The sequence below is a fragment of the Tursiops truncatus genome, chromosome X (genome assembly GCF_011762595.2).
Source record: "Tursiops truncatus isolate mTurTru1 chromosome X, mTurTru1.mat.Y, whole genome shotgun sequence".
NCBI classification, from domain to species: domain Eukaryota; kingdom Metazoa; phylum Chordata; class Mammalia; order Artiodactyla; family Delphinidae; genus Tursiops; species Tursiops truncatus.
In genome coordinates this window covers 126,675,336-126,793,066 of record NC_047055.1, presented here as the reverse complement: position 1 = coordinate 126,793,066, position 117,731 = coordinate 126,675,336, and the positions used below count along the sequence as shown (strand labels likewise).

Here is a 117,731-nt window from a genome sequence, read left to right as displayed (position 1 = left end):
GTCGATTACGTCTTGTGGTTTTTCCATTAAGATGTGACAGCTCATCGCGCCAACTCTATTCAATTCACGACGGTCCTGAACACGAAGGCAGCGTGGTTCCCCATGAAGAATTCGATTTTGCTCAAGATACAGAAGATGCACACAGAGTCTGGTCTAGATTTTAGTCCACTTTTTCTGGACCCTGAGATTCATGATGCCACAAAAAAAGGAGAAAAATCCCACAACTAAACCTAACACAAAAGCCAGAAAGCTCTTGAAAGAGAAAGGAGAAGGGGTATTGTATGTTTTGTCAATACAGAGAGTGGTTCTTCTTGATAGGAGGCTTGTCTGGGGCTGTCAGGGAAAGGGCCCCAACAGGGCAGAGGAGGAATCCAGCGGCCGCTCTGCCGTTCTCATGGCTTGGGCGGGACACGTAATGGATCAAATCGCCTCTCTACATGGTTGAACCCACACTGTTGGTGACAAACAGGCTCCCCCTACGTTTCAACCGTCTGAACGTTCATCTCTGCCATGAAAGCAAGTTTTAAAAACGGAAGTTCAAGGTGCTGCATCTGGACCCCACGTGTCCAGAAGAATGACTGTTCTTAGGGATGAGTTATGTCTTCAATGGCTTCAGCTGGTGGAATGTTTGTCCCAATATTCAGGTACCTTTGGGATTCACAGTCCACTGGGGAATAAGGTACTAGAAGTTGGCAGGTGATACCTGGGTACAAGCTATATAAACCACGCATGACGGGAAAAGGAGAGAGCTTCCTAGGAACCCAAGAAGGGTCTATGGAGGAAGACCCATTTGTACCCGGTGTTGAAAAATAGATTTTATTCGCACACAAGACACGGAGAATCAGTACTCTGAGGAAACTCATGGGAACAAAGCAAGGAATGAAGCATGTGCACAGAAAGGCAAAAACATCGAATTCAGGTGTCATGGAGGGCTGGTTACTGGAATAATAAGTCAATAATGACGAATGGATAAAGATGTGGTGTATATATACAATGGAATAGTACTCAACCATAAACAAAGAATGAAATAATGACATTTACAGCAACATGCATGGATGTGGAGGGCATTATGCTAAGTGAAATAAGTCAGACAGAATCTAAAAAATAAAACAAACTAGTGAATATAACAAAAGAGAAGCAGACTCACAGAGAGAGAACAAATTAGTGGTTACCAGTGGGGAGAGGGAAGGGGGGAGGGGCAAGATAGGGGAAGGGGATTAAGAGATACAAACTACTACGTATAAAATACGTAAGCCACAAGGATACATCGTACAGCACAGGAGATATAGCCAATGTTTTCTAATAACTACAAGTGAAGTATAACCTTTAAAAATTGTGAATCACTACATTGTACACCAACTATACTTCCACTGAAAAATAATAAAAAATTTAAAAATAATTTTAAAAGAAAAAATAAGTCAATAATAATGATACTACTAATACTACGTGTAGGAAGGGACCCATTTTCGAAGGCTTTGTCACTGAAACCAAGAGGTACATACTCGATTCTGTTGAAACCAGAAGCGACTGACACATCTGGACGGAAACCTTGTCTTGATCATGTGAACTTCTGAGAGATGAAACTCTTTCCACTGTTTCTCACACTGAATATGTGGGAACATATGTATATGTATAGCTGATTCACTTTGTTATAAAGCAGAAACTAACACACCACTGTAAAGCAATTATACTCCAATAAAGATGTTTAAAAAAAAAAGTATTTTAATTTTAATTCCACTCCAGATGTTAACGTACTGCAGGTGGGTTTTTTTGGTCTTGTGTTTTGACCGTTAACGGGATCGTCCCTGATGCATGAGATGTCACGTGAAGGAGGAAGGAGGTTACAGCACATCCAAGTCCCCAGAGGAAGTTTTAGGTCCACATCACCATTATGATGCCTGATGTTCGAAGCATGGGAGCATTCATGCCTACATGCCTGCACAGAATTAAGGGAGAGATTCCTCAGCTGGAGATTCTTTCTGATCCTATAAAGTGATGCAAATATATTCGATGTTACGATTTTAGGGCAAAGCCAATCTCCAATGAGGGATTCACAGCTCACGCCCACGCTGATTTTAGTGAAAGCTGCTAGAGAACCTTGCAAGATTCTTGGCCACACGTTGGCTGAATGGTCCTCCAGCCCTGTGGCTCGAGAAGTTGATGGACCCATAGCAGAAAATGCAGGCTGCCCTTCCTGTGTTGGGCGTGGCGTGCTCTGTGGGCTAAGGAAAGGGCCGTGTGTGTTCCCTGTGGCTGAGCTGGACTTCTGGTTTCCACCGGCCTCGGGGGATGAGACTCAGAGGGTCATATCTCAAGCATTCCAGCTGAGGGGTTTAATACATCATATATTAACCTTGTGCTATCAAGAGAGAGATGATGTGGAAGGAAAACAATAATATTCCAAGGAAATCTGATGCCCACATACAACCCTGTTCGAGTCCGTTCTCCTTTTTGAAACCCATACCCTACACATCTGTTGGTGCAGATTGTGTGACAGTCAGTCCCAAACGCACACACTCTAGAGATGAGGCAAAGCGCAATTTATATCAGCTTCTTAAATACATTTTTTTTTCCCTGCGGTACGCGGGCCTCTCACTGTTGTGGCCTCTCCCGTTGAGGAGCACAGGCTCCGGACGCGCAGGCTCAGCGGCCATGGCTCACGGGCCCAGCCGCTCCGCGGCATGTGGGATCCTCCCGGGCCGGGGCGCGAACCCGTGTCCCCTGCATCGGCAGGCGGACTCTCAACCACTGCGCCACCAGGGAAGCCCCTTAAATACATTTTTAATATGTCAAAGTCTTCAGCAAATGTTACCTTCTCGAAAGCAGTGAGAAATGCGCTGTGAATATCTCCAGCATGACCGATAAGGGGGTTATCGGACCGATAAGGGGGCAATCTGCCCCTTGAAATCTTTTAGGGGATGCTGTCTAGCCACGCGTGTTTCTCTCTGCAGAAGGGGATCCACATTTTCCAGAGACGAGGATCAACTCGGGTTTTCTGTGCAATGTGGAGCCTCCTTGAGCATCAGATGAAGACGCCTGTGGGATTCACGCCCGGATGTTGCAGCTGATGGGGAAACAGATGGTGGGACTCAAGCCGTCCTTTGGAAAATATCGGTACAATCGCTGCAAACACCACAAAGCGAAGGCGGAGAGATGTCTGCAATCTGTGTCAGATACTGGGTCTTTCTAGCTCCATATGGCCTTTGCCTTTTCCCAAGAATAGTTTATAATGAAGTCAGCACGATGCCTTTTTTCTGGACCAACCACACCTAACATTTGCAAACTGATGACCACCGCCCAGTGGTCTGCAAAGGACAGCTGTTTGCGGTTAAAGGCATCAACGGCATTTCCCCGGGTGTCATCATTTTCCTCGGGCTCCCTCCCTGCAGCTCATTTTCTCAAGTTTAGGGACCCAGTCTTTATGTTTCAGGTCCCAGCCCACACACATCGCCCCGTTGGACACGAAAAATTACATTAACATGGGATCAATTTTGAGAAAAGAATACTCTTTCAAAAAAAAAAAAAGACTTTTGATTTTACTCTTTCTTTAGCAAATGTCTTACTTGAGGTAATCCACCCTCCCCTGCCCCCCTTGCTTTTGTTCACATCAGCAACTTTTCGCCCAGAAGGATCTCATCAAGAACGTGCTGCATTTTCTCGAGTGCAAGGATGAAGTGGAATATCTGGCTGGGTTTTTGTTTGCCTGCTGTTAACAAGAAAATTAGTCTTTTCTAAGCCAAATTTAGAGACAAATAATTATTTTTTTCTCTTTTTAAGAAATTTTTTATTGCAGTACAGTTGATCTACAATTCTGTTAATTTCTGCGGTACAGCAAAGTGAATCAGTTATACATATATATCCACTTTTTTTAAAGATTCTTTTCCCATATAGGCCATTACAGAGTATTGAGTAGAGTTCCCTGTGCTGTACAGTAGGTCCTTATTAGTTATCTATTCTATATATAGTAGTGTGTATGTGTCAGTCCCAATCTCCCCGTTTATCCCTCCCCCGCCCTTACCCACAGTAACCATAAGTTTGTTTTCTACGTCTGTGACTCTATTTCTGTTTTGTAGATAAGTTCAAGAGACGAACAATGATTCAGCCTTGCCTTATCTTGGGCACAGTGTGGAATCGACTTAAAAATAGCAGAATGCTATTATGCTAACACATAAATATGGAATCTAAAAAAAAAAAAAGGTTCTCAAGAACCTAGGGGCAGGACAGGAATAAAGATGCAGACGTAGAGAATGGACTTGAGGACACGGGGAGGGGGAAGGGTAAGCTGGGACGAAGTGAGAGAGTGGCATGGACATATATACACTCCCAAATGTAAAATAGATAGCTAGTGGGAAGCAGCCGCATGGCACAGGGAGATCAGCTCGGTGCTTTGTGACCACCTAGAGGGGTGGGATAGGAAGGGTGGGAGGGAGGGAGATGCAAGAGGGAGGGGATATGGGAACATATGTATACGTATAGCCGATTCACTTTGTTATACAGCAGAAACTAACACACCATTGTAGAGCAATTATACTCCAATAAAGATGTCTAAAAAAAAATGCTTTTAAGACCTCATCCTGTAGCTGAAACTCCAACTATGGTAAGGTGTATCTGTCTGTAGCATGCGTCTACCGTGTTTTACGAGCTTCACGGGGTGATGACCACCTAGGACAGCCTGGAATGCCCTACACCACAGGAAATACCCGCGAGGCGTCACCTTACACACTTCTGTAAGAATTCCTCTGGGATTTACACCTACAACGGATAGGGCTGGGTCATGAGATGTCCACGTACTCAGTGAGCATCTAACGTCTGGCCAGACGCTCTTCACAAGGGCAGCTACAGAAACTCAGTATCCTGCTGGCCCCCAGTGGTGGTCGTCTCACACAGGCGAGCGTTTCATACTATTCTGTACTGTGGAATCACCCCCCACACACACACACACACACGATGAAACATACAATATATGCACGGTTGCTAACATTGTAATTAAACCTTTCATTCGTTTTTTCAATCATTTGGAAACTATAGCATCTCTTCCACCCATATATGAACTTACGCTGCGCCATCTCTCTTACACAACGTGTTTCCAAAAAGGGTAGAGACGTAATATTATTATTACCTTCCTCCCGCAACAGAGGTTTTCTGTGGCATATATGTTGGGTACCGATGGTCACGATGGCATCGTCTCAGACCAGAAAAGGAACGAAAAGGAAAAGGTGGGGTTCACTAAACTAGGGCAGGGGCAACCTCCCCACCTGCTCCTCTGTGGGACTCATGGCTTCTGTCCATCTTTCTCTGTCTTTCCTCCTTGGCTTCCTAAAAACGTGCATCTTTTCTGGGCTCACGGCTCCCCCTGCAAATAAAGTACCGTAATATAAATCCTCGAAAACCCGGTGTCCTCTGGTCCTGAAATAGCAAGAATCTAAGGTAACCAAAAGGAGGACTGATCCCATTGCCATGGTTCAAGCTTCCTTTCCATCAATTAAAACCACGTGTGTGTGTTCCAGCCATGAGCTCCAGATGTCCCTGCGGTAGGGGATCTCTCTAAGAGCCACGCAATCCGCTATAGTCCCCGACGTGGTATTTCAGTGCATCCGTGTCTACACAAAACCGCCACAGGGGATGGTCAGCTGGGAGGACTTTGTATGAACACGGAGCCGTGCCCTGGACGCAAGGTTCCAATGTCCCGAACCCATAAAGGCAAGTTCTCTCAGTGGTGACCCAAATGCCCCCTTAGCCCATTCACCTGACACTTCGTCTGTCCATCCGATGAATTTTGGAAGTCTGTGAACCACCATCATCCCGCCAACTGGACCCTGAATACGTCACACCAATATTCATCTCCTTTCCATCTTTTTTTAAGAGCAGGAAAGCACGCGACAGTGGGAAGACGCGTACTATGGCTTGCCTTCTCTCTTTTCTAGAATCTCGAGGAAAATCTGGCTGTCCCCGAAGTCCCGTGGATACACACATTTTAATCCGTTGTAACGATTTTGTCTGCAAAGCACACTTCACCCGGGTGTCCTACGTGAATCAGGAGCCAGTGCCTAGTGCGTATCCACTGTGTTGGTAGCCACTGCGCTAGCTTCTGGTTTCAAGGAAAAACGTTAAAGCACTTGGATTACATGTGGACTTTTGCTTTCTAGGTCATTGTTTCATGAAAATAAAATGTCACAGAAGACAGAAAGCCGCTGTATGCATTCTTTCAAAATGTTTTCCTCTGCCCAGAGAAACAAGCTCCACCTGTATAAATATTAGGCGGCCAGGAAGTAACTGTTTACTTATTATTATAAAGCCTTAAAGGCAGCAGAAAGAAGAATGTCGTGTTTATTTTTCCACACGAAATAACAGTTAAAGCCACTGCAATGGCAAGGGGAGATGGGAGAATCTAAGTTGATAGGAATAGTTATAAAACTGTTACAATCGCCCAGATGTATCATCTGGGAGTTATTTTGCATAATGCTGATTTCACTTAGGGTGTCTCATGGGTAGACGGTCAGCTCAGACACAAACCGAAGCCCAATATATTTTTTCTCTCCAAGGTTCACAGCGTTGCCAACCGGGATGAATGCCAACCCGAAGAAGAGGATGACGTTCTTAGCAAAGAACCACGACGGCATCCTGGGCGGACTGACGGACGGTGTCATTCTTCAAGCTGTTTTAGACGATCGTTTCTTTTTCTGCCAAGCCTCTCCCTTTCGTGAAGCCTCTCCCTTGTTCTCTTATTTGTTAAGGTTTGTTTTCTTTAAGTCGACCCTATTTAGACTTCTTTCTGAGTGAAAGCATCTGGGGATCACTAGATGATTATCCCTCTGTCACAAACAATTTGCAACAGTGCCCTTTATGGACGGCTGCTGCTTTAGCAAACCAAATTACAGGACGCCCGCAAGTATAAGGATGTCCCAAATATTGCGTTGGACACACTTAACAGTTACCACTCATCTATTTACCAGCTACATTTGAAGCTGGGGCAAATAATGAATAGTTTTTTTAAGTACGTACGTTAATTGGGGACATGCTCATGCTTTAAAAAATCATTCAGCATTTACCCCAACTTCAAATGTAACTGGGCTTCCTGTATTTTATTGGGCTACCCTGCCTTTACAAGCCCTTTCTGGGGGCGGTGGGATGTGCATAGCAGATGGTACTATAATAATATCATTTTGGTCTTGAGGAAATAGTTAATCCTGGTCCTTCCAAAGCTACTTTTGCAAGTCAGCCAGGATGCTGCATTAACTATCTTTTACTTTCTAGCAGCGATAATTTGCTCGGGGCGTGGATGGGGGGGGGGGGTCACCCGCAGCTTTCAACGTTCACGCCAATCACCTGTAACTAAACCAATGACCATCTGAGCGTGGAGTACAACCTGCAGCCGTTTAAACTCCCTGAGACAGGAGACGATGGGCAATAATAAATCTTTCGAGGCCGTCCACGGGCTGTCCCGATGCGTACGGAAATCCTGCCCTGCATTCCTGATACCTTCCTTCCCAAGATGTCCACGGCTCCGCCCCCCGCCCCCCAATCCACCAGCAACCTCTTCGCAAGCTTGTCTACGCGGGTCCCAGACAACAGCAGGCTCAGAATATCGAGTTGTTCTACCGCGGAAAGAGAAACGGGTGCTGGACTCAGACCCAAGGTTAACAGCCGACCGGGTCCCATCCTCACGCTTTGGGGGCGTCACCTTCATTCTCTGCGACTGGATAAAGGTTTGTGCCCTTTCCAGAGCGGGCGCTGGTTACCGGGGATGCTGCAAACAGGCGAAAAGAACCTCGCTGGGAGTGTGGGCACTGCTGAGGCTGTGGACTGCAGCCAGCTTGGCGACCTAAGCTAGACATAAACGCCAGTCGGATAACAGTCCCTACCCGAGAGGTTCCTGGTTGGGGCAGGGGGCTGTGACGCAAGAATAAGGAATTTAGAAAATGCCTTGCCCGCCCCCCCCCGCCCCCCCCCCGAGCTCGGAGGCCGTGGCTACCCACTCACAGCGGAGGAGTATTTGAGGCATAAAAGTGGCCCGAAGCCAGCCTGACATGGGACAAGAGAAAACAGAGCTACTTCGTGGGTTCTGACTTCTCTCCTTCGGTCCGGACACGTTAAATTACTTTGTTTCCGTCTGTGGCAGATCGATGAAATGGAAGCGATACATCTGATAAGGTTCTCACCCCAGAATGGTGAAAATTGGTTCTGGCATTCGAAGGGCGAGCTTTCCAGAACTGGATCCGATGAGGACGCGGCACGTTTTCGAATAAAACAGGAGAAATGAGGCTTCGGTTCCTGCTTTACATTCTCGGATAACAGCACGGGCAAGGCGGTGGGTACGTGCGTGCCCTGCGCGACATTAGTGACCACACAATCTCTAATGGAAGAAATATGACTCTTGTCTTTTCTGGATCCCCAAAGGCACCGGAAATACCAACATTCCGCCGCCATTATAAATAATTATAGGATGTACTGGTGATGCTGAAATTCCTTATTTACAAGTCGTCCTAGCAGCCTGGGAGTGTCCGTTCCTGGTCATGGCTAATACTTTAAAAATTAACTACAGAGACCTCTTCGGACCAGCCCTGTCTGTGAACTACACATACAGTACAGTGTTTTGTTGTTTTAATAATTATGGTTCTGGTCTCTGTGATTGATGTTTGGTCTTTATTCTCTGGTATCCATTGTTTTTCAATGAATAGGGCAGAAGAGAATTTCAGTTAGGAAGGTCTTTTACCTAATGAGAGATGAGAAATGCAATCGTGGAAGGGTTTGCCTATTCCTTTCGCTGGTAAATACTCTTTTGAATTTGTGTTCATTGTCTATTAACCGTTAAATTGCTCAGCTGGGTTCGGCTTAAAAGTTAAGGCTTTACTATCTACTTCCCTAACGAGAGACACTGTGGCCCAATTAAATACTGAGAGTCTTACATTTCAGCCCATTTCTCCAGAAAGAGTAGCTCACAGTGTGATCTCATGTTTTTTGGTTTTTGACACCTGAACAGTGTGTTCCCCTCATTTGCAGGAAGGATGGAATTTAGGATCCGCTCCAGCCCAAACCCATGTCAATTCTTAACTCAAATCTCTGTTGGCTGGCCCAACCACTGTGAAAAGAACACATCTTTTAAACACATGAGTGCATACTTAGGATGGAATCAAAATGTGTTTTACAAATACACATTGCCTTCAAGTCCCAGAAGTTTCTGAAATAAATTAAAACATGAGTTTGTCAGATGCCACAGACACCACATTATAACCCCAAAATAGATCCTACAACGATCTGGCACGAGGCATTTATGAAATAATGAACAGACCTCAGATCTGATAGCCCTATAAAAAAAGATATCGTAAAAACCGATAATAATCATAATAATAAGCATTCTCCCTTTTCATGAGCCAAAATCAGGATGGAATCACCCCTGATCATCTGTAATGAGCTGGTTATAGAGCAAAATGTTACAAACTTTATACTGTTGCTCGGAATCTGTAATTATTTGGACTGAGATGTTTAATAACAGTCATTTTCCAATGATTCTGATTTAAGAGGAGTCCTATGCCTATGTTTAAGGATTGTAATTTATCCTTTTCCTCAACAATTCCCCTGCGCCTGCATGATTATAATGCTTAACACGTGTGCCTCTCGCCAGTGACGAAGACAGGGCCGTAAAAAAAAGTAGGTATTCCATCTAAACTCTGCTGACATCAAACAAACAAACCATCAACGTGAACGCACAGGGTATTTTTAGAACGCACAGGGGTTCACAGCACCAGGCGGGGGCCACACAGCTAAAGAGCAGGTGTGATATCTTCCTGTAAAAAGTCTGCAAGATCCCTCCACCCAAGCTGGAGACCGCCTGGCATGATGGTGATAAGGGAGGGGCAAAAGGCAGGGGAGGTGTTTCAAGGCGAAGAGAGGCTTCATCGAAAGGTGCTCCCAAGAAAGCTACCTACCCAGATGGCCGCGCACGGGCAGAGCTGCACGTTGGAATCCGACACGCCAAGACAAAGGGAGCCACCGGATAAAAACAGATGTGAAACCTCGGGCACTTCGAACGCTACGGTCGTTTCAATTCTGCCAGTCATATTTAATTCGGGGCTTGGTTTCAAAACTCAAACCATGGAGGAATAAAAGGGAATAAATCCAAAGTTGTTCTTTACAATCTCCCTCCATGTCCCTCAGCTGTTATCTGTTTGATGTGTATCTTTCTAGACCTTTTCTATGGATCTGGGTCCATAAACATAGGAACATGCTGAAAAACGTGTACTTTCCCGAGATGCATCATTTTCACCCCCCAAACGAAACACAACGGATTCGCCTGAGCGAATTCTGAATTCACTTTTCCACGTACCAATATATCTTAGAAATCTTCCCTTGACCCAAAACACAGGCCTTCCACAGCTTTTTTTTTTTTTTTTAAACTCCTGAAGCTCATTCTGTACATTGGCTGTACTCTGGTTTATCTTCAAATCTCGCCCTAATTTTATGATTCTGTCTCAGGCCACTTTTTTCTTGCTTTGGTTGTTAGTTTATTCCTTAGTACTTTAATACAAAAGACTCGAAGAACCCAAACTATCTGGTAATTCCAGCACACAGAAATGTGTGTTGCCATTCTCTAACATAAGTTATGTACGCCCATGGCAAGAAAACTCAAACCACATGGAATTCCCACTTTATCGTATGTTTTGCATATATAAATTATTAGGAAAAGATAACCGATGGAAGGGGCAGATGGTATAAGTTATCTCACCCATTTCAAAGCAACATGAAGAAAATAACATATAACAGATGGTCAACTTGGTTCATTTAAAACTGCACAGCACTGACTTGGAGGGCACTGTGCTTGGGGAGATAAGTCAGACAAAGGGAAATTCTGTATGGCACCCCTTACACGTGGAATCTAAAAAAATACAAGAAACTAGTGAATATAACAAAAAAGAAACAGACTCGCAGATATAGAGAACAAACTAGCGGTTCCCAGCAGGGAGAGGGAAGTGGGGAGGGGCAAGATAGAAGGAGGGGATTAAGAGGTACAAACTAGTAGGTATAAAGTAAATCAGCCACAAGGATGTATGGTACAGCACAGGGAATACAGCCAAGATTCTGTAATAACTGCAAATGGGTGTAACCATTAAAAATGGTATAAAAAATAAAAATTGAAAAAAGAAAACCAAAGAGTTCACCCAACAAAAAACATTTTTAGGGCTTCCCTGGTGGCGCAGTGGTTGAGAGTCCGCCTGCCGATGCAGGGGACACGGGTTCGTGCCCCGGTCCGGGAAGATCCCACATGCCGCGCAGCGGCTGGGCCCGTAAGCCATGGCCGCTGAGCCTGCGCATCTGGAGCCTGTGCTCCGCAACAGGAGGGGCCACAATGGTGAGAGGCCCGCGTACCGCCAAAAACAAAACAAAACAAAACAAAAACACAGACAAAAATTTTTAGATGCATATCAAGCTGAAATAGATTTTACCTATGTAGCTAGCAAAAAAACCCTTAGAAGTAACTTTAAAGTACACGGCAGTAAAGATCTGAAGAAAAGTATTTTTTTAAAATGATTGAATGAGTAGAAACAGGAAGAATATTTTCTGAAGGCCAATTTGCCAAGCTGTTTCAGAATTTAACATGTAGGTAAGCAGGAAGTTTGGAGGAGGAGAGATGAAGAGTGAGGCGTTTTTCTATTTCCCATTCGTGTGTTCATGGTTCAAATTAAAATCCTAGAGGTAGAAAGAGAAAGAAAGGGTGGGAAAGCCACATTTCTGCCCCAGCCCTGGGGCTCCTGCACCGGGGGGGAAGGTGCAGACTGGCTCTGCCGGCCAGCAGGTAGGACATCTCCTCCATGGGGGGAGCAGGCAGACCCTACGTGGGGCCTCAGGAGCTCCCCGACCCACCAGGAGGACAAGCAGAGGAAGACAAGTGTGGATGGAGGTTCCTCTTCCCTCCAGAGACTCGAAGCCAATCCAGGACGCCTCCTTCTTGGAGCACTTGTGCCGGAGACAGTAAGAGCTGGCTTCTTCCAGCTCTGGGAAGTCCACCTTCCCCCCCAGTTGCCACCACCCGGACAGTAAGAGCTGGCTTCTTCCAGCTCTGAGAAGGGGACTTAAATTCTGAAGAACTCTGTGAGCCAGCTCTTCCACCGTCAGAAGCTTGAAATCAGTCACGGCGGGATTAAGTACTGACACCATGGACGTCGGGAGAAGCCACGCGTCAGGGCCTTATTTCCCCCGGGAGAACCGGTTTACAAAGCACACCACCACCTAAGACCTTCTAAGCCTCTGCGGCGCTGACACGGAGCAAGACCCTACGTGGCCTTCTCAGGACAGACACTCCCCCACCCAATGTCCTCCACCTGCCTCTTTTCTGTAGAAAAACTTTAGCCAGAGAATAACTTTAACCAGAGAAGTGAGAAAATGCAGAAGCAAAGGAAAGCAGTCAAACAAAACCAAATAATAACAGTTGAGCCATTACACAAAGTCAAGGACGCTTAGTCCCTCCTCAGGGACTCTCGATCGTATTCTGAGCCACGTCCTGTGAGCTGCTCTGCAGATACTGAAGACCCCGCCAGGTGGAAGAAGTGAACTGCACGGTGACCGGGCTGTAGCCATGTCATAAGCTGCCACCATTCTGAGAACTGGCCTCAAGGAAATGGGAACCAACTGACCTCGGAAGTGAAGACCAACCGTACTGAAAACAATCAAGAGGATACAGATCAGACCATCCCATGACAAATTTCAAGACGACGATAACAGCTGACTGTGCTGTTTCTGCATGTAGCCCCGTCCCTCCGCCTTGACACTCCCTTTTTTTTTTTTTTGCGGTACGCAGGCCTCTCACTGCTGTGGCCTCTCCCGTTGCGGAGCACAGGCTCCGGACGCGCAGGCTCAGCGGCCACGGCTCACGGGCCCAGCCGCTCCGCGGCATGTGGGATCTTCCCGGACCGGGGCACGAACCCGCATCCCCTGCGTCGGCAGGTGGACTCTCAACCACTGCGCCACCAGGGAAGCCTGAAACTCCCCTTTGAAAGCTCCCGTCCACTGATCAGCAGGGGAGAGGTGCCTTTTAGACACGAGTCCACCTTCTCCCCCCAGTTGCCACCATCCGGGATAAAGCACACTTTCCTTTCTACCAATGCCTGCCTCTCGAGTATTGGCTTGAGAGTGGCGAGCAGCGAGACCCGAGTTCGGTAACACGACGACAGCTGAGTTCTGTGTTCTTGGTCTCAAGGGATTAGAGCAGCAGGCTATATATGGGATTCATTACGCCTGGCAAAGCCACTAAACGGTTTTCTAAGTGTGATCAGGATACCGATGATGGTGGGGATTGACGGGAAAACAGATGTGGAGTGAAAATCCAGAAAGGTATATTCTGAGCTACTACATGGTGCTTAAAGCAAACGAAAAGACCCAGGAGCCTAGGTGCAAATATAGGAGACAACTGCCTTCCACCGGCAGCTTTCGGTTAAACAGAAAGCAGAATAAATTTGAGAATAGGAATATTCTCAGTGCAGAAGCAGAATAGGCTGCAACCCCCTAATGTTCAGAACAACTGGCCAGAAGAACAATCACAGGCTTCAAAACCCGTTAGGGCTTCCCTCGTGGCGCAGCGGTTGAGAGTCCGCCTGCCGAGGCAGGGGACGCGGGTTCGTGCCCCGGTCCGGGAAGATCCCACATGCCGCGGAGCGGCTAGGCCCGTGAGCCATGGCCACTGAGCCTGCGCGTCCGGAGCCTGTGCTCCGCAGCGGGAGAGGCCACAGCAGTGAGAGGCCCGCGTACCGCAAAAAAAAACCCAACAAAACCAAAAAACCCTGTTAATTTACTTTCAGATGTTAGAGAAACATTGCAGATCTACATCTGCTAATGTATACGCAAACACTACACACCGATGGTAAAACAAAGTATACAGTGGGCGCTAATAAAATGAATACAAGTTTCATGTGGCCTTACCAGCCTAAAATAATAAGAAAACCCCTTTCAATGGGATTATTTGCTGAGGTCAGAGGTTGAAGAAACGGTGAAGGGTGATTTAGAATGATTTGCTAAAAATTAAGCAAAGGACAGGCAATTCAGAAAAAAAGAAATGTGGAAGTCCAAGACATGTGGCTATGTGCAAAACCTCACTCATAAATGTGGACTGAAAATACTGAGATATGACTTCTTTAACCCAATCCAGGTACCAAACACTATAAAAGCTGGCCTGTCCACTTGCTGCGGACAAGGCTGTGAGAAACTTCTCTTCTCTGTTGATGGGTGTAAATTGATAAAAGTGTTTCTGGGTTGCAACGGGCAGTATCTGATCATAATTGAGCACATCCTTTGGATCCAGCATTTTGTTTCTAGATCCTTTTCTAGAAACGACTGCTACACACACACACACACCAGATACACACACACCAGATACACACACACGGACCCCAGATATACACACACATACACACACCAGATACACATCCCACACCAGCGGTGCCCAACCTTTTTGGCACCAGGGACCGGTTTCGTGGAAGACAATTTCTCCATGGACCAGGGGTCGGGGGTGGGGGGCGATGGTTTCAGGATGATTCCAGTACATCACGTTCATTGTGCACTTCACTATTATTATTACGTTGTAATATATAATGAAATAATGATACAACTCACCATAATGCAGAATCAGTGGGAGCACTGAGCTCGTTTTCCTGCAACTAGATGGTCCCATCTGGGGGGTGATGGGAGACAGTGACACCCGACATGAGGGCTTGTGTCCAGTCTACTCCGTAAGACGCAGCTTAACTGTCACTTGCCACTCACTGATAGGGTTTTGCTATGAGTCTGCAAGCAATTGATTTATGATGGTCTCTGCGCCATCAAACCTCTCTGCTAATGATAATGTGTATTTCCAGCCGCTCCCCAGCGCTAGCATCACCGTCTCAGCTCCACCTCAGATCACCAGGCATTAGGTTCTCACAAGGAGCGCGCCACCTAGATGCCTCGCATGCGCGGTTCACAGTGGGGTTCGCGCTCCCGTGAGAATCTAATGCCGCCGCTGATCTGACGGGAGGGGGAGCTCAGGCGGTAATGCGAGCGAAGGGGAGCGGCTGTAAATACAGGTGGAGCTTCCCTCACTCGCCCGCCGCTCACCTCCTGCTGTGCGGCCCGTTTCCTAACAAGACACGGACCAGTACCGGTCCATGGCCCAGGGGATGGGGACCCCTGCCCCACAACACACACACACACAAAGATGCAACCACATGGGTATATACATGCACACTATTTTATATAAAGCACGGTTTGCGTTGTACAAAATGCAAAAAAATTCTCTTTTCAGCAATTCAATACATAAATTACAAAAGGGCACCTTGCCTACAGTAGGAGACCATCTCCTCATTGCAAAGGAAAGTGCAGTAAGTTTCTCTACACTTAGTGGCAGAGAAACTACACATAACAGAGTTTTACATGAGGATGTCCTTGCATGTCCTGAGAACTGCTCCAGGCACCAGACATACAACAGTGAACAAAACCAGAGACCAACTTCCCTGCCTCCATGGAGTTTGCATTATAACGGGGAGAGACAGACAGTAAAGATAAGTAAGAAAAGTGGGCATAACCCATTAGAAAGTGCTCAGTGCTATGGAGAAAAATAAATGAAGGAAGGGGTTGGTGAGTAGGGGCAGGAGAAATGAGTTGAAATTTTAAATACGATGCAGGAGGGACCCCTTTATGAGAAGAGAGCTGAGCCAAGTCTTTAAAGAAACGGTGCAGATGATGACACAGATAGACAGACAGATACAGACAGATAGGTGGATGGACAGTCTTATGCTAAGGTCCCGGGTCTCTGAACTTCAGTGCTACTGACATTTGGGGCTGGAGGACTCTGATGTGCGGCGTCCTGTACCCCATCGAGTGTGGAGAGCACACCTCTCCCCTGAGAGATCAGCACACCTTTCTTTATTACATTTATACTCTTAATGAAATGTTGCACGATCTAAATACTGCAATTCCAAAACTGTTTTAAATAATTGCTTTACATATGCAACATTACCCATTTGAGGGGTTAAACAGACGCCTCGAAAGGTGGTGAAAATCTCTTTAAAGTGGGCTATCAAATTTATCTTGCCTGGGTAGAAACAGTACATCTATTGGGAGCTTAGAAAGAGGATTATCTGTCACGACTGAAAGAATATTTTTACAAGGGCAGAAAATGAAGCCGATTTTCAGTGAAAACCAGTAGAAAATGTCAAAGGTAAGAACCAAAGGAGAACAAGGAAATAAAGTGAAAACTGGGGGATGGACACATAGGAAAATGGTTACACGTGTCGGGGTCTTCCATACCTGACGAGGACACGCTGAATCCTGGAGCCACAAAAACTCAACCTCTGCTTTGAGAGAGCTGAGAGTAAGGCACGTGGAATTCCACCAGCATCTCTTCCCCTTTTTGAAAAGAGAACCCTCCCAGCCATCCAGAAGCCCAGACGTCTATGCAGATCTGAGACTGGCTGGGACCCGGGACCCTTGGCTGCAGTGCCGCAGTGCTTGAACCTGGACACACCTCTCTTCCAGCAACAAAATATAAACACACTGTATGGGACTAAAAATAACTGCGTGCATGCGCAGTTGCGGCAAATTCTGGACAAAAGACACAAAGAGACCAAAAAACGCAACTGCCACTTTTGAAGAGTTTGGAGCAAAAGCAGGGCACTGCGCATGCCCCCTGCACTCACACCACCAAAGCAGGGCACTGCGCATGCCCCCTGCACTCACACCACCAAAGGGGTGGGGGCAGACCCCCTAAGCCTCCCCTCCGGCCCGACCCCTGGACCCACCCCTACCCTCACCCCGTAGAAGGAACCAGCTGCCCCCCCCCTCGGGGAGCGGGGCAAGGGTACCTGTTATTTGTTCTCGCTCCCCGCCTGCTGCAGCAGGGACCCCAGTAAAGCTTTGCCTGAATTTCTTGTCTGGCCTCTGATCAATTTCTATCGATTAAGGAGGCCAGGAACCCCGGTCGGTAACAGATCTTCAATGAGAGCTGGAGACGTCTGGGGGAGGGGCCGGTGGCTGCCCCATCGCCAGCTGCCGAGAGCTGACAAAGACCTTCCACCACCGTTAGGAAGGAAAATCCGTCCAACCAGCATCCCAGAGCAGACTATAAAAAAGTGATGGCCACAGGCCATGTCCATGGCAATTTCGACCCAACAGTTGTAAAACAAACAAACTAACTAACTTAAAAAATAAAAGAACACACTGGACCAACGTTCTGTCAAAGTACAAGTGTGCAGAGACTGGGAATAAGGGCTGGAGAAAAGAAAATACGAGTCCAGAAAGACAGAGCACTGGTAAGCATGCTGTAAACCGCACAGATGAAGAGAGAGCACTGGTTAAGCATGCTGTAAACCGCACAGATGAAGAGACAGCACTGGTTAAGCATGCTGTAAACCGCACAGATGAAGACAGAGCACCGGTAAGCACGCTGTAAACCGCACAGATGAAGACAGAGCACCGGTAAGCACGCTGTAAACCGCACAGATGAGGACAGAGCACCGGTAAGCACGCTGTAAACCGCACAGATGAAGACAGAGCACCGGTAAGCACGCTGTAAACCGCACAGATGAAGACAGAGCACCGGTAAGCATGCTATAAACCGCACCGATGAGGACAGAGCACCGGTAAGCACGCTGTAAACCGCACAGATGAGGACAGGGCACCGGTAAGCACGCTGTAAACTGCACAGATGAGGACAGAGCACCGGTAAGCATGCTGTAAACTGCACAGATGAGGACAGGGCACCGGTAAGCATGCTGTAAACCGCACAGATGAAGAGACAGCACCGGTAAGCACGCTGTAAATCGCACAGATGAGGACAGAGCACCGGTAAGCACGCTGTAAACCGCACAGATGAGGACAGAGCACCGGTAAGCACGCTGTAAACCGCACAGATGAGGACAGAGCACCGGTAAGCATGCTGTAAACTGCACAGATGAGGACAGAGCACCGGTAAGCATGCTGTAAACCGCACAGATGAAGAGACAGCACCGGTAAGCACGCTGTAAATCGCACAGATGAGGACAGAGCACCGGTAAGCACGCTGTAAACCGCACAGATGAGGACAGAGCACCGGTAAGCACGCTGTAAACTGCACAGATGAGGACAGAGCACCGGTAAGCATGCTGTAAACCGCACAGATGAAGAGAGAGCACCGGTAAGCACGCTGTAAACCTCACAGATGAGGACACAGCACCGGTAAGCACGCTGTAAACCGCACAGATGAGGACAGAGCACCGGTAAGCATGCTATAAACCGCACCGATGAGGACAGAGCACCAGTAAGCATGCTATAAACCGCACCGATGAGGACAGAGCACCGGTAAGCATGCTATAAACCGCACCGATGAGGACAGAGCACCGGTAAGCATGCTGTAAACCGCACAGATGAGGACAGAGCACCGGTAAGCACGCTGTAAACCGCACAGATGAAGACAGAGCACCGGTAAGCATGCTGTAAACCGCACAGATGAAGAGAGAGCACTGGTTAAGCATGCTGTAAACCGCACAGATGAAGAGACAGCACTGGTTAAGCATGCTGTAAACCGCACAGATGAAGACAGAGCACCGGTAAGCACGCTGTAAACCGCACAGATGAAGACAGAGCACCGGTAAGCACGCTGTAAACCGCACAGATGAGGACAGAGCACCGGTAAGCATGCTGTAAACCGCACAGATGAGGACAGAGCACCGGTAAGCACGCTGTAAACCGCACAGATGAAGACAGAGCACCGGTAAGCATGCTATAAACCGCACCGATGAGGACAGAGCACCGGTAAGCACGCTGTAAACCGCACAGATGAGGACAGGGCACCGGTAAGCATGCTGTAAACCGCACAGATGAGGACAGAGCACCGGTAAGCATGCTGTAAACTGCACAGATGAGGACAGAGCACCGGTAAGCATGCTGTAAACCGCACAGATGAAGAGACAGCACCGGTAAGCATGCTGTAAACTGCACAGATGAGGACAGAGCACCGGTAAGCATGCTGTAAACCGCACAGATGAGGACACAGCACCGGTAAGCACGCTGTAAACCGCACAGATGAGGACAGAGCACCGGTAAGCATGCTATAAACCGCACCGATGAGGACAGAGCACCGGTAAGCACGCTGTAAACCGCACAGATGAGGACAGGGCACCGGTAAGCACGCTGTAAACCGCACAGATGAGGACAGAGCACCGGTAAGCATGCTGTAAACTGCACAGATGAGGACAGAGCACCGGTAAGCATGCTGTAAACCGCACAGATGAAGAGACAGCACCGGTAAGCACGCTGTAAATCGCACAGATGAGGACAGAGCACCGGTAAGCACGCTGTAAACCGCACAGATGAGGACAGAGCACCGGTAAGCACGCTGTAAACCGCACAGATGAGGACAGAGCACCGGTAAGCATGCTGTAAACCGCACAGATGAAGAGACAGCACCGGTAAGCACGCTGTAAATCGCACAGATGAGGACAGAGCACCGGTAAGCACGCTGTAAACCGCACAGATGAGGACAGAGCACCGGTAAGCATGCTGTAAACCGCACAGATGAGGACAGAGCACCGGTAAGCACGCTGTAAACTGCACAGATGAGGACAGAGCACCGGTAAGCACGCTGTAAACCGCACAGATGAAGAGACAGCACCGGTAAGCACGCTGTAAACCGCACAGATGAGGACACAGCACCGGTAAGCACGCTGTAAACCGCACAGATGAGGACACAGCACCGGTAAGCATGCTGTAAACCGCACCGATGAGCCAGAAGGCTGGTGTGCGCCGTGGTGAACGACGGAAATGAAGGGGTAGAAAAGAGGATCACCTTTTAAGTTCACAGACGTGATGGGAAAGAGAGCCGTAGCTTTCTTCTAACCCCTCCCTAGTATTCGGTCCCCTGTGAAATCAGCAACACAGAGCTTGGAGTTCATGTGAGGAAAAAAAAAGCGGGATTCAGAGCAGTCACCTATGGGCTTCCCACAAAAGACCCAAGCCTGAAATATGGTTTCATTTCTGGATGGTTCTGCTAAATATGCCAAATAGGTTTCCCACCATGACCACAGTAAAGGCTTGAAAAGCACGAATTAGGGGATCTCTGCTAAAGCCCCAATTCTTTAAGATGACATTCTGAAAGTGGCATAAATTCCCCCGAATAGGTCATGGGGGCTCCCTCCCTTAGGAAGGAAAAGACAACAGATTCCCAAGAAAAAGCCAAGGATCTAAACATCTGGCCAGGGACTTCCTGGTGGTGCAGTGGTTAAGCATCCGCCCGCCAATGCAGGGGACACGGGTGCGAGCCCTGGTTGGGGAAGATCCCACATGCCGCGGAGCCACTAAGCCCGTGCACCACGACTACTGAGCCTGTGCTCTAGAGCCCGCGAGCCACAACTACTGAGCCCACGAGCCACAACTACTGAAGCCCGTGCTCCGCAACAAGAGAAGCCACCGCAATGAGAAGCCCGTGCGCAGCAACGAAGACCCAACGTAGCCAAAAATAAATAATAAATTTGTTTTTTAATAAAAGGATATCAGTTTAAGAAAATAAACAAGCATCTGGCCACCGGGAAATGGAGAGTTCTCGGGTATTAGAATGTACTCTGCACAAGGCCAATCCTCCCCCTTTGCCTTTTAGGCCTTGGGTCGTGCTTCTCCACCTTGACAAAAATAAGCACAGTGGATAAGAACTGCCCAAATTCAGACCTCCGTGGGCCAAATTAACCTTTGCTCTTTCCCACTTACTGGAAGGACGTCCCTTTAAAAACTCTGCCTTTTGTGGATTTTTTATTTTTCGCTTTCTCTAAGGCACTGGTTTTAAACAGCCTGCACACAAATTCTGATTCATGAGAAAGAAGCACTGTTCAGCCAGTGGCTTTCCGAGACATCGCCCTCCCCGGGGGACTATAAAAGCTGACTGTGCAGCGGGCTCCGAGCCAGACCTTTCTAACCAGATACCAAAGCCAGTCTATTCTCCAGGATGTTCTTGAGAACTGGAAACACTTCGGGTGAAATTCGAGACCCAGCCCCGAAGGCGGCTGCCCGGGGCCAAGGGCAGTGGGGACAGGGGAGCGGTGGGAGGCACTCACTCACTGTTCAACGGGGATAGAGTTCGGTTACGTGAGAGCAATACATCCTAGGGAGCTGCTGTACTTGACGGTGCCTACGTAACAGGGGAAACCAGCTACCTGCTCCTTTGACCTCTGTGCTCTGTCGCCTGTGCTCAGTGATGCTGGCTCTGCACCTTCTGTAAAAGAATGTTGCCTGTGGCCTGAAATATACGTAACGGCACATGCTCCGGGCTCTGACCTTTACCAGTAGAACACTTTTCGGTTCATACAGAGATAAAAGGTTGCAGAACAGAGAATAACATGTGTCTTGTTGGAGGCTTACGTGAACGTGGTGACCTGACCTACATGGACAGATGGAAGAGCAAAGGATTCCAGCATCCAGAAGGTGCCACAACCCCAGCCCGCCCTCCCCATGCCTTTAAAAATGCTTTGCTGAAACCCTTCAGGGAGTATGGGATTTTCTGAGCACGGTCTCCTGGCAAGCCCTGCAATAAACCTTTCTCTGCCGCAAACTCCCACGTTCCGGTTTGTTTCGCCTCACTGTACGTCGGGCACACGAACTTGCGTCCAGTAACATCTATACTTGACGATACTGTACTTTGCACTTAAAATTTTATTGAGGGTAGATCTCCTGTGATGCACTTTTTAACCACCATTTAAAAATAAACGTTTATCTGTGCTCGTAGCTTCACAGGTCTACAGAAGAGTCTCTCGCCTGCATTTCTGGAAGGTAATTTGCCTGTTAATAACTCTTACTTTCAAAAGGGTTCAAGTAGATCATGGTTTCCTGCCTTAAGACAAAGCAAGGCATCCAATTGTCAATGCTCTTATCAATCCACTGACTGGAGGTCTTCAGCATTTGACAGTTTGCCCGGCATCCAATGTTTTCCTCCAAATATAGAGAATCTGGTTCTTTCTTTCTTCAGTGACGGTCCTAATATTTTTATTACTGAAATGTCATGTGGTGCACTGGAATGAGCAGGAGTCAGGTGGAGTTTGAATCTCAGCTCCATGATTTATTAACTAGGAGACTCTGGGTGAATCACTTAGTTTTTCTTGGCCTCAATTTTGTTACCTTTAAAGGAGGGGGTGGATATCTCCTATTTTTAAATGTTAAATGGTAGCCACGCCCAGGAGTGGGATTGCTGGATCATCTGGTAATTCTACTTTTAATTTCTGAGGAACCTCACCTCCATGTGGCTTTCCATAGTGGCTGCACCAGTTTATATCCCACCCACAGTGTAGGAGGGTTCTCTCTTCTCCACACTCTCTCCGGCATTTGTTGTTTGTTATCTTTTTGATAATAGCCATTCTGACAGGTGTGAGGTCGTACCTCACTGTGGTTCTGATTTGCATTTTGAAGAGGTATCTGCACCCCCAGATTCACAGCATCATTATTCACGACAGTCGAGACACGGAAAACACCTCACTGTCTGTCAACAGAGGAATGAATAAAGGAGATGTGGCGTACAGATACATACGACGGAATATTACTTGGCCATCAAAGAGGAAATCCTGCCATTCTTGACAACATAGATGGGCCAAGAGGGTATTATGCTTAGTGAAATAAGCCAGACAGAGAAAGACAAATAGGGTATGGTATCACTTATCTGCAGAATCTTAGAAAGTCACATTCATAGAAACAGAGTTAAAAGGTGGTTACTGGGGCTGCGGGGTGGAGGGGTAATAGGAGAGATGTTGATCAGGGTATAAAGTTGCAACTAGTAGGTAAATACGTCCTGGAGATTTAATGCAGAGCACGGTGATTACAGACAATAATATTGTATAATAAACGTCACCCTGACTAAGAGACTAGTGCTTAATTATCCCCACCACATACACACACACAAAAATGATAATTAGGTAACCTGACAGAGATGACAGCTATCGCTACAAGGGCAATCATACTGCAATATATAAATGTATCAACCAACACGTGGAACACCTACCAGAATGTTATATGCCAACTATATTACAATAATAATTTAAAAAACAAACCCTGTAAAGCAGGTATCTTACTGTCCTGTATGGAGGGGAGCTCCAAAAACAGAAGAAAAATTTTTTTTCTGCAGGCAATACCTGAGGCAGCCTCGGACTGAGACCACACCTGTTCTTCCTTAACTTCTTGAGACAAGGTTGTTGGATTCTTTAACAAGAATGCAAAATGAGACTGGCTTCCAGACTTCCATGAACAGAGTATGGTTACGGAAAAAAAAGGAGAAAGAAAAGAAAAGAAGCCAATGAGGGCAACCAAAACGGCAGAGGAGACAGAAGAACTTAGCTGCTTCGCAACACAGACTCCGTGGACCATCTCCAGCAATCCCTCAAAAACCCTTTCTCATTTTCTCCCGAAATATGCATGGATGTGCATGTGCATGTACACACACACGTACACCACACACACACGTCCACGCACGTACGCACACACACACACTCTCTCTCTCTCTCCCAAACCAGAATGTCACCCCCTAAGCACCTACTCTATAGAAATTCTAGACCGTCACTCCCAGAAGGTTTGCAGCCAGACCCTGAGTTGCCGCGCCTGTCTGTGGAGACGTTCCCAAAGGAGTTCCATGAGCAGAGGTGGACAAGGGTGGTCACCAAGTAATAAACAGGCTCGTTCGGGACCCTCGTTTTGGTGTGATGCTTGTTACCGGGCTGTAGCAGTGACGTGAATGCTACAAATCACACACGGGTTGACTTACAGTGAGGAAGGGCGCATGTTTCAGCGAACTGCAGAGGTAGCGTGGAGAGCCGGGCGCCAAGCTACGTGACGGGTGAGAATGAAATTTTAAAATAGTTCAGTTTTTGATGACAATGATGGAGGCACATTTTGAACAAACGGCAAAGGCGACTGGCAGAGACACCCTCGGGTACTAGATGAGAGGCTGGCAAAGCATGGCCAAATCCAGCCCCCCAGCCTCTCTTTATAAATAAAACTTTATTGGAACGCAGCCACGCCCCTTCATTTACATACAGTCTAGGCCTGCTTCTGCACACAGCTTGTCCTGCAGCGCCCAAAATATTAACCATCTGGGCCTCTGCAGAAGAAAATACAATAATACTGTATCATATGTTTGAAACTTGTTTTAAGGGAGAATTTGAAAGTTCTCAGCACAAGAAAAACATTTTATAGCTATGTAAGGGGACGGATGTTAAATAGATATACTGGGGTGTTTTTCTGCTACGTATACATATATAGCATCGTTATGCTGTAAACCTGAAACAAACATAATTTTTTGGTCAATTATATCTCAGTAAAATATAAAAAATTAAAAAGAAAAAGGAAGACTTCCGACACCTAGGCTCGATGAAAGCAGAAAAGCTACAGCTTTCCCTGTGAGCAAAGAACCAGACCGGAGACAGACTTTATCTTAAAAGATACAAAGTTTTATTAAACAAACCTGGAATCAATAGTATTATTCCATAAATTAGACAGCAGTAAAATTTTCCTAGGGTATATATACAAATCACAGTGATTTTCATTGTGCAAGGAATTGACAGGGTTTTTTAATCCACATGAGAAGCTGGGATGACCCGGCGGGGCTCCCAGTGTGACTCACTGGGGACGTGCCACGCTGGCCCAGGAACTTCATCCCGCAAGAAAGAAGGAAGCTCTGACGGCCCTGCAGAGCTGGAAAAGCATCTCAGGGAACCAGGAAAGACGGCCTGCGAGCAGAAAGGCTTCACATCCCAGTTGCAAAAACAAACATGTAATGACTTGTACTTAAATAACAAAAGTCCACCATGGAAGATCAACAGAACATCTTAAGACACAATAATTTAGAGGAAACCGATACAGAGTATTTCCTTTTGATTATGAAGCACTGCTCCTTGGATGCAACCCCACAGGGTCTGCAAAAACAAGCTTGATATGAAAACATTATGCTTGGTGAAAGCATCCCCCCCCATTCCACCTCCAACAAGACAGACAGACAGACACACACACACAACTACTCAAACATATTAAGACAACTGTGCATGTGTTTTTCTCTTTGTTTTTGGTAACTCAACAACATCCAGGGAAGTGGAACTAATTAGTCAGAAACAGGGCTAGAGGGTACATACAGTACGTAGGATGTGCCCAACAGGTGTAAAATACACGCCAGGGAGACGGACCCCTGGAGAAAGAATAACGCAGGCATGTGTCCCTTCAAATCTTAATTGGGAGCCATCAAGGGCTCCTGTGATGGTGTAAATTTCGCGATGCAAAATCAAAGGGCTGGGAAAAAAAAAATCCAATCTTTCCTGCACCTGCAGCTAACGTGAGAATTTTGATGTTCTGATGGGACCTGCTGCAGCCTGCAGCGTTCACCTGGGTGGGCGGCCCTCGGTGCCTACGGGGCGGTGCGTCGGGGTCTCGCGGGAACAGGATGGAGCTGTATTTCACAGTTCAAGTGGTTCCGAACTGAGAGGCAACTTAGGTTGTACGTAGACAGGGCAAATGTGTGTCACATCACCCAACTGCTCAGCGCTACTGGTGACGCTGTGGCTGGCAGCAGGGGAGTCCCGACATACAGACGGACAGAAGGAAACAAAACACTGCACGAGACCTTTATAAACAGCTGATGGTGCAGCTGCCCCAGGAGCACAACAGGAGGTGGTGTTTTAAAGCATCGTGACGGTGTGACATGGACACCTGTTACCTGGTGACTGGAGTTTCTTTTGCGTATTTTGACATGTGGAGAGCATAAGTCACGATTTTTCCATTGCTGGCAAACGATACATTTCTGCTGAGGGGGATTCCAACTTCTGTGACCATGAACATTATGCCGTATGGTCAGCTGTGATTTCATCTCCTTCTCAGCTTTACAGATGCCTATCAGAGCAGGCTGGCGACAGTCCCCTTAGGAAAACAAGACCCGCCTCAATCCACCTCTTGCAATACATGTGTTTCCTAAAGACTTTTTAAATAGCATTGTCATTTACCAACTTGTCAAAATTGCAGACCACAAAAATCAATCTGTCCTTTTCCGGCTCTGAATGTTGTGCTGATGGATGTGAATTTTCTCCAAAACTTTGCACCCTGATTATTTTTGATCCGATATGTGAACGCGGCAGAAGGCCTCCAGGGAGGGAACAATTTTTCGGTTATACACGGGGAGCATGCCATGTGCTTAAGAGTCACTTTGATCACACCCATCTTTGCATTACGTCAAACCATGTAATTTATGCCCTGGTCACCGGCAGGTAACGCTTTGTGTAATTAAATGGGCCCGAGGGTCTGGAAGGTGAGACAAACACCATGTGGTACTCTTGGAATTCCTCTTCACTTTCAATGTTTTGCGTGGCTGACGGTCAATGACAACGTTTTTAAAGAACCAAGTCATCAATGCATTTGAACTTTTGTCTTCCCTGCATATTTGTTCAAAATTAAGGCAGTGTGTGTTCATGCATTCTTGGACTCTTTTCATCTCATAAATTAAATCCTGGACAGGAAGCGCGAACCCAAAAAAACACGCATAGGGATCGTGTGTGTGTACAATTTTGCATTGTGTTCAAGAAAGGTGTTTCACTTATTTTGTATTTTTTTAAGCATAAACCTCCAAATAATAATTTTTTTTTTTTTTTGCGGCACGCGGGCCTCTCACTGTTGCGGCCTCTCCCGTTGCGGAGCACAGGCTCCGGACGCGCAGGCTCAGCGGCCATGGCTCACGGGCCCAGCCGCTCCGCGGCATGTGGGATCTTCCCAGACCGGGGCACGAACCCGCGTCCCCTGCATCGGCAGGCGGACTCTCAACCACTGCGCCACCAGGGAAGCCCTAATTGTTTATCTTTATAGTCAGAAGACACAGGACATGTTTTTCCTCGTGTGTCTACACCTCCGTGCAGGTTTGCTTTGCTCATTTAACCTGACGTTCAACGATGAAACAGTGCAGAAATTACATGGTAAAATTTTAGCCCCTGTTGGCCCATGGCTTCATCCAAAGAGCACGGCGCCCGAAAAGTACAGACTGAAAACACAGTTCTGTGGGAACATTTATCCAAGCGCACCCTCGGAAAATAAATTTTTATTGAGCTACTCATTGTAACGGGTTTCTTTTACTAAATTTTGGACTCACTCTCACCTATGGAGTTGGTTTTTGAAGACGAGGTCATTTATGAGAAGGGGGTGATTTAGTGTCTTCAACTTAAAGCTCTTATAGGTGTAAGCTGCCTTCATGTCACCTTCAAACACACACAGCCCTCGTCTTTGGATTCGTGAGTGGAAACTGGCCAAATGTGAGAGGTGACTGCATCTCCTTGGACATTTTTTGCTGCGGTAAAAAAAATGTATGATTTTTTTGCAAATGGCAGCTCTCCACACCCCCAGATGTGCCTGCAGAAGAGATAGAGGTAGGAAGGGGCTATAGGAAGAAAAGCCTTCCTGGCCCAGCCCAGGAAAAACAGTGTTGATGGCAAAGAACCTGCCCGGTAACCCAAGAACACATGAGCTGCAGAGGCCGGGGAGGGGGCTGAGAGCTCAGGGGGCGCCCAACGCTTGACACCAACACACCTGTCGGGCATACTCTGCCCCATGCCGGCTGCCCAAGGAGCTGGACCTTTCTCGGCAGGAAAAGGGAGGATGCAGGAGAGGCGATCTCGGAGATCTATCGGGTGCATCCCTGCCACCACTGAAGGCTCTGGAACCTACTTCTTAAACGCACAGACCTCCACGGAGAAGGCCGTGGTTGGGCCCTACGACCGGATACGTAACAGGTTTGAGCGATGCTGTGTTTTCAGGTGACTCACAGCCAACAGAGTATGGGCGGCGCCTTCAGATTTTCACAGCAAAGTTTGGAATCAGAAAGCAGAAGCAGAGAGGAGAGGAGGAAATGCACGAGGGACCAGACAGACACCAAGGACCTCTGCCCAGGCACTGCTTCTGGGAAGACCCATATTTACACAGCAACATACTCATGGCGACCCACTCAGCACGTGGCTTTCAAGATCAGTGCTAAGGGGAAGGCACAGCAGAGCACTCCTCAGGGGACCCTCACCATCACGTCCAAAGAGAAACGAATCTCACCCAACAGTTATGCTGCACAAGCCAACCAGGTCTATGACACCAGATGGACTGAACATTGACAAGAAGAAGCAAAACTAAGCAGAAACGAGGGAGGTTCAAACACTTCCATCGTACCCGTTTTGTTTCTTACTTTTCCTAAAACCAAAGGGAAAAGAAAACATTTGCATAACTTCATTGAGCCAATACAGAAAGCTACGAGTTTGCTTTGGGAGATGCCGTTTGGTCCACGGATTTAACCTGGAATATTAATAGATAGCCATCCCCCTACAGAGTATGAGATTTTTTAATGCAATAGAGAAAATTCCTTGAATAACAGTCATGGCCAATGGCTCGCCTTGCACTACAGTCCAAAGCCACATCTCCTTCCCTGTCGTCCTGGATTCATGACCCAAGGCTACCAGACACAAAGCATTGAAGATATTGGATACAGACCGTCGTAGGATACTTTCTTCACATATAACCATAAAAGGCATATAAGATGGTAAAAAATGCGCATATCATACTTTTAAAATTTGTCCCCAAGAGAACAGATGCTTGAAAAAAAACTGGAAACATAAAACACCATAGGCTCTGGAAAGTAGGAACATTTACTTCACTGCACAATTTCCCTGATCCAGGCACACCGTCCTTTTTATACACACACAGACACACGCACAGGCACACACACGCGATTTGTGGTTGTATCTGAACAAGTTCAGCTGAAACTTATAAAGTCTATGAGAAAAAAACCCCAGGATATCCCAGTAGGAACACAAGCCTAAAAAGAAGATAAAATCTACAACGAAACAATTTTTCAAAACGTCCTACTGTGCAGTCGATTTCCAGTTGCTTAAATAATTCTAGGTCCACAAATGTCAATGGCTCTGCAATCTCTTTATACATATCCGGGTGTATATAAATGTGGAAAAGTCCTTATCCCATTAAGAAGATGCTTCTTCAGGTCTGCCTGGGGGCAGCCATCTGTCCCAGGCAGGCTCAAATCACCCTGTTTCTGGCATGAAATCAGACAAAGGATTTTGTTAGTTTTTAAACACCTGGGTAGAGTTTGTCATCCTAAGAACAACAACAACAATAATAGCACGAAAGAAACCCAACTTTCCTTTGGAATTCTTACTGCAAAGACCCACAAGCCTGAATTCTAAGGAGAGAAGATGCCTAATAAGAGACATGGAACAATATTTGAAAGGTGGGTTTTTAATGTTCTATGGTGTTGACATGCACAGAACTAGCCTCTCCTCACCCACGATGAGAAGGGAGATTCATCACTCAAGCAAAAACAGATCCTAGGGCTTCCCTGGTGGCACAGCGGTTGAGAGTCCGCCTGCCGATGCAGGAGACACGGGTTCGTGCCCCGGTCCGGGAGGATCCCACATGCCGCGGAGCGGCTGGGCCCGTGAGCCATGGCCACTGAGCCTGCGCGTCCGGAGCCAGTGCTCCGCAGCGGGAGAGGGCACAACAGTGAGAGGCCCGCGTACCGCAAACAAAACAAAACAAAACAAAAACAGATCCTAGTTTCAATGTGCTTTGCTGTGGGATTATACAACCAGAAAAAAACATTTTATGATGAAGAGAACTACAAGGCACAGAGAGCCGAGAGGTCCCCTGCCAGCTGTCTTAACATCCATCTCCACCTGCCGAGAAGCAGGAGTCCACACACAGAGGCACGAGTAAGTCCCACAGCTGCAGAACAGAGCTCCGGAATCCTGTAACGAAGCTGAACTCGGGTCTCACCTGTGGGATGAGATTTCGCTTCATGAAAGAATATCTTTTCGCATAGCATCATCACACCTAATCGCTCAGCGGAAAATACCAGCCGGTAAAATGACTGAGAGAGATTCAAATATGAAAGTGTCTGGCTTTTAGAAGAGCAAAGTGCAAGCTGGTTGCATGAACAGGAAGCAATGAGATCATGAAATGGTCTCCTGACTTCCAAAGGGTCACCAAGAATGTCATCAAATACGGCCCCTGCCATTGGCCAGAGTACATTAAAAGTAACTCGACTATAAATCTGGGGAAAAAAATGATACAAATGAACTTCTTTACAAAACGGAAACAGACTCACAGACACAGAAAACAAACTTATGGTTACCGAAGGGGAAAAACGGGGAGGGAATATATTAGGAGTTCGGGATGAACAGATTCACATTACTAGGTATAAAATAGACAAACAACAAGGACCTACTGTACAGCACAGGGAACTATACTCAGTATATTGCAAAAACCTACAATGGAAAACAATCTGAAAAAAAATATATGCATATATACAATGGAATCACTTTGCTACACCTGAAACTAACACAATATTGCAAATCAACTATACTTCAATAAAAAATAAAAATGAAGAAAATAAAAACCAACCCCTAGATACCAGAGAGAAAAATAAAAGGCAATTAAACTAACTCAATAACTAACTAAATAAACCAGACCTTCAAAGTCAGAGAGTCATAGACCTTCAAAGGTTCGTGGAAATAAGGGACTCAAAGTCATTTCTTTTCAATCTCAAATTGACTTTAGCAAATTTCCTACAAGGTGTTCTCAGATGATTCCTTTCTAACAAAAAGAGACCCAAGAGCCCTTCTGAAAATCCTTGGGAAGTACTGTGGTCTGGACCTCGGGGATTCCAGGAAGCAGCCACGAGAGCTATGCTTCTCCAATGTGTGGGCGCACCGGTCTCCTGGGAGCCGTATGTGTTGGTACAGACCCTGCCCCGGCAGGTCGGCCCGGGGAGTGAGATGCTGGTGGTGAGGCTGCTGCTCTGGCCGTGCGGCCCACACACACCGGCTGTTTCTTCTGCTGCCCTGGAAGGGACTAGGGCTGGTTCTGCTCCATCGCTCATGCCCGAGGCGGGGAGAGAAGCCCCATTCGGTCTATGCAAGACCTCCTGCACATGAGGTTCTGTCAACCTCGTTGATTTTTTTTTTTTTTTTTTTTTGTGGTACGCGGGCCTCTCACTGCTGTGGCCTCTCCCGTTGCGGGGCACAGCCTCCGGATGCGCAGGCTCAGTGGCCATGGCTCACGGGCCCAGCCGCTCCACGGCATGTGGGATCTTCCCGGACCGGGGCACGAACCCGTGTCCCCTGCATCGGCAGGCGGACTCTCAACCGCTGTGCCACCAGGGAAGCCCCCTCGCTGATTTTTAACTACTAAAAATAAAGATACACCTTGTCGTTTACCCATTTTAAATACAGCAGTGTGGACGTATCAATCCCGAACTCCCAATGTATCCCTCCCCCCTCCCCCCCGACCCTCCCCCCCTCGTAATCATAAGTTCGTTCTCTGAGTCTATGAGTCTGTTTCTGTTTTGTAAATAAGTTCAACCAACGAGGACCTTCTGTAGAGCACAGGGAACTGGGCACAGTGTTATGTAACAACCTAAATGGGAAAAGAATTTGAAAAAGACTAGATACATGTATATGTTAAAAAAAAAGAAAGAAAGAAAGAAGGAAACAGAATTCAACTGATAAAATTAAGGCATGAAATGAGATTCCTTGATATTAAAAAAAAAAAGATATACCTTCCAGGTGGGGAGCCCATGCTCAGAAATTCTTGAAGACTTCCAGATCTTTCTGTGACACCGGAGGGGCCATGTTCCAGTCGTTCTCGGGATAAGCTTCGAAGTTGGAGGTGTCGCCCTCGCTGCACACTTTGGGCACGATGGGAGGCTGGGGGATCAACAAGACCCAACACCGCGTTACAGAGGAACAGCGCGCGCCAGGATGTTATTACGCTCAGCGCACGTTATTGCACTTTGCACAGACTGTGTCTTTTACAAATGGAAGCTTTGCAGCAACCCTACCCTGAGCAAGTCTATTGGGATTCTTTTTCCAACCACACTGGCTCACTTCGGGTCTGTGTCACATTTTGACAATTCTCACAGTTCAAACTTTTCCCCTATGATTATATTTGCTATGTTGATCTGTGACCAGGGATCTTTGATGTTACTACTGAAATTGTGTTTGTTTTGTTTTCTTTTGTACTTTGGAATCAAGGTACGGACACTTTTTTTAGACATAGTGTGACTGTATGCTTAATAGATTACAGGATAGTATATATTGTACATAACTTAATTTTTCTTCTTTTTTTTTTTTTAATTTTTGGCCACGCCTTGGTTTGCGGGAATCTTAGCTCCCGGACCAGGGGTCGAACCCTCACCCTTGGTAGTGAAAGCACAGTCCTAACCACTGGACCACCAGGGAATTTCCTATACATAACTTTTATATGTGCTGCGAAACCAAAACATTAGTGTGACTCGCTTTATTGTGGTACTCTGGAACCAAGCTTACAGTATCTCCGAGGTCTACCCATACATCCCTCTATGTCTACAGCTTTCTGTGAAAATGTAAAAAGAACTGGAAAACAACAGAGCTGCTTTTCTTTGTTTATGAACAGGAAAAGCTTGGAATTAAAGATATTGCAAGTGAGGTGTCAACTATCAGATTGATGAATGCTTACACAGTTTGAAGAATTTAGGGAAGAAGGAAGGTACCCAGCACTTGCTTCTTAAATTCTAGAATTGAGGACCACCTGGACTGCTTGTTAAATTGAGATTCCCAGGCCGGGGACTTTCTGATGTAGCTGGTCCTGTAGCCATACTTTGGAAAATTCCAGAAAGATGGAAAGAGCTCCAGACTTGGGTTTTATTATCTCAAGAGGCCATACCACAATCCTGCATTGATAAAAATGAAGGCATTGGGATTGAGAAGAGGGTCAGCAAACTTTTCCCATAAAGGGCCAGTTAGTAAAACATTTTGTTTTTCAGGCCATACAACTTCTGTTGCGACTACTCAGTGCTGCCATTGCAGTGGGAAAGCAGCCATCGACAATCTTTAAACAAATGGATGTGGCTATGTGCCAATAAAACTTTATTTATAAAAACAAGCAAGGGGCCAGATTTGGCCCACAGGTTGTACTTTGCTGATTCCTGCATACATCCAACTCCAACATTCTGTCACACACACAGACACCAACTAGTTTTCTCTAATCCTATGAAACTGTTATGCTTTGTCCAGAGCCTTTAACACACGTGGTGAGCACCACCCCTCTCTCCCTTCCTCTGCAGGATGGATCCTAACCTGGATGTTTCACAAGACACTTGAGGCTCATGATGCTAGAATCCTCAAGTCAAGTCCAGGGTGAGGACCTAGATTTGTCCCTGTCCCAAAGCTCCGTGCTTCCTAACAGACCACAGCAAAGCAGATGCAGCTGGAGAATCCTGACAGAGCATGCGTTCATACGTGGATCCCAGGGGGAACATTTTAACCACTACGTGGACACAGAAATGAGTCAAGTAAATTAAAAATTATTCATGTAAAAAAAAAAAAAAAAAAAGAAAAGGAAACCCTCTTGTCACTTGTATATTTCGGTGAGTGTATCAAAGTGCAAAGAGCATGGAGTGGTCAGCATCTCAGAAACATCAAGGAACTTCAGGTGAAGGTGCCACGTTCCTCATCTGACTCAGAAGTTCCATGCCAGAAAGTCCAATTAGTGAGGTTCACGCTGTATACGCACAGCAGACAACTCCCATCCCCCAATGGGCCAACCCACACGTGAATAGATCATAGGTTGGCTCCATAAAAGAGGCTGAGGATTTACAAAGATTTTAAAAGTCACAGAGTAAGTTTAATGGTGACTTTTCCTTCATTCTTTCCCACTGCATTCAATAAATGAGCTATTTCTATAAACCAGGCACCACGTGGACAGAAGGTGCATGATTCTGGCTTTCAGAAACCTTCCAGCCCAGTCAATGGCTCCAGGGGAGTATCTCTATCTGGGTGGCATATTTGGAATCACTTGACGAGCTTTTAAAAAGCTATAAAAATAAAGTTACACAGAGATACCTCTTTTTAACCATCAGTTAGGCAAAACTGCAAAAGTTGTATAACTCACCACTCTTGAGCTGGGGGAAAAGAGGCATTTTTCAGAACAAGTCCCCTGGGAGCACAAAAGGATGCCATTTCTACAGGGAAGTATGCTGCAAAAGTACCTAGATTTCAAACGCATTCACCCTCTGACCCAAGGATCTCACTTCTGGAAAGTCATCTTCAACACAAAAGAAATGTACGCCATTATTCCTCTTAGGAGACTGGAATCGGCATTAAGTGTCTGTCAGTTGAGGTCTGGTTAAGTAAACGATGGTAGAGACATGTAAAGGAGTTCCGTGCGGTTTAAAAAGAATGAGAAAGCTATTCAGGCATACGGGAAGATCTCGAGGTTGTATCGTTAAATGAAAAAAGCAAAATTAGAATAGTGAATGTGTAACTGTAGGTTTTGTGTTTTTAAAAAAGGGAGAAGGATTTCCCTGGTGGTCCAGTGGCTAAGCATCCACCTTCCAATGCAGGGGACATGGGCTCGAGCCCTGGTCAGGGAACTAAGATCCCACGTGCCACGGGGCAACTAAGCCCGTGTGCTCTAGAGCCTGCGTGCCACAACTAGAAAGCCCGCGTGCCACAACTACTGAGCCCAAGTGCTCTGGAGCCCTCGCACCACAACTAGAGAGCCTGCGTGCCACAACTAAAGACCCGACACAGCCAAATAAATAAATAAAAACAAATACTTTTTTTAAAAAAGGGAGAAAATAAGAATATGTGTATCCACCCGGGTTTACATTAACCTAAGGAAACTTTTAAAGGATACACAGAAGAATCTAATAAAAGTGGTTACCTATAGCCAGCTGGGAGGGGACAGCCTGGCCATGTATACCTATTAATATTGATTTGGTTTTTGAACAATGAGAATATATTACTTAGGCAATTTTGTAAGTCAATGTAATAGAATAAAATACATAAAAGTTAAAACCTTGAACAAAATGAATATCGGTTCCACCCCTAGAGTCTGGGCTGGGGGCGAGGCATTAGCATTTTTTAAGTCTCTCCACTGGCGTCCAAGGGCAACGTTGAAAACACTGCTGTTGAGGATACCCGTCAATCACATATTAAGTTCAAAGAAAGATGGGCCTCAGAATACTTTCCATCTAAGCTGCCACCATCACTGTGCCACATCCGTCCATAAGTATGAGACATGCGTCCTACCTGTGTTATTCCCCCTTAGAAAGGGAACAGATGAGATTCATCAGAGTCTCAGAGCCAGGGACGGATGGAGCCAGTTCTCCAAAACCCCAACTGCAAAAGTGGGGTCTGAAGCCCCCATTAGGTGACTCTTTAGCTGAGCTCCCCCCTGAATAGGGAACTTGGCTTGTTAATGACTTGGGATGGTTGCTTGTACCGAATCAATTCATTATGTGTCCATCCTAAGTGAATGAGAGCTCAGGAGAGCTCCAGGCTGCCCAGGGACGACCTGCCCATTTAAACACGTTGTACCTTCAGTTTCCTTTCTGGGACAGTCTCCCAGTCCATGGTCCGGAACCACCGATGCCGTTTCACATCCTCTGCTCCATTCTGCAAAAGAAACATGCATCATCCGTGAACAGAAGGTTGACAGGATAGGAAAGAAAATATTCCAAAAGAACCTCTACGTGATGTCCTACGGAGAAAAACGAGAGTTTGCTATGTGTGCAATCACTGTGCCCAGACTGTGAGCTATTAGGGAAAACTACAGATGAAGGCATTTGAGTTTCATCTGCTTTCCTTTGTCGTAGAAAGAAGTCGGTCACGAGGTTCACGTGTATGCCGCTCTGGACCAAAGACCAAAGTATAATTATGATTCAGCCTCTTGACATAAAATTAGACTGACGCGCGGTCAGGTCTGAGTTTGACACCTGTTTTCATCTTGACAATTTCCTCAGGTGAAATTACGCTCATTTTAGAAATGTATAAACTGAGATTCATTAAATGATGTCATTTGCTCTGTACTGCCCAGCGAGTAAGTCTGTAACTCAAACTGAGCATGTCAAACTTCAGAGACTTTAACAACTACCCAACGTTGCCTCTCAATTAACAATGTGTACAGCACAGGGAATGCTACCCTATACTCCGTCATAACCTATATGGGAATAGAATCTAAAAAAGAGTGGATACATGCATATGCGCTCACTTTGCCGTACAACTGAAACTAACACAACACTGTAAATCAACTCTACCCCAAAAATAATTTAAAAAAAACAAAACACAAAAACCAATGTGTACTAAGGTCTGTCTAGTTCATCCTCAGCTGTGGTGTCAATAGCTGGACGGGAGGCACCACCAGTACCAGGGCCTCTGAAAATCCCTTCCAAGTTCTCAGCCTTCAGCTGCACCCTTCTCCTTTTTTACGACACTTGTAGCAACTTTTTAATCAATTAAATGCGTGAAGTTATAAGACAGAAACATGTGAAGTCTGTGACACAGGAGCCAGTGCATCTGAAGTTAACTTTTTAAAACGTGTATCAGTTCATATTTTTTAAAGTTTTAAATGATTTATCCTCAAAAAAGAAAGTTCTCTGTAACCATATCTCCAAAAGGTAGGAGATGGGGTGTCAATGTTTTCTACTTTTTTCCAGTCCTATTATTTTGAAAACTCTTTTTCTTTTCCTATGTCTTACCATCCATATGTAAGTCAAATAATGACATCTGATGAGTGTTACCTTGAGGGATGCTGAGAGAAGGTAAATGGGACTGAAGGTTTACTCCCTAAAAGTTCAAACTCAGTATGGATACTAAGGTTTTATGGTATCTAGATAGATGACAGAGAGATAGATGTAGATGACGGTAGAGGACAGAGGATGAGCTATTTAGATAGATACATTTATAGATGATAGATGAAAGTTAGGTAGATAGGTGTTCAATAGATAACAGACAGATGATAGATGACGGAAGATAACAGATGATAGGTGATAGGTACATAGGCAGATAGATGATAGATAAATTGACAGATAATGGAGAGATAGATGGATGAGATATCTAGATAGATGACTGATAGATGACGGATATATAGGTAGATAGATGATGGAATATGACAGACATATAGATACACATAGATGATAGACAGATAGATACAACAAATAGACAAAGAAGTGAAGGAGAAAGTAAGTGCTAGAAACTTTCCAAGTGTGGAGGACAGAGCAGTGTCCACAGAGGATGAAGGAGTTAAACACAATGGTCTGTTTGGGAAATAAAAAGAGAAACACTGCAAGTGAGGGAGCGCCAGGAGGAGAAACACAGCCCGTTACTGGATGAACAACCATGCTGTTTCACAGATCTGTTCCTTTCACCAGTGATATCCAACCACTTAGCGTTTACTCCCCTCCCTTAAGGACCTCAACACATGAGCCAATCTCCATGAGTAGCCTTAACTAGCCAAGCAATTTAACTCGTTATGTATTGAACTGTGCTCCCCACGAAAGGACATGTTGAGGCCCTAGTCCTCAGCACCTGCGAATGTAACTTTATTTGGAAACAAGGTTTCTGTAGATGTAAACAAGTCAAGATGAAGCCATTGGAGTGGACCCTAAATGCAATGACAGTGTCCTTACAAGACACAGAAGAGGAGAGACACGGACACAGAGGAGAAGCCCCGGGAAGACAGAGGCAGAGACAGGAGGGAGGCGGCCACAAGCCCAGGGACGCCTGGAGCCCCCAGAAGCTGGAAGGGGCAGGAAGGACCCTCCCCTGGAGCCTCTGGAGGGAGCACGGCTCTGGGACACCTGGACCTCAGACGTCTGGTCTCCAGGATGGGGGAGGATGGATTCCTGTGGTTTTAAGCTCACGGTTTGTGGTCCGTTGTTACAGCCGCCCCAGGAAATGTACACACCCACATAAACAGGGCCCCACGAGACCTGCGGGGTTCAAGTCTCACACACAGGTCTGCTTCGTCCCTCAAGACTGCAACTGACAGGGTCAGTGCACTGGTCCACGTCTAAGTTTATCCACAGACATCCAGAGCTAGAAACAGCTAAGAAAATGTCCCTGGTTTGTCTCAAATTCAGCAGTGCCAAAACAGAACCAAGACAGGCATATACAATATCACAGTTGATACAAGTCAGTTCCTTCCACGTGTCTCCCTCCGGATGAAAAGTTTGACAAAAGCACACATGGTGTACAGCTTCTAAAATGACGATGAACTCACACGCCAACCTGCCCATGCATGTTTATAGCAGCACTATTCCTAACAGCCCAAAAGCGGAAACAGCCCAAGTGTCCGTGGACAGACGGATGGATACACAGCACGGGGTCCATCCACACAGTAGAACAGGACTCAGCCAGGACAAGGAGAGAAGCTCTGACCCAGGCTACCACGTGGATGGACCCTGAACACACGATGCTCAGTGACAGAAGCAGACACAAAAGGTCATGTTTTGTATGATTCCATTTTCATGAGAGCTCAGAATAAGACAATCTATGGAGACAGAAAGTAGCCCAGTGGTTGCCTACCACCAGGAGGGATAGAAGGATAGAGAGGTGACAGATACAGGATACAGGATATGGGTTTCTTTTGGAAAGGATGAGCAGGTTCTTTAAAACTGTGGTGATGGTCGCACAATTTTGCCAATACATTACAAGCCATCGGACCGTCCACTTTAAAGCGGGGAAACTGGATGGTATGTGAATTATACCTCAACAACGTTGTTGAAAAATACAAAAGTAAATAAAGTCGTGATTCGTAACCTACAGATCACTGCTGAGTCACTGGCTCCTTTGGAGAGACAAGGAGATGGGGCGTAGACCCAGTCTGGTTCTGCAGGCCCCAGAAACCCAGATTTGGAATCTGACCAATGACTGAATACGAATGTTCTGCCTTTGCTGAGGGGTGTGAAGTCAAATGACAGGCACTTGTAACGAATACCACTTCACATGTACGGACGGAAACACTCACCTTCATGTTTCCCAATCTCCTGGTTCTGTCGACAACAAGCAATTTCTTAATGAGGTCTCTGTTCGGGAGACGGAGACAAAAACACAGACATGTTGATACGGACCCACGCAAACACAGCAGGTCAACAGCAGTAAAATCCACACCGCACAACGTGGACAACGGGCGCAGCGGTTCACACTGGCTGGACGCTTTCTCACGCTTCTTTCTAACCATTATCTGTTCCTAAATAATTTCTGTGGCGCAGAGCTGCGAGAAGGACCTAGCTAAGGGGAAGAGGTTGATTAGATCATCGTAGAGAAGAACAGCCCCGGAGCGAGAGAAAATGTGCCTGCCCTGGGGATGGGGAGGCTTCATTTCAGACATACGGGTCAGGCCATCCCCGCCAACTACACGACACACGCTTTTACCAAAATCGATGGTCTCGCTTTGCCCTGTGGGTCTGTTTATCTGTGAGATTCTTGTCTGGCCATCCTTGCCTTCCCGTAAGCACGTAAACTTACTGGATCCCTTTCGTGTGTGCCGGTTCACTGAGATCCTCCCTCTACATAGCAGACGGGGGACTTCCCTGGTGGTCCAGTGGTAAAGAATCCACCTTCCAGTGCAGGGGACACGGGTTTGATCCCTGGTCAGGGAACTAAGATCCCACATGCCGCGGAGCAACTAAGCCTGCGTGCCGCAACTACTGAGCTCACACGCCTCAACTAGAGAGCCTACGCCCTTTGGAACCCGCGCGCTACAACGACAGAGCCCACGCGCCCTGGAGCCTGCACGCCACAACTAGAGAAGAGGAAATCCGCACGCCACAACTAGAGAGAAGCCTGCACGCTGCAACGAAGAGCCCGTGCACTTCAACAAAAGATCCCGCGTGACGCAACTAAGACCCGACACAGCCAAAAATAAATTAAATAATAAATAAATAATCTCGTTTAAAAATAAATAAATAAATTGCAGGCAGTATCAGAATACAGCAGGACGGTCAACTATGATGGGAAACTGGAGATGGTTTTCAAGACTTCCAGAAGATGGGCTAGCTCTCAGAGTAACAGTTAAGGAAATAAAAAGTACAATGTGTGTGTTTAAGTATCTAATACGCTGACTATGTTGTGTATACATTAATATCCAGGGACTTCAAGCATATAAGGATGTTTTCCAGGACAATCAAACACCCCCGACTCAGCTTTAAGCATCTCAGCTTTCCTGAATCCAACCATGCCCCGGGGTAAGCAGCACAAACCCAGGCTCCAGCTACGCCCTGGGCGCTGTGGGACCAGCTAAGGAGGCTCAGCTGCGTCAGGTGATAAATGAGGGACCAGGGACCCAGGGCTCCTCACATCTGCACTGTGAAATCCCCCAGGTTCCTACTGATCAAACTCTGTTAAGGTATAACTGTAACACAGTTTCCCAACACTGTGTACCTTAAGTAGCACGGGAGGCCTTCTAGACGTTCTCCCAAATCCATCTCAAAGAGAAAACCCAAGAACACTGGCTCACCTAAGGCTAGGATGTAGCCTTAAGGCTAGGATTTTGATGTGTCCATCGAAAACAGAGGAACTTTACTCTTGTGCAAGGCAGAGGGATATAAGAGCACTGAGAAATGAAGGTACCTTTCCCATACTTAGTGAGTCTCCCCTTCATTATTTTGACATACCAAAGAAACAAACTGAAAAAAACAAGGTCACCAAACACCACACTCCCAAAACATCCCCAACTCCATGTGTTTTTCTTCTTTCCCCTATTATTTACAGCACCCTCAGCCCTATGAGTGCATATCCTTAAAGCTGCCAGTCCCAGGATTACAAGAAAATCAAAGATTTATTTAATATATAAAATCGGATCTTTGCGAAACAGCTCGATCCTGAAGGCAAAAGGTGCAAAGGAAAGGGGGCCACCCGATACGGCAAAGCCACACAGGAACTCTGCAGGCATCCAAGACGCGGCAGGTGGGCACCTCCATCCTGGAATGCCTGTGAGTCCACTGGCAGGCCCTTCATTCACCGAGGCTGAAACTCTGAATCCTACTGACTCCCCGGGTGCCAGCTGGCTTCTCCTCGACACTTTCAGACACAGAGAAACACTTGTAAATAAATATGAGTTCTACCAGGTCGGCACAAAGCCCCCAAGCTTCTACTTCCTTTTCCATTAAACATATTCCTGCAAGGAAACCTGAAGCTTCATCCAAAGAGACATGTGCCCAGGCCAACACGCTGACACGGTCCAACGCTGAGGTTGCAGGAACCCACAAAGGACCTGAACAACTTCAGTCAAAATTCTACCCTCAGGGCCACCTGGTGACAGTCACTTGGGTAGGAAATCACTCCCTCGGGCTCTGCTTCTCAGCCAGCTCATGAAGATCTAGGCAAAAACGTGAAGAAGTAAAGCTTTACTCAACTATGGTCTGCCATCACCAAGGGCAGCAAAGGGTCCCAGGTTCCTGCCCTTGCTGAGCCCTCACTGGGGACGTGAGAGGAAACGCCTGGAGCTGCGCACGTGAGCCCTCGCCCTCGCCCTCACCCTCACCCTCACCAAGGATTCCAGAACAGCCTCTGCTGCTTCTCTCTTGAAAGTAAACTAGGAGAAAAAGACGGGGAGTTGGCAGGAGACCGGACGGAGATTACGCTTAGGTCTGTTCTCTTTCTATAACATCTTCTTGTTCACGAAACGTTGGAAACGTACTCTATATACAAACGTGAGTGTAAAAAAGAATGAAACTGTGCCGTTTGCAGTAACGTGGATGGACCTGGAGGGGATCATACTAAGTGACGTCAGTCAGAAGAGAAAGACAAATATCATATGATGTCACTTGTATGTGGCATCTAAAAAATGATACAGGGACTTCCCTTCCAGTGGTCAGGGCTCCGCACTTCCAATGCAGGGGGCATGGGTTCAATCCCTGGTCGGGGAACTAAGATCCTACATGCTGCGCTCATGGCCAGAAAAAAAAAAAAAAGATACAAGTGAACTTATCTGTGAAACAGAAACAGACTCACAGACACAGAAAACAGACTTATTGGGAAAGGGGGTGGGGGGAGATAAATTAGGAGTTTGGGATTAGCAGATACACACTACTGTATATAAAATAAACAACAAGGACCTACTATATAGCATAGGGAATTATATTCAATATCTTGTAATAACCTATAATGGGAAAGAATCTGAAAAAGAATTTATATGTATATATAATATACATATATATATAATATATATATACATATATATGTACATATATGTGTATATGTACAACCTAATCACTGCTGTACACCTGAAACTAACACAATACTGTGAAGCAACTACGCTTCAATAAAACAAAATGGATAAAAAAATGGGGGTAAAATAGAAATAAAATTTACTATTTTAACCATTACAAATACATACATTAACATAAGCAAATAAATGACCTAAGATTTATGGATCTTCTCTTCTCCTGGGGAAACACCTCCTGGAAGAATTTAAGTCCTTCCTTGAAAGAGGAAGGGGATCCAGTCTGATGATCTGTGTTGCCTGAGACCGTCACAAGTTTACCAAAGAAAGCAGCAGGCTATGAGGACAAAGGAGGTAGTTCATCTTTATCTTGCTTGGAGCACGTGCAGCAGTGACGTCACACCCATCGCGGGCGGGTCCCGCCAACATGCAGCGGGTGTTTACAAGCCGCAGGTGTACCAGGAGAATTCCAGGGAGTCTACAGGGGCCGTCAAGTAGCAGTGCCCGTGGGTGTGAGGCGGCGCTAATCTGACCATATCATCGGTCAATCGTTGATACATTTATCACTCAACTTTATTTTTTTCTCTTTATTTTGTCTTCTCTTAATACCCTCCCCCGATCCTTCCTCATCCCTCCCCACCCCTCCCCTATAACTCAATTTGTGTTTTGCCATCCATTCGAAACATTGTTTCGAATGGATGGCAAATCTCAATGATCAAAAATAATTGGCAAATCTCAATGATCAAAAACAATTCTCGTGCTGATTCCAAATCAACTCCTCACATCAACACTGATGGGATCTGGAGCCTGGGAGAGAAATCCTAGACCATATTTCTTCATTTCTTTCTAGAGCAATAGACTTTTGAGTGCTGTATGCATTCCCCTTGTCACCTTACGGTCGGCCCATTCAGGACTCAGAAGTCTCCCTTCCGGATAATTTACGTCTAACTGGAGTCTCCTTTTCTTGCTAAAATCTTTTGAAACCTAGCTGGTGGGTCAAACACGACACAAGCTCCAGCCACACGAACCAAGAAGAACACCATCCTTGGTCCATACTGAGCATTGCTGTTTAAGGTGAAACAAAACTAGATGCAGCCAGTGGCCCCAGGATCACAGCTGATCACTGTCATGGAATAAGTTTTCCCTGAACTTAACAGGTTCCTTTAAAACTATGTAGCAAAAAAAGAGACAAAAGTTTAGTTCTCAACTAAACACAATTAAACCCCATTTGGGAATCAGAAGAGGTTGGAAGCACCTATCAACGTATCTGGGAAATACAGTAAAACAGCTAGAAATTAGGACTCACAACGGTGCCAATGGCTAAAAGCTGACACACAGAGCAAGGTCGTTGGAAAAATCGTTGGAAAACCTAAAGCGTTCTTATCTTTTAAAAAATTTAGCTTTTCCTCCCACTGACACAAAAACGCACACCCAAAGTTTAACACTGAAGCAATGCGACAGTTCTTGAAACAACGAGGGCGTAACTCAAAATTCTAGCAGGAGAAAGGACTTTAAGAATGAAAATAATTTAAGCAGGAGAGAAAAGAGAAACTCTGCTAAAGCCATCAACGCTTGTGCCAACCGCAACACTAGCTGGGAGGAAGGACACCCTTCTTGTCAAATAACAAAACGGCTCTCGTATTAAATATGGTAACAAACGCCTTTATTCGCTAATTGTAAGTGTCATTTCTGTTAAACGGTATAAAATAGGGCTGAGAATCGTTAAAAGGTGAAGTCTCATCCCAGCAGAGTCATGAAAACCTCTTCCCTTTTGGTGGAAAAAAGGACCGGTCAAGACGGCTTCAGCCCAGCACAGAGAATAACACAGGATGGTACCCCGCTCGGCAGATGCCGTAACTGGGGTTTCTTAGATGCTTTAAAAACAAACACACCCGACGAGGAGGGAACGGTTTACTTACTTGACACTGAAGTCCAAATGCCTGGGGAAATCGATCTTGCCTGCAAGAATTTTTTGGTAAATGCCAAATGCATTGTCATCAAAAAACGGAGGAAACCTGTTAGAAACATAAACATCTATTTTTAGTGCCGAGCAAGTGTGGAAAACATCCCTGCGGGGTAAGGAGGACTCTTTCCGCCTGACCCGGGCAGAACAGAATTTATTTCACGGCCGCTCTTTCCTCGCATCCTGGAGTCCATGGATGGCTCGAGACCAGCTTCGAAGACATGGTTGCGAGAGGCCAAGCGTGAAGCACTGCAGCTCGAGGACAGAGGATGGGCCGGCAAAGAAAAGGCAATGACCGTGAGGCCATCTGACCAACTCTGAGGTCACTAGGGTGCCATTAAAAATGTCTCCCCAACTGGACCATGAGTGGACCTCTTTGTATCCCTCCTGCCTACGGGAGTGTGGAGCATACAGTAGGTGCTCAATAAGTGTACGCAGGCCAAATGTAAGAGGAGAGGTTACACTGGATCCTATTTTTTTTGGCTCAAGTACTTCATAACTTTACAGAAGCCAACATGTAAATCTCCACGGTCGATGAATTCACCTCCATCCTACTTTGGGAGGTGAGTGACAGCAGGGCTGGTTTCCAGTTTGCGATTTTAGGCACAAAGATCTACCCTAGGGGTTGGCCAATGATGGCCCAACAGCCTCTTTTGGTCAATAAAGTTGTACTGGCACACGCATGCCATACACGTATGTATCCTCTGCGGCAGTGTTCCCACAATTAAAGACTACAGTCTAGTTAGAGGAACTAACAGACCTATCCTTTCTAACATCTGGAAACAGAAAAACAACACCACGTGACATAAGCCAAACAAGAAATATACTTCCAACTGTGAGGACCACGAAAAACCCAAGAAACTCCAGAAGTAAACCACTAAATGCATACCAGATAGCCACACGCCCCTGGGCACGAGGTATACTTCTGATACTTCCTCAGAGTGTTCAAGGCAAAGACCTTCTACTCGAAAGCAAAACCTCTATTTAGTTTCTTTAGAAGGAGGTCTTCTAATTCAGTGGAATAAGCAATGGAAATATGAAGGGGAGGTTTCAAATGATGGTCTGATTGATGGCAAATCTCAATGATCACCAATAATTCTCGTGCTGATTCCAAATCAACTCCTCATGTTTTTTTAGAGAAACAGTGTCTCAGGGGTGGAATGGTGGCCTCCAGAGTTACACCCGTGTCCTCACCCCGACTACCTACATGGGACCTTATACGGAAACAGAGTTTTTGCAGATGGGATGAAGTGAAGGGTCTGAGATGAGGTCCTCAGGGAGAAAATGTGTCATACATACCTACCCACGTGCGTGGAGAATGTGGCACGCGGTACTCTGGGGGAGCTGGCATTACACGACACTATCATGGGAAAGGCATGTTAGCAGTAGTTTAGCGAGCGGAAAAAACAATAATAAGGGAGAGCACTAACACAGCTTGCCTGAAGGAAAAAGCACGGAGAGGGCGTATCGGAGAACTCGGCGTGTGCAAAGCGGCCAGAGAAAGTGCCCTCAAGTCTCTGCCTTTAATCCAACAGAATCCTTCCAATTCTTAATAAACGGGTGCTTGTCATACAGAACTGGGCGTTATGTGCTCCTTGCGTTGTCCATGGTGAGACGTAGTCAGAGGGACAAGCTGCCCATCCCCGTGAAGGCAGGCTCGAGACTTTCGTCTGAAAAATTCATGCCAGTTTTGCCATTTTCTCCATCATCTATCTGGATTCTTTGTATAGATACCGTCGACCTACCTAAATCTCCCAGTAAAAAAAATGGATCGTCCAGAAACAGGCGCCATTGTTGTGACCTTGCGTTTCTCATCAGACCTCAGAGACCCGTTACAAAATGATGCTCCTGGGACGGCCCCAGTGGTCCAGTGCTTAAGACTCCATGCTTTGGACTTCCCTGGTGGCGCAGTGGTTAAGAATCCACCTGCCAACGTAGGGGACACGGGTTGAGCCCTCGTCTGGGAAGATCCCTCGTGCCGTGGAGCCACGAAGCCCGTGCGCCACAACTACTGAGCCTGCGCTCTAGACCCCGCGAGTCACAAGTACTGAGCCCGCGTGCCTAGAGCCCGTGCTCCCAACAAGAGAAGCCACCGCAATGAGAAGCCCGCGCTAGCCGCAACTAGAGAAAGCCCGCGTGCAGCAACAGAGACCCAATGCAGCCACAAACAAACAAACAGATACACAAATTTATCTTAAAAAAAAAAAAAAAAGACTCCGTGCTTTCATTGCAGGGGGCACGGGGGGTTTGATCCCCGGTCCGGGAAGTTCCGCATGCCACAGGATGTGGTCAGAAAACAAAAACAAAATGATGGTCCCACACTATCATCCCATTTTAACAGGGAAAGGACCTTGGAAGGCAGGTACTTTGGAAATGGCTTCAAGGAAAAGGAGAGTTTCTGGAGAGAGAAGTGAGAGATGGGCTGCTATAGCATCGCCCTCTTTTTTTTTTTTTTTTTTTTTTTAGCATCGCCCTCTTTTGACTTCTCCCTCCAAGGTCCTCGGCCTCATACGTTCCTATAAAACAAATATCTGAGATCCTCAGAAAAAGGGGCAAGAACAAAGTACTGGGCCAGGAAACACCCGGGCAGACTGGAGCGGGAGAGAGAGTCCCGGGGCACCCTATCTTTGGCATGGCAGCTGCGATTCTCAAAGTGGGGTCCCAGGGAACCCTCGGGTTCCTCGAGCCCTTTTCAGGAGATCTGTGACACCCTTTTTCTGACTATAAATCTGAATGTGGCTGCATTTTCGTCACATACCTCAACCTAAACAACGAATCACACCAGACAGAGCGTGAGAGAAGGGAAGAACGCAGTGGCCCGCAATGAAGCCGGACATAAAAGAGACTAGTGAACATGTGAAACGACGTCACTGTTTTCTCTAACTATTTTTAATACTAGGAAGTAGTTATGGTTTTCATTAAAAATTTGATTTACGCTCATCATTAGTTTATCACCTTTTGCTTTTACGTATAAACTTATATACTTATATATATCATCTCAGTTTAATTTCCAAATGTGGTAAACGTTAACAGATAGAACCTGTATCCATGAGAGCTCTTTGGGGTCGATACTAACATTTAGGGGCGTTTTCATAACTTTTAGGAAGGGAGTCACTTTTAGGACAGATGGTTACTGAAAACTTGTAGGGTCCTGCGGCTGCAATGTTTTGAGCACCACTGCACCGCAGCTAACGTTCTACATGGATGCAGCTCCAAATGCAGACTAGTTCCATCTTCCTGAAAAACAGGCGTTCGACTGAAACTCTCCACATGGGTGGATATGAAAGGAACAGATGATGGAAGACATCAGGGCTGAGTTGGGCGCTCCTGGAAAAGTCCATGAATGGGCCACCTGTTTTCAATCCAACCGAAACATTTCTTACTCGATGAAAATAAAATCCCAGTTATGACATGCTCTCATACCTAATCACGTGGCTGGTGGTACCCAACAAATGTACTTCATGAAACATTTCACCCACCAATGAAAGCAATAAGCAAACAGACAAGGCAGAGTCTAGCCTGATCTTGCTAAAGGCGCCAAAACAGAAAATGGAAATCCAACAGGCACGCGGGAGACGGGAACTTGGAAGAAAAGGCCACCTCCGCCATCTATATGAGAACTCCCTCCCACTGGCCACCAAAGGCGTCTGGGTTCAAGGGGGTGAGAAGAGCAGCTTGCACCATCCAGTGATCTCGTGGGCAACGAACACACGGAACCAGATGGTTTCAGACCCACTGAGCGCTCCAGAGAGAACAGAAAGGGGTGCTAGGGCGGAGCGTGGCTGGAAGCAGCGGAGGAGGGCTCTGAGGGCAGGTTACAGGTGAGCCTGAATCTTGAGGACCGGAAGAGAAGGGACCGGCCGGGGGGATGCCCTCAGGCGGCTGGCAGAGAGAGGGACAGCAATGCCGCATCGGGTGCTGGAGGGGCAGCAGGAAGGCCCGCGATCCCAGGAGAGAGGCCAGGCCTCCGTCTAAGGTGGGTAGATCTTCTACAGACCGACTCAGAGCCTCGTATAACGAGGAGCTCCGGCTCTGTCCCCTTGAGGGCTGCTACGGAGAAGGACGTGGCCTGGCGGGTGTCGGTGAGGGACCCCTCCGGTGGCTGCCAGGGGAACGTGCCACGGGCAGTGGCAGCTGGAGGAGACGTGAGGACACTCGGGACGGGTCCAGGCGAGAGCAGAGGCTGGCCAGACTTCAGGGGCAGCCCCGGGTCAGCCAGGCGTGCGGTCTGGGCAAGGACGGGTGTCTCTGGAAATACCACCCAGACAAGCCTGACTAACTGAAATGTGGAAAACAAAAATATGCCGACTGTGAACTAACAGCTCCCTTTTATGAAATGCAAAGTTCAGCTTACGGTGTTCTGGGTTAGGAGAGGGTCTGAATGATTAACCTCCAATTATTCTAATAATAGGACCTAGTAACAGATTCTAATTACATTATTTTCTACTGAATTCCTAATGTTCTCTGAGACTACTAGAACTACCGTATGGCTAACCTTCTACTGGAATAGAATATTTTCTATTTTCTAATATTCTAATATTTTAATATACTACATCCCAATAGTAATGAGAATATTATTTTAATATATTATATCCTAATAGTATCTTAGTTACTATTAAAATAGCATATTAAATTATTAGAATTCTAATAATTATGTTTATATAATAACCCGCATAATAATTCTAGTACATCCTAATATTATATTCTAATTCTACCCTAGCCTACTCTATTTTAATAATTTTCTATTATGGTCTATCCATACTGTGTTCTAACAGTCTATTATATTCCAACCTTGCTTCTCCTAATGATATTCCGCATGACTGTATTCTGCACTATTACAGTCCAACCGAACAATAAAGACAAAACAGAGGACACGTGGACCCCATTCTGCTCAACATGACTGGGCGCCGGGATTCAATTCTCCTCGGACAAGGCTGCCCTCTCGTGGTCAGCAATGTACAGGAGGGAAGGTATGCTGCTGGCTTGAGCATGGAAGCTGATCAAGTACAGGTGCAGAAAGATGTACAGTTTCTATACCTTCTTGGTGGCTTGACCGTACATGCCATTTATTTCAGCGTGCTGCTTTGATGAGGACTTCCTGGGCTAGGGTGCATATGAAGAAACTTGGGTCTATGTGATTTGCTAGAGGTGTTTGACTAAAGAGCAATGGAAAACTGAAAAGATTTGATAGATTGATAGATATTGATCTATGATTGATAGATGTTGATCTATGATTGACAGATATTGATCTATGATTGATAGATATTGATCCATGATTGACAAATATTGATCTATGATTGATAGATATGGATCTATGATTGATAGAAAGGCAGATAGCTAAAAATTAATAGATATACAGCTAGAGATAGATATAAATAGATGATAGGTAGATAAAAATACATAGAGAGTTAGAGATCGATACAGGTAGATGATAGAATAGGTAGATGACAGATGATAGATACATAGAATAGATGACATACAGATGATAGACAGCAAATATACAGTTAGAGATAAATAGGTACAGATAGTAAGACAAATAGGTAGATAGATGATGGATAAAAATGACAAACTAGATGATAGGTAAATATGATGATAAACAGGTGACAAGAGTGGGCAGATAGGTATATTATGTAAATAGATACCAGAGCTGACCACAGATACAATAGAGAAGATATACAAAGACGACAGATAGATACAGATGACAGATACACAGACGATAACCAGATATAAACGACAGAGAGATCATAGGTAGACGATGAAGAGAGGGACGACTGACAGATGAATACGGACAGGTTTGCAGAGATTCCCCCCTGGCTGCTCACACACTCAATGCAGGAGAAGGCCTCTTTCCATCTTTCTTTCCAACTGAAAGCTGTGGACCAGCCCTGCAGGGAATCACACAGGCATGGAACAGGCTCCGGGTTTTATTAAAACCAGAGCAAACTCAGTGTCTGCAAAACTTACCAGCAAAAAGCACAGCCGCCAAAGAAGGCAGGACACAGGGAAGGGGTGGGAGTGTGGACGGAGGGCTGCCCGTCAGACAGAAGAGCCTCGCGTTCACAGGACGGGGGAGAATCCCCAGGTCCACGGTTTCTACGAGGGGGAGGCCTGCTTTCTGTGTCCATCCTGCACGTCTCACGCAGAAGCCACACACTTCACTATTTAATCATGCCGACCCCGAGAAACAGTCCGACTCTCGGCTCTCTGGACGAGGGGCAGCGTGACTCCTAACCTCCCCCGAGGCACATTTGGGATTCCAGGGAAGAACACCCTTTCCCTTCCGGCACACTCTCCGTTCATAACGTCCTCAGTTGCGTGATCCGACACGTACGTTACCCAGCTCCGGGAATCACTCCAGAGCGTCCGTGCGGGAGATGAACAGCATTTTCTTGGGAGACAGGGACACTTACAGACAGGACGGAAGACCTCGACAGCTGTGCCCTGCTGTTCCTTCAAGCCTCCGCTTTCGCTCTTTGGAAATCAAGCCGGACGGTCCGTTCATATCACCGTCACCAGCAGCGGGAAACTGCCGTGCGCCCCGACCCCGAGAAGCTGCCCCCGACCCCCGGTGCCTCATCCTGGGGGCGGGCTGAGCACCCCAGGGCCAGCGAGGGGGGCAGGGACTCGCCGCAGACTTCTCCACGGAAACCCGACTCACCCCGAGAGCATCTCGAATATGAGGATGCCGAGCGCCCACCAGTCCACGGCTCTCCCGTGGCCCTTGCTCTGGATGACTTCGGGGGCCAGGTACTCGGGGGTCCCGCAAAGGGTCCACGTCCTGTGGGCAGAGAAGGGGGTCCACAAAACTCAGCTGTGCTTGGCCAGTGCGTGCGTCTCAGAGGCACTGAAGGTTAGTCACTGAATTGATCGACAAGATGCCTTAAACCCTCGCCCGGTAGATAAAGACAGTAACCTCGTCTTCCCTGACGTTTGTCCTTTATAACAAACACTCTGTAACCAAGAAAGAATCTGAGTGACGGCCCTGTTATCACGGCTGTGTCTTCTTCTTGGTGCTTACCTTTGCTGCTCAGAAGCAAAACCCCCAGTCCCTGTTTCCCCATAAAATGATGGAAAAAAGGATTCAAGGATTGACTCAAGGGAACGACCCTCAGAAACCCAGACGTCTGCTTTATGAATAAATGAGCTGGTTCTGTGCCCCCAGAGGAGACACCAAGCCACAGCTAAGTGCCTTTTCCACCTGCTCTCCAAAAGGCCTGAGGTGTTTTTGTGGGTTCGCGGTCATTTTAGTATCCGTGGTGGCTTTTGGAAATCCTCAGGTTAAGGGGCTCTGGGATGTTTGGGGTTTCAATGGGGCGGACAGCTTGGGAAAGGATTTTCTCCCCAGGAGTTGAGACTTGCAAAATATTTAGCTTTTAGCGCCACCTAGAGGACAGCTGGCTGAAAGCAAGAGATTCCAACCAGCCAAGCCGGACCCAGCGCAGAAAGCGGAGATTTCTGATCGCGTGGGTGGTTGGTTTTTATTCGGGTCGTCCCTTCCCTGTGCTGCCTTAGATCTGTCTTTTTCACAACAGATGGGAGAAGCGGTCTTCTTCTCCTTTTAAGAGAATTCTATTTATACTTTAAAAAGCCTCATGTTTAATTAAAACTTATAATTTGTAACATTTCTCCTGAAATATCTAAATTTTTATGCCCTATGGAAAATAAAGAATGATTTTCCTAATTTTCTCTTTATTTGTATATCTCAGTATGGAGGACTTTGCTAACAAAAATTCACCCGTGAAAAGATAAAAACAATACAAACTTCCAGCTGAAAGATTAGGTCCTGGGGTTGTAACATATGTCGTGGTGACTATATAGTTAATAATACTGTATTGTACATTTGGAAGTTGCTAAGAGAATAGATGTTAAAAGTTCTCATCAAGAGTAAAAAATTGTAGGGCTTCCCTGGTGGCGCAGTGGTTGACAGTCCGCCTGCCGATGCAGGGGACGCGGGTTCGTGCCCCGGTCCGGGAAGATCCCACATGCCGCGGAGCGGCTGGGCCCGTGAGCCATGGCCACTGAGCCTGCGCGTCCGGAGCCTGTGCTCTGCAACGGGAGAGGCCACAGCAGTGAGAGGCCCGCGTACCGCAAAAACAAAACAAAACAAAACAAAACCCTGTGTCCAAAGCATAGGAAAATAACACGCTATGGTCATGTTCACGTTTTATATGACAGATCAGCGATAGTGATTAATATCCAAAAGGGAAACCACGGACTTCCCTGGCGGCCCAGTGGTTCTTTGCCTTCCTATGCAGGGGGCGCAGGTTCCATCCCCGGTCGGGGAGCTAAGATCCCACAGGCCTGGTGGCCAAAAAAACCAAAACATAAACCGGAAGCAATATTGTAACAAATTCAATGAAGACTTCAAAAAGGGTCCACATCAAAAAAATCTTAAAAAAAAAAAAAGGGCAACCAAAGGAGATGCCGGGGAAAACGCTGCTGTGACACATGAGCTATGAGCTCCATCGGCGCCTTCGGCCAAAGTCTGAACGGTGACTTTCTCTTCCCCAAAGTGCAACTGACACAGCTAGGCTGTTAAACCACTAAGAAGATCTGGAAACGGTCTGGTTCCAGCCCACGTTCTTACGTTGGGTAAACGTCCAAGGCAATCAATGTCATCTGCCTGTTTTGTGTTTTTGGTGTGTGTCTGTCATCATGATATACGCTAGATCCCCAGAACGTATTTATCATACAACTGGAAGTTTGTACCTTCACCCATTTCCCCTTCCGCTCATCCCCTGCCCCTGGCAACCACCATGCTACCCTCTGGTTCTATGAGTTCAGCTGTTTTTTTAAAAAATTAAAGTATAGTTGATTCACAATGTTGTGTTTGTTTCAGGTGTACAGCGAAGTGATCCAATTAAACACATATTTTTTTCAGATTCTTTTCCATATGGTTTATCATAGGATATGGGATATACTTCCCTGTGCTCTACAGGAGGTCCTTGTTGGTTATCTATTTTATATACAGTAGTGTGTATCTGCTAATCCCAAACTCCTAATTTATCCCTCCCCCACCCTTTCCCCTTTGGTAATCATAAGTTTGTTTTCTAAGTCTGTGAGTCCGTTTCTGTTTTGTAAATAAGATCATTTGTATTATTTATTTAGATTCCACCTATAAGTGATATCATATGACATCTGTCTTTCTCTGTCTTACTTTGCTTAGTATGATCATCTCTAGGTCCACTCATGTTGCTGCAAATGGCATGATTTCATTCTTTTTCATGGCTGAGTAATATTCCATTGTATACATGTACCCCATCTTCTTTACCCATTCATCTGTCAATGGACACTGAGGTTGCTTCCATGTCTTGGCGACTGTAAATAGTGCTGCTAGTAACACAGGGGCACATGTATCTTCTCCAATTAGCGTTTTCGTCTTTTCTGGACATATGCCCAGGAGTGGGATCTCCAAGTCAGCTTTGTAGATTCCACACGTTAAGCGAGATGCCACAGTATGCGTCCTTCTGTGGCTGACTTATCTCACTTTAATGCCCCCAAGGTCCAACCATGTTGTCCCAAATGGCAAGATTTCCTTCTTTTTAATGGCCGAATAATATTCCATTTTACACACATCTCCTAGCTTCTTTATCTACAAGCCAAGAAACACGTGAGGCTACCAAAAGCTAGGAGAGGGGCACAGAACAGATGGTTTTCTAGAGCCTTTGCAAGGAACACTGCCCTGGCAACACCTTGATTTCCTACGCTGGCCCCCAGAACTGTGAGGCTGTAACATGGTTGGGTTAAGCCCCTTCGTTTGTGGTACTTTGTTATGACGGTCTCAGAAGCCAAACGCCCACCCCATGTGGGCCACATCACATCAGCCCTCACCCAGTTCACCTCTGCTTCTCAAGCACCTGGGGTTTTCACACTCCACACTGGGTATTATAACTTGTGCTACGTGACGGGCTACAAGCTAAGTGATGGCCAGGGAAACAAAACATTTGGAAACACAGCTTTGGAGGTCCAGAAAATTGTCATCATGATGTCCATGTTTATCTCTTTAAAGAGGCTGACCACCCAGTTGCCCCCTCAGGCTTGGAGAGATGACATCATGTCACGTAGACAAGGAGCTACAGCTCAGAAAGGGGATGCGATGGAGTTTCCGTGAGGAAGAACTTCAGGTTCTCCTTGTGACTTTCCATGGGATCGGCGAGAGGAAAGAGTCGAAAGTGCAGAGGCGACCACTTCACCCCATGCAGATGGCTACCATCAAAAAAACAGAGAACAAGTGGTGACAGGATGTGGAGAGAAGGGAGCCCCCCTGCACTGTAGGTGGGAATGTAAAATGGTGCGGCCACTGTGGAGGGGCCTCAAAAAACTAAAAATAGAACCACCGTTACGATCCAGCAATCCCACTCCTGGGCAGATACCCACGGGACATGAAAGCAGGGTCTTGAAGAGAGATCTGCACACGTGTGTTCATTACAGCACTGTTCACGACAGCCAAAAGGGAGAAGCAACCCCAGTGTCCCTCACGGATGAATAAACAAAAAGGAATATATCCAGACTATGGAGTATTATTCGGCCTTGAAAAGGAAGGGGACTCTGACACCTGCTACAACATGGAAGAACCAACCCTGAAGACATTATGCTCAGTGAAAAGGAAAACTACCTAATGATTCCACTTACATGAGGCCCCTAGAGGAGTCATATTCAGAGAGACAGAAAGCAGATGGTGGGTCCAGGGGCTGAGGGTGAGGAAGTAGGGGAGCTGGCACGTTTTAACGGGGACAGAGTTTCAGTTCTGCAAGAAGAAAGGAGTTCTGGAAATGGATGGTTGGGGATGGCTGTACCACGTACTGAATGTAATTCATACGCTGAATTTTACGCTTAAAATTGGTTAAGGTGGTATCTTGGATGCTATCTGTATTTTGCCACAATTAAAATTTTATAAAGTGCAGAGACAGAAGAGGCTAAGAAAGGAGGGTGTCCCCGTGGGCGGGAGATCCAGGAACAGGTGTCTGATACCCAGAGTCAAGGTAAGGTAGCCAGGACGTCGGCAGAAGCTGGACCAAGGGCGGGTTTGGAAAGGATCCGGGACGAGTCCAGACAGAGCTGTGTGGGAGCCACGTCCAGCTGGCACGCTTCTGCCAAGGAGCATGTCTCTGGGGCAGCCACTTAAAAACTCTGGGCTGCAGCCCAGGTCCAGACCACGTGTGCCCGGGTTGCCTAGTGTTGCCGTTGTGTCTGGCACTTGTCTGTAGACAGGGAGAAAGGAACGGCATCTTAGGAGGGAGAAAATACCCTTTGCAAAGAACTCCTCCAACAAGAGATGCAATGATGAAGCACTGATAGAAGAAACCCCTATCTTGCAGGTTTAATGTAAAGAAAGTAACAGTGTCTGCTCACTGATACGTTTGTCCACTCTCTCTGTTTCTCTGCCCATCATCGAGCTCACGCTGACCCTGCTGTGTAAGCAGTGCATCTGGTCCGAGCCCTCCCCAGGTCCACTGGAGTGTTGGGGGTCTTGGGCGGGAGTGTTCAGCTCTCTCCAGGAACCCACCCAAAGGTGCTCTTGGGTCCCTGCTTCCCTTCTCCATGACACCTCTCCATTCCCAATGTCTGATTCTTTTTTCACACGACAGACTCTTTCCCATTTCCCTAGAACCCCCTGTGATATGAAGTACCATTCCACTTTCAAATCCTATGGAAGGAATGGAAGGTCACGTTACGTTGGTGCAGATAGAAATTGTATGGTCTGGTAACCAGCCAGGAATTTGGGTGCAGAAGGTGGCCGTAAGTTCAAGGAAGGAAAGGAGATGGGAGACGTGGGTTCTTCCCACACGGAGTCGAGCGGGAAGGGGCTCACACTACCTGCTGGGCTTTTTCAAGAGGCATCCCGTCAGGGTGCACAGAACCACCTGGCGGTCCAGTTAGGAGTTTCTTGTCCCCAAGACTTAAGCTTACGAGCATCTTTCTTCCCGCCACACCCAGCTGAGTCAACTCAAAGTCAACCCTCGTCGCTCTGGCTCATGAAATTCATTAATTCTGCTGAGAGATCCAGGTACTGGCCCGTGAATGCTGTGTTCCCAGGTGGGGCACATCCACGGGGGCCTGAATCTAGCTGGAAGCCTGGCGCTTAGCTGATGTCCTCACCAGGTGCAGGTGGGTGCAGATAATTGTATCTGTGTTAGGCGTGGTGTCTCCGCTTACATGTGGAAAGGTGAGTCTCTCCCTGGCTTCATCCTGGGGTATGGGGCACAGATGGAAGGCTGTATGACTTTCCAGTTTCTCAGTAAACTCAGGTAGCCTGACCCCCTGATTCAAGGAAAAGCTTTCTCCGAAAAGCCCCCAGGCTTCTTGGATGTAGAGAGGCATAAACTGCTAGAAAGAGCTTCAGACTGCAGTAAACGTCCTTAAAGCCTTAGATTTCTAACAGTACTGCAGTTCCCTAAAAAGTTAAAGAGAATTTCCGTAAGTCCCAGAAACTTCCGTCCTTGGTTAAGGCCCCCGAAGCATTGACAGCAGGGACTCTAACAGACATGTGTACACCCAGGTGCACAGCAGACGATTACTGTGCAAGGTGGAAGCAGTCTTCTCCTTTTAAGAGAATTCTCTTTATACTTAAAAAAGCTTCCTGCAAAAAGCCCCCATGCTTCTTGGAGGTAGAGAGTCACAAATTGCTAGAAAGAGCTTCAGACTGCAGTAAATGTGTTACGACAAGACAGACAGTGGGGGATGTTACTGGGAGAGTGTGCTGGTCCAGGCTGTGAATTATCGATGCCCCTGGTCTTATCGTTTCTGCTCACTGGCTCTTGAAGAGAGGGCCAAGTGACACCCGCCGTTCTCAGTTTTCTCACTGTTATCAGGTCCACCACAACGGGGGGTGGCAGACCGTTATCCAAGTATGCTCTGTGAAACAGACGTCCAACTGCTCATGTGTTCCGACTCCCCCACTGCCTTCCATAGCATCCCCACTGAGTTGAATTGTGTTCCCCCCCAAAAGTCCTAGACTCCGGTACCTGTGAATGTATTTGGAAATAGGGTCTTGCAGATGTAATCAGATTAAGACTGGGGCTAATCCAATGACTCGTGTCCTTAAAAGAAGAGGAAGAGAGAGAGACCTCTCTACTGTATTAGAAGGAGGCCGTCTACAAGCCAGGAAGAGGCCTCACCGGGAACCAACTCAGCCAGCATCCTGACCATGGACTTCCAGAACTGGGAGAAATACATTTCTCATAAGGTCACCAATCCTATGGGATTAGGACCCCACTGTCATGACCTCATTTGACCTTAATTACTTCTTAACAACATGATCTCCAAATACAGCCACACAGTGGGGGTTGGAGCTTCAAGACATGAATTTTGGAGGAACACGAGTTCAGTCCAGAGCAATGGTGGTGATCATGAAGGTGATGGTGATGGTGGTGATGGAGGTGATAATTATGGAGATGACAATGATGGAGATGGTGGTGATGATGATGATAGTGGTGATGATGGTGATGATGATAATGGTGATAATGATAGTGATAATGATGGTGATAATGAGGGTGATGATGACGGTGGTGATGGTGATGAAGGTGATATCTATGGGATGATGATGGTGATGACAGCGGTGGCGATGGTGGTGGTGATGATGATGTGAGGGTGGGCATGATGAAGTCAGAAGCACCTACAGTCTACTCAATGCTTACTACATGAGAGGAACCGTTCTTAGGAAATACTTTCCATCGAGCAGACCCATCCATTGTTACCAATCACCCTGCAGGGTAGGAACAATTCTCATTACACAGACGAGCAAAACCAAGGCACACGGGGTGATGACAACATACAATGTCCTCAATCTCTCCAGCTGGAGAGCGGCAGACACAGGGGTCCAGCAGAGGCAAGGGGTCCCCATATCCACTCTTCATTCCTAACTGCCCCTCTGAGGTGCTTCCGTGAACAGAGGCTCTTGGTAAGGGAAACAAATTTAACCTGGAAGCCATAAGGTACTACCACTTGGCAATTGTGGGGATACACGCAAACTACCTTACCTCTCAGGGCCTCAGATTTCTCAGCTGTAAAATGATGACGGCTGGCCAAACTTATCACCGAGTGAATTTGTGAAACCCTTTATTGGTTGTTTGTTTGAATCAGGGCTTCCAAATAACATGATTAAAAAAACCCCAAAAAACTAGCAGGTGGACTATATACCACACGTTACCAATAGGGGGCAGCACCAATGCCACAAACCAATTTTTAAAACTATATAAAGTCTTCACACTCTTCTACGTAAAACCATCCCATTTTATTCTCAGCCATGAAATAGATGAAATTCTATAGGGGAAAATCAGATTGCATTTAACAGCAGCCTAGAACGAAACTGGGTCATTTGTAGAGACGTGGATGGACCTAGAGACTCATACAGAGTGAAGAAAGTCAGGAAAACAAACATCGTATATTAATGCATATATGTGGAACCTAGAAAAATGGTACAGATGAACTTACCTGCAAAGCAGAAATAGAGACACAGACGTAGAGAACAAATGTATGGATACCAAGGGGGAAGGAGGGGTGGTGGGATGAATTGGGAGATTGGGATGGACATATATACACTATTGATACTATGTATAAAATAGATAACTGGGCTTCCCTGGTGGCACAGTGGTTGAGAGTCCACCTGCCGACGCAGGGGACACGGGTTCGTGCCCCAGTCTGGGAGGATCCCATGTGCCGCGGAGCGGCTGGGCCCGTGAGCCATGGTCGCTGAGCCTGCGCGTCCAGAGCCTGTGCTCCGCAATCGGAGAGGCCACAGCAGTGAGAGGCCTGTGTACCACAAAAAATAAAAATAAAAAAAGAAAGACAAGCCGTAATATGAGTTGGTGACGGTGTGGAGAAAAGGGAAAGCACGTCCACTGTTGGTGGGAATGTAAACTGGTGCAGCCACTATGGAGAACAGGATGGAGGGTCCTCAAAAAACTAAAAATGGAGCTACCATGTGATCCAGCAATCCCACTCCTGGGTATATATCTGGAGAAAACTCTAATTCGAAAAGATACATGCACCCCAATGTTCATTGCAGCACTATTTACAATAGCCAAGACATGGAAGCAACCTAAGTGTCCATCGACAGAGGAATGGATAAAGATGTGGGGTGTATATATATATATATATATACACACACACACACACATATATACACAATGGAATATTACACAGCCATCAAAATGAATGAAATCATGCCATCTGCAGCACCGTGCATGGACCTGGAGACTGTCATACTGAGTGAAGTGAGTCAGAGAGAGAGAGACAAATACCATACGATGTCACTTCTGTGTGGAATCTAAAGAAAAAGGAGGTCACAGCGCAGAGGACGCAGAGCACGCTGCCAGAGGCAGGGGGCGGGAAGATGGGAAAACGGGAAACGCTCACGTACTTGTCCACCAGTTTCTTGGCAAACCCGAAGTCAGTGAGCTTGATGTGACCGTCTCTATCCAGCAGGATGTTCTCCGGCTTGAGGTCCCTGTAGACGATCTCCTTGGAGTGCAGGTACTCAATGGCACAGACGATCTCCGCGGCGTAGAAGAGCCCGGTGGAGCTGGAGAAGCGGCCCTGGTTGCGCAGGTAGCTGAAGAGCTCACCACCCGGCACGAACTCCATCAGCATGTACAGGAAGCGGTCATCGTGCCCCGTCCAGAACCTGCGGGACCAGAGCGGGAGTGAGGGCTGCGCCTCGGAGGGACAGGAAGGGACAGGGACGGACGGATGCTGGGATGGCACTTAGACGGAGGTCGTGTTCCATGAACAGGTCATGTTAAGATATATCTCTCGGTAAGACATGATCATACGAAGTGAAGTAAGACAGAGAAAGACAAATACCATATGATATCACTTCTATGTGGCATCTAAAATGAGACACAAATGAACTTATCTACAAAACAGAAACAGACTCACAGACACAGAGAACAGACTGGTGGTTGCCAAGGGGGAGGGGGTGGGGGAGGGATGGAGTGGGAGTTTGGGGTGAGCAGACGCCAACTATTATATAGAGAATGGATAAACAACAAGGTCCTACTGTAGAGCACAGGGAACTGTATTCACTCTCCTGCGATAAACCATATGGAAAAGAATATGATAAAGAATGCATATATACGTATAAGGGAATAACTTTGCTGTGCAGCAGAAATTAACACGACATTGTATATCAACTATACTTCAATTAAATCTTTAAAAAAAACAATATATCTCTAGGTCCATGTTAGGATACTCATATACATGGACAGATGCAAGACATGTGTGGACAGATGTTAAGATTTGGTAGAGGGCTTCCCTGGTGGCGCAGTGGTTGGGAGTCCGCCTGCCGATGCAGGGGACACGGGTTCGTGCCCCGGTCTGGGAAGATCCCACGTGCCGTGGAGCGGCTGGGCCCGTGAGCCATGGCCGCTGAGCCTGCGCGTCCGGAGCCTGTGCTCCGCAACGGGAGAGGCCACAACAGTGAGAGGCCCGCGTACCGCAAAAAAACAAAACAAAACAAAAAAACGATTTGGTAGAGATCGATGTTAAGATATGTCTATAGGTATTGGAACAGAAAAACCAACACATAAGCAGGTGATTATTTTGTAAGAAAAGATACATCCCTAGGTAGATGTTAAGATACTCATACAGATGGACCGATGCCCACATTTGTGTGTGCGGCGATGCTAAGATTTGGTAGAGAGCGATGTTATTGGTACAGATACATGTTAAGACATGGCATAGACACATGTCACGTTATGTGTATAAATACACGTTAAGATCGATCTCTAGGTGGATGTTAAGATACTCGTATAGGTGAACAGATGTCGAGATATGTGTGTGGACACATGTTAAGGTTTGGCAGAGATCCATGTTATGGGTACAGGTACCCAATCGATGTGCTAAGATGTGGCACAGATGATGTTAACGTTACGTGTACAGACACACGTTTGGACACGTATAGGCAGACGTTAAGATTCGGGTGCACGCAGATGTTAGGATACGGGGAGACACAACGCTAAGGGATGGCTATCCTGTCGACGTGCAAAGGTCTCAGAACGGCCAAGAGTAAATACCAACTTCTGACGATAAACTGGTGAACAGCTTGTTATGGGCTGAACTGTGTCCCCAACCCCCAAATTCATATGTTAAGTCCTCACCCCAGGACCTCAGGAGGTGATTCGATTAGGAAATACGGTCTTTAAAGAGGGGATGAAGGTAAATGAGGTCACTAGGGTGGGCCCTGATCCCATAGGACAGGTGGCCCTATAAGAAGAGGAGATCAGGACACAGACACACACAGAGGGACGACCCTGGGAGGACACAGGGAGGAGACGGCCGTCTCCACGGTCTCAAAGGGCACCCACAAGGCCGACATCCTGACCTCAGACTTGCAACCTCCCCAAACATGCGCCAATAACTCTGCTGCTACAGCCGTGCCATCTGGGCGCTTGTCTCACAGCCCGAGCAGACTCACACGGGGTGGGCACACCTCAGGGATCACACCTGGTTCAGTGGCCCCAGGGTCGTCATCAAGACTGCAAATTTCCAGTCCATTCATGATGGCCTCCCAGACACCTGCTGGGAAAGGCAGCCATTAACAAAAGCCCAAAGCAAGAGATTTCTAAGCAACGACGGGTAGGAGACGTCCCCAGAGAGTCAGAAGAGACGCATCCCCTTTAGAAAGGCGCTGATTGGCTCTGTTCACGGGAGAAAAGGCAGCAGCGAGAAACTGAGGAGAAAAGAGGAATACAGATGCGAGAAGAGACAGAGTCCTGAATGAATTTTAGAGGTCACGGCAAAGAGGAAAAGCAACAGCTACATCCTGGGGAGATAAGCACTGATGGAGAGGAAAGTTTGCCTGTAAAGGAGATGTGGCTACGTATGGCTGATTCACTCTGAGATACAGCAGAAACTCATACACCACTGTAAAGCAACTGTACTCCAATAAAGATGTAAAAAAAAAAAAAGATGTAGACAAAAAGAGAAACGCTCGTTGGAAGTAAGGGCTCTGTTTCTGAGCAGATTTAGGACACAGACGTGTGACTCACGCACAAGCATATAAAGGTCCCCCCGCAGGATCGGGACACACAGACGACGATGTGAAGCAACGCGAGGCTACCGTGCCAGCAGCGGTGCCTGATCCCCGAACCCCCGGGCCGGGCATCTTCTCTGCTCAGGACACTGTGCTCCCCTCCAAGGCTGGTCCCAAAGGGCTGCGTCCCTCTGGGCTTCCATGAAAACAAAGGATGCTCGGAGGAGCCGGCGTCCTTGGGTGAGGATGCGCAGGGCACCATGCACCAGATGGTCCTGGCTGCTGGGAGGGGCTGTACCAATAAAATAAAGAAAAATACAGGCACGCCTCGTTTCAGTGTGCTTTGCACACACCGCATTTGTAACAAATGGAAGGTCTGTCACAACCCTGTTTTGCAAGCAACTCTACGGGCACCATTTTTGGAACAGCATTTGCTCACTTTGTGTGTCTGGGTCCCCTTTTGGTAATTCTCGCGATACTTCAAACCTTTTCGTTATCGTGGCGATCTGTGATTTGGGGTGTTTCTATTGCAAAAAAGCAAGTCACGAAAGGCTCCGAGGTCGGTGAGCAATTTTAACCAATAAAGTGTTTTTCACTGTGGCACCCACATTGCTTTTCTTTAGACATAATGGTACTGCACACTTAACAGACTACAGTCCAGCGTAAACGTAACTTTCAGATGCGCTGGGAAACCAAAAGCTTCGTGTGACTCGCTTTACGGCGATATTTACTTTACTCTGGATATTTACTTTACTCTTTGCTCTGGAACGGAACCCACCGTTATCTCTGAGATCTGCCTGTAATCAACCGTATCGATATATACACAAAGCACTGGAGGAGATAGTTTGCAATGACCCAAAAACTAGCTGGAAGGAAAATCACGAAGCAATAACCGAGTGCGGCAGTGGTCAGGAAGGTGTAAGTTTATGCAATAAACAAAAAGATGGGGGACTTCCCGGGCGGCCCAGTGGTCAGGACTTGGTGCTTTCACTGCCGAGGGCACGGATTCAATTCCTGGTTGGGGAACTAAGATCCCCGTAAGCCTTGCGGTGCGTGCGGTCAAATTTAAAAAAAAAAAAAAAAAAAAAAAAAAAAAGATGGGCTGCAGAGAGGAAAAACGCCCCCCGTTGTGGATGTGAAAAACTTTTCTATGCCCAAGGGAAGCCTTTTAAAAAGAAAAAAGGACAACATACTCTTCTGATGTTCAAATGAATGGCTTTTTCGTTAAGCACTACGGTTTTTATGTCTTTGCACAATATGGGCCACGCGTTACGAAAGGGTTTCTCTACATGCGCGTTTCCACGTGCAGACTCTTTGCACGACGGGTGCGGTTGGGGGGTGACGGCTACCCTCCGATAGGGTTGCCATACATGCCATTCTTTCTCGGTGTTCCCCGTTGATTTCTGTCTCTCAGAGTGAGAGACGGCCCGGGGTCCTGTCTGTAAGAAGCACAGTGGCAGCCCCGTCTAGGCGTTGCTTTTCCCCCAGTTCCATATAGCCGTGCATCTCTGGCCTGTTCCCCTTCTCACATCTGACAGCTCAAAGGCTCGAGATTTGCAGTGTTGAAACTTGAGGGAACACAGGACGCAGGAAGAGTGCTTTGGGGTTGTGGGTTGTGGCTATTGCTACTGGAGTGGAACACAACTTTGCTTCCCCCCGCAAAGTATCTCTTGGCATGCGGATTATTTCGACCTGAAAACAATCAAAGACTCAAAAGAGAAACTTTGACCTTCTCGCTAATAGCCTAAAAGAATTTAGACGGAGGAGCTGTTCCTGGGACCCCTATCCTCACCAGAGATGTCTGCCCGTGATATGGGCCACCCGTGGTGGGGAAACAGCAGGGCCTGGAGATCAGGGTCCACTCCGTGTCCCATTGTCTCTGCAGGCTCAGCAAACACTTGTCTACCAACTTTTTCTTTTCCGTCTCCATGTCGACGGCCTTCCTCCCCTTTGAAGTCCCAAGCCACTACCCCAACAGGCTCTTTTGTCTTTAGCTGAAGATGATAGCATTTAAGATGAGGGTTTGGACCATGTTTGTGAGTGACTCCGTTTTCCTGGGTCTCTCCCGTGTGTCCAGGGGATTCAACTTTCGTGTGACTTTCTCCTGTTCATCTGTCTCACGTCCATTTCATTCTCAGACCAGCCAGAAGAGCCTGGAAGGATAAGGAAAATGTCTTCCTCCCTGACATGGCTTTCTGGAGAAATCGTCTGAGCAGACGCCCATCCTCCTTCCATCATTTAAAATCGAGATGAGTCGTTATCTTTGGGCCGCCCGCCCTCCTTCTCCGGTCCACATACCTACGTGTATGGCAAGGACGTTCCGTGCCGTGACGCTTGCATAGAAGCGCACGGTACCCCAAACGCATGACAGCCTCGCTGTGTCTTGCGGGCGAGCTTAGAACCCAGCAAGGGCTTTGCGGTTCTGACGGGGAGATGTGTTCTAGGGCAGGGGTCCCCAACCCCCAGGCCACGGTACTGGTCCGCGTCCAGTTAGGAACCGGGTCGCACAGCAGGCGATGAGCCGCCGTTCCGCCCCGCCCCCCCACCGCTCTCATTACCACCTGAAGCCCACCATAGACACACACCTTCCGTGGAAAAACTGTCTTCCACAAAACCGGCCCCTGGGGCCAAAAAGCTTGGGGACCGCCGTTGTAGGATCCTGACACCTGACTGGTGAACTTGTACACCGAACCTCTACGTAAACTGGTGACTTGCTGAATTTCTCTGGGGCAGGGCGGATGGCCAATCTAGCTAGCACTCATCTGGGCAGGCCTGGTATTCTGGGATTTCGGGGCCGAACTGAGCCCTTAAGAAGACGTGGAACAGTCAATAATATCTAAGCAAGGGCACGACCATTTTCTACGGCCGTGAATTGGGTTGAAAAGGTAGGAGAAATATATATATAAGGCTATCTCTCTGCTGCTCCAATGCACGCACGCACGCACGCACGCACACGCACGCACGCGCACGCACGCACGCACGCACGCACACGCACCTGGAGGGCATCAGTGAGCTGCTAGGCAACTCACTCTTTGCGTAACTTCTGTAACTGCTCCCACAGACCCACTACCAGGCTAAGAAGCTGCCCTGACGGATTCCCAGCTCCGGCAAACAATGGATCACAAGGTTCCAAGGCAAAGTCATCTCAAGTCTCAGGAGCATCAGATAATGAACAACGTGGGGAGGTGAGGACAGAACCCAGATGGGGTTAGGAGCGAGGAATGAGACGACTTTCAGGGTTGAGCAAGTAGGTGGAGTGCGTCAGTCCCCAAAAATAGCGTGGCTGGACACCAGGTGATTCGGGAAGGAGGCCGGGGTCACAGTCTCTCTTTCCGTCCCCTGGGCTCCAGGGGAACTGCAGTTTCATCCACGGGTAGGTCGACCGACACAGGAAGCAACTGAGGGTGAAGTGTCTGTTATCCGGCTCCCAATTCCTCACACGTCAAGCCCTTCTCGGATACCAGCTGGGTGTCCTAGAATTCAACTCACTTCTGGTACTATGCACCCAGAGGTAGCATCAGACCCCACGGGGTAAGGGCTCAGTCCCACAAGACCCCAACGGCAAGTCCAGGGGGCCACCTGTGCTTCTGACCGACCGGCTGCAGGTGGAAGGTTGCCACGACCTCTCCTTGGGTTTCATCTGCTAGAACGGCTCACAGAAGTCAGGAACGTTTACGCGCTAGATCGCCTGTTTATTATAAGAGGAGCTAACTCAGGAACAGCCAGATGGGACCAATGCAGAGGGTGAGATTTGGGGAGGGGGCAGGCTGCACTCTCCCCAAATCTCTACATGTTCACCGACACGGAAGCTCTCTGAACCCTACCTTCTTGGGGTTTTATAGAGGCTTCATTACGTAGGTCTGATGAACTCACTGGCCACTGGGAAGTGAACTCAACCTCCAGCCCCCCTCCGCTTCCCAAGGTCAGGGTGGGACTGACAGTTCCAACCCTCTAAGGGTTGGTTCCCCTATAACCAGCCCCCAGCCACAGGTGACCCGGGGGCTTTCCAAGACACCTTTATGGCTCTCGACACTTAGGAAATTGCAAGGGTTTTAGGAACTCTGTGCCAGGAACTGAGAAGAAGACCAAATAAATATTTCCTAGGGTAAATCACCGTATCACAATCTCAAATGTCACAAACAAGGGATCGAGTGGGGAGAACTATACCGACCGACCAAGCTGGATGAAGATGTTCATTCCACAAATATCTAATGAAATCAAACAAACCTTCAACCAACCGCCATACCTACGAAAGCCACCGTATATTAAGCGGATAAGTCATTTTTGCCTTTGTAGATCACACGCAGAAGTGATCCGTCATCAGCTTGCTTAAGAAGCAATACTTTTCAAATAAAGGCCCCCATAACGAATAGAACTTACGGCTATAAAACAAACAAAAGTCCTGAGGGCCCTGACGCCACTTTCCTCCTCCAAATCACGAAAATCAGATACATTATCGAAAGGAAGAAAAGAAATTCCTCCGATACATCTTTGCTTCAAAGCTCCACCAGTTAAGAGGTTTCTTGTATGGAAAGAAGTTGTAAAGAGTTGGGTATTATTAACGATCGGAAGTAAACAAATATTCAAACAGTTCCTGACATCACGATTCCAAGAACAGTTACAGTCATTGCTTGGTGCTTGTGGCTGACAGGAGGCAGTCCACGTGACCACAGAGGAATTCAACTCTTGAGTTTAGAGAATCAGAAGCGGGATGAACTGCAGGAGCTAATCTGTTCATCCCGTCATTCTCATCAACTGCAGGACCGAGTCTATAAAAAAAATAGAAGTTCGAGGGCCAAAAGCAAGGTTTATCACGTCGCTACGAGAAAAGCACGCATGTAGTGGATCTAAAAGGCGTGGGACCCACGGTTAGCATCACCAAGCAGCATCTCCAGTAACTCATGATCGCCCGTCTTTATTGACCTCACCACCCACTGATTTTCTCTGTTTAGTGGATACATCTGGACAAGGACCCACTTCGGGGACTTCCCTGGTGGTCCAGTGGTTGAGACTTCGCCTTCCAGTGCAGGGGGTGCGGGTTCGAGCCCTGGTCGGGGAAACTAAGATCCCACACGCCTCACAGCCGAAACACCAAAACACATAAAGCAGAAGCAATATTGTCACAAACTCAGTAACGACTTAAAAAATGGTCCACATCAAAAAAAAAAAAAAAAGAAATCTTAAAAAAAACCAAACAAAGGACCCACTTCAAACCTGGCAATGTCCTATCTTGGACACACTGGAAAGGGCATCTCCCGTTTGGCCTGTCATGAGCCTTGTGGGAAGCAGGGGAACCAGCTCTAAACACCGAACACAGAAGGGGGTGTGTGTCCCAGCAAGATGGGAAGGGTTGCCCAGGTGTATCTGTGGTCGAAGGAGGCTGGGGACAGACATACAGGGAAGTTGGAAACTGAGGCACCCGTCAAACCCTAGAGCTGTGGATGCACCGTAGGGAGTCTGCATTTTGTTGACGGCAGGAAGGAAAGTCATTGACGGGACTGGAAAACAAAGGATGACAGTTGGGTTTTCATGTCAGAAAGAAGCCCCCGTCTCCAATCAAGAGTGGATAAGCCCTGGGGAGGTGACTGAGAAGAAAGAGAGGGGACCCAGATGAACAAAGGTGGACGGACTTTGGAGATGTGACTTACAAGAGGAAAGGGCAGGTCTGGAAAAGATGAAAACTCTAACTCAAAAAGATCCATGCACCCCTGTGTGCACAGCAGCAGTAGTCACTACAGCCAAGACATGGAAGCAACAGAAGTGTCCATCGGCAGAGGACTGGATAAAGAAGACGTGGTACGTGTATACACAGTGCAATACCACTGAGCCATGAAAAAATGCAGCCTGCAGCGGCATGGATGGACCTGGAGATGATCACGCTACGTGAGGTCAGTCAGACAGAGAAAGACAAACGTTATACAGTATCACTCCTATGTGAAACCTAACAAGTAACAGGACTGCATCTACGTACAAAACAGAAACAGACTCACAGACACAGAAGCATGGATGGACCTAGAGATTATCATAATGAGCGAAGTGAGCCAGAAAGAGAAAGACAAATGCCATATGATGTCACTTAGACGCGGAATCTAAAATATGATACAAACGAACTTACTTACACAACAGCAGTAGACTCACTGACACAGAAAACAAACTTACGGTCACCCAAGGGGAAGCGGGGGGAGGGCTTAAAAACTAGGGGTTTGGGGTTAACATATACACACCACTATATATAAAATAACCAACAAGGACCTACTGTACAGCACAGGGAACTGTGCTCAATAGCTTATAATAATCTATAATGGAAAAGAATAGGAAAAAAGTTTTATATAAATATATAAAACTGAATCACTTTGCTGTACACATGAAACGAGCACAATATTGTAAATCAACTATAGTTCAAAGAGTTAAAAAAAAGGAAGAGGAAAGGGCAGAAGCCCTGGTTAGAGTGAACACAGCAGCAAAGAAAAGGAAATCAAAAACAGTGCCCGGGGGGTGGGGGGGTGGGGAGGGGACCCGGGAGCTGGAAGGGCCATTTGGGGGGAGTCCAAAGGAGGAACTGATTGGAGGTGTGGGGCAAAGAGGAAGGTCAAGAATTCTTTTCCAACATGAGGACCCTGAACTGCCTGCAGAGACATCCGGGCAGAAGGGACCAGGCGCCAGGTGGGTGGATGAGTCTAGCTTGGAAGGAGCAGGTGTGAGTGAGAAGCTGAGCTTAGGAGTCCAGAGTGTCTAGTGTGCAGCAAGTGTGACTACAGTGCATGACGTTGGGAGCACGTGCACACGTTCACACACGTCCGTCCCCTATACCACGTCCGCTCCCTGATCCTCCCACCTCTACCTTGCATGGCCCATGGCCCAGCCTCTCTCCAAGGAAAAGCTAAGAGACCTCCCTCCCTTTCTGTACGCCCTCACGCCTGCCCGGCCTCCTGGAAAGCGTCCACCCAAAATGCCCAGGAGGGATCTCTACGAAGCAGAGTTCAAAACAGTGAGAGGCAAAAAAAATAGTATGCTGTGAGCATGCCACACTCCGCATGTGTGTGCGCACGCGCACAGAGCTCTTTAAGCGCGGGGAGAAGGACAGAAGGCGTCAGACCAAACTGTCCACGTGGTGACCTGGTGATGATGGAGGGACAAAGGAGGAAAGAAAAGGGAATGAGGCAAGCTGAGGAAAAAAAAGAAAAAAGAAAGAAAAGCAGAGAGGAGAAGAGAAAATGCTTAAGCACTCTCCACGGGCAGGAAAGAGAAAGAGATGTCGAAAATGCACTCAAGGAGTTGAGGCTGGGACTGAGACGCCTGTACACCTGTGTTCACAGCAGCATTACAACAGCCAAGAGGTGGAGGCAGACCAAGTGTCCCTGGATGCATGATGCATATAAACAAATGTGTTCCAGTCACACAGTGGAATATTACTCAGCCATGAAAAAGGAAGGACATTGTGATACAGGCTACAATGTGGACAGGCCTTGAGAACATGATGCTTGGTGAGAGAAGCCAGACCCAAAAGGACACACAGTGTGGGATTCCACTCAGAGGAGGTCCCTAGGGTTGTCACACTCATCAGAAAGTAGATGGTGGGGCTGGGGGAGGGGGAGGGGGACGCAGTGTTTCATGGGCACCATGAGTTCCAACTTTGCAAGATGAAAAGGTTCTGGAGATGATGGTTGGGATGGCTGCACGATGTGGATGGACTTAATGTCACTGAATTATACACTTAAAAATGGTCAAGATGGCAGACGAATGGATAAAGAAGATGTGGCACATGTATACAATGTAATATTACTCGGCCATAAAAAGAAACGAAGTTAAGTTAGTTGTAGTGAGGTGGATGGACCTAGAGTCCGTCATACAGAGTGAAGTAAGTCAGAAGGAGAAAAACAAATACCGTATGCTCACACATACATATGGAATCTAAAAAAAAAAAAAAAAAAGGTTCTGAAGAACCTAGGGGCAGGACAGGAATAAAGACACAGATGTAGAGAATGGACTTGAGGACACGGGGAGGGGGAAGGGTAAGCTGGGACGAAGTGAGAGAGACGCAAGGACATATATACACTACCAAACGTAAAATAGGTAGCTAGTGGGAAGCAGCCGCACAGCACAGGGAGATCAGCTCGGTGCTTTGTGACCACCTAGAGGGGTGGGATAGGGAGGGTGGGAGGGAGGGAGAGGCAAGAGGGAAGAGGTATGGAGATATATGTATATGTATGGCTGGTTCACTTTGTTATAAAGCAGAAACTAACACACCACTCTAAAGCAATTATACTCCAATAAAGATGTTTAAATAAAAAAAGTCAAGATGGTCAATTTTATGTGAGGTACATTTTACCACGATTAAAAAATTAAAATTGAAAAAAATGCATTGGAGAGAACATATTAATCAATTATTCCATAAACAGCAAAAAAAAAAAAGTGGCTGTCATTGACAATGAGTAGGAACACACTGGCAGAGACGTCAGCTCTGAGCGCAAAGAAGCACTTTCCACCTTTGATTATTGTCTTTTATTTGCAAAGTCCGCAGTGAGCACCTCCCTTGTGGCATTTTAATCAACTTAAAAGTCAGCCTCATCTAGCTGGAGACACCTAACTTGAAAGTTGGTCACAATTTCTCCAGATGCTGCCGTAAAGCTGGACTCTGCCATTCAAAAGGAGAAAACAGAAAGCCACTCACGTCACCCTTTCTTGAGCCCCATCGCCCGGCGCAATCTGAGGTTCTGGAACATCCCTTCCAGTTTCCGAACCGGCTCCATGGTAACCAGTGCCCCCCGCCCGCCCCGCCGAGGGGACCTGAACTTGTTTCCCCGTCCCCAGCCCAGGCTCCCCCCGTTGTGGACCCCAGGGGTCCCAACGCTCGGTGGCTGATGCCTTCCCAAGGACGACCGTTCGCTCTCTCTCTCTTTCCAGATGGCTCCCTGGAAACTGCCCCACCTGGAACGCTGTCTCTCCCATCCAACTTCCCAGGCATGTGCCAGGCCAGTACACCGCTGTGGAAGGCGGGGACGGGGTGACCTCGTGCTCCGTTCTCGCACCCAAGTCCCCAGCTGAACGCACAGGAAGCGCACCCTCCGAGGTGCCCATCTAACCTCCCCAGAAGTGCCCTGGGGGCCCGTTCCCATCTCCTGCCCCCGCTCCTGAGTTACACACCAGCATCAATGCTGGAGCTCCCCGCCACGTCCAGCCTTGCGTCCAAGGCGGACTCAGATCCCTCCCCATGTCCCAGCCTCCTGGCTGACCCGTGGCCCCTGCACCAAGCATTCCCCCCACCTGTCAGCCACCAAATGCCTTCTCCTTCTGCGAGATTCTGCTGCAGCACCCTCAGCGGCTTAGGACCTCCGGCCCCAAAGGGCTGACGATTCCGTCCTTACCAACCACGCTGGCATCTACCAGAGCCTCATCGGGAACGTCACAGTTTCCCTCCATCAGGAGAATTCAAACCTCCCTTTTATAAGCATCCACCTTGCCAGACCCCCCAAAATTCAAAACGGACATTTTGTTACGTTCGGACAAAGCACAGAACAAGGAATTGGGAAGTGGCCGTGTTCCTTCTGTCACGGCCGTCCCTTGCAGGCGGTGAAAGAGGAAGGAGAGCTATTTCTGGACTTTTGCTTCTGAAACTCAAGTGCAGAGGGGTCAAGGGAAGTCAGAACAGGGTGTTCTTTCCTCCTTAACTACCAGAAAAGCCAAGGAACAGTTTTACTAACTACCCGTCCATGTGCCATGGAGATGCACACGAGACTCAAGTCTGTGGGCAGGAAGAAAGACCTTTCCTTTAGGCTATGGGCTCGTCCTCTCCAGACTAAGACCCAAGTTCCTCTACGTGGAGATCCAAGCTGTCATTTCGCCAATAATGAGAAGGATGTGCCCCATGGGTGATGGACCTCTGAGTTCTTTCATACCCAGATCTGTAGCGGAAAGCCAATGAAACATGGCTGGCTAGCTGGGTCTTCTACTGCACAATGAGCGACACGGCACCGGGACTGTTACTGGGTCCACAGGCTCATCACCAAGACGAAATGATGGAACTCCACGTGCAGGGGCTGGGACAGGAAAGTGAGAATGCACCCACACCACCTAGTCTCTGTGTGTGCCCCTATCACAGGTGTTATCAACCAACCTTCCATCCATCATTCAACCCATCCATCCATCCGTCAACCTATCTAATCATTTGTCTACCATCTGTGTATCCATCCATCCATCCACCCACCCATCCATCTACCCAAATATCTACCTATCGATCTATTTATCTCACTATCTATTTCTATATCACCTGCCTATTCATCCTGTCTTCCTTTCTTCCTTCCATCCATCCATCCACGCATTCTTTCTTTCTATCTATCTATCTATCTATCTATCTATCTAGGCAGTGGTCTGTAATCAGGACTATTTCACTCCCTGGGACATTTTCTGTCAACATCTAAAGACATTTTTTGCCATCACACCACGGAGGGAGTGTGCTCCTGGCATCGAGTGGGTAGACACCAGGGATGCTGCTAGACCTCCTCTACTACACAGAAGAGCCGCCACCACAAAGAATTTCCCGTCCCCAATGTCAGTGGCGCCCAGGTGAGAATGCCTGTCCTGGATCCCACCAACTCTAAGATGCCAGCGATTTCTAGACGCACAAAGGGCAGGGAGCAGACACAGGGTCCTGGTCTAGGGGCGGGACACAAGCCTTCCTCCCCGGGACACCTTGACTGTAACACAATCCTTCTACACTGAGTTTGTCAGCTCTTCTGAAATTATCTCTACGCTGGCTGAACCGGCCTTCAGGATGGCTTTATCCCAGAACAGAATGCGTTCTCTGATGTGGACGTAATGAACGTCCTGGCCGACTTTCAACAACGCAACCAGTAGCACTTCAAATACCGCACGCTAATGACACCGTGGGCGAACGTGCCAAACCGTTCACGTGGAAGTTGAAACTTGAGTCTTTGTTCGGCATGATACCCGGGGTCATCGGTATTCCATGTGGCTTCACGGGAACATGAGTAAGGCTCACTCAACACTTCTGGATGGTATGAAAGGCAGATGCTGGGAGAAGCAACTCATTTCCAAGAGAAACTGCACAGCTGGGGGGATTCGGTACCTGCTTCCCTCGTGGTCTCTTCCCACTAAATCTGGTGCCCCATCCAGTGGCCCTGGGCACCCTACTTCCCCCGTTCGCGGGGCTGGTCAGAGACAGCGCTCTCCCCATTACGTGTGGGGCACCTCTAGAGTCTGCTGACCCTGGATCAATTCAATCCCAGTTTTCAAACACCGCCAGGTCCCTCAAATGATAAAGCAGAGAAAACTTCCAAAGGCTACGAGTACTTTATAGTAAGACCCCTGTGCACTGAAAGACCTGCACTTAGCAAGTCACTAAGTAGTAGTGTCCACCCCAAAATCTCTATGCTGAAGTCCTAACCCCCAGGACCTCAGCATGTGGCTGGATTTAGAGATGGGGTCTTTAAAAAGGGGATGAACGTGAAATGAGGTCACTAGGCTGGGTCCTGATCCCGTAGGGCTGGGGTCCTTATAGGAAGACGAGGCCAGGACACAGACATGCAGAGGACAGCCTTGCGGACTAAAGGACCAGGAAAAGTTCCTGCCTGTTGGCCGTAGCACAGTTGGACCTGACATATAAAAAGACTGCGTTGACGTGTGCCGGCACCCAGTGAGCTGTGCGGCAACAGGAATATCAAGGTAGCAAAGAGACTGTCAGATTACAGAGCCACGCAGTGCAGAGAGATCACACTCTTTCAAATTAGAGAAAACCCGATTCAGATAACCTGGGGTCAAATTCCATCCCACTGAAACTAGGGCTTACAGCCTTTGTGATGGAAACAATTCAGGTACTTATCCAAAAGCACGGAACGTCGGAATACACAGTCTGCGTCCCTCTGGATTCGGCAGTCTACCCTACCTGAGGAGGAGACCGCCTGATTAGCTGTCCAGGAGTCAAGGAAGCAGAGTTGTTTGACTAAAGCTCTGTTCTTCACGGTCCTCCTCTTCCCTATTCCCTTTTAACTTCCCAAAGCTCAAGGATTCTATCCTGGGGACTCCTCTGACGTAGTTAGAAAGCACCCCCAGAGCCCATCCCCTAGGCTGGTGCCCACTCCAGGAGACGACGGGGTGTGTGGTACTTTGCTGGGGCTGCCGTAACAGAAGACCACAAACTGGGTGGCTTAAACAACAGAAATGCATCCTGTCATAGTTCTGGAGGCTAGAAGTGCAAGATCAGGGTGTTGGTGGTTCCTTCTAGAATCTCCAGGGAAGGATCCGTCCTAGCTTCTTCCATAGCTTCTGCTGGTTGCCAGCAATCCCTGGGGCTCCTCGGCTTACGGCCGCATCACCCCCGATCTCCACCTCTGTCTTCATGTGGCCATCTCCTCTCTGTGTGTCTCTGTGTGTCTTCTCTGCTTGGTACGAGGGCACCCATCACATCAGATGGAGAACCCACCTTACTCCTATAGGACCTCGACCTCCATCTTGATGACACCTACAAAGACCCAACTTCCAAATAAGGTCACATTCACGGGTACTGGGGGTCAGGACATCAACGTATCTTTTGCAGGGGTAGGGGGGGGACACGACACACAATTCAACCCACAACAAGGTGGAGTTCCCAGAATGGAAGCCATCCCCCAAGGTTCCCTACAGCATCACCCTAATGTTTCCAGGGGGACGTGCCTGGTCCCAGAACATACGCGTTGAGGTGACCTCAGCAACCCCGCCAGCCGCCGGGCGGCATGCCCACCACCCACGCACAGCCCTGGGAAGCACTCCTCCCACTGGCTTCTTCCCTCTTCTCCAAACTTGTGTCTTCTCGACACCCATGTCGCAGACTTTTCATTTTCACCATCAATTCCACCTGCTTCTCTTCCGTGTTCTCCTAATTTCACTGCAGACACATAACCCATCACGCCACTTGGTCTCCAGAGCAAACCGGAACCCAGCGGCCAGGTGCCCCGTCTTCCTGGGAAAACTCAGCCACAAAGCACCCTCGGGGACACACCCTGGGGTCCTGGCTTGAGACTTCCTGTATTTGGTAAAAGCCCAAGACCGTTCTCCCAAATCACGTGAGAATGACTTGGCAACAGATAAAGGAGTCCACAGCTCCTTTACAAAACGTGTACTGAACACCCTAGCCAACTGAAGTCGTCATCCAGAATCACTATTTCAGTTTCTCGAAGAGACACCAGAAGTAGAAGCTTTTCTTCTTTCCAGAAGAAGATCTACACGCATGAGATTTTCTACCCATCTCCCCACCACCTCCCAGCGAAGAGGAGACTCAGACCTGAACAGGGAGGGATGGTGGCTCTGCTGCACCGGCTAAGTTCTTTTTCTGTTTCGATTTTAATGACTCAACAGCATGAGACTCTACTGACCCGTCCACGCTGGCCCAGCACGGCCACTGGGCTTCATAAAAGGAAAGTAAGACAAGAAGTCAGCTGCTTCCCTTCTGTCACCCGTCAAACATGCCGCCTGTCCCTGCTCCGAGTGACACGCTGTTTCGGGCCCTGGGGACGTTGCTCCGGTGGCTGTGAGCCGGCAGGTGTTATCTCCCTGCACTGGGGCACAGGCAAGGTGCTCCAAGCGCAGGGTGCAGGCGCCTGTCTCTGTGTACAGGCAGGTGTATCACAGAAGAAAGGCAGGTGAGGGTGAGGTGGGAGAGGTAGGGGGTGGGGAGAGGCAGATGAAGGGGGCACCATGGGGGGGCGGGTGGCCCTGCGGTGACAACATGGATGGTACCTCCCACCTCCTCCTGCAGGTCACTTTCCTGGGATGGAGGCAAGAGCGTCTGAAAAGAGCCAGAGGCAGAGGCAGAGCCCGGGATGAGCCGTTTCTAGGCCACTGAGCCCCTGGGGTCATTCCCTGAGGATGTGTCAGCAGAGACGCAGGTCATCAGAGGGCCGTGCGGGTGAAGGGATCCCTACGGCTGTAGTTAAAGCAATGAACGCCTTGAAAGAGGCAAGTCTGGGAGGCCAAGAACAGCTGGGCACTCAGGCCAGAGAGGGGGGCCCACACCAGGCTGGGCTGGGAGGGGTCGGGGGCTGCGAAGGGGCGTGAGGAAGGCGGCGGAAGGGGCAGGCCCCTGGGGATGGGGACGGAGAGCCCTCTGTGGACGCCCACACTTGAGGCCCCTGAGTGGGAAACGGCCTTACCCTCCGCCAGCAAAGAGCGTGGCAGAAAGAGGGATCCATTTGGTCCACATCGGGCACCTTCAACTGGAAGGTTCTATGAGGCATCGACATGGGGCCACTGAACGGCCAGCTAGAAACCCAAGGAACGATGTGAGTGAGCAGAGGTGAGCAGGTGACTGAGGTCCCAGGAAGACCGACTGGACCAGCTGTCCAGGGGGCTGGGGGTGGGAGGAGGGGACAGAGCCTCTGGCGGGCCCCAGGTGGCCCTGTGGACACGCGGCTGGTGCAGGGGGGGCAGCGCCAGGCGTGCCACCCTGGCAGGCGCTCGTGGGAACAGCGCCTTTCTCCGCGAGACCGGGAGCTGAGATGTCTCAGCAGAGGGTGACCCGCTGTGACCGCACCCCATCCCACCTCCCGCAGGAGAATCCACCTGGGGGCCGGGAGGGTGGGGACCCGGCGAAGGGGACTCACAGCTTGACCAGGAACGGGTGGCTGACTTCCTTCAGCACGGATTTCTCGTTGTGCACGTGCTGTTCCTGCTTCAGGCGGATGACGTCCGGGATACTCATGACCTTCAGGGCGAAGAAACGTGTGCTCTGCTTCTCGCGGACCAGCTGCACGCGACCGAACGTCCCCGTACCTGCAGTGGGGAGACGCGGTGTCAGCAGCCACGGCCCCCAGGACGGGAGACCAGCACCCCGACCTCAAGACAACCTGGGGGCTCGGACAACTCAGTAATGGGCGATACACCTGGTGCGAGGGCTGGGTGACGGGCACCTGTCTGGAACGGTCAACTGAACCGACACACACACAGGATCACTCGCCCCCGAATTGTTCTTTAATAGGGGCGACTGGCCATGCTTTCTGCAAATGAGTCATCCCAGAGGAAACGCGCACACACACACACACAGGGAAAGGCAGAATGGAAAAGGATGCTAAATACATTCCTTCGACGTGTCTTTTTCTTTAGGTTTTCTAAATCAAGACAAGACATAGAAAATAAACTTACGGTTACCGGAGGGGATAGCAGGGGGTGGGGAGAGATAAATTAGGAGTTTGGGATTAGCAGAGACACACTACTATATATAAAACAGGTGAACAACAAGGACCTACTGTAGAGCACAGGAAACTCTACTCAACACCTTATAATAACCTATGATAGGAAAGAATCTGAAAAAGAACAGATAAGCATATATATAACCGCATCACTCTGCTGTGCACCTGAAGCTAACACACATTGCGAATTAACTATACTTCAATTTTAAAAATTGGATTAAAAAATAAAAAATCAGAAGATGACTCTTTCCACGAAAACTTGTGAGTATCCCTGCCTGGTTCCCCTTTATCCCACAAAGCACTGTATGAGAGGCTAATGAACGCAAAACTCTAGTACACGTGTTGGTGATTGCCACCGTCCTGTTAAAACAAAACAAAACAGAAAAGGCGAAGTGTGACACACCCCTCCTCACAAGCTGCTTCCTTTAAGCCATTAATGCCAGCTAAACGCACTCAGTGTTTCTGTGAACACTTGCCAGGGGTTAGAACCAAGTGATGCAGATACTCACAGAGAGAAAAATTTAAAAAGTGCAAACATGAAAGGAAATCAACAGCATAAATGTAAAAGGAAATCAAACCCTCCTGTGTACCATAGGCTGTGACACTGTCAACCCAATGTCTCCTCCTCTGTGGTCTCCCACCAGCCCTTCTTCATCCTCTGAGCCTCACTGTGGGGTGGGGTCCAGCTGCTACCCCTCCCCCAGGCCGGCAATCACTTAGGGCACCTCTGAGATTAAAGCTCCGAAGGCATTTTATCTACGGCCAGAGAAAAGGTAAAGTTGGGGGCAGAAAAGTGACATCTGCATGTGTGACCCTCTGGAAGCTTACCCAAGACGGCTGTCCTTTCCGCCCCCGTTTATCGAAGAAATAACGCAGAGGAAGGGCTCTCCCAGGGGAAGGAGGTGTGGAAAACGGCCAACGAATTGGGGCCCCCTGGCTGGAAAAATGGCCATCAACATGATGAGAAAGCAGGAAGACAGGAATTCAGGGATGGCTCGAAGACGAAAAAGACCTTCAACGCAACCACGCAGCCACCTTCTCCTCTTTCACAGAGTTGGGAACGCCATTTACGGCACATGGTAACATGGAGAGGAAAACAAAGTTACACCTAAGCAACGCACTTGGGGGGAGGGCCCCTTCTACAAATTGAAATTCTCAAGCTGCAAAATACGTAAGTACCTCTACTGGCTTACGCAGCTGGGGTGAGGGGCATGGCTACGTCACCTTGGCTTTTCACGCAAGCTCCCAATCGTGCCTATTTTATGACTGCACAAGTAGAAAGCGATGGACACACATGAAGGAAAGAAACTGCCGGAAGAAGCCAATGACGAGCCCCAGCACAGGTGTTAAAAGTCCGTCCTCATCAAAAGATGATTCAGAAGTAGAAACAGCATTGTGTCACAGTGAGGCAGCGTTGACAAAGTTCTGCGCAAGCAGGTTCACAGAGAGGCAAGTAGGGGAAGGGCCCCGAGGCGAGTGAATGGACACAGTCGAGGTGTTTTCAGGAGATCGCTTGGCAAAGGGCGCAGGAACGGGAACTGAGGACACTGGCATGGCATCTAGTGCAAGTTGTGCCTTCGACTTGCTCTGTGAACCCACCGCAAACCAATGAACCCGTCTGGACTCATACTGTTTTCATCTCTCTGGTAGAACAGGTAGATGACTAGATCGACGTTATCAACGGTCTCGCCACACGCTAAAATTCTAACGATGAAAAGAAAGACAACACGGCTATGACTCAACAGATTTTTTTTTAATTTTTTTACCTTTCTGCCTGCCACATCTTTTAAGCTTTGCTCTGAGCTGTGTGTGCTGTAAACACTGAGAACTCAAAGCAGAGTGCCTGCAGTGCAGAGATGGGGGAACTCCCTCGGCACCACAGTCAGATTACAGGATGATACAGGGAAACCGTCTTGTTGACGGCGGATGAAACCAGCATGCTGTAATTTTTAAGGTGACCGGCTTTAACGCGCTAAAGACCAAACCAACATTCAACGGTGCTGGTATGAAGTCGTTATTGCAGTAGAAAGAAAAAGGACAAACATCTTTTCTGATCGGTGTTGGCAGGCTCTCCAATATACATCCCCAGCTCTCCATATCTCCCGTTGGGAAGTAGAAAAGTCCCCCTTTTAGCTTTGCTGCAGGTAAGGATGGTTACATGACCCACTCCGCCCAATAAGAGACGAAATGGAATATTATTCAGCCTAAAAATGAAGGAAAGCCTTGTTGATGATCTATTTTATATATACTAGTATGTGTATGTCAATCCCAGGTTCCTGACTGATTCCTCCCCCTCACGTTTCCCCTCTGGTAAACATAAGTTTGTTTTCGAAATCTGTGAGTCTGTTTCTGTTTTGTAAGTAAGTTCATTTATATCATTTTTAATTAGATGCCACAGATGAGTGACAGCATATGATCTTTGTCTAACTTACTTCACTTAGTGTGATAATCAACTATACTCCAATAAAATTAAAAAACGAAGGAAATCCTGCCACTTGGGACATCACGGATGAGCCACGAGAGCATTAGGCTAAGTGAAGTAAGTCCAACAGAGAAAAACGCACACTGTATGATCTCATATATATGAGGAATCTAAAAAAGGGCAAACTCATAGAAACAGAGTCGACGGTGGTCGCCAGAGGTGAGGGGTGAGCGATCGGGGGAATGGATGAAGGGAGTTAAAAGGTAGAAGGTTACAGTTACAAAATAAATAAGTCCTGGGAATGTCAAGTACGGCATGGTGACTACAGTTAGTAACACCGTATTGTTTACTTGAAAGCCGCTAAGAGAGTAGATCTTAAAAGTTCCCATCGCGAGAAAAAAATGTGTAACTATGTGAGGTGATGGATGTTAACTAGATAGACTGTGGTGATCCGTTTGCAATATATACGAATATCCAGTCATTGCGTTGCACACCCAAAACTAATACAGCGTTATATATCAAACACATCTCAAAAAAACGCGGAAAAAACAAACAAACCTATTTCTCGACTACACTCCAGTAAAAATTTAAAAAATAAATAAAGGGGTCACCTTGAACACAAGGTATCACTTTACTGTGAAGTCACAACAGAGAGGAAAAAAAAAAAAGAACTGCAGAGTGAGGTGTGGGAAAGCACAGAAAATGCATTTCGCAGGGTCAGGAGGGACTGACCTGCCGTCTTCCTCAGCCCCAAACCCACAAACGGTCCCGAGAGGAGGGAGGTCACACAGGGACCATGGCAAAGCCTTTGCCCCGCAGACGCCAGGTTAAAAAAAAGCGACCACCTTATTTTGTCTTTGAAAACCCATAATGTAAATGAAGCAGGTGGAAAATCAAAGCTACTAGGATTTAAGTTCGTGTGGGTCATTGTAAGTTTGCTGGAACTGAAAACACTTGGGGGGAAATCCACACAGAATGGGGACCGTAGGAGTAGCGTGGAATGCCAGGGAATTACAAAAGGAGAAAACGGAAACCACTCTGGGTTTTATCTCGGGGTATGGGGATCACAGGGGTAATGACAGAAATGATAGGGAGGCCACTCCCTCTGATTTCACCCTCCATCCCCCTCTGGTCTCCCCCCTTTTCCCGCACCACGTTCTGCAGAAAAAATCCACTAATGGACCAACACACCAGAAAACCGACATCGCCCATGTGGACCCTACGCAACCTCTGTCCTGGGAGGGGACCCACAGTGGGCCTGGTCCTGTTTGCCTCACCTACACACAGTTTTTCTAACCCTCCTCCCACCAGTTGAGGGTTGAATTGTGTCCCACAAGAGACAGATTCAATTCCTAACCCTGGAACCTGGGAACGGGAGCTTATTTGGAAACAGGGTCTTTGCAGAGGTGATGAAGGGAAGGGTCTGAGATGAGGTCCTCCTGGATGAGGGTGGCCCTACATCCAATGACAGGGTCCTTCCAAGAGACAGAAGAGGAGAGACCCAGACACAGAGGAGAAGCCCCGGGAAGACAGAGGCAGAGACGGGAGGGATGTGGCCGCAAGTCCAGGGACGCCTGGAGCCCCCAAAAGCTGGAAGAGGCGGGAAGGACCCTCCCCTGGAGCCTCTGGAGGGAGCGCGGCCCTGGGACACCTTGACTTCAGACATCTGGTGTCCAGGATTCAGAGAGGATGAATGCCTATGGTTTTAAGCTCCCTAGTTTGGTGGTAATTTGTTACGGCAGCTCCAGGGGTACAAATTCAACCAAGCAATGCAACGATTCTTCTAGCATCCTTATTATCTAATCACCTAATCCTATGTGTTCATGTTTTTGCATACAGAACCTAACAGGATTTTTACTTATCTTCCTCCCGTTTGAGAACACGTCTGGAAATGAAAATTTACGTTTTTCAAACACCCCAACAGGGATCTGCTCAAGTCTTTTGATACACTGATGTGGTTTGGGAAATCTGGGGAAATTTAAGGGCCAGCACTGAGGACACCACACTCAACTGTCTTTGTCCAGATAGTTGATGAGGAGATACTCAACGAAAACTCTAGAATTCATAAAATGAAAAGCCGGTCTGTTCTGGAAAAGTGATGAACTTTCCAAAAGCTTATCAAAAGAAGCATGCAGGGTTTCCCTGGTGGCGCAGTGGTTGAGAGTCCGCCTGCCGATGCAGGGGACACGGGTTCGTGCCCCGGTCCGGGAAGATCCCACATGCCGCGGACCGGCTGGGCCCGTGAGTCATGGCCGCTGGGCCTGGGCGTCCGGAGCCTGTGCTCCGCAACGGGAGAGGCCACAGCAGTGAGAGGCCCGCGTACCACAAAAAAAAAAAAAAAAAAAAAAAAAAAAGAAGCACGCAAACCAGGAGTCTGCTTCAAGACAGAATAGGATGATAGCTAATAACAGCAACATTTTCTGGGCAAAGGAAACACTGCTGGGTTTCTGCTCCGGTGGGGTAAGCCCCGTGGCTGTCCTCACCAGGAACACGCCCCCGCCAGAAAAGGGAATTTCTCCTGGAGACTCTGACACAGGCAGTTTCGCCAGAGAGACAGCCAAATTCCACATTCCCTTTCATGAACTGCATTTTCATTTCATGTTTTAATTACTGGAAGTGAGAAGATTCCTCCTCTTACAAAGGATTTTGTAAAAGTGTATACGCATAATGTCTCCTGCGAAAAAGGCACATGCTTAAGCTTACCGTTATGACACAGAAGTCTGGCTTCCCAATGACTGTTTTTTTAATCCTTGAGACTGCAGCAATCAAATGATATATGCAACACCCCTCTATCTATTTCTAGATACCTTACAAAATTTAACCTTTAAGAAACACACTGCTTTTTTATGACTTCACATCGTGGAGACCATCGGCAGTGACTTTATGTTACACGCGTCCGTCTTGTGCTTTAAGGAAAAAAGACTCCACAAGAAAGGACGTATCCACGCTTTGATGATGAAAGGAGTAGAAACAAACGCTTTGAGGACACGTTTAAGGAGAACATTTATTTCACAAGTAAAGGAAAAGACAACGTGAAATAACAAGATCATTGTAACAACGCGTGGAGCAGAATTAAGATAGAAACTCCACCAAGGTAGAAACTAGCAAAGCCTGGTTAAATGTGCAAAGGGAGTCCTGTACATAAGAACCGTATTTCCTGTGTTCTGTTGAAAATTAGGGAACTGAACCAGTTTTTAACCTGACGAGAAATCACCTTTTCTTTTCTTCCTGTTTCAGAGATTCAGAAATAGTACTGGTTCCCTAAAAATGACTGAGTTCATGCTTTGAAGGGTCTGCTCTAAACAGGATGAGCTCTGGGGGGAGGGATAAATGGGGAGACTGGGATTGACACATACACACTACTATATATATAATAGATAAATACTAAAGTCCTACTGTAGAGCACAGGGAACTCTACTCAGTACTCTGTAATGGCCTATATGGGAAAAGAATCTGAAAAAGATATATGTATATGTATAACAGATTCACTCTGCTGTACACCTGAAACTAACACAACACTGTAAATCAACTGTACTCCCATAAAAATTTCAAACAATAGGGGCTTCCCTGGTGGCGCAGTGGTTGAGAGTCCGCCTGCCGATGCAGGGGACACGGGTTCGTGCCGCGGTCCGGGAAGATCCCACGTGCTGCAGAGCGGCTGGGCCCGTGAGCCATGGACGCTGAGCCTGCACGTCCAGAGCCTGTGCTCTGCAACGGGAGAGGCCACAGCAGTGAGAGGTCCTCATACCCCAAAAAAAAAAAAAAAAAAAAAAAAAATTCAAACAATAAATCAATAAATAGGATGATGTCGTCCACACAGCAAGGGAGGGGCACTTATTTGAATATGCAAACAATTCTTAAACACACACACACATTTTCCATTCTGGGTCCACGCTGGGGATGAAACAGTTCTGAACAGGAGGTACCACGGCTGTGGGGATGGATTCGGGGGTCTGAGATGTCAAGGCCTGTCTTTCACATCTGTGGGCCTAATCCAGCAATGAAAGACATCAGCTTCATCCTTCTAATTCATTCTTTACCCAAAGATCCCAGGGTGGCCTCCCGGGTGTTACCTTCTTACAAGGGACCCAGAATCAAAGCTCAGATTTCGTGCAGAAAGTCCTTCAGTTGCCTCCACTCTTACCCAAAGAAGGCCCACTCGGGAGATTCTGTAAAGCCAGGTCTTGGTTTTAACTTCGTCCTGTGTTTACGGAGGATGTTATCACTGGGGGTCCCGGAGGAGGACTCAGGGGGACTCCCCTCTGTGGACTATTCTACAACTTCTCCTGCGTCTTCAACTGCTGAATGAATCGTCTTCAACTAGTTCATCATAAAAAGTTCTTGTAAAAAATCGCGTCTGTCGTACACCCTGGGGGATCCTATGCCCCACGAGACCATCTTCAAGAAGCCCTGTGTCCGAAATCCATAGATTCCGGTTCGACCAGAGACACTTCGCTAAAGGCATCGGTAGAGAAGGACCGACTGTACCAGCTCACCTGCCTTCTTTTTCTTAACCTGACTGTATCCCCCCCCACCCCTGTCAAAAAACAGGAAGGAACGGATACACAGATACGTGGACAGATAGAAAGAATGGAGAGATGGACGAAGGAGAGACAGATGACAGATAGATACGGGCTTTGTAAGCCTATTTCCAAGAGAGGAGACAAAACCTCATCACAGTCCACCTGACAATTACCTGTAATCTCCACCTTCATTTAGTAACAGCCGACGCAACCTTAGGACAGTCCAAACCACTCTATCAAACCTTAAAGCACAGAGAGCTGGGAAGAGGATTAAATACACCCGTCACCCAGCTTCTGACGTCAAGAAACCTCACTCCCGAAGACTCCTGGGATCCGGACGCCAACTAATTTCAACTCACTTCCCACAGCCGTCTGATACAGAGAAACCTTTTTTTGTTTAATATTTATTTTACTTATTTTATTTTTGGCTGCGTCGGGTCTTAGTTGCGGCATGCGGCGGGCTCCTTCGCTGCGGCGTGCGGGCCTCTCTCTAGTTGTGGTGCGAGGGCTCAGTAGTTGTGGCGTGCGGGCTTAGTTGCTCCGCGGCATGGGGGATCTTAGTTCCCCAACCAGGATCGAACCCACGTCCCGTGCACTGGAAGGCGGATTCTTAACCACTGGACCACCAGGGAAGTCCAGAGAAAGCTATTTTTTTTAATGGAACTATAGGTAATTTACAATGTTGTGTTAGTTTCAGTTTACAGCAAGTGATTCAGTTCTTTATATATATATATATATATATTCTTTTTCAGATTCTTTTCCATTATACGTTATTACAAGATATTGAGTACAGTTCCCTGTGCTCTACAGTAGGTCCTTGTTGTTTATCTATTTCATATATAGTAGTGTGTACCTGTTAATCCCAAACTCCTAATTTATCTCTCCCTCCCACGACCCACTATCCCCTCTGGTAACCAGAAGTTTGTTAGAGGTAAAGCTTTTTCAGGGGAGCATCTCAGGATCACAAAGAGACCAACTGCAAGAGTTCTCAGTACGTATCCACCCCATCCTGAAACAGTCTGCACCCGCCCCTTGTATATAGAGCATAATCATACCTGTTTATACTGGCAGGAAGGGAGCTGAACCAGAGCTCAGAAAGAGGTGACCCAACCATCTCTAAAGACCTGCCTTACCGGCCATCCCATCCCCTGCACCCTCCACCTCTCTGTAACCCGCGATCTCTCTTGAAGTTACGATGCTCAGTGTGCCTTGCACTGGTGTATCCCAGATACTAACAAAACAGAACCAGGCATGGCCAAGGGGACAGAGAGTGTGGGTGGAGGAGACCCAACCTGCCCTGAAATGCAGGAGAAAAGACAGCCGACAGGCCAGTGCGGGGGGGTGGGTAAAAATGCCACAGGAGCAGCGCTTCCAAGAAAGCACGACATCTCTTCCCTGTGGCGCTGGGAAAGAGGATGCGGCGGAAAAGGCGCTTCAACCCAGGTCCCCTCAGCGGGAGCAGAATCCCCACACCCTGTGTGTCACCTGCTGGGCCAGGGGGTTGAGCTCTGCGTTGGGTTTCGAGGGAACACTCTTCTTCCTCACACTTCTATATGGTCGAGGTAGGTTAAGGTACAGAGGCTAACACAGGATGTATATAATATTAAGGGCTGCAACTGGGAGACTTCTGAGCGACCCAGCGACCCTCAAGGGGCTACAGAGGGGTGTGGACCACGCTTCAGAGCCGAGGCTGCCTGAGGATCACACACCCCCGGCCTCGTCGTGCCGTGGCCTCTGATGCAGCCGTTCTGTAAGATGGGGGCCGGACAGAGGGTGACATACCCCCAATGCGCTAGCATGCCCAGACGTGGGAAGAATTCAGCGGACCCGGAGGTGAGCCTGGGACACGGCAGGCAGCCTCAGCCTCAGCAGCGTCACCTGGCCACCCGGGGGGATCCGGGGGTCCCTTCCAACTCCCTTCCACCACCCGTGCACCCCAAGTGTCATCAGCAGTCACCCCCTTTGCCTGGAACCCCGCCTGCAAGGTGTCAGGAATCACTTGTCTCCTCCACCCAACGGGAGCAAAGGTTTTATCTCCTCAACTGTTTAGACAAGTGAAATTAGTTTGCAGATGTTTAAACCAATTGAAAAAAGGATCTATAATTTCTAAGGAGGCTGAAAGAAGGCAGTATATGAAGAAAACGTCAGTCCACTCTTGATAGTGATATGTGCACCTCTATGTTGAAAAGACTTTTTTTAAAAAAATAAATAAATTTATTTATTTATGGCCGCGTTGGGTCTTCGTTGCTGCGCGCGGACTTTGTCTAGTTGCGGCGAGTGGGGACTGTGCTTAGTTGCGATGCGCGGGCTTCTCACTGAGGGGGCTTCTTTTGTTGCGGAGCACGGGCTCTAGCCACACGGGCTTCAGTAGTTGTGGCCTGCGGGCTCAGTAGTTGTGGCTCACAGGCTCTAGAGCGCAGGCTCAGTAGTTGCGGCGCACGGGCTTAGTTGCTCCGCGGCATGTGGGATCTTCCCGGATCAGGGCTCGAACCCGCGTCCCCCTGCACTGGCAGGTGGACTCCCAACCACTGCACCACCAGGGAAGTCCCTGAAAGGGGCTTCTGCAGAAAGATACAAGATACTAAGCTGGGTACCTGGAGTTGGCTAGGGGATGTGGTGATGGAGGCAGATGGGGGCCAAAAACAGGGATGCATTTCCATGTATAATTTTCATTTTTTAAATCTGTGAGCTGTAGAAATGTTTCAGGTACATGATAGTTAAATCTATGTTCAACTGATCAATTCAATAAACATACATTATATAATTATTGCAAGATAATTACTACACCATAATGAAAGAATGTATCATTGTAAAACCCAGTTCTTTTCTTTGAGGTTTCCCCCCTTTAAGGTAACATCAGAAAAGCTTATAAACTACAATGCATGACATCATGTGTCCCAAGCCTGCAGTTCTCCTTTTCAAAGTTGGCTTTTGGAAATTACGGCTGCAAACTAGTACAAACTTCTGTTTTACAGGCGAAAAAAAAAACCTTTAGAAGGTGTTTATTAAAGAATGTGTGCTAACTCAGATTAAAATTAGAACTGTGGAACTGTACAGTTTGAAAGGGTGAATTTTACGGTTTGTGAATTATCTCTTAATAAGCAAAATTTACCCCCAAAAATGTGTGCTTTGGATAAAGCTCTGAGGATTTTTTCTTTTTAAACTTGGAACCTTCAAAGATCAGCTGATTAAACTGGACACAATTCAGCTGAGCCCTGGGTGGGAGGGGTTAGAGTTGTGAGCTCACTAGTCTAGACAGATTTAAAAAAACAAAAACAATCAGTTCTCTCAAAATGTTGCTGGGTCAAGCCACATTCCCTTTCACAGAGCCCTCCTGCAGAACAGATATTTCAGACACACAATTCTTCTATTTACAGATTAATTACTAAGCTACACTCTCTCTTAAGAAAGATACAAAGTGTATAATCATGCAAGAAAAAAGAAACACAGGAAGTCCCTCACACCAACCCCAATGCTAAGGAATGTAACACAAGGAAACGCCTGGAATCCCTGGCCCTGCACTGGGCTCCCCAGGAGCAGATGTGAGGGACCTGGAACCGCGCTGGGTGACTCTTCACCCAGGAGCACAAAGGCTGGTCTTTGTATTCTGACAATACCATCCGGGCAGGTTAAAAGTCACAGCCTGGTACTGCATCCAGGGTGGGATGTGATGATGTCATAGCACCCCGCAAAGTTACGAACAATGCCCCTCAGCGTAATTGACACTCTGGGTTAGATAATTCGGGGGTTGGGGGGGAGGGCGTGTGCTGGGCACTGTGGGCTGTGGAGCACGATCCCTGGTCTCCACCCGCCACATGTCAGTAGACACCCCCCCCGCATGTGTGACACCCCAAATGCCTCCAGACATTGTCAAGTGTCCCCCCGAGGAGCAGAATCCCCTTGGTTGAAGACCACTGGTATAGACAGATGGATGACAGATGGACGACAGATAGAAGATAGATAATAGGTAGGTGGTAGATGATAAGTAAGAGTGATGACAGATGACAGCTAGATAGAAAAAGGTAATAAATGGATGGATGGATGGATACATGGATAGAAAGATACAGAAGACAGATGATAAATGGATGGGTGATATAGGAATAGATGGATACATACATACATAATAGAGAAATACAGAGATGGTAGATAGATGATAGAGAAATAGAGACAGACAGTAGATGGATAAATAGATAATAGGTAGAGTGGTAGATGACAGATGGATAGATAGATATGGATAGATGAAAGATTTATAGTTTTGATAGATGGTGCATAGATATAATAATGATAGGTGGATGGATAGATGATTGATAGACAGACAGACAGACAGACAGACAGGGTCTCTCATGTCAACGCAGAGTTTCTCTGCCTCAGCACTACTGACACTGGGGCTGGATGAATCTCAGATGCGGGGCGTGCTGGGCCCAGCTTCCCTGGTCTCCATCCCCCCAGGTGTAACCATCAATAATGTCTCCAGACTCTGCCAAGTGTCCACTGGGGGCAGCATTGCCCCCCGTTCAGAAGCACCAACTTGGAGCAAGACAGCCCAGTCGAACTTTCTGTGGTGACAGAAACAGTCTACGTCCGTGCCGTCCAACCCGTGGCCACGAGCTCACAGCGGCTCCAGAGGCTGGGCGACTGGCTTTGATCGTCTTTCACGTGGCCAGCAGCTGTCATACCGGACAGCCTTCAAGGTGCCGCAACTCAGCTCACGCTCAATTCCTGCGTCAAGTGTCAACTTGCCCCTCTGGAAATGTAGAGAATGCTGTACCTCTGACAACAGATGGTTTGTGTGGCCCACGCTGTGAAGACCACCTAGCTCTCTAAGCAAAAACGGGGTCCGGGACTTCCCTGGTGGTGCAGTGCTTAAGACTCCGCACTCCCAGTGCAGGGGGCCCAGGTTCGATATCTGGTCAGGGAACTAGATGCCACGTGCATGCCACAACTAAGAGTTCGCACGCTGCAACCAAGGAGCCCGCGAGCCGCAACTAAGACCCAGTGCAACCAGATAAATAAGTATTAAAAAAAAACTACTGAAATATTGCTGTGTGTTGGACGCTCTGCACGATTCAGAAACAGCCACAATCCACACAACGCTGGTCCCTGATATCTTAGTTTTGTTACCATCGTGCGGGAAAGGCTGACAGTAAACGTTAATGACAACAGCCATCCTGACTCTGATGCGCTCATCTGTGTTTCAGGGGCTTCTAAGGCTACAGGACTTCAGGACACAGGTGTGCTGAGGTACATACGGATGGACCTCACCTTGGGGTGAAGGTCGGGACAGACGTTCGTTTCTGAGGAAGGGAAGTTTCCAGTGGAAATTGGAGGGTGGGGCGGACTGGAAAGTAGAGGCTCACTGAAGTTAAGGACAGGTGGGACTTCCCTGGTGGCGCAGAGGCTAAGAATCTGCCTACCAATGCAGGGGACACAGGTTCGAGCCCTGGTCCGGGAAGATCCCACATGCCGCGGAGCAACTAAGCCCGTGCTCGACAACTACTGAGCCTGTGCTCTAGAGCCTGCGAGCCACAACTACTGAGCCCATGTACCACAACTACTGAGCCCACGTGCCACAACTAGAGCCCACGTGCCACAACTACTGAAGCCCTTGCGCCTAGAGTCCGTGCTCCGCAACAAGAGAAGCCACCGCAATGAGAAGCCTGCGTACCGCAAGGAAGAGTAGCCCCCACTCGCCGCAACCAGAGAAAGCCCGCACGCAGCAACGAAGACCCAATGCAGCCAAAAAACTAAACTAAAATAAAATAATTAAAAATTAAAAAAAAAAGGAAATTAAGGATAGCAAAGGCCACAGAGACAATGGAGATTTGTGAGGATGGAGGAAACAGGGCAAGAGAAGGCAGGGATTCTGAAATCCTTCCACTGCGTTCTTTAGGCAACAGATTACAGGAACTCACGCGGCGGGCAGGGGGAAGTGACTGACTCCTCTGAGTTCGGCGTGCTTTCCGTTTTGTTTCAGAGATTTCCCTGCGGTTGCAGAAGCCAGTAGGAAGGACGAAAGACTAGTGTGGAGCGAAAGAACAGATCCTGCATGAGGCTGGAGGGGATGGGCTGGGAGAGGGAGGGAGGAGATGCCCACAGGGTAGCACTGAGGCATCTGAGAAGGTCGTGATTTAAAACTTGAAAAAAGAGCCTGTACTTTTATGAAGATGTATTTTATATAACTTAACAACGCTAAAATATAGTAAGATCTTTTGAGAATGTTATTGTAGTATATGTTGTTGTTTGCACAGACTTTTATGCATAATTCACTCTAAAAGTATACAGTGTATGCTCTAAGAAAGAAAGAAAAAAAAAAAGACAGGAACCCCTGGCAGGTGTCCAAAGGGCCCACTGAGTTGTTCTGTTTTGGGGAGGGTGGTGACAAGTTCCATGTTGGACCCTGCGGATGTCTGGAGGAGCAGGGATGTACTTACTGGGTTCAATCGAGCCCCCAAAGATTCATGTCCACCCAGAACCTTAGGATGGGACGTTATTTGGAAACAGGGTCTCTGCAGATGTGATGAAGTGAAGAGTCTGAGATGAGGTCCTTCTGGAGGAGGGTGGCCCTACATCTAATGACAGGGTCCTTCTAAGACACAGAAGAGGAGAGACACAAACACAGAGGAGAAGCCCTGTGAAGCTGGAAGGCAGAGACGGGAGGGACGCGGCCACAAGTCCAGGGACGCCTGGAGCCCCCAGAAGCTGGAAGAGGCAGGAAGGACCCTCCCCCCGAGCCTCTGGAGGGACCGCGGCCCTGGGACACCTTGACCTCAGACGTCTGGTCTCCAGGACTGGGGGAGGATGGATTCCTGTTTCTGTAGGTCACCTGGTTTGTAACGATTTGTAACAAGAGCCCCGGGAAATTAATATAAGGGGCCCCCTGGATGTCGGGGAGAGAGAGACAAACCCACCCAACAGGGTCTGCCTTGGAGACCACCCTGCAGCTCGCAAGAGCAAGGTGCAGGTGACGGCTGTGCCTTTGGCCACCAGCTCCAGGATGATAACTACAGTCACAAGCATGGATCAGATCACCCTTTGGACTTTAGAAAATTCTCCTTTGTAATACCCAGCCATCCTGTTGGAAACTCTTCTGTTTCTCTCTTATTGGAACTTCCTATTATTGTTGATGGATACAGTATCTTGTCAAACTTCTCTGAAAATGACTCAAAGTGAGACTTTTAACAAAATTCCCTATGTTCCCTTGTTTTCACCTTCTCTTAGGTTCCCTGAATTATTGGCTTTCTCTGGGATCTCAAGTCTTCTGCTATCTTGATGTCTCAGACTGTGTAAACCTATCCAACAAGGCGAGTTTGGTGGCTGTTTCCTGTTAAGAATGAGGGTCTTCAGAGGACCACTCAAGTTTCCACGTGTGAGTGAGGCTGGGACCCTCGGCATGAGAGCATTAGGAGAACGTTACCCTTAGAGGGCAACCACTGCCTTCCGTCTCTTTACTGAATAAACTGTTCCAACAGCGCTGATGGTTTTCTGGGCACCGTGCTCATCACAGGAGCTGTAGAGTTCTCCAGGGATCCCTGAGCTTCCTTACTCAAGCCTTACTTTTTTTTTTTTTGGCCCCGCCGTGTGGCTTGCGGGGATCCCCGTTCCGCGACCAGGGATCGAACCCGAGCCCTCGGCAGTGAGAGCACCGAGTCCTAACCCCTGGGCCGCCCGGGAAGGCCCACTCAATGCTCACTCTTGTCACAGCTCGTCTGGGGTCTGGCGTGTCCCGCCCTCCCCATGCTGCTTCGTCCACACTGTCCTACACGCTGGCGTGTGCTCTGGGCTGCCCCGAAGTCTGATGCAACTTCTAACCTGTGCGTGACACCTGCAGCTCCTTCGTGACGACTGTCTGTACCTACGTTATTCCTGTGTTCCTGAAAATAAACTGTATTATCAGTTTAATGGAAACTTGAGAGAGGGAGACTATGAGGGGTGTGTGTGTGTGTGTGTGTGTGTGTGCGCGTGTGCGCACGTACCAGCAAGCAGGTGGCATCTGTGTACAGTCAGGTTGCCACACGACATCAGACGTCTCTGCACTACTGATACTATGTATACGATAAACAACTAATGCGAAGCTACTGTGTAGCACAGGGAACTCTACTCAGTGCTCTGGGGTGACCTAAACGGGAAGGAAATCCAAAAAAGAAGGGATAAATGGATACGTAGAGCCGATTCACTTTGCTGTACAGCAGAAACTAACGCAACACTGTAAAGCAACTATACTCCAATAAAAATTAATTAATAAAAAAGTCTCTGATGATATTTACAATGGAGAGAGGCCGGAAATAAATTACACACACACACACACACACACACACACACACAGTGGCAGACCTCAGAGACACAAGTTGGGTTCCAGACGAACTCAATAAAGCAAATATGGCAATAAATCGAGTCACAGGAATTTTTCTGGTTTTCCAGGGCGTATAAAAGTGATCTTTCCCAGTTGACAGACTCCCCTGTAGTCTGTTAGGTGTGCAATAGCATTCTGTCTAAAAAAACAATGTACAGACCTTCGCTTTACAATAGCTTCTTGCTAAAAACTGCACACCATCCTCCGAGCCTTCAGGGACTCGTTGCAGTAACATCCAAGTTCCCTGGTCACAGATACCACGACACGTATCATCACAATGAAAACGTTTGAAATATGGCGAGAACGACCACAATGTGACCCAGAGACACAAAGGGAGCAAGTGCTGTTGGAAAAGTGGCACCAACAGGCTTGCTCCAGGCGGGGCTGCTACACACCGTCAATTTGTAAAAAAACGCGGCATCTGCGAAGTGCGGTAACGCGAACTATGCCTGTGTGTCTATATATTTAAAACTGTACCTTTCGCTACATCTTCTCAAGGAAGATGCAGCTTGTCTTCTGCTGACAAACTCCATCTTCCCATCAGTGAAGGTGTTTTGCCCGTTTGAAAGTGTTTTGTTATGAAATCCTCAAGTAACCACAAGAATATGGTTCATACAGAAACAGAAGAGATGCTATAAGGGGTCTGTGTGGAACGTGCAACCAGAGATGTTTAGGAAATGGCATCTGGTATTCAATCACTTTTGGAAAATACACGTATGCCTCTGGACATTCACTTATACTAGGGAAAGGAGGTCTTTTTGACGTGTCATTTATCCCAGGTATCGTAATGAATCAGGGGACAGCCGAGAATTTTATTAAAGAGCTGTTTCCATTGGTATCCCTAACAGTGTCTGAGAAATCACTTAAAAACGATCCTGAGGTCGTGGCATCCCAGAAGGAAGGAGTTCTGACGTCTGATTTTGTTGACCTATACGACTGCTGAGATTCTTAGGTGTGTAAGCTGTGCTGTCCAATGAGGTAGTTACCAGACACAGGTGACTTATTTAAAGTCCAATGAAGTGAGGTTGAGTCAAATAAGGAAGTTGATGATGACCCAGCAATCCCTCTCCTGGGCATATATCCAGACGACACTGTAATCCGAAAAGACACATGCACCCCTATGTTCATAGCAGCACTGTTCACAACAGCCAAGACATGGAAGCCTAAGTGCCCATCGACAGAGAAATAGATAAAGAAGATGTGGTACATGTATACACTGGAATATTACTCAGCCATGAAAAAGAATGAAATAATGCCACTGGCAGCAACATGCATGGACCTAGAGATTATCATACTAAGTGAAGTAAGTCAGAAAGAGAAAGACAAACATCATATGATACCACTTATATGTGAAATCTAAAATACAACACAGATGAACTTATTTACAAAACAGAAATAGGCTCACAGACATAGAAAACAGACCTGTGGTTGCCAAGGGGGAGGGGAGGTGGGGGAGGGATGGAGTGGGAGCTTGGGATTAGCGGATGCAAACTATTATGTATAGGATGGATAGATAACAAGGTCCTGCTGTGGAGCACAGGGAACTCTATTCAATATCCTGTGACAAACCATCATGGAAAAGAATGTTACACACGTATCACCGAATCACTTTGCTTTGCTGTACACCTGAAACGAACACAATACTGTACACCAACTATACTTCAATAAAATAAATTTTAAAAAAAGAAGCTGGTACCTCAGCTGGTCACCATAGCAACATAGATTCTAGGACATGGTCCTCACGGCACCCAGTTCTCTTGGACCGCGCTGCTCTATAGAATCCAAGAACAGGAGAAGTTTGCCATGAGAGAATCCAGGAGAGGCAGACGACTCAAGAACGAGGCACGCGAACTTGCTGAACTGGTCCTGCGGCGTCTCCTCGGGAGCCTGGCTCATTTGCGTGACAGCGCTGAGGCCGCCATGCTGCTCCCAAACTACTGAGAATCATCCTGATTTCATGACACGGGAGGGTCAGGGTTTAGCCCTAGACTTATTCTTGGTAACAGAAAACTGTACTGAAGTTGCATAATAGTCTTTACAATGTTTAGACCGTTCACGTGATGGTTAATGGAAAGCATGGATCCTGCTGAAATATCCCCCAGCTGAGCAACCGCTGGGTTCCCGGAGCACAAGAAGCTTTCTTCTTCTAAAGCCCCGACCCCGATCCTCGTCTCTTCTCTCTGTTGCTGATCACATCCCTGAGAGGTGACCCTTCCATTCTTCCAACTGACCTCAGGCTCTGAACTCTCGCCAGCGTAACTGACAGCCAGCAACACATCCATCCTTCCAGTGTCTGGCTGGACAAATCTGCTGGGGTCCCTACTGTGCCCCAGGGTACAGAGTGATGCACACACTGTGTGGTAGACACAGACCCAGGGCACCTGCAAGCCCGTCAATGTCCACTTCAGAGCCCCCCACGCTCCAAGCAGCACCTCTCAGACTCTCTGATCTCAGGATTTCTGGATGCGCTAGAAACCTATCGAGATCCCTGAGGAGCGTCTGTTGGTGTGGGGCTTGGGGTGCCTCTCGATAGCAGCCACGGTAACAAGGAAAACAAAAATACAGAAAACGCAAGAGCCCTCAAGGATGCATTTCACTGGCGGTCAAAGAGGCAACCATGATGCCACGTCAGGCGGCCACTGGAAACGCCACCCAACACTCACGCGAGAAGGAGAGAGGAAAAAAAAGCAAATAATGCTTTCGTATTCTTACGAAAGTCATAGTGACCTCAGAGTCCCACAAGGAACTCCCATGGGCCCCAGGACCCCACTTGGAGAACCACTTGCATCTCAGCTATGGACCGACCGTAGCAACCCATCGCGTAACCGACGCGGTCTTTCAAGAGGCATTTCATTCTGCCTCTTAAATAGACTATTTCGCAAGAGCCAGCATTTTCCAAACTGGATAAAGAAATATTCTTACAGTCTTTTTAGTTTAGACTCTGCAAAGCAGACACATTTTGAGTTGAGTCTGTTAGGTATTACAATCCGCCCTTTTCATTCTCATTTAGTGTCTATTTTGTGATCATTTAAGAGCTCACGGCACTAAATACGGGCATTCTGAAAACCTGAACAAACGACACATAATCAAATATAACTGTCTCCCATTCAAAGTCTTTCTGATGATTCCTACTTCAAACCACAACCTTCTCCCCAAGATCAAAGGTGTCATTTGGGAATGTGACAAAGACCTACCTTCCCTCAACCGTCTTCCTCCAGGATTTCCTACCTGCCAAGGATATCCAATTCCCACAGCATAACCCTCATTCCCCAAAGACTAAGGACGGAGACCAGGGGGTCTGGGAGGGAGCGACCTAAGGGTCCCCAGGAGTCATCTTAAAAGTCCCCCGTGGCCCCAGGTTGGGGTAAGCGTCCACCCTTCATCTTTGCACGACACAGGCGAACCACGTCCCGGGAAAGCACATGGAATCCAAACATCTACTAAGAAGACAGAAATGAGTGTCTCCCAATGCCCGTGCCTGAGCCTTGCCCAGCTGGAGCCAGAGAACATGTTCATAACCCCAAGTACACTGCTCTACAAACCCGGGCACGGCCAGTCCATGCAGAGTCAGGACAGCCAGAGACCTGTTTCATGCCAGCCACTCGGGAAGTCAAGTTTAATGCTGGCAACAAATAAAATCGATAGAAAGACAATGTCTCCAGTTCCTCCAGAGCCTTGACAAAAGCTGCTCACTCCGTCTCGATGGCCCCCCTGCAAACCTGTGGTCTTTCAGGAATCCACATGCAAGACTCCTGCTGTCTGTGCTACTGAGCGATTCCTGGGCTGGGCTGGCGTCCTCATTTTAGACTAACCCTGCCTTCTACTTTCCTATCCCTGTGTGATGTCTGTCACGATTCATTACTCTTTTCTAGGCTGCAAAAGAAGCAGCCTGGACCCTGGACCGCAAAGGAAGCAGCCCGGAACCTGGACCGTCAGAGGTTGCACTGTTTCCAGAACAAAAACATTCTGAAGGGACAATTCAGAAACCACCTTCTGGCGCAGACTCGGGACTGTCTACCTAGGAACGACCTGCCCTGCTGACTTGACAGGAAGGCTAGGCAGCGGGCCTGGCAACAGGAGATGGCTTTTCCCATCCAAAGAGGTGGCCGGTCTCAGGTTTCATCAGAGGATTTGGCAACGTCCGGAGAACTGGAGTGTTTTCAACAGCCAGAAGGGTTCTCACCCCCTCAGCCAAAAACCTTCCAGTGTACGTGGGTGTGTGCACACCTGTGTATGCAGTCATGCAGGGAGAAACAGCAGCACGGAAAGTCACTGGACAACTAAAGAAAGAAGTCGGTTTCCCCTTTTACAAAGGTAGAAGACCTCCCGCCGATAGCCCAGGAGGTGAAGAACCCGGTCCACACCCCCACCCCTCCCACGGACGGTTTTGCCAATGGCATCCCCAGTTCTAGACGGGGATTGTAAAGCTGACGTCTAAAGCTGACGGCGCCCTCGTTTTACTTTTGCTTTTAAGGAAGCCGAGCGGCTGTCCTGAAATGCACTGCGCTCAGAAACAGGCTGGAGCAGGTGGCCGCCGACTCGCTGTTCTCCCTGCTTATTTCTGTGGCTGGTTCTCCCCAGGGAAGCAGCTGCGGGTTTTCATTCGTGGAGGGGGAACTGTCAGGAAAGCAGCAGCAGCTGGGAGAGGGAAACAGACCTGCAAGAGGGTCCACCAGCCACAGTGCATAGAACACAAGACTCCCCCAACGACCAAGGTGCCCTGGGAGGGTGGGAAAAGATGACGCAGGCTTAGCGGTTCTCCTGGGTCACGATTCCCTTTCTTCCATGGCCCTCTGGGAGGCTCAGAGGAGTAGCCCAGAATCTCAATCAAAATACAACATGTTACTACCAGGAAAAGTAAATAAAGACCCAAAAAAGAAAGAAAGAAAGAAAGAAAAAGCCTACCCAAAGAAGAGTAACAAAAACCAAAAGCAAGCAGAAATAAAGACCTAACCCGCGTCTCTGTGTTAGGTCTTTACTGACTTTACAAGCAGAAAACAATGAACTTGAAAACAAAAGAGACTTCCCTGGTGGTCCAGTGGCTAAGACTCCACGCTTCCACTGCAGGGGACACGGATCTGATCCCTGGTCAAGGAACCAGATGCCCCGTGCCACGACTAAGACGCAGTGCAGTGAAATAAATAATAATAATAAAAGAAAACAAGAAATCAATAGAGAAAAAATAATGGAGACAACGAGAAGCTGCGGCTTTGACCCAAATCAATACAACGGATACCTCAGAACCTGTTACCAAAAGAACGCGCTAACTCATCTTTCGGAGGATCAACGAAATGAACGTCTTCATGAGTAAAATCACTGCCAACCATGACTATATTCAAGGAGCCAATACTCTGACTCACTGGTGTTTGGTTTTTTTCTGGGTAAATGTTTTTTCCCCCTACGGTGTGAGGATAAATGGAAACTAGCACCCAGGCAGAATTTCCACAAGAGGAAACTCTAGATAGCTGGCCTTCTGGGTGCCCGTTCGATTTAGGGGGGCGGGGGGGGAACCCTCCAAGCGAGAGTTTTCAATCTGTGCTGAATGTTTTTGGAATTGTCCGCAAACACCAGCTGGCTAACTACCCACCTCTCCTCGCTCCCTGCTAGCCGTCCCCCCCAGACTGCACACACCCAGGCACAAGCAGGCGTGGGCACACGAGCCCTGCTTCTGTCTGCCCCTGCAACCTCAGACCCCAGGTGCCCTCGGCGTTACAAAGGCCGTCCTGTGAGCAGCGGAGCCCTGCCCGCCACACCCAGCCCTCAGATCTGCCCGTTCTGGTCCTTTGTTCAGTGAACTGGCTCCCGAGATAATGAGGCAGCAGAGTGACATCATCGACCCAAATCACTGTCAACTGTGTTACAGGAACCCTGGGGAGGCTGCCCTCCAAACGCCTTCCATGAGCCCGCCTCATCAAAACCGTGTCCAAAGGACACGTCCAGAGGATGCGTATAGAGAGCAGCGCACGACGTGGGAGCGCTGGGTGCAACGATTTTCAGGAACTCACGCGTTTGAGCAGGGACTCCGGGAGACGGTTTGTTTTTCCTGTAACTGGAGGGAAAGCCAGCGTGAATTTCCAGTGGTGAGTGGGGTGAACAGATGTGCAAGGGGCGGAAGGTGGATCTTTTTTTCAAGCATGGAATCACCCAGTGGGAGGGGACCTCGGACGCCCAGAGTCTAGTCTTGACAGACCTCCTAGACTAAGCGGGAGGCACTGGGCCAAGCAGGTGCTGGGGAGGCCGCGGCAGCACCTGGCGCGAAATAAAGGCTGGAAGGACGGCCCAGAGGGGTCCGACGGGAGCTCCTACACGGGGACAAGGTGACTCACAGGACGGGTGACAGCCACCCACACGGAGAATGCCCCCTTCACGTTCCTACGCCCCAGGGCAGCAGGACGGTCCGTGCCGGAGGAGGAAAGGACCTGCATCGTAGAACACACGCGCCCACTCCATCCGCGGCCTTGACTGATACGGGGCGTTCCAATGGGACGAGCCTCGGGGACACTCAGGATGCGTGACTGGAGTCCTCCACGGCTAACTCCAAAGGCAATGAAGAGCTATTTGTAACATATGCTCTTATTTGCAGACGCAACCCAGATGCCAAGCGGACGTTTACTGGAGTGCCGTAGGGGTGTAGCGAGAGATGCAGCATCCTGGGCACCCAACCCAGCGCAGTATCGCAGATCCGTCCTCCCCGTGAAACGCAGGCGGGGCACGACGCTGCTGGAATTAGGAGCTGCTTAGACGCCTTCATAGTGTTGCTTTTATTATTCTTCCAAGGGTAACCTCGGGGAGGCGGGGGGAGAGCCTGCCAAGTTCCTCAAAAAAAAAGATAAATAAACGTCCCCGTGTTGTCCAGTCAATGAGCATGCTCAAGACTCCTTGAGAAGAAACCGCCCGCTGCCGCCGTTACCTCCCGCCCCCGCGTGGACACCAGCTTGGTTTCTGGGATTCCGCGTGGCTAACCACACCTGCCTCCGCACGGGTCACAGCCGTGTGTCCAAAGGTCCATCCCGGGGCCAGAAGCTCCTCGAAGGTATGAGGCTTTGTCATCTCATCTGGGAGCAGCCCCGTCACTGGCCTTTCTCTTGCAACACGAGAACTGGTGCTGCTTGGCCGGGGACGTGGCAGTCAGCGGTGACACCATTCCAGCCCCTCAAAAGAGGGCAAAGATGTGACAGCCTCAGGTAACTCATGAACCCCTTCCCCAGCGCGCACGGGCACGCGCACACACACACCCCATTTCCAGCCCCGTCTGTCCGTCAGTGGATCTCCCGTTTCTCCTCCCGGGTAGTAACGGAAGAGCTTTTTACTGCTAACTGCGGTCCCTCCGTTTGTGGAAGTCAAGGCCGTCAGACCAGGGCTGAGGCCAGGCTGGGCGCAGCCATCCACCCGCCACGTCCTCCAAAGCGGTGCTGCGTCTCAGGAGAGGCGCACACAGAAGAGTAGAAGCATCAGTGCACGATACACAGAATAAGATGTCCTTGTCGTCATCCCCAGAACCCGGGGACGCGTTCATTTACGTGGCCGAGGGGAACTGAGTTTCAAGGAGCTAACCACAGAGGTGAATCAGCAGAGCCTTAATAGCGAGATGCCCCTGGGTTAGCTGGGTGAATCCAGTGGGGTCCTTAGAAGGAGCCGAGAGAAGCAGGAGAGAAACGGCACGAGAAGGGTTGACCCGGCAATGCCGTCTTCAATGACGAAGGAAGATTATCATAAACAAAGGAATGCGGGCGGCTTCTAGGAGCTGCAAAAGGCCAGGAAAGAATTCTCCCCTGGAGTCTCCCAAAGGCACACAGCCTTGCCCACGCCTTGGTTTTTTTTTTTTTTTCACACCTTGGTTTTTAACCCAGCCATGCTGGGAATTCCCTGGCGGTCCAGTGGTTAGGGCTGGGAGCTTTCACTGCCGAGAGCACTGGAGAACTGAGATCCTGCGAGCTGCACAGCACGGCCAAAAAACAAAGAAAGAAAGGAAAAAAAACAACCAGTAATACCATTTCCAGACTCCTAACCCTTGGAACTGCAGGTTAATCAATGCATGTTGTTTTAAGCCACTGAGTTCGAGGTCATTTGTTCCAGTAGCCCACAGGTGGGAAAGGCCACGCGAGAGATCCCAACAGGAGACCACGGGAAGTGGAGCTTGCACTGGGCTCCCTGTGCGGGCCCTGCCCGCCCCCCTCCCCTCCCCGGCTCCCTGACTCCGGGGTCAGAAGAAGGAGGTGCTCTGAGCATCGGAGGGGTGGACGCACGACAGGTGTGCTGAGAGGAGTCAGCGCCAAAGCCACGCAAAGACGCTACCGTATGTCCTGGAACACGAGATGAGCCTGTGTTTGGAAAAGGTGACGCTGGTGATGATGAGGGTGATGATACTATGGTGCCTACCCTGGATGCAATGAGCCAAGTCCACCTGGGGTGAGGCTCAACTAGTGCATCATGGGAACGCCAAGGAGGCTGAGGTACCATACGATGCATTGAAAGGTTCATGGTGTCGTGGGCTGAACTGCGTCCCTCCACCCAAAGGATTTCATCTTGAAGTCCTGACCCCCAGCACCTCAGGATGCGGCTGTATTTGGAGATGGGGTCTTTAGGTAAAATGAGGTCATTAGGGTGGGCCCTGATCCCAGAGCACTGGTTCCTTATAAGAAGAGGAGATCAGGACACAGACGCGCAGAGAGAGGCGACCCCATGAGGACACAGGGAGGAGACGGCCGTCTACACGCCCAGGAGAGAGGCCTCGGGAGGAACCCAGCCCTGCCCACGCCTGGATCTCAGATTCCGGCCTCCAGGGCTGTGTGAAAATAAATGTCTATTGTTTAAGCCGCCCAGGCTGTGGTACATTGTTTCTCTAAGCAAATGCATGCAACAGGAGAAACAAAATGGGGTCCATCCAGCACAATGAAACATGACTCAGCCTAGAAAGGAATGAGGCACTCACACAGGCTACCAGGATAAAATTCAAGAATGTGAAGCTCGGTGAGAAGCCGGACACGAAAGGCCAGACAGTGTAGGATTCCACTGACGCGAAACGTCCAGCACACGCAAAGCCACAGAGACGTGGGTTAGCGTTCGCCAGGGGCCGGGGAGTGACTGCCTGACGGGCAGAGCGTGTCCTTCGGGGGATGACGAAAATGTTTTAGAACCAGACAGAGGCGGTGGTTGCACAGCACTGTGCCACTGAATTGTTCACGTTACAACAACCTTCCGTGCGTTTCCATTAAACGAAAGTTCCCCGAGGGTCAGAAGTGATGCAGGTGATGCTGGTGGAGGGTGGCAGGATGTGGCAGCAGGTGGCGGAAGGGGACGGAGACGATGTAGATAACGACAAAGACACCTCCCAGGCAGATCAAACTAACCATGTCCCGAACGGTACCCCTGGGCTTTTCCCCCCAACACTGCTCCATCCCTAACCCCCTCAGTGTCTCCAAGGGGTGGTACAGCTTTCCAATCATGTAAACCCCAAACCTTGGATTTACCCCTGATTCTTTTCTGTTAGGTTCTCTAAAGAACCTTCCTGTCTCAGTTCTTTACTGTTCTTCCCAGCAAGAAAGAGCATTTGTAGTTTTCAAAGAAAAGGGGAAACGTTTTAAATGGTGTGAAGGTGGTGACATGTGGGTGTTTGAAAATAAGCAAACAAACTTGGGGGAAAATACCAAGAAAGCCCCAAGAAGTTGCTCCTGAGACTGAAGGAGGCACTGAGAATCCTGAACACGTGTTTCTCAAGAAGAACATCGTGCTCACAAGCTTCAAGTGACCCCGGAAAGGGGAAGCGTGTGTCTGTGTCACGGGGTGCTTCTGCCCTTTTCTTGCAGTGACAGACAAGGCCTCCTTGGTGGTCCCCAACTGTGGAGAGACCCATCCCGGAAGCAGGTCTGAGACCAGCATCATGGCGTCATGTCCTCGTCCCCATGCATGAGCCAGGTCGGGACAAGGAGGGTCGTCCCCAGATCCAGGGAGAGAGGTGTCCTCCTGTAAGGAATCCAGGACGTGGCAAGGTGAGGCTGTTGCTCGGACAGCCACCTGCACCCCAAAGGCAGAAGCTCAGGAGAAAGAAGCCAGGGTGACATGTAAGGAGGAGTCAACCCAGTGTTATGGACTGGATGTCTGTGCCCCCCCAAATTCCCAGGTTCCCAGGTTCTGAGAGGACCTGAATTTCGGGGGAGAAGGGGACTCGATCCGACCCAGGACAGCGGGTTCTGTGTGCACGTGTCTGTGACTCGTTGGCTCACCCCTGCCTCTCTCACTGCCTGCACGTTTCTCCTCCTGGCTAGTCTTCACCTGACCGCCCCCCCCCCCATCCCACACTTTCTATCCTCTGGCGCATTTTCCTTTTCTCCTCCTGAGCAGGGAACTATTGGCTGTGCATCTCCTAAGCTTCTCTTCCCAAAGTCCCCCCCCTCCCCCCACCCCGCCGTCCCCTTGGAGATGCAAAGTAAGAAAGCAGAGTGTGTAAGATGAAGACGACACAAAACAGACAGATCCACGGAGACAGAAAGCAGATGGGGGTTCCCAGCAGCCGGAGGAAATAGGGGGTGACTGCTCACAGATTTGGGGTCGCCCTGCGGGGGCAGCAGACGAAAATGTTCTGGAACCTCACAGAGATGAGGGTCGTGCGACTTTGTGAACGTGTAAAGCGCCACGGCACGGTTCCCTTTGAAATGGTTCCTTTTGTGTTATGTGAATTTCACTACAATTTTTTAAAAATGAGAAGGAACAGGGGCTTCCCCGGCGGTCCAGCGGTTAAGACTCCGCGCTTCCACTGCAGGCGGCCAGGGTTCGATCCCTGGTCAGGGAACTGACATCCCACATGCCACCGGCAGTGGCCAAAAAACAAGTAAAAGTTTTTTTTAAATGAGGAGGAACAGCCTGCAGGACTTCTGTAAGACGAAATATTCTTTTCTAGTATTTTCCGTAATTTTATAAAAAGAAACATTCTTTTCTCGTATTTTACCCAACTTTCGAAGTTCCTCTGATGCTCTTAAGTTGAAACTACCATTCACGCCCACTCAAGGTAAATCAGATTAAAAGGTGAACACAATTTTCTGGGTATCACTACACCGTAAGCAACATTCCCTCCTAAAGGCTTCTGTCAACATCGCCCCGGGAGAAGCCATTCACATGCAGTGGGAAATCTCCCCACTGCGGATTCCACCCGCCTCCAGGGCGTGCTGCTCCCGGTGATGCTTTGGGAGTCCCTGGTGGGAGAGAAAAAAATTAGGGCCGGTTCTGGGGAACCAAGGGTGCATGAGACAATCTTATCAGCAGGGAGGAAAATGAAAGTAAGAGACAACAGTGCAGGTTTAATTACTCACTACGGAAGGTCTCCTCGGTCTAAAGAAAATACAACTTTCTGACAGTGTGACGTGATAGTAAAAAAATACAAGTGTCAGGCGTGAGCGCGTTTCTGTGGTCAGGGAATGAGCTTTGTGCCTCGATCTCGGGGCTGGTGGCTGCCCAGACGGATGTACAGGATAAAACTGCACAAAACCAAACGCATGCCCGCTCCTCACAAGCTCAAAGGAGTTCCCATGAAAGGTGGGAGCACTGATGAAGGTCTGTGGTCTCTTAGCAGGATGGACCCCACGACGGCGTGCGTCCTGGTTTTGATATTGTGTGACACCTACAGAAGACATCACGGGGGAAAACTTCATGAAGGGTGCATGGGACTAGGTGCAGGTTTTGGAATCCCCCGTGCACCTATCATTATTTCAAAACATTTTATCTTTAATAGCACCATTGTTCGTGCTCATAGCGAGAAATCAAGCTTGGTTACCTGGACCAGGAATGTGGACCGGGGGGCTGCACACCATTCCTTCTGTAACTGGGCCTGTTTTTCAATCTATGAAATCAGTTTGGCCAAGACAGGACCCAAGGTCTCTTCCACGCTCTTTAAAAAATGCCCATGTTGGGGCTTCTCTGGTGGCGCAGTGGTTGAGAATCTGCCTGCTAATGCAGGGGACACAGGTTCGAGCCCTGGTCTGGGAGGATCCCACATGCCGCGGAGCAACTAGGCCCGTGAGCCACAACTACTGAGCCTGCGCGTCTGGAGCCTGTGCTCCGCAATAAGAGAGGCCGCGATAGTGAGAGGCCCGCGCACCGCGACGAAGAGCAGCCCCCGCTTGCCACAACTAGAGAAAGCCCTCGCACAGAAACGAAGACCCAACACAGCAAAAATAAATGAATAAACTAATAAACTCCTACCCCCAACAACAACAACACCAAAATGCCCATGAGATTTTTCACCAACATAAGCTAAGCTTTCTTCCAAGCTGTCTGAATTTGTGGAGGGCTAATCAACCTAGAACACGGACAACTTCCCACAGACAGTTTATTGAGGAGCACAGAATAAGAGCATCTGAGACCTTACTGGTCACTGACTTTCCTCCTTATTCTATCTCCAAGGTGTCATGCCGCCCCGTGAACTGGGCCGTCGGCTTCCAGCTGGGTCTCGGTATCCTGGTGCCAACCCTCCTGGGGGGTCCTGCCATCTGAACAGCCACTGCCGGTTTTGCTAAATCATGGAGAAGCACATCTGTGCCCACCTGCTGCGTTCCACCTGCGCTGATCGTCACAACCGTCCTTGGGGGATTGTGAGTCAGCAATTCTGTCCCACAGGCGCCTCCCCCGGGGCCCAGCTCACAGGCAAAAGAAAAGGATGAAAAAAACACCTGTTGGTGAGAAAAAGAAGAGCTCACACACCGGAGTGGAGATCAGACCAGGTGAAAATGCACAACTGTGTGAGGCCAGAACTTCAGGGTGGAGGACAAGCCCAGCCGGCCCGGTCCTTCCACCCTGACTCATTCTGGAAGGTTCCAAGGGCGTGGGGATTGTGGTTATGCTAAGAAAGGCTGAGAGGTTTGTCAGGATGTTTTTTTTGTCTTCTGTTTTGTGTGTGGGTTCTTTTCAAGTTGTGGAAGACAGCCTTGCTCAGCTGGAGAAATGCATACAGATGGCCTCAGACGATTCAGAGCCACTGGGGGTGCCTGTTTGCGATGGGCGACAGTTAGGGATGGGTCCGGGGCAGTCAAAAGGGAACTTAAGTTTCCTGGGCCCGAAGCTTAGGATGAAGAGGCACCATGCTGGCCCCAACTGCGTTCTAACTGTGGGTAAAGAGCCCAACATAGCCCCTCACTTTTGTCCATGACACCTCATGGTCTAACGTTACTGGAAACTCTAACACCTCTGATGGGTTTGGGATTTTTTAAAAGCTTATTCTTACTCTCTTAGATTAACCATGCGCAGATAAATCTGGAATATTAAAGAAAGTTCTGGCAAAAGGTGATTTTAAAAAGCCACCAAAACTGCAAAGCCACACACACACACACACCCTGGGTCCCAGGCCCCTGCTGGTCCAACATCCTGAACACGTGTGACCTGGCTCTCCCTTCACACCCTTGGAACCCACAGGAAGTTATCCTTGAAGAGCAAGTATCTTCTTCATTAAGAAAGGGAAAGACAACTGGAGAGCTCATTTCCCCCCCACCCGGCCCTGCTCGGTCCCCAGAGCCAGTGACTTTCTATTTTTAAGGACAAGATGACTCACTGGGCACCCTATGCCCACTAGGCAGCGCCCAAAGGGCCCCCAGGCAGCTGCAGACACCGGGCTACGCCACGTCCGCAGCCCACCCCCCAGCCCACGCCCCGCCTGATGCCCTGGCACCTTTCACAATAGACTTGCTTAAGTGCCCAAAACAGATCCAGTTGCCAGCGCCGTGTGCCAAGGGCCGCCGGGTCCTCCACCAACTTTCCATTGTTGAATTGTGTTTCCACCTACCGGTATGACTGCACTGGTCTAGGTTTCTATCCTCGTCTCCTACCCTGCAAAACACAGCCAGCTTTTAAAGCAGCCCTGCAGAGCGCCCCAGAGGGAGGGAGGGAGGGAGGGAGAGACAGAGAAAAAGAAAGGGAGAGAGAGAGAAGATGGAGAAGATGAGACAGAGAGACACACAGAGAGAGAGAAAAACAGGAAAGGGAGGGAGAGATGGACAGAGAGAGAGAAAGAAGATGAAGGAGGAGATGGACAAGAAGGCTTGGAGGGAGAGGAGGAGAGAAACAGGAGAGAGGGAGGGTGCCTCCTGTCCCCTCCGTCCCAAACGAGGCTTCCTGGGCACCCCTTCCTCACAGCCAACTACATACCGGCAAAAGGCTACTGACGGAAAAGGGAAGGTTTCAAGGCCACTCTGAGTGGTTTTAATGCCATTCTGGCTGTGCCCCTTGGTCATATGAAACCCCAAGCCATGCCCTTGAGGCCAATGCTTCCTCCCTTCCAAGAGAGGGTGGGGAAGGGCCCGAAGAAGTACCTGGGTACCCCTGCTCCAGGGTCATTTACGGTATGTGCCCCCTTCCCCACTGATTCTTTCCTGACAGGTTGGGACAACTCCCTTAGCAACAAAGGGTTGCTAAGAAGCCACAGGCTGGCTTGAGCCCACAGCCTGAAGGCAGCGCCCTCGCGGAGTCGGGATATTCTGACCCACTCAGGGCGGGCTCCATACACCAACACGTTTTGGGATCCAGGCACTCATGGGACTGGAGACTTCACGTTTCCAGCTGCCTAGGAGTGGTCAGGTTCAAAGGAGGACGACAAAAAGGAAATCAGTGCCGGGATAAAAGAAATGCCCAGTTCCGGATACACAGACGGAAAATACGGCAGGATAAGGAAATGCGTAATTCACCCCCAACGCCGCCCCGCGCCCCTAAAACGCCACGGGACACCTGACCTCCCAGTTCCAGATACGCTCTCAAGTCCACGCGGGAGCATCCTGACGCGGGGGAGAGGGGGAGCCTGGCCAAGGTGAGGTCTGCAAGGGTCTCCGCGGCCGCCGCCGCCCTCAATGTGACGTGACCCCAGCAAGTTCTGTGACGTCGGGGGGGCCCAGACACCGGGGAGGTTGCTGGGGGGCGGGAGGGAAGGTCTAAAACAGGAGACTTCGGAGGTGCGGGGCAGAGCGCCCGCAGGTGGGGAGGCTCTCGGGGGCCGGAAGGAAGCCCTCCAAGTCTTGGGGCGTTCGGCGGACCTAGGGCGCACGGGGAGCCCCGCGCGGAGATCCCGAGCAGGCGGGACCAGGCAGGGCCCTCCCCGGGCGGCGGCCGGGCGACCGCACACAAGCCTTTTGTCTGACGCCGGCTTCCCGGGCGGCGCCGAGCGCCCCAGCGGGCCGGGTCCCCGCGCGTCGCACTCACCCACGGTGGCCAGCGTGTCGAAGTCCTGCGGGCGGTAGGCGGGCGGCTCCGGCGAGGGCGCCCCGGGGCCGGGGAAGTGCGCGGGCGCGCCGTCGGGGGTCTCCCCCGAGCTCTCTCGGGCGTCGGCGTCCGCCGCGGCCGCCTTGGCCAGCCCGGGCGCCTCCATGGGGGCGCGCTCAGGTCCGGGACGCCGGGCCGGGCCGGGGGGCGCGGGGGGCCGGGCTTCCCGGGACGCAGCCTCGGAGGGCGGCGCGGCGGCGGCGGCGGCGGCGGCATCAGCGGCGGCCACCCATGCGCGGCCCCCGCCTCCCGGTCGGCGGCCGGGCGCAGCAGGCGGCGCGGCGGGGACAATGGCTGGGCGCGGGGCGGCGCTCAGGGCAGGAGCGGCGGCGGCAGCCGGTGGGAGTAGCCAGCGGCCTCTGAGGGCGGGCGCGGCGTGGCCTGGGCGGGGGACGCGGCCCGGGCGGGCGGGCGCGAGGCGGGGTTCTGGCCGCGGCCGCCCGGCCGCCTGTTCATTCCTCTCGTCCCGCGCCCGCCGCCGCCGCGCGGGCGCTGCGTGCGCGCTGCTGGGGGGCCGGGCGGAAACGGCCTGGGCGGGGCCGCGCGCTCCCTCCGCCCGCCCGGGCGCCGGCCCGGACTCAGCCCGCCCGGCTGGGGGTGTGGCCCGCGCCGCCGCGCCCCGCCCCCTCCGCGCCCCAGCCCTGGGAGCTCAGGGCCCGGGCGCCAGGAGCCTCTCCCGCCATTCTGGGGCGGGCGCTGGCGCGGGCGCGGGCGACCAGGTTGCTTGCGCGGCCTCCGCGCCCCGGGGCGCCCCAGGGATGGGGTCTCGGCCGAGCTCCCCCGGGAGACGCGCAGGCCTGTCCCCGCGCCCCCTGCGCCCCAGCCCGGAAGGCTGGGGGAAGGCGGGATCGGCTGGGGAGCGGGAGGGCGTGGCTTAAAGAAAAGTAAAGTTAAAAAATAAAGCTGGAGTTGGATGCGGATGGGGCGCGCTCCGCCGACCGCGCGATGCCCGCGAGTCCCGGCGGGCGGCCGCCACGTCTGGCGAATAACCATCGGGACCAAGGCCGCTCCCAGCGCTGGCTTGTTGGACTGCAGTCATGTAAGATACGCACCATGGGGGAGGCGCGGAGCCGCGCTCCCGGAGCGTTTCTTGACAGCTTCCGATAAATCTTTAATTATTTCAAAAGAACCATTTCTTAAAATACTAAGAGGCAGGTAACAATCAGACAACTACCAAATGCGGCGCATGCAACTTGACGGGCAGCTGGTGTAAACACACCAGGGACGATTTCGGAAAAGAAACGCAGTACGGTCACAGACAACTACACAACGATAGCGTTAGGTTTTTCCTAATGGGAAGTGTGTCCCAGGCCACCTTTGGTTATAGTTATACCCCCAAAATGTCGGGGCTGTATCTGAAATGCAAATGTAACTAGACGGATGCGGCCACTGTTTTTCCGGGGATCTGGTTAAAGTGCTCCTTGGACCACAGCGGGCCGGGCAAGGAACGCCTGGAATCGGTCTTTCAGAGCAGCCCCCAGGGCTATCCGGGCCGCAGGTCCGCGGACCACAGTTTGAGCAGCGAGAGGCACCGAGCCTGCCCTATTGTTTGGCGGGATTCCAGCGATTCCGCCCTTGAAAGGGAGGGTCCTGCCCCTGAGTCCTCTAGTCGGCGTGGGGACGGTCTGTCGCAGAGGCCAGAACTACAGAAAGGAGGCGTTTTACGGGGGACCAGGCCGGGCCTGCCTCGCTTGGCCAACTGGGAGGGGGTGACAGGAAATCAGAACCGGCTCTGGGTGTGGTGCTCTGGCCCCCGGCTGCCAGCCGCGCCCCTGCCCTCCTCTGCACAATGTGGGTGGCTTTTTCCCCGGGCGAGACGCCTGCTCTCTGCTGGTTGCCAGATCTTGAGCTGGAATGCGAAAAATGCGCTCCAGGAGCGGGCCGCGTGCGCCCCAGCGGCTGCTTAGACAAGGACTGGTCCCCCGCGCTCAGGCCACCAGGCCGTGCCCCGCGGAGGGGCGACCGGGACGGTCCACGCCGGGCAAGGGCGCAACTCCACGCGGAGCGCGCGCCCGCTCCCCGCGGACGCGACCTTGTGACTGCGGTCGGGCTGGCTAATTAAGGTCGATGGTCAAGGCTAGTGTTTCACACCCAGTGAAAGGCACGCCTTGCCCTTCTAATGGCAGCCGGGGAGGAAAAAGTAACAGAGACGCTTGCAGAGTTAAACTCTGGGTGGCGGCGTGGATCTGACCCTTCCTCGCCCGCCCGGAGTTTGACCGCATACCTACCTGTTCCTATAAATATCCCGGCGGGTTTCACAACACCTTGATGAACAAAGTCGCTTTCATCTGGAAGGCTCATAAAAATTCTTCAGAAACCACAGCATATTTCTTGAAAGGCAAAAAAGAAAAAAAAAGCCGTGCAAGCGAGGCATTACAGGGGCATTTGTACCGCCTTTGGGATGAGCATTCGGTGGTGATGGGGCAGGGAAATACCGAACTCTGTAACCCAGCGGACTAAACGCTCCCCGTACGCAGAATGAGCTCTAAAGTCAACGCCGGAACAGGTGTAGGCGGGGTTGAATGAGGGAGAGAGAAAAAGGGTGGTCCGTGAGGGCAGCTGGACACTTCTTTTGGAATTGCATGTATTTGGAAATGCGCATGTCTATAAGTAGACAGGTAGATATGTGTGCGTGTGTGTACCGAGTGAAAATAAAAAGCGCACAGTTGCCTTCACGAAGTTTACAGTCTCTCTACATTATTATATCTATATTACATTCCAATGTGTTCTGATATATATTCTAAAGTGTTTACCAGCCTTCACAGACTTAACAATTTATACGTGTATAATAGATATTAAATATCACATATTATATTCTAATCTATTCCGTGATACATATGTTTTACAGTATATATTCTATCTGATTATGTTCCAATATATATATTCCAAAAGAAGTGTTCAGCTGCCCTCACAGACTTTATCTATATTAGATATTATTATATCACATATATTCTATTCTGAATATATATTCTAATATGTTTTATTATATGTTCTAATATATATATTCCAAGAGGTTTTCAGCTGCCCTCACAGACTTTACAGTTTTTAATGTATATAATATGAGATACTATTTATACCCCACATATTCTAATCTATTCTGAGATATATATTCTCATGTTTTATTATATGTCCTAATATATATATTCCAAAAGAAGTTTTCAGCTGCCTTCAGACGCTACAATTTATATATAATATTAGGTATTATTTATGTGACATTACTACATTCTAATATATTCTGGAATATACATTCTAATATATTTTAGTATATATTCTGATTCAGAGAAGCGTCCAGTTACAGGAATACGGTTTCCGATTTGCGTGGTTAGACTTTACTGTCATTCAGATGAAGCCGTGGTTTACGAGGAATAGCCTAGGTCATGTCTCATGCTCAGTGATTTTGTTCCTCTTTCTCAGGTGAGCTGCTGCATAGGCTCGTAGGGGGGTTTTGTGCTTTCATTCGGCACCAGTGAATGTTTTCCTGGCAAGGAGTGATTCAAGTATTTATAAGCGCTCACCTTTAGTAGGTTTGCAACCCTCTGCTGCTTCTTTTTCCCTTGTCCGGATGGCCCTGGGGTGGGTTTGCGTTGGTTTCATGCGCTAGAAATTCACGATAACCTAGTTAGTTGGCTACGTTCTATTACAATCCTGGGCACTTCTGCCTCCACGGATGGACCGCTGCTGTCACGATGAGTCACAGATGATGCTACTTCTTTTATCATTACGATCAGAACACCCACCGTCATCAGAGGCCTGCCCCGGTGGGAGCCCAGCTGAATCCCCACCACTCGCAAAGCGTCCCCACGCGCCCCAAGGCTGTATTTTGGCGCCTGGCTCTCTAGAGATATTTTATGCAAAGCGGACCCCCTTTTCCAACAGCTTCAATTTCACTTGTTGAGTAAGTGTTTGACCCAACATACGTGGATAAGTTGTGACCTAGCAATGGCCTTCCTGCTGATGGAAATGAAGTTTTCACCATGGAGATGTCACACACGCTGCCCTGGTTAGGGAGGCCACGAACTCCAAACGGGCTGAGAGCAAGGAACTCATCCAAGGTAGAATCCTGCATGGTTAAACATGTGCACATTTGGGTAAAATGAAGGAACCCACCATCACTAACACAAAACCCTAAGCCACCCTCTCTACAAACTGAAGGTTAAAAATCTGAAAAAGTACAAGGACATTTGACTGTCACACTGCTCTTATTCATGTATGGAGCTCCAACGTCTATGAATAATGGTTTTGTTTTGTTTCTGTTTTTGCGGTACACGGGCCTCTCACTGTTGTGGCCTCTCCCGTTGCGGAGCACGGGCTCCGGACGCGCAGGCTCAGCGGCCATGGCTCACGGGCCCAGCCGCTCCGCGGCACGTGGGATCCTCCCGGACCGGGGCACGAACCCGTGTCCCCTGCATCGGCAGGCGGACTCTCAACCGCTGCGCCACCAGGGAAGGCCTGAATAATGTTTTTATACGTGTCTATTTACTCGGAGGCTTTTCTTGAGAGATTTCAAAGGAAGCTGTAGAGGAACGTGTTGAGAATAGACACATTGCCTGGGATAGACCAGCCTGTAATTAGAAGAAGGTGCATTTACTCATCACCGAAGAGATGCAGGCAAGTTTTTACTTGTCAGATGCTGAAGAGATTCATGGAACATCTAAGCTGTGATGCTGGAGGAACACAGGTGGGTCATGCTTCCCGAAACGTGAATACATATGGTGGATAGAGGCATCCTTCATCCGAAAGGGAAGTTAACGTTCGGTGCCCCTGTGGCTGCTGTGTAACTGGACTTCTGAACTTGAACTTTAGAAGTCACATTTTACCCAAGGAATCATAGTGATGATTAGAAAGCAAAGATGATTAGGAAGTAAATATGATGACTTCAGAGAGATTTCACCAAGGGCATCGATCATTCTGTTCCATCATACGTTAACGCAGTTTCCTTTCCCTACCTAAAATCTCAAGTTGTGAAAATGAATGAGTGGGGTGGCCCCCATGAGCCACGGTGACCTGCATCCTAGAACCCACAAACCAGACCTTGTCACTTGGGTCAGGCTGTCCTTTTAGCTCATGTGCTAGTGTCTGGAGCTTTCCATGAATTCCAAGTACCACAAAGGAACATGAGAAAAATTATACCAGATCAAGTCGTGTATGTCTCTAGACATTATAAATAATATTCTAGTACCAACTGTTATCTACTTTGGATTAAAACCTTCTTTAGATTTTTAGATTCTCACCTTGTATGCTATTAAAAAGACATTACCACAAAAGAAAACTAAAATCCATTTCAGAAGGACTAGATTTAAAGATAGGGGGAAAGTACAAGACAGGTTCAAGGTTGTATTGTACAACACAGGGCATATAGCTAATATTTTATAATAACTGCAAATGGAAAGTAACCTTTAAAAATTGTACATTTAAAATTTTTTAATTAAATAAATAAAAAATTTTAAATAAAGAAGTGGGAAAACAAACAACACAATGAGACTAGGGACTTCCCTGGTGGTCCAGTGGTTAGGAGTCTGCGCTTCCACTGCAGGGGGCACAGGTTCAATCCCTGGTCAGGGAACTAAGATCCCCCAAGCCGTGTGGCATGGCCAAAAAATATAAAACAACAAGACTAGAACATGATAGTGGAGTGGGGTCAGTTTTCCAAACCCTGGATGGTCATAGGAGGGCCTCCTAAACTTGACAGAGACAGAATCACAGGGGTAAACAGATAAATAGATCTGACAGCCTAAAAATGTAAGAACATTATGGAATTATAAACAAAATAAAAACACATTTACAACAAGAATGCAAAGTGCCTAAGAAAAGTACATGAGCCAAACTGATATATGTTCAATGGGCATTAAAAGACAATTAACCCAAAAAAGGGCATAGCTACAGGTCATTCACACAGGGAGGAAACAAAAAATCTTTAAAGTAACTAATAATCAAAGAAACTGGACTGAGAACGAACGTGACGGCTTTTTTCTTTTTGTTTTTAAATCCACCTGACATGGTACAGGTGAAATGTTCCATGCTAATGAGGGAATTCTTATACACTTTTGGCTGTAATGTTACGAAATGATCGTATGTTTTGGTGCAGTCATTCTATGTCTAGAAATGTACTTTTCAGAATTAAATTTTGGAGAATATCAAAAGCCTCATGATCAGAGTTACCCATGATTATGGGATGAAGTGTGCTCTGCAATCTCACACAAATTCAGATGTTGAAGTCCCCACCCCCAGGACCTCAGAAAATGTGGCTGGATTTGGAGATGGGGTCTTTAAAGAGGGGATGAGGGTACAATGAGGTCACTAGGGTGGGTCCTGATCCCGTAGCACTGGTGTCCTTATAAGAAGAGGAGATCAGGACCCAGACACACACAGAGGGACAACCCTGTGAGGACACAGGGAGGAGACGGCCGTCTACACGCCCAGGAGAGAGGCCTCGGGAGGGACCAGCCCTGCTGACACCTGGATCTCAGATTCCAGCCTCCAGGACTGGAGACCATAAATTTCTGCTGTTTAAGCCGCCCAGTCCGTGATATTCTGTTTTTGTGACATCATCTGACAATGACACCAATGATTCAAGGCAGTTTTTATTATAGAGAAATAAATAGGCATACTTTCAACACCCAGAAATATGGGAAAGTATACTGGTCTGTTTACGTAAGGGGATTTTCAAACTCTTCAGAATGGGAGCATTATGACCACATTTTAAGTATCATAGGCAGCTGTCCAAGTTTTGTAACACACTCTGATCTTCACTATATAACAAGACGATGCCTCCCCCGCCCCAGAAAGGGAGGAAAATGTCCCAAAAGGCTGTGTCTGGATTAGGAGAATCTTTACAAAGATTTTTCTAATGCTGTACGCCAATTTCTTTTTCATAAGGACAGAGACCTCAGAACACACAAGATTTCACAGGAGATACAGAATGAGAGTTATCTTAGGGCTTGCCTAGAAACTGTGGTTCTGTAGTTTATCTTAACTTCCAGGAGGGACGTAAGAAAACATTAATTCTTATCGGAGAAACAGATTGCTGTAGTTGGTCATCAGTATTTATCGGTAGGAAGAGAAAAGTTGAAAACTCGTGAAGGACGTGAGGAGGATGTGACTAGAAGTAGAAACACACCCCCTGATCTTGGAGGAAGGCATTTGTGGCTGGAATTCTTCCTTAATGGAGGATTCAGGCCAGCCTCACAGCATCATCCCCTCCAAGGCGTGGTGGCGGGGCTCTAAAAATCCCGAAAAATAAGACTGGGAATGAGGTGGCAACTAGCTTTTCTCGTGCTAAAGCCAGGATTTTAAAAAAACAGTTTCCTATTGCAGAGGAAAGAAAGAGATTGAGAAATGCATTTCACAGGAGTCCAGAATGCATATGCCGTTTTAACAGGGCAAAGAACGTGGGTCACCCAGTAAACGTTATTCGGAAAACTGCAGGGTGACTTAAACGTAAATAAAGCCGGCCTCTTGGTCTACTCTTGACGCGGAAATCAATTCTTCACGTGTCAAAAGGCACGTGCAACAATAAAGCCCTGGAGCGTTAGATGAGAATATGGATTTTAAAATACGATAGTCGTAATAAATACATTTGTATCATCTGTATAACGTATACGTTTTCCATAGTGTATATGTAAGTTATATTGGGGTGGCCAAAAAGTTTGTTCAGGTTTTTCCCTAAGATCTTTGTTTTTAAATTAATTAATTTATTTTTATTTACTCGGCTGCATGTATCTTTTCGAATTAGGGAAAAGGGGATGGGAGGGATAAATTAGGAGTTTGGGATTAGCAGATATATAAAATAGATAAACAACAAGGACCTACTGTACAACACAGGGCTCTGTACTCAATATCTTGTAATAATCTATAATGGAAAAGAATCTGAAAAAGAATATATATATATACACACACACACACACACACACACACACACACACACACACACATATATAACTGAATCGCTTTGCTGTCCACCTGAAACCAAAACATTGTAAATCAACAAAACTTCAATTTAAAAGTACATAAGTAAAGGGGAAAGAAAGAAGTGCTGTTCAGAACAGTCTTAGAAAATGTGGACAGACTTGAATAGAAACAGGCAATACTGGACATATCCAAAAGGAGCCCTAAAACATCCCATCCCATAACCTTGAAAGAGCAGATTCCACCCATCCCCAGAAAGCAAGGATGCCATCAACACCTCATGCCTGGACTTAACATCAAACACCTGCCCACAGGATAAAAGGCACAACAGGTCGTATCCATCACACATACATGGGGTATATTTGGGGTTACCACCACCAAGAACAACAACACAACCATGTGCTTGTATAATGAACAGTGGAACTTTATAAGAAAACGAGGGTTTGGTATCACTTGTTTTGAATTTTGCTGAATTCGTGGCTGCCCTCTCGGGCAAAAAGAAAGATGATACAAGTGTGACAGATAAGCTTGAGGTTAAATACAAAAAGACCTTCATGGGATAGGAATGTTCTGTGGTGTGAAATCTTTGAGGGACACAGAACTAAGAACAATTTAGAAACAAATTTAATCTGCTGTGTGGACACACACAGAACTGGAGTTCACTGAATATCAGATACAGCACTTCAGCTTTTAAAAGGGGGGCAGTAGGTGTGGGCTTGTCTAGAGACAGTACAAAGAGTTTCAAATTTCCAGAAGAAACTATATTCAATATCCTGGGATAAACCATAATAGAAAAGAATATTAAAAAGAATGTATATATATGTATAACTGAGTCGCTTTGCTGTAGAGCAGAAATTAACACAGCATTGTAAATCAACTATAATTAGTTCAATAAAAAAATAAATTAAAAAAATTTTCCAAAAGATTCACAACAGAGTGTTCAATGGATGAAACTGTATAGTTTGGGGGAAAATTGATCCCTCAATGGGCCCAGCCTTCTGTGGGGCATTTTAATACAGACCGTGAAGTCATTTAGGCTGGAGTCTGTGGGTCTAAATTTTAGGATTCGAAAATGTCAATCAGTCTAATATTTCTACCGTGTGATCATTAAGGAATCTGAAGGTACCTGGATAAATGTGAATTCCTGGTAGGGGATTCCACAATCTTTGGCCAAAATGTTGAGATTCCACCATATTCTTAAAAAGCCGATGGCCAAGAAGCTTAGAGGTTGTCTTTCATGGACCAGGTCCTGGGTTCCATGGTGGCCCCCCCTCTCTCCCCCCCGCAAAAAATGATATGTCCTCTTACAATCCATCAATGGGATGTTATTTGGAAAAAGAGTCTTTGTGGATGTGACTGAGGATCTCGAAATGAGATCAGCCTGGATGAATCAGGTGAGCCTTAAATCCAGTGATGCATGGACACATGTCCCTACATGAAAAGGAAACGCAAGAGGAGAAAGCACTGTTTACAAGGAGGTAGAGGTTGGGGTAATACATCTACAAGCCCAGGACCACCAGAAGCTGGGAGAGGGGATGGGACAGCTTCTCCCTCAGAGCCTCCAGAACTAACCAGCCCTACCCACACCTTCCTCTCACACTTCTGGTCTCCAGAACTCAGGATACATTTCTGTTGCCCTAAGTCGCCCCAGTTTGGGGTAATTTGTTACAGTAACCCCAGAAATCCAACACACCAGCTTGTCTTATTTTAGATCCCCATGAGAATTTGATGAACTGGAGGTCGTACTGTGGAGGGTCTGTTTCTGTAGACACTCCCATTTGTTGCCCCAAGGGCACGGGATAAACCTTTTACAGAAAAACTCTAAAAATATGTATACATCTGTCTACCTTTAGCCAGTTGGCAGGTTGCCTTCCTCTTTGCAAAATGATGAGGTTGTACCGGTGGGGGGGTCTGTCAATGTGTCACATCCCAGACTGATGGTGCAAGAATGTTCCACAGTCCAGCCCACCCAAGATAAACTGTGCACTTGCCACAGATGATGGCTTCAATTGGCGAGGGTGTGGAGAAAAGGGAACCCTCGTGCACTGTTGGTGGGATTGTAAATTGGTGCAGCTACTATGGAGAACAATATGGAGGTTCCTTAAAAAACTGAAAATAGAGCTACCATGTGATTCAGCAATCCCACTCCTGGGCATATACCCAGAAAGGATGAAAACTAATTGGAAAAGGTACATGCACCCC

General features: G+C 48.3%; 1 protein-coding gene and 2 long non-coding RNA genes across 8 annotated transcripts; 2 read left to right on the top strand and 1 right to left on the bottom strand.

The window, feature by feature from the left end:
* Positions 1–7,355: 7,355 nt before the first annotated feature.
* Positions 7,356–8,789, top strand: LOC117310338 (uncharacterized). The gene is made up of 2 exons (XR_004524505.2): positions 7,356–7,706; positions 8,120–8,789. It is a non-coding gene; the product is annotated as an uncharacterized lncRNA (long non-coding RNA).
* Positions 8,790–24,394: 15,605 nt separating this feature from the next.
* On the bottom strand, positions 24,395–109,940 carry LOC101327407 (protein kinase X-linked). Of its 6 annotated transcripts, none has more exons than XM_073798960.1 (9): positions 107,565–108,101; positions 76,511–76,679; positions 59,304–59,567; positions 50,601–50,720; positions 43,899–43,994; positions 38,782–38,839; positions 35,352–35,429; positions 31,550–31,697; positions 24,395–27,283 (listed from the first exon to the last, which is right to left on the bottom strand). In XM_073798960.1, the coding sequence occupies exons 1-8, from the start codon at positions 107,728–107,730 to the stop codon at positions 31,572–31,574; spliced, it is 1,077 nt and encodes a 358-aa protein (XP_073655061.1). In that variant the 5' UTR covers positions 107,731–108,101; the 3' UTR covers positions 24,395–27,283; positions 31,550–31,571. The 6 variants fall into 6 exon arrangements, with proteins under 6 accessions (XP_073655061.1, XP_033705649.1, XP_033705650.1 ...); XM_033849758.2 differs by having other exon boundaries at positions 24,395–25,872; XM_033849759.2 differs by lacking the exons at positions 24,395–27,283; positions 107,565–108,101 and adding exons at positions 28,303–29,026; positions 109,853–109,940.
* LOC117310339 (uncharacterized) lies at positions 97,881–99,250 on the top strand. Its single transcript, XR_004524506.2, has 2 exons — positions 97,881–98,470; positions 98,974–99,250. It is a non-coding gene; the product is annotated as an uncharacterized lncRNA (long non-coding RNA).
* Positions 109,941–117,731: the final 7,791 nt, after the last annotated feature.

Coding starts and splice junctions, on each gene's coding strand:
- LOC101327407 (XM_073798960.1), bottom strand. CDS start 107,730: ATGGAGGCGCCCGGGCTGGCCAAGGCGGCCGCGGCGGACGCCGACGCC. Junction 43,995..50,600: donor ATATTCGAGATGCTCTCGGG/GTGAGTCGGGTT, acceptor TGTTTCTAACAG/GTTTCCTCCGTTTTTTGATG. Junction 31,698..35,351: donor TCCCAGAAAGGAAACTGAAG/GTACAACGTGTT, acceptor TTGATCCCCCAG/CCTCCCATCGTGCCCAAAGT.